This window comes from Thrips palmi, unplaced genomic scaffold (assembly GCF_012932325.1).
Source record: "Thrips palmi isolate BJ-2018 unplaced genomic scaffold, TpBJ-2018v1 HiC_scaffold_10, whole genome shotgun sequence".
Lineage (NCBI taxonomy): Eukaryota > Metazoa > Arthropoda > Insecta > Thysanoptera > Thripidae > Thrips > Thrips palmi.
Window position 1 is genome coordinate 5604906 of NW_023144621.1, and position 136919 is coordinate 5741824.

Sequence of the window (136919 nt, forward strand, 5' to 3'; positions counted from 1 at the left end):
GAATGTAATTAAAATTGAGATGTGGAAAGCGGAGCGCGAAGCGGCGCGGCGGCGAGGATGTCACGTCGAATAGCAAGGACGGAGCCACAGTGGGCCAGAAGACCGGCGCGGGGGCCCTGACTCTAGAAGCGTTTTGAGCTCCAGAGGCGCTAAATGGGACTCGAACCGGACGTGTGATCCCACCAATGGATTGCTCTCCGAACGAGGAATCCATTGGTGGGCTCACACGATCGGGTCGAGTCCTATTTAGCGACCCTGGAGCTCAAAACGCGTTTAGACTTTTAGCTGCCCCCACCGGTCTTCTGGCCCACTGTGCCACGGGCTGACGGACAAACAGACAGACAGGCGGTCAGACAGGCAGACGGACAGACGGCAGTCACGCCCACGCACACACAGACAGACGAGGAGTGTTACAGTGTTGCAGGCGGCCCTGCGCGTCAAAACAGACCGCGCGCAGGGGCGACTGGCCGCGAGCCCCCACACACTCCTGCACACCTGTGCCCCGCCTAACCTGGATGGCGGAGCGGGTAAGCCGCTTAGCACGGCAACCAGAAGCCCCTCGGCCCTTCGGCCGGTGTAGGAGGCGAACTGTACCCGTCGGCCAGGGTACCCCCGGATGCACAACGCCTAGGGCCATAGTACCCTGGGGTACATGACGACTAGGTTCAATGTACCCAGGGGTACAATTCGCCTAGGTGCCAGGCGAATTGTCCCGGACAATGCGGCTAGGCGAAATGTACCCCGGGTACATTTGCACTTTGTATCCCCCGCCGGCCGGAGGAGGATGCACGTCGCCTAGGCGCAATGCATCCCCCCCGGATACAAAGAGCCTAGGCGAGGAGTATCCCCTCGGCGGCCGGAGGGGGATACAAAAAGCCTAGGCGCAATGCGTCCCCCGGTACAAAAATCGAAAAAAAAAGAAGAAAAAGGGGGCCCTTCTCCCACCTCCGCACACAGGTCGGAGGGCCGCCTGCAACTTCGGTGGATCGGGGGAACCGGTGTTACAGGCGGCGACCCCAGGGGTTCTCGTCTGTATATGGGCCGGCTTGAAGGGCGGGTTTGACAGTCTCTCTCTGCTTGAGAGCCTTTGCTTTTCGCGGGGTGGTCTGTACCAAATGTACACCCGCTGTCCGGCGCTCTCTACCAAACATACAGCTTGTTTAAGGGCCAGCTTCAAAGGACTTATCATCTCCTCCCGACGAATCAGGAGGACCCACCCGCGACCAATTACGGGTGGCTGGATTGACGGATCGAATACTCCGTCGCTCCAGTGCCGAGGCCAACCCGCCGAAGCGCAGTTGCTTTTTAGACACCCCAGCGGAGTGGCCAGGTGAATGTGACTCTGACCACTACGCTATCAAGCTTGTACGTCTGGCGTCGTGTTGGACGAGGGTTGAGTTGCAGTGGAAGGAGACGTCGAAAATGTAATGAAATGATGGGAGTCGATCCCAGGCCTACGCCGGGACCGCACGACTTTTGCCGCTCGCCCACCACGGCCCATGATGAATGGAGCGGCGTGAGGCGGGCTCATGACGCGACAGGATGGACCGACCGGTAAATTTCACAGAAGTTTGGGGAGTCGAACCGCCGACCTCAGCACGGAGAAGCGACGCCTCTACTCCCTAGACCACCACGGCACATGCAGTTCGTAGGCTGAAGTCACGGTTTTCAACCACACTAGGCGAGGCAGTAAAATTAAATGTTAATGTTAGGTAGGAATCGAACCCCCGACGTGTGGGACTGTTCTACACGGCTCCGCTCTGATGGCCTCAAACCCACACGTCGGGGGTTCGATTCCTACCAAACATTAACATTTAATTTTACTGCCTCGCCTAGTGTGGTTGAAAACCGTGACTTCAGCCAACGGACTGCATGTGCCGTGATGGTCTAGGGGGTAGAGGCGTCGCTTCTCCGTGCTGAGGTCGGCGGTTCGACTCCCCAAACTTCTTGTGAAATTTTGACCGGGTCGGTCCATTCCTGTCGCGTCAAGAGCCCGCCTCACGCCGCTCCATTCGTCATGGGCCGTGGTGGGCGAGCGGCAAAAGTCGTGCGGTCCCGGCAGTAGGGTCCTGGGATCGACTCCCATCATTTCATTACATTTTTCGACTGGCTTCCTTCCACTGCAACTCAAACCCGTCGTCCAACACGACGCCAGACGTACAAGCTTGATAGCGTAGTGGTCAGAGTCACATTCACCTGGCCACTCCGCTGGGGTGTCTAAAAAGCAACTGCGCTTCGGCGGGTTGGCCTCGGCACTGGAGCGACGGAGTATTCGATCCGTCAATCCAGCCACCCGTAATTGGTCGCGGGTGGGTCCTCCTTGATTCGTCGGGAGGAGATGATAAGTCCTTTGAAGCTGGCCCTTAAACAAGCTGTATGTTTGGTAGAGAGCGCCGGACAGCGGGTGTACGTTTGGTACAGACCACCCCGCGAAAAGCAAAGGCTCTCAAGGCAGAGAGAGACTGTCAAACCCGCCCTTCAAGCCCGGCCCATATACAGACGAGAACCCCTGGGGTCGCCGCCTGTAAAGCACCGGTTCCCCCGATCCACCGAAGTTGCAGGCGGCCCTCCGACCTGTGTGCGGAGGTGGGAGAAGGGCCCCCCTTTTTTCTTCTTTTCTTTTCGATTTTTGTATCCGGGGGGGGGGGATGCATTGCGCCTAGGCTTTTTGTATCCCCCTCCGGCCGGCCGAGGGGATACTCCTCGCCTAGGCTCTTTGTATCCGGGGGGGATGCATTGCGCCTAGGCGACGTGCATCCTCCTCCGGCCGGCGGGGGATACAATAAGCCTAGGCAAAATGTACCCTGGGGTACATTTCGCCTAGCCGCATTGTACCCCTGGGTACATTGAACCTAGTCGTCATGTACCCCAGGGTACTATGGCCCTAGGCGTTGTGCACCCGGGGGTACTCTGGGTCGGGGGGGTACACTTACACGCCGACACCTGAGCGTGCCCCAAGGCGTGCCCCAAGGCGTGCCCCAAGGCGTGCCCCAAGGCGTGCCCCAAGGCGTGCCCCAAGGCGTGCCCCAAGGCGTGCCCCAAGGCGTGCCCCAAGGCGTGCCCCAAGGCGTGCCCCAAGGCGTGCCCCAAGGCGTGCCCCAAGGCGTGCCCCAAGGCGTGCCCCAAGGCGTGCCCCAAGGCGTGCCCCAAGGCGTGCCCCAAGGCGTGCCCAGGCGTGCCCCAAGGCGTGCCCCAAGGCGTGCCCCAAGGCGTGCCCCAAGGCGTGCCCCAAGGCGTGCCCCAAGGCGTGCCCAAGGCGTGCCCAAGGCGTGCCCAGGGCGAAGCTAACCGGGGGCTGCAGTCCCTTTGAAATCGCGGGCATTCGCTGAGACACACTACACTGCACAGGGCAGACAGACAGACAGACAGACAGACAGACAGACAGACAGACAGACAGACAGACAGACAGACAGACAGACAGAACGCCAAGCCGCGCGCGCGACGGGAGGCAGTCCGCGCAGAGACGACGCGTGCCGCAGCGCGAGTGTGGCGCTGCGGGGGTCGCGTGCGTGTCTCGGCTGCCCTCCGTTTCGCGCGCAGTCACCCCGCTTAATATGCAGAGGACGCGCGAAGCGTGCGTGCGCGTGTGGTGTGCGTGCGCGTGCGTGCGTGTATGTGTGTGCGCGCGCGCACGCACTCACGGGCAAATCATTGCGTGCTCAGTGTAAAAAAGAACAAACAGGGCCAGCTCTCTGCGTAGCTCCGCGGGGGGCGCGCTACGCGACGCGACGCGACGCGTGTTCATGTTCCGCAAGGGCAGAAGGGAATGGAGCCCGGCCGACTTGAGAGTGGCGGTGCAGCGGACTGATCTGTCTCTCTCGCACCCGAAAGCAGCGCGAGTGCGAGAAGGACAGAGCGACGAAGCGACTCTCGGATGAGGGAGGAGGGAGGGAGGACCCGGAGAGGACCGCGACGCGGCGCGAAAAATGAAAGAACATCACGTTTAAAAGGATTTGCGAGAAGGCGGCGTGGCGGCGTGTGGCGCGGCGGCGGAGGGCTTGCCCGGGAAATTTGAATGCGCTTCGGTGTGCCGCCTTTTTCCAGTTTTCCGTTACCATTTGCTCGCTTTGCATAATACAGAGGGTGATTGTGGCGGCCCGGCCCGGCCCGGCGTCTGACGCGGCGCTTCCTGATGTGAATCTTCATTTGCTCCCTCGGCAGTCATAACGCGGCCGGGCATATGCTGCCGTCGCTCTCTCTCTCTCTCTCTCCGGCACGGGTGCGCCCCGCGAGTGCGAGAGAGACAGAGACAGAGCGCCGAGGGGATGAGCGCTGCAACCTTATTCAGATGTATCCGACGCCTATTATTTCTATACAGTCGCTCTAAATGGCGTGTTTATGCAAAAGGCGGCGGAGTCGGGTAAGGAAGAAAAATGCTGTTGTAATGTCGTTGCGCGGCGTGCCGCGGCGTGCGATGCGATGCAGGGACGTGCGGCAATATGCTGACTTATCTGTACTAATGCGGCGGCTGTGTCTCGGTTTCCATCTTCCGTCTCCCTTCCTCCCACAGTGGGCCAGAAGACCGGGGAAGGCGGTCAAAACTCCGCGACGCGTTTTGAGCTCCAGAGTCGCTAAATGGGACTCGAAGCGAACGTGTGACCCCTCCAATGGATTGCTCTTCGAAGGAGGAACCAGTGGTGGGGTCACACGTTCGGTTCGAGTCCTGTTTGGCGACTCTGGAGCACAAAACGCGTCCGGGATTCTGACCGCCTCCACCGGTCTTCTGGCCCACTGTGCGCCCCCATCCTCATCCTCTCTTTCTTCTTTCTTCATATCGTCGTCGTCGTTATGTCGTCGACGCCGATGTCTCTGTCGTCAGTTTCTCTTACTTTCTTCCTCTTTCCTGCATCTTCTTCTTCTCCTCCTTCTTCTCGTGGTGGACTGCGGCACGTTGCGAGCGAGCCGGAGCGCGCGGTCCACGCGAGTCTGGCCATAGTTGTGGGTGCTCCGGGGGCTCTTGAGGTCAACAAGTAGTGCGGGAGAGCCAGAGAGCGAGCAGGCGGAGTCCCGCCCCCGCCGCTCCCGCCGCCGTCGCCGCGCCACCCCCACAAGACGAGACCCGACATCGCCGTCAACTTGCCGAGACCAAAGGGCGCAGGTCTACCCTTTGTTCTGAGCCTGGCTCACATATCTTAGCCTCCTCCGTCACACAGACACACACACGCGCGCGCCGCAACTCACGGTGAGGGAAGCCGCATCCGTGCAAGGAGACCATGTCCAGGGCCAAGTTGGACAAGACGCAAGGCGGCCTGGTCTGGCCTGGCCGCCCCGGGGGGCTGGCTTGGGCTGGCTCAGGGGTCGCCGTCGAAGACATCGCCGTGACAAGCGACAAGCGCGGTCCGGGGCACCAACTTTTCGCTCGCGTTTGCACGTCACAGGTCATCCCATTGTGCTAGTAGGGTATGAGTTTCAAGGATAAGTCCAGGGAGGGTCCGGGTGAGGAGGAGGAGGGGGGATGACTCTTAGTACACCCCCGTCGTCCCCTCGCAGAGTGATCAGCGGCCAAAGTTACACAACATATTGTTGGCCTGACCAGAACCCCGAGGCGAGGAGGGGCGGGGAGGGGGGTTCGGGTTTTCACAGTAAGGAGCTTGTCAGGCGCCCATACCCCCCGCAGACATCGTGTCAAAGTCTTGGCCAGAAGCTGGGGCAACTTGGCCAGCTTATAGTTATCTGGCCCCCGCCAAGACCCCCGCGGCCCCGCCCCGCCCCGCCGAAGATGCCCCACGGCAACGTGCACTGCGCGGAGTAATGAGGATTACCGCGCGTCTTTTGACTTTTGGCGCCAATTTGAAATCTGCCGCCGAGAGGGATGGGGACGACGTCTCGTTACCCGCAGCGCTCTGTCTCTCTCGCACTGGCGGCGCGGCACGGCACCGCCACGCCACCGCCAGGGCACCGCCAGGGCACCGCGCGGGGGAGCGAGAGAGACAGGAGGCGCGGCGTGCTCGTCGCGTTCGTTATTCGCGGGGCCGCGGCTGCAGACTGATTCCGAGAGTCGTTTTCGCCGCTCTGTCTCTCTCGCACCTGTGGAGGACGCCCCGTGAGTGCGAGAGAGACAGAGCGACGACGAAAACGACTCTCGGAATCAGTCTGCTGGAGCAGGTGGACAGACGTGTGCCGGCATACCAATGCCGCCAACCGGAGGGCCTCTTGACCGCGGAGGGAGGGGAGGGGAGGGGAGGGGAGGGGTGCGTGTAGGTTCGTGATAAAACCGGCGCGGCCCTCTCGCAGTCCGACTTACTGCCGACTGTGTGTTTGCGCAGTTGCTATCTGTTCCCGCTTAATGGACAAATGGCCGCCCCGTGTGGCACACTGTAAAAACCCAATTGCCGCCTCGCGACCGAGACATTTTTATCAATTCAAAATAATTAGTAGTGTCGTCACGAATTGATGCCGCCGTCTTCAAAAAACCTTCTCCCATACCATTGTATTAAGCTTGCGCGGAATTCAATGTAACAGCTCAAATTTGACTGTAGGACATTCGGACCTTCACAACCACTTCCAACCCCTTCCACACCAAGGTGTCGTGCCACCTGCGGTATGCGAATCGCAGCAGAAAGCACCCTATTCGCGCTCTTGACTCTTCCTGCACACACACGCGCATGCACTCACACACACGCACACGCACAGGAAGGTCTGCACACAGACTGCTCAAACAGTCGGCCATCCCTACACCCGAGTTGGGTATTTGCTCTGCAAACGTGGCACCGTATGCTGGGTGGCCAGTTCGCTGCCACCTCGCCCTCCCCTCCCCCTCTCTCCCTGGCATTCTCCCGCCCGCTCTATTTGCCCCGTGTAAACTCGCTCCGCCCCGCAGAATCGCGGCCAACACGCAAGGTCCGGCGCGCAGGGTTGCGGGTTCGAACCCCGCTACCGCGGACTTCCCTGTCGCTTTTTTCCCTCCCGCAAGGCGTGTTTCGGTTCCTCTCGCTCGCTCCTTTTTTCCTCGACGCAGAGCGCGTCCCATAGTGGGCCAAAAGACCGGTGGAGGCGGCCAAAACGCAAAAAACTTTTGAGCTCCAGAGTCGCTAAATAAGTCTCGAACCGAACGTGTAACCCCATCAATGGATTCCTCGTCCGGAGAGCAATCCATTCCACGTTCGGTTCGAGTGAGTCCAATTCAGCGACCGTCCGGGGTTCTGGCCGCCTCCAGCGGTCTTCTGGCCCACTGCGCGTGGCGGCGTGGCGGCAGAGGTCGGCTTTAACGCGCTTCGACAGGGCGAGCGCGAAAATTAATTAGAAACCGTGTGGAGTGCGCCACCTCGTTAGCGCGTCGCGTGACGTCATCGGTGATGTCAGTGACGTCGCCGGCAGTGCCGTTTAAAAACAAGGAGGCAGGACCAAGGAGCAGTGGACTGAGAGTCTGTCTCTCTCGCACCCATACGGCCTGCCTCGTGAGTGCGAGAGAGACAGAGAAGTCCGTCTGCCCGGCGAGCCGGAAGAAGACGACGGTATTACAGGCATTAGGGGGTAATGTATTCACCCCTTTGGCCGGTACAGTCACTGCCAAGACGGCACCGCGAGGTGAGGCCGCCGAGGCCGCCGAGGCCGACGCAGACGAGACGTGGCTGATCGGGATTTAGACTCCGCCACTGTGAACTTCCCCGAGGGAAGGCCAGAGCGAGGCCCCGCACTGCAGCGCGCCGGGCCGCGCCGAGTCGCGCCGCGTTTCCGCTGAGTAGCGCTCTTCCTCGGCCAAATGAGATTCCCGAGTTTGTGATTTTCGACAAACTCCATTTGCGACAGTGCCAGGCGCCATCTATGGAATAAATGGTGAGACCCGAGAAGCTCGCGCCGGGCGAAGCTGCGAAGCGCCGCGCGCCGCTGGAAGTTTCGGAGAGGCACCTCACCAGTGGCTGTCCTAATCCATTCCTTTCCCTCTCTTTCCCTCTCACCGTTCTCCGCTGTTATTCTTCGCCCGCTTTCCAATTTCCCATCCTTTTCTTTTTAAATTACTCCTCCGAGGCTGCCACGCCAAGCCGCGCCGAGCCGCGCGATGTCTGTTGCGCCCTCGTCGCGCCGGCAACGCCCATTTCATTTTCTTTAAACTTGTTCTCACGTGAAACACACTTTTGAGGAGCCGAAATAAAGCGGCGGAAAGCGGTCGTACCGAGCGACTCCGGCGCACTCTGCAATTTCCCAGCGCTATCCGTCTCTCTCGCACTCATGGGACGCCCCGTGTGGGTGCGAGAGAGACAGAGCGACGAGAAAAAGTACCCCCGCGGTTTACTCGGAAGTGTGCTTCCCCGGTGGCTTCTTTTCGTGCTTCTCGTGCTGAATGTTGAAATTCACGCCGGAAGCTTCGGGCAATTCTCGCAAAATAAAAATGAAACAACTTTTTGAAGTTTGCAAGCAACTGCAGTCCAATAAACACAACCAGCATAAACGCGCGGAAGGTGAGGAACAATATTTTACAGCAAAGTGCAGCGTTTTGCGCGGGCTGAAAATCTTGCCTCGGACGCACCTTCCGCTCCTCTCTCTCTCTCTCTCTCTCTCTCTCTCTCTCTCTCTCTCTCTCTCTCTCTCTCTCTCTCTCTCTCTCTCTCTCTCTCTCTCTCTCTCTCTCTCTCTCTCTCTCTCTCTCTCTTTCTCTCTCTCTCTCTCGCCATTAAAGGATTGGGCTAACAGCAGCGCCCCTCAAGTCGAACCGTGTTCCTTCATGAGCCGTTTGGATGCCGAAGGACCACCATCAATATTTCATCCGGAAACGGTCCAGCCGAGCCGTTCCAAACGGCCACTCCGTCTCTCTCTCTCGCTCTCACACCCCTCTCGCGCCCCGTGAGTGCGACAGAGACGGAGCGAATGGCGCCGCAGTGCAGCCGGTGGCCGCAAGCGCCGCTAGCCACAGTCCATTGTAGCATCTAATGCAGCGGCTAATCCCTGTGGCCGCAAGATCCGACCAACGCGCCCACACGGCCTGCCTGTCTGTCTGCCTGTCTGCCTGCCTGCCGGTCTGTCCGTCTGCCTGTCTGTCTGTCTGTCTGTCTGTCAGAGACGGACCACCTGGGCAAGCCCTCGGGGTTGATTGCCAAAACGGTAAAGATCGTCAAAAGGGTTAAGCGGACCTCTTTCTCTCTCCTTCACTGCGACATCGACGTGCGTGGAATCGGCTGAACAGCTCGCGTCTTGGCCTGCCCCCAAAACCCCAGCAATTAGTGTGGCACCAAGTTGGTGTCCCCGGGCAGGGCAGGGCAGGGCTTCCTCCAGGTCCGCGACGGGCAAGCCATTGACAAAGGCCCATTAAGGATATGAATCAAAGGTCCGAGCGATTAGTGCGGCCAACCTGGGACAAAGTGTTTCGGGGGAGGAGGAGGGGGAAGGGGGAGCCAAGACGATTAAATTCAATATTCGGAGGCGCGTGCACATGCACACGAGGTCCTACATCCATTACGCGCGTCCAAGTACACGCCTGGCTCCACCAGACTCGCCCTGAGGATCGGGCAGGCCCGCCCCGCCCGGCCCCGCCCTCATAGTGGCCGTTATGCTGCGTGGGTCGCCAAGATATGATTACCACACAGACTTATTCGGCAGGGAGGAAACCTGAGCAAGCGAAGCGGAGCGAGCACACAAGGGGTTAGGGCGGCGGCGCCGTCTTGGGACGGACTGCGCCACACAGTGGGCCGGGCATGCCTGCAGGACGAGGGCCGCGCAGCCGTGCGTGCCGACCGTGGCACAGTGCGCCAGAAGAACGGTAGAGGCGGCCAAAACTCCAGACGCGTTTTGAGCTCCAGAGTCGCTAAACGGGAGTCGAAGTGAACTTGTGACCCCACCAATGGATTGCTCTCCGAACGAGCAATCCATTGGTGGGGTCACACGTTCGGTTCGAGTCCCATTTGACGACTCCGGAGCTCAAAACGCGTCTAGAATTTCGGCCGTCTTCCAGCCCATACTGCGACGCGACAAGTTTTTTTTCTTCCACGGGCAACAAGTTCCGTCGGGAATAAACAAGGGAATGACCTGGTCGATACCCCGCGCGCTGCAGTGCGCTCAAGCAGCCCTCATGTGTGGCACGTATGGGACCAAAAAAAGTCTCTGGAGCGCGGTGTCTCGTCTCGCCGGCTGAGGCGATACTCGGAGTACTTTTACGCACTTCTTCGGGTGCGTATGGAGCGTCGGCACTCTGGTGTCTGCAGCCCGCGGTGCGCCGGCAGACCGGGCAGGCCCACCAACCCACCCCCGGCATACAAACAAGGTGGTTGCCGGTCAAAGACGGTCGACTTGTAGTGGAGGGCGCGGCGCAAGGTAGCGCGGGGCGGGGCGGGCGGGGCGGGGCGGGGCGGGGCGGGGGCGGGGCGGGCGGGGCGGGGCGGGGCGCCTTTGCCTGCCTCCGTCGTAACGCCGGCGGTTTGCCTAGGGCTAGTATTAGTTTTAATTAAGGCCAAAGAGCTTTACATTCAAACAGCCAACTTTTAATCGAAAATACATTCTATTTCTGATTTTAATTAAAGTCTTATGCCTTGCCCCCTCCAACCCCTTTGCTCTTTTCTGAGACGGCCAGGGTTTCGGGGGGGGGGGGGAGGGGGTGAAATTGGCGCGCACAGAGATGCTTTGTACCGCACGGATGCGCGGGGCCGCCCGGCCAGGCAGGCCAGGCAGGCCAGGCACCTTGAGGTGAGGAGTTACAATTAACTTGTTGATTTGCGTGCTGGAGGGCCCGGCGCTCTGTCTCTCTCGCACTCGCGGGGCTCTCCGTGCAGGTGCGAGAGAGACAGAGCGTTGGCGTTAGGACCAGCCGCGCCGCCCTGATGACGGCCACGTCCACCATAAGTATGGAGATTAGCGCCCCAGCGCCTATCTGCTTGGCAAACCGACGCCCCGCCGCGTGGCGCGGGTTCGACTCCCGCTGCCGCCCTTTTCATTAGTTTCCCTTTTTCCTCTCTGTGTGTCCGCTTTTGAGGGATGGGGGTGCAGGGGTAGATTCTTGTTGTTGTTGTTGTTGTTGTTTAGGTGAAAGGTATTTTCCTTCGGAAACCAGAAATAGAAAAGGCTCCGGTTGGCGGTGAGTGCCACAAACGTCAGGCCTGAGAGAGCAAGGAAAGGCTTGCCCGCTGAGGAGAGTCGTTTTCATCGCTGTCTCTCTCGCACTCACGGGGCGTCCTGTGAAGGTGCGAGAGAGACAGAGCGTCGGAAACGACTCTCGGGATGAGTCGGCTGCCAGTCGGGGTTGCGGCGGCCACCGCCACTGTGGAGGCGCGCAGGGCGTGCGGAGCAGCGCGGAGCAGCGCGGAGCCACCCCTAGCGCCATCTAGCGGCGCGCGGAGGAACTGGAGAGCGCACAGTGGGCCAGAAGACCGGCGGCGGCGGCCGAAACTCTAGACGCGTTTTGAGCTCCAGAGTCGCTAAAGGGAACTCGAACCGAGCGTTTGACCCCACCAATGGGTATCTTGTTCGAAGCGCAATCCATTGGTAGGGGTCACACGTTCGGTTCGAGTCCCGTTCAGCGGCTCTGGAGCTCAAAACGCGTCCGTGGTTTTTGCCGCCTCCACCGGCTTTCTGGCCCACAGTGCAGCGCGCTCGGAGAGGGAAGGACAAGCCAGCCAAGTTATATGGACAAGGAAGCTGGAATGAATATTCACACCTCGGAACGGCGAGGACGAGGAGGACGAGGACTGAGGACCGAAGCAAGGCGCGCTGGGGACTGGGGCGGTAGTCGGGGGAACAGGAACACATCACGGCCGTGGCTACTTCTCATCACACTGCAGTCCCGTTCTCGCTCCGTGTCAGTCGAGTCGCTCCGTCTCTGTCGCACTCACGGGGCCCTCCGTCGGGGTGCGAGAGAGACAGACATCTGTGTACCTTTGCTCCTTGTTTATTCCTTCCAGTGCCCTTCCATTCCAGTCTCGGCCTCGCTCTGCAGAGCACGGCAGAGCATGCCCCGCCAGCTTCTTTAATGAATTTTTAAAATTGTATGCCGTGCCGTCCAGGGCGTGCGGTGCCATCCGGGCATCCAGCGCGGAGACAGGCATTGGAAGTTGCGGCTCATGATCAGCCGTGTTTACGTCTTTGCTCTCAGCGCGACTTTACACCGCCCTCCTTCGTTTACACTTTTAAAGTTTCCCCTCGCACACTCTGTCCGCTGCTCTCCCGGTGTCCAGCGCAAAGTCACTATAGAATTGCAAGTCGATACTACCCGTTTCCCTCAAACTCCTAATGAGGCTCTCGAGGGGTGCGAGAGAGAAAGATCCACTGTCCGTCTATCCGTCTGGCCGTCTGTCTGTATCTCTGTCTGTCTGTCCTTCTGTCCGTCCGTCCGTCCGCTCGTCGCCATAGCAACAACTCCGCAGCGCGCCAATTTCAAACTGACGCGTCCAATAATGACTCCCGGTTTATCTCTTTTACCTCGCGGGGTGAGGCGGGGCGGGGTGGGGCGCACAAAGCACCGGCTCGGGGGGAGGGGAGGGGCAGGGGGAGAGTCCGGTCGGACGGCGTGGAAAACACGCATCGACGTCTCGTTTAGAGTGGCGCGGGGGACGAGAAAGGGGAGAACACCCGTGACCTGTCTCGCCTGCGAATCGTGCAAATACGTCCAGACTGTTGGACGCCCGGGCCGTGGTCCGTCAGTATTGACAGGACTCGGCGAGCGCCGTGCAGGGTAGGCAACCCCCAGAGAGCCGTGGAGGTAGGCACCCCATCTGGCACGTTGAGCCACCCTGTCGAGTCAGTTGGGCTGCCCACCTCGCGGGCGCTCCACCCGCCCGTGTCGGATAGGGTGCCTACCTGCCCGGCGCTCCGCGTAGCTCCGCCGCGCGGCCCTCTGGACGCAGCGGGCCGCAGCGGGACGCAGCGACCCTTGTCTTTGTTGTTGTTCCATCCCTTCCCCCGAGCCAGGACTGCGAGCCCCTGGCGGCCCCAGCGGCCCCCGGCAGAGCGAAGCACGGCGAAGCACAGCGAAGGCGCGCTCAAGTCGTATCGCTGTGGGTGGGGCGGCGGGGGCGCGGCGGGGCGCGGCGGGGGCGTGGCCGGGGCTTGGGGCGAGGGAGACATTAAAGGACTGGTGCGCATTGATCGGGGAGTATACGTACAGACGTCATAAGGAAGGAGAGAAGGAAGAGAGGGGAGAATCCAATGCTCTCCACGGCGCCGCGCGGGGCGGGGTGGGGCGCGGTTGGGTGGGGCGGGGCGGGGCGGGGCGGGGTGGGCGCGGTGAGGGAGGGGGCAGCAGCGCGATTGTGTGCGGCAGTAAAAGAAGGAACCACGCTCGCGTTGTTGTTGCTGCTGCTGCTGCCGATGTTGTTGTTGTTGGAGGGGGCACAATGACACTGCTGGAGAAGATGGCGCTGGAGAAGGGGCCTCCCTGACAGCCCTGCAGCCCCGCGCGGGGCCCAGCCACTCGGGAGGCGGCATGTTCCAGCGTCGCCCCGGGAAATGGAACACAACTGGAGCCTCGCCTCCAATCTCATCCCATCCCGCGCAGTACTCGCCATCTTCTCCCCCAGAGTCACCAAACAGGACTCGAACCGAACGTGTGACCTCACCAATGGGTTCCTCGTTCGGAGAGCAACCCATTGGTGGGGTCACACGTTCGGTTCGAGTCCTGTTTGGCGACTCTGGAGCTCAAAACGCGTTCGGGATTCTGACCGCCTCCACCGGTCTTTTGGCCCGCTGTGCGACAGTGCCATTCAAAACCGTCCAGCGGGGAGCTTAAACCGCCCCACAAAATTTCCAGTAATTTATGTACATCCCCTACCGCGAGGGGTCCGTGAGAGCGCGGCGAGGCGCGGCGTCGCGCGGTCGAAGGAAATATTTGAAAATCAAATCGGTGTTCGAGGGGAGGGCTGGCCTGGGCTTGCCCGGAGACGAGCTGGCGAGGGGGACGTTCAGTGGCGGTGGCACCGAAGAAAAGTTGGCCGCGGAAAGTGCTCTTGTCTTTGGGGGAGTTATATATCTTGTCGATTTCAGCGTTTCCACCACTTTTTAGGAGGCACTGGATTGGCGGGGAGTGGGGCGGCAAGTTATGGCTCCCGGACTCGCACCGAGGAGAATGACTTTTTCCTTTCTTCTCTGCCTTTTTTTTTGCGTTTTTGCTTTCTGATGGCAGTGGCGGTGAAGGGAAGCGCATTTGACGGCGGCAGTCTAACTTACGTGCTGACCTGGACGGCCCGGACGGCCCGGACGGCCCAGACGGGGAGTTGGCGAAAATCGATGGGGCAGGCGCCCCTCGCAGGTACTTCGGCACAGACACCATCACACCCTCGAAAAACCCCGCAGCCTCATCGTACTGCCTAACCGACTCTGAACAAATCATTTGGGAACCGTTTGGGATTTCCAGTGAGTCAGTGAGCCCGTCAGGGAGCCGAGAAGCCAGTCTGAAGTGTGTGCCACTCCCACAAACGGACTCGGCGCGAAGGGAGTTACGCCCCCGGCAGTGCCACCACAGTCCTGCCCAATGGCGTTCCACCGCGCCCTCCGACTCTCCGACTGTCTGCCCCCACCACGCCCTGCGCGCCGCGCCACGCCGCGCCACGCCACGCAGTCAGACGGACGCACAATCGTACAAAATGGCGGAGGGGTGGCGGGGGCGCAGTCCCATTCCTCCTCCCATTCGCAGATACGAATGGGGCGCGGCGGGGCGGGGCGGACCGGGGCGGGGCGGGGCGGGGCGCGGTGGGGCCGCGCCGGGCAGCCCGCAGTGCTTCGCAGCTTCGCAGTGCCACAGAGCGAACGGAAACGGATGGGAAAGGGAGGGAGGCCTCTCCCGCATTGGCCCTCTGCTGCTCTGCCCTCCATTCTGCACTGTAGTAAACATTTGTTGTCACTCTAGAACAAACTAGTGGATGACATTTTCGTCATTTTCAAATGATGACAGGTTCTGATGCCATTTTTGTCAACGCCTTTCACGCATCGCATGAACGTGACAACGTCATCAACTGGTTTTATGGGCATTCTTGTGAGGAAAATTAGCCCTGGAAATTTTCACAGCAGGAGCAGCAGGGTAGGATTGTCCACGAACTAGTATGTCACGCCCAGGTTACTTGACGTTCCCGAAATGGGTTCAAGAAAGATCTATCCATTGTGAAACTCCTCCGTAAAACCAAACACGAAAAGGGCTTGAAAAAAAGGAAGGAAGGGACTGAAAAGACTATGGCCTATTTTGTGGCTGGGGTCACTTGAACGGCTGTGGCGGCTGCGGACTGTGGTGGGCGGGAAGAGTCGTCTCGCTTCTGTTTACAATTTCAAAACTTCAAAAGAAGACGGCTGAGGTGGCGGGCGACTAGAGCAGGCCGTGTCTAAACCTGTCCTGAACGGCCACGGAAAAGACAACGTGTTCAACGGCCTGCTTCTAGACGGGCTGTTTAAACGAGTTCAAACTGCAGCCCTCTCTGTCCCCCTGAGGAAAATCGGGGTGGGTCTCTGTGTAAAATCTGCTTCCTGACAGATAAAGAACCATTCCAAACCTCAATCTCCGAAGCGCGGCTCCATTTGTGGCCGAGAAAGTGTCCGAAAATCGATGGCGCCTTACAGCTCCGGCCAGCCAGGCGGCCAGCCAGGCGGCCATCCATTCAATGATATTCCACCCCCTGGATGGCTGGCTGCCTGCCTGCCTGAGTCGCGGCGGACGCGCCCGGCAAAGCACCTATTTCGGGAGGGTCCAAATCGTGGGCGGATCAAGCTATTGAAGTAGACGGAGCCACATCCCGGCAGGCGAGTGGGAGGAGGGAGAGAGAGGGGGGGAAGGGGGGAGGCAGAGGCGGCATCGGGGGCACTGAAACAATCTTTCAAATGTGGAGGGCGGGCCTCTGTGCCTCCCTGCCTCTCTGCCCGGGGCCCTGCGGGGCGCCTCGCTGCGCGACAGAGAGAAATAAGAAGAGAGCGGGACGGAGGACTCGAAGAGAGAGGGAGGGAGAGAGAGGGAGAGCGGGAGAATGAATTGTGGTCGTACAGCGGAAAGGGAGTGGAATAATGCGTTCCACCTGGAGCAGAGCGAGCAGAGCTACAGCCACTCTCTCCCCTCTCCCTCTTTCTCTCTCTCTCCCCTTCTCTCCTCCTCCGAGTCCTTTGTGTCCTTCCCTCCCTTTTTCCCGCGCGTTTTCTCCCTCGCTGAATTTCGCAAACCGCAACGGCGCGCCGCCCGCAGCCCCGCAACGCCCCGCAACGCCACTGTAACCCTCTCGCCCCGATAATCCCCGCGAGTGTTCGACCGCTCCCCCCCCCCCCCACTTGAGCCATGCTTCTGCTACTGGCGCCGCGCCTCCGCCGCTATACCCTCGTGAACTCCCAGGGCGTATCACTCGGACTCCCCCCCCCCTCCCCCGCTGTCTCTCTCTCGCTCTCGTCTCCAGCTCTGCTAGCTCTGCTTCCCGTATTATTGATGTTTCCGCTCCCCCCACGACCCTTGCCAGCAAGCTGAGACTCCGTGCCCCGCCCCACCCCGCCCCGCCCCACCCCACCCCGCCCCGCCTCACCCCACCCCGCCCCACCCCACCCCACCCCCCCGCCTCACCCCACCCCGCCGCGCCTCCCCCTGAGCAGTGTGACTGCTCCAGTCTGTTACTGGGGTAACTTTACCCCCAAAAAATATTTTCTTGAAGGTTTCGATAGAAGTGTGCTTGGACAAGTTTCATTCTACGTACTGCTCGGCCATGCGAACTTTCATCCACCCACTTGGTCAGAACACTCCTGTTGCAAGTGTCCGCGTCCAAAGACACTCCTTTGGGAGGCCTCGAAGAACCCATCACAAACGCGTTCGAAGAGACGGTCAAGTGTTTTGGCGGCGCGCCGGTCTTCTGGCTCACTGTGAGACTGGCGTATCGCGGGACTTCCAGTGCGGCCACACTGCGCTACACTGTCCTGCTCCTCCACTGGCTCGTCCTTGAGCTGACCCCACAGGGCCCAAAGGGCCCAAAGGACGGCAAAGGGTTGGAGTGTGGTCTCAGAGAGAAGGGCTGCAAGGGAAGTCCGCGCGGATCCTTTCTGGGGAAGGGTCACTGAGAGCAGGACAAACCCGCCACTAGGAAATGATGTTTACCGCCGGCAGGGCGAGCGAATAGGCACATGTGTGCGCGCGTTTGTGTGTGTGTGTGTGTGTGTGTGTGTGTGTGTGTGTGTGTGTGTGTGAGAGAGAGAGAGAGAGAGAGAGAGAGAGAGAGAGAGAGAGAGAGAGAGAGAGTGTACGTGCCGTGCTGTGAGACGAGGGGCAAAAAAAAGTGAGACCGTGCGGGGAATAAGAGTGACTTTCGAAGCCCAAGTTTCTACTCTACAGTTTCTAGTGAGCTTCGGTGGAATTTCGGATTGACTCAACTTCGTGGGAATTTTTGCTTGCATATGTAGCAACACTGGACCAGCAGGAAAGGGCGCAGTGAACATCCGTGTATGTTTTCTTGTTGTTGTTTTATTTTTATTTCTTTGTGTCCGCAGCCAGCCTTCAATACCTAATACCCATTCCGGCTGGAGGCTCGGCAGCGGGAGAGCGGAGGATCCTGGAAGAGCTGCTGGAATTCGAAATAAAAATGGAGGGGGGCGCAACTGACCTAGACACCGTCATGTCCCTTAAGCCAGGCCGAAGCCAGGCCGAAGCCAGGCCGAAGACCAAAGGAATGGGGTCAGTGGCCCCGTCTCGTCACAGATAACATCAAACGTCGTTTTAATAAAAGGACGCTTCAAATTTAATTTGAAGCCGCGGCTAGGAGGGGTCAGGTCGTGAGTCATGGAGCATGAGAGGGAGAGAGAGAGAGAGAAAGGGAGAAAGTTCGACTGGGAGAAAGCCTAACGGGGAGGCGCGAGTTCGAATACCGAGTCTTCTTCTGCTTCTTACGGGGAGTGTTGGTTAATTTGACGGCGCTTAGGGCGTATCGAACGTGTGGCCCCACCAATGGATTGCTCTTCGAACGAGCAATTCACTGGTGGGGTCACACGTTCGAGTCCTGTTTAGCGACTCTGGAGCTCAAAACGAGTCTAGAGTTTCGGCCGCCTGCACCGATCTTCTGGTCCACTGTGCGTCGGTCCTGCACTTGCAGTGGCCCCTCCAGGTCGCCGCGATTGACGCAGTTCCTGTTTTGCTTTTTTAACCCCGGGGTCTCGGCTTCCTCGTCCCCAAATAAAGGCGGCGCATTCTTTCGGCCTCGTTTTCAAAACAAATAACCGTTCGCCTAGGCGAGGCGCTTTTCGGTTATCGCGCGCCTTGTCTAGGCTGTCGCTGCTGTGGCAAGTCGGCGGTGTGGACGCCACTTGAGTCAAACGTACAACACGGCAACGCCTGGCGTCCTGGCGGGCTGGGGGCACGGCCCGGCACGGCCCGGCACGGCCCGGCACGGCCTACATCCTTGTACCGTTCAAGTTGAACCATCGTGCGGGTCCCTGCCCTGCCACAAGGCAGCCTGGGTTGCTGCCCGTCACACCGCGCACGCACACACGTGTGCACATACACACACACACACTCACTCACTCACACACGCGCACACACACTTGAACAACAAACATCGAGCTCGCACAAGGGACACGCACTCCACATCCTTGCCCGTGCACTTGAACCCCAACTCGGTCCGCAAATACCTCGCCATTGGCAGAAAGTCCTTTGTGGTCCCACGCCCTGCCACTCCGCGGCGGGGCGGTCGCGACAAACCGAGTCCGCGCGGCGGCGGCGCGTCGCTCCGTCTCTCTCGCACCGCCCCGCCAGGCCGGACGGCCCCGTGAGTGCGAGAGAGACGGAGCGCGGCGCCCGGAGGCAGCCCGCGGGCCGAGAGGTATCGCGGCAGTCATCTGGGGAGGCGTCCGGGAAGGCGCGTCGTCGGCGTGCCCCCGCGCACCGCCAGCGCACCGCCAGCGCACCGCCACCGGGAGCGACGCTGCGCGACGACGGCCACCTCGGCCAGTCCCAGCGTCGCGCCCAAATCCGTCTTCCTGGTGTGTGAATGCACGTGTGTGAGTGTGTGTGCGTGTGAGTTGACGGGGCGGGGCGGGGCGGGGCGCGGCGGGGCGGGGCGTGCTCGAGGTGTCTTAAGGGCCGCGCACCTCGGTTCGGTGATCAGTAGTCATCCGGAGCCAGCTGGCGGTAGGACCAGCTGGACGGGTAGTGCGGCACCACGGATACCTTCCCATCAGCTGATCCCAGTGATTCCCCAGCCACCAGGTGAGTGCCCTGTCTACGTCGCACAGTGGGCTAGAAGACCGGTCGAGGCGGCCAATATCCCGGACGCGTTTTGAGCTCCAGAGTCGCTAAACAGGACTCGAACCGAACGTGTGACCCCACCAATGGATTCCTCGTTCGAAGAGCAATTAATTGGTGGGGTCACTCGTTCGGTTCGAGTCCTGTTTAGCGACTCTGGAGCTCAAAACGCGTCTAGGGTTTTGGCCGCCGGCCAAAAGCCCCTGCGGTGTAGGCACCACGCCGACACGGCTGCCCGGCGTGTTGCCTACTCGCCATTGCACGGCGCTCCGACCGGCCGCCTTCGCTTCCTTCGCTCCGCCGAGCGATTCTGAAGAGTCGCGACGCCGCTCTGGCGTCTCTCTCGCACTCACGGCCCCACGGCCCTACGGCGTGCCCCTTGAGTGCGACAGAGACAGGACGACCAAGCTACCCTTCGGAATGACGCTGCCCGGAGGGAAAAGGCCACCGGTGGCCCGGGGTTCAAAAACTCACCCCGATTTTATTTTTTATTTTTTTTTGGGGGGGGGGCGGCACTTGATCGAACGCTTTTTCTTAAAGCTCGTGCAGAATCAACTAATGCATTTATAAAAATGAAGAAGGGAAAAAAAGGCGTTTTAGAAGATAATATTTGTTTGTGTAAACATATCCGCATGCCGGCCGCCCATAGGTCCGCCCGTAGGTCAGGGAGTACCCTTGGTCTGGTGAACAGGCTCAAAGAGAAAGAGAGATAAAAGACTTGTCGGCCTGTCAGCGCTGTGAAGCGTGGCAGAGCGTGGCCGGAGCAAGCGAGATGAAGCGAGACCACGCCACTGCCCTCTCTCTCACTTCCCCCTGTCCAGCCGCCCGGGTCTTTTCTTTTTACGGGGTGTGAAAAAGGACCACTTATCAACGCGACATTCATTCTGCACAGTTAAACAAAATAATATGTATTCCTTGTTAGAAAAAAATAACCTCCGATTCTTTTGAAAAACTCCACCGTTTCTATTTTGTATGGGTTGCCGGCAGGTAGAGTACAATTATTTTATTTTTTTAAACAGAGCCTTAAAATATATTTTTGCCGTAATTTTTTCCCATCTTTTTTTAACGGTGTTGTTGTTTAGCGTTGTGTCTGCGTCACGCAGCACACTATTCACAGCGCTCTCTCCTCGCTTCCAGGCGTCGCCGGACATGGACAACGCGGGGGTGTACGCGGGCGCCAACCCGCTGCAGAAGCGCGACGCCACGGAGACGGTCAAGGAGTTCTTCCACAAGATGCGGTGGGGCTCGCGCGAGACCGTCCTGGACGTGGGCTGCGGCCCCGGAGACGTCACCGCCAAGGTCCTGTTCCCCAAGTACGTCCACCTAGGATCGCTAAACGTGACTCGAATCGAACGTGTGACCCCCACCAATGGATTGCTCCGAACGAGGAGTCCATTGGTGGGGTCACACGTTCGGTTCGAGTCCTGTTTAGCGACCCTGGAGCTCAAAACGCGTCCGGGATTTTGACCGCCTCCACCGGTCTTCTGGCCCACTGTGAGTAGCAGTTGTTATTTGGACGCTTGGACGTTGCAGGCTGCCCGTGGACGCCTCCTGCGTCGGCGTCGACCTGTCCGACAGGATGGTGCACCACGCGTCCACGAACCACGGCCACCCCCGGCTCTCCTTCTTCCAGTTCGACATCAGCACCAAGGATACGCACCACCTGGACCGCGTGCTGCAGCTCTACCCCGCCACCAAGGTCGTCTCCTTCTACTGCCTGCACTGGGTGCTGGACCAGAGGTAACGACCCACAGTGGGCTAGGCGGTCATAATTGCGGACGCGTTTTGAGCTCCAGAGTCGCTAAATGCGACTGAAACCCAACGTGTGCCCCACCAATGGATTGCTCTCCGAACGAGGAATCCATTAGTGGGGTCACACGTTCGGTTTGAGTCCCATTTAGCGACTCTGGAGCTCAAAACGCGTCTGGAATTTCGTCTACTAGCATCGCGAAACTGTGACCGTGTTGTTGTCGTTCCCCAGTGGCGCGGTGAAGAACATCTACCGCCTGCTCGCGCCCGGCGGGGAGACTCTGCTCGTGCTGCTGGCGCGCAGCCCCGTGTTCGAGCTGTACGAGAAGATGGCCGTGATCCCCGAGTGGAGCGAGTACATGCGGGTACGAATCACTCAAAGTCGGCCCTCCTTGGGCCTTTCAGGCGCGTCGCTACTCCCGGCCCGAGAGCCTCCATGCTTTGCCTGCTGGGGCTCGGCCGGCTCGGCGCCGCGCGCGAACGGGGTAGTGACTGCCGTCGGTCTCTCTCGCACTCAAGGAGCGAGCGTTGCAAGGTGTGACGGTTTGCCGGTTTTCAGGACAGCGACCGGTTCATCTCCCCGTACCAGCACGTGGTGGACCCTCGCGCCGTGTTCCACGACCTGCTGACGGCCGAGGGGCTGGAGGTGCTGCACTGCAGCTGCCGGGAGCAGACCTTCGACTTCAGCTCCCTGGACAGCCTCAGAGGTGCGGCGCGGTGGGCTCGCTGTCGAAACTCTAGACGCGTTTTGGGCTCCAGAGTCGCTAAATGGGACTCGAACGGAGCGTGTGACGCCACTTTACGATAGTGACGCCACTTTACGATAGCTCTCCGAACGAGGAATCCATTGGTGGGGTCACACGTTCGGTTCGAGTCCTGCTAAGCGATTCTGGAGCTCAAAACGCGTCTAGAGTTTTGGCCCACTGTGCGCGGCTCGCAGCAACCACCCAGTGGCCAACCCAGAGGCTAACGGAACGACCCTTCGTTTTTGACCCCCGTGTAGAGTCCGTGAAGGCCGTGAACCCCTTCCTGGACCGCATCCCGGAGGACCTCAGGGAGAAGTTCATCGACGAGTGCATGGCGACGGCGGCCGGGCTGTGCGACGTGGACAAGGAGCGCCACACCGTCAGGACGAGGTACAGCCTGCTGGTGGCGCACGCACGGAAGCCCTGGCAGAAGAACGGCCAGTTCAGTCCGTAGGCCCAACGCACTGCAAGGCACGGCAAGGCACTGCAAGGCACCGCACATCCAAAGTCTCAACTTCCAGATTCGTTCCTCGCCCTGGGTGGATATTTATATTTTATTACTGTTATGATTGTTGTTGTTAATGAATAAAAATTGAGAAAATGGCGTTCACCTTGGTCCTTGTCGAATTTTGTCCCTTCTCGTGGTTTGCACTTCCCTCTCCTCCACCAGCGCGCGCTGTCGGTGGCATAAATCGGAACTACGGTGGTATGAGAAGTTGCTGCTGCGCCAAGAGACTTGTTGTTTTACGGCGAAGGTTTAGGTTCGGCACACATTTCTTTTTGTCGGTCTGTACATCTTGCTGTTTAGGGCTGAATTTAATGCTACATGGTATGTCGACTGTTTAAATCATCTGTCAAATAACTCGTCTATGTGCCCTAGAGGTGTTAGCGTTTTGAAAGACGTATTGAAAAATCTTAAATGTAGAAGACCAATCATGCCTTTCTATGCTGTTGCTAGAGGAAGGGAGGTAGGAGTTTATCAGTCATGGTAAGGGAAACCACATTACTGGATACATTTTGCTTCCCTCTCGCTTTGCTTGGATCGTCGTTCGTCAAGTATTGTACTTTGTGAAGGCAACAGCTTTGATAGCAGTTTGCCCTATTTCAGGGTTATCACTATTCTTTCTATCATTCGCTGACGCTGCTTTGATTGCAGGAATATATGTCAAGAATTGACTGCCAACTTTAAGGGAGCTAAGTTCAAGAGGTTTGAAGACAAAGAAAGTGCATGGAACTTTGTGAAGCAGTTCCGGAATAAATCTGTCAAGCCGTCGGACTCTGAAGAGGGTGCCCCGCTGGCCAAACAAAGCAAGATGGAAATCGAAGTGAAACCTGAAGACGCCTCCAGTAATACATTCGACTTTGCTGCCTTCAACTTACGACTGACCAATTTGGAAAATACTTATCAAGAAAAGGTACAAACTATATTATTTTGCCATTGCTTCATCTGAATACTGCTTGTCTATCAATAATTTTTTGATGCCCTCAGATTCGATCTCTCGAGGAAAGATTGAGAGCATTGGAGAATAATAGAGCACATACAGGCGGCGAGAAGAAAGAAGAAAATGTTAAAAAAACAGAGTCTGACTCCAGCTCATCTAAAGCAGGTGATTCTGGGATGAGTGCCACCAAACGCAAGCTATTAGACTCAGCAACTAAACTAATCAAACCTAATTCAAGGTATTAAACTTACTTTCACTCATTTTAGTGCACCAGTGATAGCTAAATCATTTTCTCAACTGTAAAACTGCCTTTTTTAACTCCCCGCACAGAAATTACTCTACATCTTCTCTGAAGAGACTTCGTTCAGAAGAGGACCCTGCCCTGAATTCAGACTCAAGTTCCTTCGATGGTGATGTATGTTGCTTTTCTAGAAATATATCTATTTAGGACATTATAGGTTGATAAATTATCTTACTTGTTTTTCTTCTGTTAAAGACATCTTCAAACCAGGCTCCTCCCTTCAAAGTTGACTCTGATGGCTTTGTCATAGTATACACTGACGGTGCATGCCCCAAAAATGGTTTTAATGCTACTAAAGCCGGAATTGGGGTCTGGTTCAATGACCAACATCCATTGTAATTGTCCATCAGTTTTAATTACTTTTATATTGGTAGATGCTTGCCAGAAAATGTTAAGCTTTTTTTCTTTATCTTTTTTGGGACAGGAATGTGTCAAAAGGTGTTACTGGACGTTTCACAAACAATTCTGCTGAGATTGAAGCTGCAACAGTTGCTGTGCAGACTGCAGCTCACGCTGGTGAGTGGTAGTTTTGGGAGTGGCAATCTAGTAACATCAAATAGAAAGGACCTGACCCCTCTCTCCTTTGACTAGGCATCAGCAAGTTATGCATTATGACAGACTCTCAATTCTTGATTAGTTGCATGACACAATGGCTTGATGGATGGAAGAGAAAGAATTGGAAGACTGTGAAGAATGAACCTGTTATTGTTAAGGATGAAATTTTGGCTCTTGAACAAGCTTGCAGAGACTTGGATGAAGTTAAATGGGCAAGTTCAAATGACAATCTGTTTTAATGGACTTCACATTTTCTGTGGGTTGCTTGTAAACCAGTTTGAATTTTCAGGTTCATGTCAGAGGCCATGAGGGAGTTTATGGGAATGAGAGAGCTGATGAGCTTGCAAGAAATGGTGCTGCAATGTAATGGAAGTAGGAACAATTAAATAAAAATTTAAGGTCCTTCCTTTTTGGCATAATTTGACGAGTACGTAAGTTTATTTCTTTTGTTTTGTCAATAGTGATGTAAGTTCATTAAAGAATTGATACTGAAACAACAAATTGTGTGTTCTTTCATGGTTATCCTTCTCTAACACAAGGAAGTAGGTAAACAGGAATGACACAATTTTAGGGCTTGAGAGATTTGTTTATTTACTCATGGCTTTAATCACAGATTTAGCTTAGTAGACCCCTGTGTTACAAAAATACATGACTTGTTCAGCTGTGTAAGGCTTTAACACTTTTCTCAGCGAACATGGATGAACACAAAGTCAACACAAATGAGAGATGTTCTTAAAACTGAAACAAAGATCACCATACATATAAATATTACCAAGACTGGTCGTATATACACACAAACCCGTGCACACACAAAACACTCATACAGAGATTTTTAATTTTTTTAAAAATGTTCAATAAAATGCATCAGATGATTTCTGACATGCTTTTGAAAAGAACGGAATAAGAAAGTTGAAGCAATTCAGATGGACTCACAGTAAGCTATAGGACAGTACAAAGGACAACACATTCATAACTCAAATGAGACTCCAGGACACAAGGCAGATTTTAATTCAAGGAGTTATGAAGTAAAAATTTGTCATCAATGACAAGAGACAGAAAGGGCACACTCAGATGAAGTAAGACTAAATATCCCAAACACATAGAATGTTCACCCTACAGGAATGCAGGTTATCAAAAAAATTGTAAAACACTGAATTTTGCCCGCCTTTTTCATTGTGTCTCAGGCTAACAGTTGGGGATGTCTGCTTTGAGACTATTACTTAACACTGCCACATATTCAACCTCTTTGCTTTGACACTGAGGCATATCAAGCTTCTTTTGATGAAAAGTAAAACATTATGAAATAAGCCAGGGATAGTGAGAATGGTCATACAAAATTTGGCAGGAAAGTTCCATTAATAGTTCTTAGCAATCCAAGAAATTAGCTGCCATGAGCAGTTCTAGGGCAATCTCTGGAGCAATATTGAATTCAGGAATTTCTGTTGAGCTGTTTGTGTAACGTATCTTGTAGGTGAAGTACATGCAGACTTTTTGAAGAACATGTGACCTGTAAAACAAAATCAATTAGTTAAAAATTTTCAGAAACAAATGACATTACTAAAATTCTGACACACATTAGCAAAAGTAAGACCATTTTTACTTACGGAATTTCCCTGAAATTGACCTCATTTGTCTCATTTTCAGCAAATTGACCAGGTCCACTGAGCATAGCTTTGATGGTTCCAGAAGTGAGAGCATGCTCTCTCTTTACAATAAATTCATGTCCGTCTGACGATATAAGCTTCACATACATGGCATTAGGGCCCTCGCATCCGCCATAAATTTTCTCGTCCATTTCTTCAACCTGCAATTTTTGAGATACAAAGATTGTTTACACATAAGAAAAAGAAAACCTTAAGTATATGAAAGATGACAGGAGTTGAAAATATTGGAAACGTGTAGTATGAGGGTAATGAATGGGGGCATTAACCATCATGTCAGCAGTTGCATCAGAGAGCTTGTCTTCTCCCGATGACAACTTATGAGAGCCACTTTGGGCAGCACCAGAATCACCACTCTGACGTGGGGCTGCCAGCTCGTCTTCCTTTTGCTCTGGTTCAGCTTGGCTAACATCAAGGGACTGTGCTGTGGACTTGATGTCCTCACCACCAACCAAAACTTCCGAGGCATGCAGGGAACCCGATATGAGAGGGGGAGCCAGGGGGTCGGGAGGAGGGCCAAGGGGGTCACCCCGGTCACCACTGTCGGGGCTGACGTCAACATTGTCTTGCCCCAAGAGAGCAGTCTCTAGATTTATGGACAGGTTAACATCTTGAGCATCATCGACTTGGGCATCATTGGGAACAAGTGATAGGGTGTCCTACAATATAGAAATCAACCAGAAACAGGGTATTCATTTCCATTGGAGGGTAATCAACACGTTCACAGGCATGAATTGATAACTAGCCCAATTGTTAAGAAGTTTTGTACAGGCTTTGGAGAGTTACCTTTGATTCATCCATGATGATTAAAGCGCTAATGTGTAACACCTGCTGAAACAAAATGTAAATTTGGAAGCTGATTAGGGGTTAATGTTATGTTGGTGGCCTGCAGTAGCATAGCACTCACATAGAAACAAAGCAAATGATATAACATTTGGCTCTCAAGTATGACAGAACGCAAGGCCGACTAATTTGACTGCAATTCAATGATTTAATACAGCAAAAAATTAAGCAGAAAGGTGACAAAAACAATGTAGGCAAGATCTTGGACTCAAGACGTAGGATCACAAGCACAACAGAGTTACGATTTCATGAGGTTGAGCAGAATATCGTAATGTTGGATTAAGAAGCTGAGATCATGAGAAACAAATTTATAACTTTCACGACAATGCGGATGCAAAAACAAGTACATGATTTTGCATATTCATTGACAGACTGTGTCAAGACTGAAATGAGTCAAGTGACAAAGCACGCGGCCCGGGTACAGAAAACACAGCACAGGGTTGCAGAATCCGTCAAAGGAAATGAAGACTGACAAAGAAAAACGACAGTGCAGTAATTTGAAAATTCGTACTTGGTGCAGACAGAGCACATAACCAAAAAACCGACTAGTAGGACAGAATGGTAGGATCAATGATAGATTTCACGGCAATTTTTAACAGCCATTTCACCAAAATTCTCACAAAAGGATCAGGCAGGAGGATCAAAATTAAATTCAAACAAGTGTAAAAGCAGTAAATCGCCCTCAAAAGACCAACTTACAGCAAAACGTACCGATTTAAGACTTAGCTGTCTAGTGTTGCAGGGAGTTTGTTGATAAAGCGCAGGCTTAAGCCTACAACGAAAAAAACAAATGTGATACAGAAGGCTTTCAGGAGCGAAAAAAAAGTCGAATGAAAGAAGGGGCTTCAGCACTCGCCCATTACTGAGTTTGGACTAAGCAGCATTAACACTGCCCAATAAATTCATGATTGACGTAATGTGAGGTGATGTGTTGTGCTTTAATTGTTGTCATGTTGGCAGCGAATCGTCCCTTTGAAATCTAGCCAACTGCTGCGAATGAATTCCACGAACTCCTTTCACACTTTTCTTAGCACTTGTTCACGTCCAAAAACTGCAAGGAATTTTCATTAAAATATTTTATCAAATGATGATGTTGTATTAGAACGCAATTTAATTACTGCCATTATTGAGTTTTGCTTGTAGTGGCAGCAGATCCTCCTGGATCCAGATTCATATTGCAGTTCGTTGAAATGGGCGTGAAGCGAGACTAGTTGCAAGAAAGGGGCGTTTTGCTTTTCATACCTTAATCTGTTGTCTGTTGTGTTGTGACGAATGGATGAATTTTGGATGATATTGTGAATTTATTTATTCAGTAGTCGTCTTATCATTTCTTCAACGACTTGAATTGATTGCCAGCAGCTCAAGATCATACGCCGGAATTTTTTGACTTCGCTGTTTGTTTCCATTGTGCATTGACTTTTTAAGCAAAGGATGTAAAGACTCTTGTCATCCTTTCGGCTGCTGAATTAAGTGACGGAGCGGTTCCAAAATGAGTTGTCACACCAAAGTCGTTTGCACCGCTGTGGGCCTCCTGACCTTCGTACTTCTAGTCCAGTGTAGTGAATTCAAAGGTGAGTTTTGGCAGGACAGGGTCTTCGTGCCTAAGTGCATCCTTTAGTCATAGAGAGATGGATGTATGACCGAGTCGACAGCATACGAATAGGTTAGGTTCCGAAAGTGACTCTAACATCACTAATCCAGGATTTATAATAGGCTTTCATTCTTGCTAAAACAACTTTGTGATTTTTCAAATCATGTACCGAACGAAACTCTTTTTTCTTTCTGTATTGTTCAGTTAATGTTGGTGTCAGTTTACTTATCACACGATATCTTAATTCTTTTATCCGAACATTTTTGTTTGTCACCGCTCAAGTTGTCCATTGACCACTAACTGCAATTGGTTCTCTTCCAGCTCGACCATGCTTCTCTGCAGTACTCGATCAATGTGTTGTTGGAGAAACTTGTGAAATACAACACCCTGCTAATTCAACCGAAGGTGGCTCTCCAAATGGATTATGTGTCTGTCTTAAGAACCACAAGAGAAATAAGGATGGTTACTGCATCCCTCTAAAACCTCATCCTCAGCTACCTACACCCGCTCAAGTCAACTCCGACACCAAGTCGTCGTCTTCTTGTGAGTTCATCACTTTATTTTATTTTTACTGTTCGTACTTTAAATTTTTAAAACACAGTTTTTTTTTTTTTTTCAGCGGCTGGGATTACAGCTGGAATTCTTGTTCCTCTTCTCTTTGTTGGGTTAGCAGTGCTGGTTGTTTTAGGTCGCCGTAATGGATGGCTTGATCGCTTGAGACAGCCAAGAATCCGGCACTACGATACGGCTCTTGTTGGTGGTGACTTAGATGATGATCCTCCGATTGCATAAAATATCTTTGACTCGTGTCAATCTATGTGTGGTATCATGCATATTTCATAGGGTTCATGAAGTCAAATCTATATTATTGAGTGATATAAAGCCTAAATACACTGAAATACTTTGAGATCTTATCACCATGATCTTCTCTAGTCCAGGATTTACTCTGGACCTATGATAGTCATTTCACTGTTCAAGTTTTAAACTTGCATGTCTTCAGTGATTTTAAGGCATTTAAATACCAACCTGTGACAGATGGCAACCCCGTTTGTCATTAAAGATATCTTTTATTATTGTTTTCTGACATACTCCTGACAAGTGCATAGTTATTGAAGAAAGCATAGTGTGATAATCATTGTGTAGTATAAAATTTATGTGGTCTCCCAAATCTGAATCTTTACACATTGTACAGTAACAAAGTGTAGGTCTTCCCCAGATTGTTATTGTTTGTACATTTCATGCATGAAGATAGATGCAACTACTTTAATACTCCCAGTTTCTTGGGTTTTGTAACTGTAGTTAGCAGGGTATAACCTTAAGTGTACATAAAATTTCCTTAGTTCATTCGACACTGTTTTGTATGGCCTTCAGATTTCTCCCTATAATAAACTCTAAAGGTTTTGATCGATGAACCATCCACTAGATTGGGACGAATCGTGATTTGTGTAAAGTTTCCTGATTTCCATTGTTCTGTTCATGCGTAGATTGATTGTACATATTGATAATTATTTATATATGAAGATAAATCTTTCCTAGTCAAATAGTATTTGCACTATCTGCTTTTGCATGTCAGAAAATATTTACAGATGGTGGTATTATGTTCTTATTTGTGATCTTGGAATATATTTGCAAACAAAAATAATTCCTTTGAGGTACTTGGAGTAAACTTGAAGTAATTGTTGTTGTTGCGCTGGTGTTTTAACCTCCTACTACAAGTGATTTTAATTTTGTTAGGTTGTGTTTATGTTAGCTATGAATTACATAATGGGGTTGTTCTTTTTTTTTCTTTTTTTTTTTTTTTTAGACAACTGTTGTGAGAATTGTATTCCAAAGCAATGTTGGTCAAGTATCCCTCAATGGCATAAGAGTCAAAACTTGAGGGTCCAGCAGCTGGAGGGGCTATGGGCTGTGCTGTTGTCATTCCATATTGTTTTCAAATTTGAAATGTTTGCTAACTTGCCCCTAATCTGGGAATGTTTAGTTCCAACTTGTCAGAATAACATTGGCATTTCATGAGGGGGTTTTGTGTAGTTCCTTGGTCACCATCTAGAGGTACAGTTGTTGTACATCTTGTAGTCGTACTGTTTTAGTGTCAGTGCCGCATTTCACACGCTTGTCATTCTGTTACACAAGCTAATGGCACAAATTAAGACATGAATCTTTGAGTATTGTCATGTACAACCGACTGAATAATTTGTTAATGTTACTATTAAATGGCTTGTATGTTTGAGGGTTTTTTGTTTGTGAACTGATCTCAAAGAAGGTGGAGAAAATGAAGATGGTGAGGGTATATGTCGTCTCTTTGAGAAGTTAGAAATTTGAACTAAAGGTTGTTGTTAGACTTTTAATGTAATTACGCATAATTAGAGGGTCATCTTTCTCACACACAAATTTTCAGATTGTGGCTCGTCTTGGGTGATAATTGTGGTTTTGCTAATCTCTTGACATGCTCGCTTTTTTTAGGAATTCTGTTTGTCTTGCCCATTTAATTCATTGATTATCATCTGCATATCAGTAAATGTTACCTGCTCCTGTGCTAGCAACTTTTAAGTGGCTCTGGTGTAGAGAGAATGAAACTCAATTTGACTTGTGCTTGTTATTTCGGAGGGATTACTATTAGTACCATTATGACGTTTGCTTTATTCCTGACCTGTGTCATATTTGATATTTCTACAAGAAAAATATTATGTATTGTGAATTTTATGTATTTTTAACTGCATGCACGATATTATGCATGGATAAAATTTAGACCTAAAGTGCTTATGAAGGACCTGCAACTTGAACCATGCTCTGTGGCTATTCATGTTTTTTATAAAACTTTACAGTCTCATTTATTATTGTTACATAATTTGAAACTTTTTTCTTTTTTTTGTAAATTTTAAATAAAGGCAAATTTAACTGGAATTTTGTAGACAGTCTTTGGCCACTGCCCCATTTATTCAGCTGCGTACTCGTAGCGATGCGAGCCTCCCAATCATCGCTGGTCCTGAGATTGCGATCTGTCCCGCCGCTAGGCTCGCTGGTTTTTGGACACGCGGCACCACTGACTGCCATCCATCTATGGGTGCAAGGGAGATGAGATGGGTCGTCGGAAGCGCTGCTTCGGAGTCAGCCTTCTGGTGGAGTCCCGCGGCCTCGTCCCGTGAGCTTTCCGTACCGCAAAACAACAAGGGCACGCTGTCTGGCGTCGGGTCGGTGCGCTGTGCGCTCGATAAACCGAAACCAAACTGCGTCTACTGTCTGCTACACAGGTGTCAAAGGGTCACCCCAAGGACCCCGCTAGCCCACCTGCGACGCCTGCGACTCATTCCGAGAGTCGTTTTGGTCGCTCTGTCTCTCTCGCACCTACACGGGACGCCCCATGAGTGCAAGGGAGACAGAGCGACTCTCGGAATCAGCCTGCTGCGTAGGACAGTGCCGAAAGTGGCCGAAAGTAAAAAAGCGGCCCACCTGGCACCGGTCAGAGTACACCTCTCGAATCGCATCCTCTTGCACACTGATAGTGCTGCGAGCGAGCCACCAGCAGGCTGGATCCAACCAACAGTGCTTTTGTCGCTCTGTCTCTCTCGCACTCATGTGCAGTTACGCAGGGGTGCGAGAGAGAGAGAGAGAGGCAGAGCAACGAAACACTGTGCGGGATAATCGCTCTGCTGCGAGCGCTAAGGAGAAACGTCAACATTTAGTAGTGTGTCCTGTTTGGTCGACCGATCCCCATGGCAACTTGCGCGTCTCGGGGAAGGACGCCTTGTCCCCGTGCTGCAGTGTTTGCGCCAACACTTAGGGAAGTCCAAGGGCCACGCCTGCCCGCGAGGTAGGCAACACTGCGCTACCGCGTACGAACGGTTGCCTACCGCGGACTCCGCAAGCGTAGAGCCTCAAGGGGATGTAGGGCTCTACGCAGGCGGTCACGCGGTCACAGAGACGCAAACAGAAGCAATGGGGTCACCCGTTGGGTCAATGGGTTTGAGTGGCCAGCAGACTGATTCTGAGAGCTGTTTTCGTCGCTCTGTCTCTGTCGCACTCATGGGCCGCGCTGCAAAGACGCGAAAGTGACAGAGCGACGAAAAGGGACTTTCTGGATCGGTCTCCAGTTCGACTGGTGCCTTCGACGCCGACTGCAGGGTCGCAGGGCCGCTACACAGCGGCTGTACCAGTGTACCAGTGTGCTGCCACGTGTGTGCTTACTGATTGGGCTCAGATTAAGCGAGGCCGGTACGTACTCTGGCACGAACGCCACCAGCGCACCTGCACGAAGGCGACTGTACATTTCGGTCCCCGCGCTCACGCCGCTCACGCCATGAGCCGGTAGATTGCAGTGTGCTCGACACTTCCCTCGGAGTGACACTTTCCCCCGAGGTAAAGTAGCGTCTGCTCTCCCGAGACGCTCGCCTTGCGCTCGCTCAGTCAGTCACGGTCATTCCACGGTGGAGCGGGGTCAGAGTTTCGCGGGTTCACGTGTGGTTCACGAGTTTGCCGGCAGGGGCGCGCCAGTCTCTCGTTCAAAATTGGCAATGGCGCTGTCCAAGGGGTTGTCTGCTATCTGAACATAAATTTGTTTAGTCGTGTTTCGCAAGGTTTGACGGGTAATTTAGGTAAGGGAGAAAATGTTCAAATGAATTTTATGTGTACGGAGATAATCAGTTCCATTTGTGTTTGTGAATATTTCGATCCAAATGAATCACTTGACTCGACGACTTAAGGGTTATGGACATTGGAGGTTTGTTTCCTTAACTCTTATGTAAAGAGTCAAAAATTATATCTTCAAATATGATTTGGTAGGGATGCTCCGGTTTTTACCGCGGTATTATTGAACTTCTAATATTGGTGCAAAATTTATTGTCATGTTCAAGTTGTACACCATTGGCAAACTGACATTTCTTTCGGTTTGCAAACTCCCAGAAATGGTCTGATGAGAAGCCTGCACCATTGAAATATTAAATGGAACCTTTCAATTTTTTTTCAGCTACTTCCAGCAGACATCATGGGTGTCCTTAGTACTGTGATCGAACATTTGAAAGACCCTGCCCTTGTGGCAGAAGTTCAAGCGTACTTTGGTGTTGAAAGGGTGACACCCTCGAAACAGACTACTGAAGTTCTCAAGACATCCGTTCAAGCCAATGGTTCTGATAGCACTGTTCATAAAAGAAATGTGAAAAATGGAGCTCCTGAAGTTCAAGAGCAACCAACAGCTACTGCAATCAGCGAAGAGGATAGTGACTCCGAAGACAATTTCTCATCTGATGTGGATTCAGAAGCTTGTGGCTTTAGAATCAACAACAAATTCTGGTTTTACCTGTTTACACTTGGAACTGCTCTTGGAGATGAATTGTTTTATGCCACTTTCATTCCTTTTTGGTTTTGGAACGTTGATGGCGCAGTTGGCCGTCGCATGGTTCTTGTATGGTGCATTAACATGTATATTGGTAAATTCTCCTTAAAATTTCTTTTTTGATAAATTTCAAATCCTTACAAATATTCTTGACTTGATTTTTTTCTGAACTTTGTCTTTTTAATTTAGGTCAGGGTATCAAAGATTTGGTTTGCTGGCCCCGCCCTGGGTATCCTGCTATGCGTTTGCAGAAGAAGTGGGCGCTTGAATATGGAATGCCATCAACTCATGCAATGGTAGCTGTATCCATCCCTTTCTCTGTTCTTTTGTACACTATGGATCGATATCAGGTAGGAATTTGATCACTGTAGTTGTAATTTATTTGTATAGTTCACACCTTTGTAAACTTTAACACCTACATTTTCTTTCACAGTATCCAGTTGCAGTAGGTGTCATTATTGCTTTTCTATGGTGCAGTTTAATCTGTGTTAGTCGAGTTTATCTTGGAATGCATACCGTATTGGTGAGTGACCAATGATCATCATGTTAATTAATTCCAAAGGGTCAATGCTGTTTTTATCTATCTTGGCTCATTTATGTTGAATTGTTTACCAGGACATTGTGGCTGGACTGGGCTTGTCCATTGCCTTGTTAATCCCATTGATTCCTCTGGTTGATCACTTGGATTACACTTTATTGACTTGGCGATGGTCACCAATCATACTCTTAGTTGTGTCTATCGCCATGGTTGTTTTCTACCCTCGCAGAGGTGATCGCTGGACTCCGACCAGGTAATTTTCAAACATATAGTATTTGCAACACTTCTTGTTTTGTCTTTTAATTTGCTAGGTAGCTGTGCTTCAATAATAATTTTTTTTCCCTTCAATCCTGCAGAGGAGACACTGCTATGATATTGAGTGTAACTGCTGGTGTTCATATTGGTTCCTGGACAAACTTTCAACTTGGAATAATGAGAGAGCCTTCTACTCCACCTCCGTATGCAATTTTGTGGCCCTCGTTTGAAATGATGGGTATGTTCTTCATTTTAAGACTCATCTTATCACTAGTTGTACCACTCATGTACAATAGTCCTAATCCTGATTTACTCAACAGGTTTGGGCATTTTAAGAACTGTGATTGGATTAAGCTGTGTCTTAGCCACCAGAGCGTGGTGTAAGTGGGCGTCTTATGCTACTATATGTGCTCTCCTAAGACTGAATGCCAGTGACATCAAGAAACAGTGCTACTCCGTCCACAACCATCAAAAAAATATTGTTGAATTAAGTTACAAATTTATTACATCTGTTCTAGTTGGCTTTAACACCACGTATTTAATGCCAAGTGTGTTCCGCCTTTTGGGTATAGCAAGACCAACATTTTATACTGAAATGTGACCTGCTGATTTGCTCTCTACCTAAAGCAGTTGTCAGTATTCTTAAAACTAGGTACTTTTCTGGAAGGTACATGAAGTACTTAAGTGAAAGAAATGTTTCAGACACAATGTCAAAATTTGTTTCCAAACCAACTGTTATTTGGGGATCTAGAAAGGAAAATATCTTCAATTCAAAGGCAACTGCAGATGACTATCTCACTGGAAAGAATATCTTTACTAAGAGATTAACCACAGTGTACCTGTATAATTTATTCTTGCCACTCTCTTTGAGAGAAACAGTGTCTACCATTCCAATGGTACATTCCCTGCAATAGGAAATGTTTTTTTATGGCTTGTTGTGTTATGTAATTGGTGCTTTGCGCTCTTGTGATAATGACAATCAAAATTATGCCTTTAGAGTTCCTGTGAATTTCAAAACCTTAAAAGAAAAAGCATGAATTTTTCTTTCCTTTTATTTTTGTTTTCACTCCCTGTGTTTTTTTGTTATCTTGGTTCAAAGTTTATTTGAAGCTGTAGTGTTGAATATATTCATATTGCAGTTTCTATTTTGCAAGTTGAATGCAAAAACTTATGGAAGAACTTATTGTTGATGCTTTAAAAATAATGATTCTTTGTCAAGGTTCTAATTATAGTCTTTTGGTACTATCCACTTATGCAAGTAAGAAGATCTGAGTGTGCTGAGAAAAAAATAACACTTTCCTGTCCTACTACTTGTCGCAGCTTTATCGTACAATGTGTTCAATTGAAGGCATATGCTGGTCTAGTCTTAGTCAAAAGATAAGCTATGCAATATCACTATTAACAGTCATCATTACTTCTCAAATTTGTTAGTTGTAAGATGCACAAATATTTAAGGCAAACTCATTCTAAGTTGTTTTTATTCTAAGACATTTTTTTTGTCTTTAGGATTTATAAAAGTTTGAAGCATTCACTCTACATGTATTTAGTCTGTTAGATTACTTAACACAATTGTCTTCCTTCTAATGTGCAACCTAATCTAATATGACCAGTTATGTTCAAATTTGTCCACCAAAATGTTTTTACTTTTCAAATGAAGCTTTGCACCATCTAATGAGCTTTAAGCCTATAGTGTAAGGAGCCTATATACATTCCATAGGACTGTAAACTGTATTTTGCTCAGTAATGATCTACAGATCATTTGTAAGTTTAGGAAATTTTAACTTAATGTTGTCATTGATTTTTAGAAAGGTAGCATGTTTTACAAATTTTACATGTTTGAAATTAACATTGCTTTAGTGCCTTAAAAATTCACATTGTAATGGATCTTTTTAAAGTTGTAAGTTTGGTTCAAAATTATATTTTATTTTTGTTCTTTTCATTATGCTTTACAACTATCAATAAAATTGATACAAGATGGTTAAGCCAGTTTTGTTTTCCTTACCCAGTGAGTAGCCACACCATCCACCATTATCGAGCTCCAAGATGTAGTTTTCATTACACCCTGCTTGGGGAGATTCTAGGTCGCGTGGCGATACTCCACGCCCAGCCGCCCGCCCGAGTCTCTCGAGGTGAGAGTATCGACACCCTCTATTTATAATCCAGTTTCTGCACAATCTGGTGACTCGCGGAGTCTTCCCGCGCGATTGCCCGGGCCCTTGCTGCGTTTTCACCCGTTTTCCGCCGAGCTTTTCCGAGCTATCGCCCCGGTTTGCCCCGTGCGTTTGAATTCAAACTCGTCGGTTGGCAGCCGTGCTCGCGTCCGCCCAGAGGCGGCCTGTGATTGGTCGGCGTGCCGGCTCGCGGCGCGGGAAGGAGGGAGGGGAGGCGGAGGGGGCGGGAGGGGAGCATGGAGCCGGCATTTTGTCAAGTGCAGTGCAGGAGCGTAGGGAGCGAGCCGGCCGCCGCCACGCCACTCGTGTTCAGTTCAGTTGAGTCGTGCCAGCCAGACCGGAGCAGTCGCGTCCCGCCGTGTTGTGCGTGGGTTGCTGTTGTTAAATTTCCTTGAACGTTGTCGGAGTGCGTGAACACTGCCCAGTGACGAGTGCTGAGCTGCGCGCCGGGTTTTTACAGTGGAGTGATCTGCAAGTTGGATGCTGTTAGCCGTTAGTCGCTAGCGGCCCGGCGTCCCCTTAGCGCAGTGCAAACTTGCGCCTTTTCTGAGTGTTCCCGCTAACCGGGCGGATTCGGCGAGGCAAGCTCTCGTCCAGGACTTTCCCCCTAAGGACTTGATTCGGTGAGTTTGACACAGTGCTGGGCCGGGCGGTGGTTGTTTTGAGTTTTGGGGGTTAGGACTGGCCTGTGCCGGCCGGCGGGTGCCGGCAGCGTGTTCGCAAGGAGCTCTGCCACCAGGACCGCGCTCGCGCTCGGGCTCGGGGCTGTCTGGCCTGGGCAGCCGGCGACCGGCTCCCCACGCCGCTCTGGAAACCGAAGGTGGGAAACCCAGCACGGACTTTTGGTTGGTTTTCCTGCGCCCCGGCCAGCAGCGCCAAAATCCTCAGTGAAAGTGGGTGCACTGGTTTCCTCATCCCCGTCCCGCTCTGTCGAGGGGAAACTCCGGGAAACCGAGAAATGTACGGACTGTTCGCATCCCAATCGGATCCGCACCAGTTTCCTGCTAAAAAAATTAGCTAAGGGTAGATAAAAATATTAATATTTTTTTAAAAAACATTTAATGTCTGAAGCAGCAATTTTCTGCTGTGAGAGTGGGCTAAATATATGCGTCAGTTTCTGTCACTTTAATCAGTTTATGTTTGTAGGATGGTAGAGAACCTTTTTCGTTACCGTTTCTATCCTACAATGATCATTAACGATCTCTACCTCACTTCCATTTCTGTAGTCTAATTCTTCCCCCCCCCCCCCACTGTTGTTTGCGCCCCTTCGATTTCACTGGCCCCTGTTTGCCGTACTCTTGAACTGGCTCGATTTTTGATTTCGAAATCTCCACTGGATAAAGCAGAGTTTCGTTAAAAAGCGTCCAGTGCAGACGCTGGAGCGGAAAGTGCGGAATTGTGTTGGCCAGGGTTTGGTGGGTTTGTGGGTGTGGCGCTCCGGGGCGGCGCCACCCCCCGCCTCGCCTCGCCTCGCCACCCCCCGCCCCGCCCCGCCCTGCCCCGCCACGCCGCGACTGCGCGTACCGCCCGTACCGCCCCAGCCCTGCGCTTCTTTGTCTGCCAAGTGCCCCACAATTATTCCCTTTGGCTGCTCGCTGCGCGCTGCGCCTGGGCTGCGTTGGCCACTGTGTACCTCTGGGCAACACTTCTCGAGTGCCCTTTCCCCCTTTTTCTCACTGGAAAATAATTTGCGACTTTGTCGCGGCGCGACGAGTAACGCCACTGTGTCGTCGCATGCACTGTGTCGCCGTGCGAGAGAGACGGCTCTACTCTCGGAATGGAGTGCGCTCCGCACCACCACACTGTCGGTGCGAGCAGGCCGACGTGGCCTGGCCCCTCTGTCTCTCTCGCGCCCCCACGCAGCGCCCCGCGGGTGCGAGAGAGACGGATCGAGCCTGGCTCAGCCTGCAGGACTCGACGCGCCGCGGTACGCCGCGGTATCGCCCAGTCAGTCAGTCGAGCTTCCTGCCTGCAGACTGATTCCGAGGGTCGCCTTCGTCGCTCTGTCTCTCTCGCACCTTACGGGACGCCCCGTGAGTGCGAGAGAGACAGCGGCGACTCTCGGAATCAGTCTGCAGACTTATCAAGGCCGTGTCGGGTTGGGGCTCGCAGGCCCCGTGGTATGCGGACCACGCACGCACCGACAGGGTGACAGGGTCCGGTGTCGTGTTGTCTGGGCCGGGCCTCGGCCGGGCCGCACCTTGGACGTCTGCAAGGGTTCGTGGCGCCAGCGTCTCTCTCGCACCCTCGTGGAGAGCCCCGTGAGTGCGACAGAGACAGCGCGACGAAGCTACTCTTCTGAATGGCACGGCAGCACCGCGCCAGGGGCGGGCCTAGGCGGGCCGTGGCGGGGGTGTGTCTGCGAATGTTCCGCCCTGGCGTGGCGTGGCGTGGCTGCACTGCAAGTGGGCAGGGCCGTGCCACGCCCTGCCGCGCCCACCCCCAGACCATCCCCTTCTCGCTGGCGGGCCTGGCGGGCATGGCGGCTGGCGGGCATGGCGGGGTCGGCGACCCTCGCAGACCCCGGCTTGGCCGCCTGTGCGCCTATTCGGGTTGAGTCATAACGTGACAGTGGCGTCCGGGGCTCTACCCGTCTCTCTCGCACTCGCGGGGCGTGTGGTGCGCGTGCGAGAGAGACGCCGTTGGGAACCGGCCTGCAGGGCTCAGCGCGCCACAGTGTGAAAATGGGATTCAAACTTTACATTTTACTTTTCCGCGTTTCGAACACCCTCCCCCGCACGGTGTGCACATGGTGTGATAGCAGATGGTGCATTTGTCGAATCCAGAGTTGCATTTCCTAATTCATGTACAGTATGGTAATGCATTCGCAGCTCATACTGCTACTCATGTGCTGGCTCTTTTTTTTCGGATTAAGTTTTTCGGTAGGGTTGAGCGGTGATGGCTGCAATGGATGCTAACCATCACACATGCGCGCTTGCACTCACACTCACACACGCATGCGGCATCTTTGTTTATTCTGTAAGCGGCTCGGACCGTGTATCCCGACTGTGCAGTGGCTGTGCCCCCAGCTGGGCCTCGTTCGAAACCGCCGAGTTTCTCCGTCTCTCTCGCTCTCTCCCTCTGGTGGCTCCGCGTGTCTTACCGCGAAACTTGTTTTTTTTTCGCCCTCGGGATAAATAAATTGAAACAAGTGTCCTTGAAAAAAGAGGAACTAATGTACCGCAGCTTGTGAGGATTTTTATCTCGGCTCGGTCGTAAATATCTGCGCGGATCACAGTGGGCCAGAAGACGGCCAAAATTCTAGACGCGTTTTGAGCGCCAGAGTCGGTAAATAGGACTCGAACCGAACGTGTGACCCCACCAATGGGTTCCTCGTTAGGAGAGCAATCCATGGGGTCACACATTCGGTTCGAGTCCCATTTAGCGACCCTAGAGTTCAAAACGCGTCTAGAGTTTTGGCCGCCTCCACCGGTCTTCTGGTCCACTGTGTGGCTCTAGAAGTGTTGCGCTTGTTGCTCCGGAGTCTTTGGCCCCTCGTTTGGCTCGGAGGCGGTGCGGGAGAGGGAAGAGGGGGGGGGGGGAGGGAGAGATGGACTCCAGTGCGATGCTCTGGTCAGACGGGCAGAGCGAGGAGGGGGGGGGGGGAGGCGAGGGCGTTTGGCAGCCCAACGACCGGATTTGCGGCGAGAACAAAGCTGTTCTGTCCAGGCAGGGCCACTGGCGTGGCAGGGCCGATAGGGGGAGGGGAAGGGTGATGACTGGCCATCGCGCCTGCCCTGCCGGGGCCTGGCCGGGCCTGTCGGGCTGTGGGGAGCCGGGAGAGGAGAGAGGCTTCATCGCCAGCATGGCCAGCATGGCCCACCGCGCGTTACGGACCAATAAAACTGGCTTGTAAATTTGCAAAAATAACTCTCCCTACAAAAATATTTTTCGAATTCTTCCCCAAAAAAATGAAAATTTGGTCACGGTTGGTTGTGAAAATTATCCAGGAAAATTTCTCCAGCCTTGCCTCCCTCCAGGATGCTGCTGCCGCGGCTTGCGTCTGCTGTGTGTGTGTGTGCGTGTGCGTGAGAGCGTGATTTGCATATCGTGATGGTGTGCGGACGGCCCTTGGGTTGACGAGCCCCCGCAGCCCCTTGCGCAGCCCCGCACTCAAAAGGAAGCAGTCGCGCAAAGCGAGGCGCGTCGCGAATACTAATTCTAACGCTTGACAGTGTAGGCCGACACCCGATCCTAGCCGGCCGTCCGCTCGGCCCTTGCCTCCGCCTCGGCCGGTACGTACCGATACAAAGGACAAAGGTGGACGCCGTGCTGCGCTGCTACGCGCCCTGTCTCTCTCGCGCCTAAAGCCCCGCGAGTGCGAGAGAGAGCGACGGAATCGGTCCGGTGATGGGCCGGAATGTGGCGGGGTTACCCTGCGCGAGGCTACCCCGCCCTGCGCTCCCTGCGCGACGCTAGCCTCGGTTTATCGAATCCGAGTTTCGGTTGATGAATGGTGCGTCCGATACGAGGATGATTGTCATCATGGCGGTGGTCGTTCGGGGCATAAAACAGTGGCCTGCCCATTGTTGCCGTCTTGTCGCACTTGGCCTGCGAGGTCCAAAAAGTCAGTAAAAGTCGTGTTATCGCCGGCCTCGGGTTCTAATCCCGGCCAAGTCGTTGGCCTCGTTTTGATTTTATTTTGGCCTTTTGGGGCCGTTTGGTTGGGGGATTCCTCGGCAGAGTGGGCTGGCGGTTATCGGCCGGGCGTCGTGGAGGCCGTGGACGCCCCTAGGACCGTTGTGACGAGTCTGACGGCCGTGACCGAGTGCGTCTGGCAGTCACGCCCTTCTCGGCGTCCTCAGCGCGTCGCAGCGGATGTGGCGTGTACTTGATCCGTGTCTTGTTGGCCTCACACAGTGGGCCAGAAGACCGGCGCAGCAGGCGGCCAAAAGTCAAGACGCGTGTTGAGCAGCAGAGTCGCTAAATGGGCCTCGAACCGAACGTGTGATCCCAACAATGGATTGCTCTGCGAACGAGGAATCCGCTGGTGGGTCACACATTCGGTTCGAGTCCTGTTTTGCGACTGGAGCTCAAATCGCGTCCGGGATTCCGACCACCACCACCACCACCACCGGTCTTCTGGCCCACTGTGTGTCAACCGCGGCGGATCGGCGGTCCGGAAAGACGACGCCGACGGCGCGCGTCTCGAGTTTTTATTTTGGTGTCCCTGTCTCTCTCGCTCTCCGCGCGGCGCGTCCACGAGTGCGACAGAGACAGAGCGATGAAAGGCGACTCGGCGCCGCACACGTGCAGAGTCCTGGATTGGCCACAGCCTGCCTGGGCGTGACGAGCTGGCGCACTGATAAAGCACGATATGAAGGCCGCCTGCCTCGCCCCGCCCCGCCGCGCCCCGCCCCTTGGACCTCCCGAGGGCCCCCAAGGGTCCCGGCCCCGGAGCCTCTCCTGTTTGAACTCTTTTTCTGCATGTTTGTCTGGTCGTGATGAAGAGGCTGCGCTGCGCCGCGCTGCGCTTGACAGTCTCGAGTGTCGCTCTAGAGGCCACCAGTTGCAGCGCCGCTTTGTTTTGGCTTTGGCGGCCCACGCGTCAAGGGTGAAGGGCTGGCGGCGCCGCGGTGGCGTAGGCGGTAGAGCGCTCGACTTTGGCACCGCGGGTCGCGGGTTCGCGCCCCGGCGGGGCGCCGCGCTTTTCGGTGCTTGCGACAGTGTACACACACTTTGGGGGCATTAGCATGTGGGTGGAAGAGGCCCTTGCCCCGCACTCCGCGGCACTCCGAGTTGCCTTGACGTATTAAGGTGTCCAGCCGGGCATGTAGCCCGGCGCAGCCCGCCGGCCCCGGAATACTAACGACTACTCTGGAAAACGCGGCCCAATCAGGACCTGTTTAACGTCCTCGATAAGTGTAAATTGATTCCGAAACGGGCGGCCTGTTGTCGTACTTCGGCTCCCTTTTTTTTCGGCCCTTTTTTTGCGACGCGGCTGTAAATTAAAATTTACAGTGTGCTCCGAGTGTCAATGTTAATTACGGAGCCAAGCACCGCGAGGCAAGACGGGCGAGCGCGGCTGCGCGGGGCCGACGTTGATGGAATGCTCCAGGAGGGCTCCAGGAGGGGGGGGGGGGCAAGTCATGGAAGGCATGGACATGGCAGAGGTGTATTGCCCCGCGCCTGTCTCTCTCGCACTCGCGGGCCGTGCCGTGGGGCCCAAGTCGAGGGAGACTGTGTTCGGACGGACCAACGCACTGCCCTTTACAACTCAAGCGAACGGTGCCCTAAGGTTCAAGCCTCCTCCGTTTCATCGCTGTCTCTCTCGCAGCCATACGTTGCGTCGCGTGAGAGTGAGAGAGAGAGAGAGAGAGAGAGCGAGAGAGAGCGACAGGCGGCCCTTCTGGTGGTGGCGTGGCCCAGACACGGCCCTCGCCTTGTCCAGGCCGGTCCTGCCCTAGACTAGACTCCCTAGACCGGTCCGGTCCGGCCGCCCCGGCCTGACCTGCCCCAAGCCTCGCCAAGCTCGGCGGCTTGGTCCGCTTGGTCGTAGAAGGCGTGGAGTCGCTGCAGTGGCGCGTGCCGCGTGCCGCTCCACTGGTGTCTCGTCCCTGTGCCAGTTTGCTCGACGGCTGTCTCTGTCTCACTCGCTCCGAACACCGAGACCGCGGCGTGCAATCGCACGCGTCAGCGCCGTCACACTGTGGGCCAGAAGACCGGTGGAGGCGGCCAAAACGCTAGAAGCGTCTTGAGAGTCGCAGGACTCGAAGCCGAAGGTGTGACCCCACCAATTGATTGCTCTCCGAACGAGGAATCCATTAGCAGGGTCACACGTTCGGTTCGAGTCCCATAGCGACTACAGCTCAAAACGCGTCCGGAATTTTGGCCGCCTCCGCCGGTCTTCTGGCCCACTGTGCACCGTCAGCGCCCCGCGGGCCTCGGCGGTGTTTCCCCGATTTTGGCTGCCGACGGCGAGGCGGCCCACAGGGCGGCCCGGGCCGGGGGCGCAAACATTGGAGTGTCGCAATGCAACTGGGTTGCTGGGATGTCCGAGTGCGGCTCGCATGTGCCCCGTCAGGTGTTCTTCGCCCAGGTGTCCGTCGGCGGTGGCTTCGCGACTCTTCGAGGTGGGGAAGACGACCCTCTAGTGTACTAGTCGCTCAAAAGACTTCGAGTTTACCGTGGAAACAAGCTTCACTCTGAATCGAAAGGCGGTCACATTCCCAACTTTTACTGGCGACGGATTTTACCCCCTTTGCAGCAGCGTGTGTACCGCCAATGGAGCCTGAGTGTTTTCGGTAGACTCTCAGTGTCTCTGCAAGTCGGCGTTGGCTGTTTTTTTTTTCGCGGCCGCGGCGCTGAGCCCCTCAGAGTCACGCCCTGGTGCGCAGATGACTCAGCCGTGCGCGCTGCTTGGCTGTGCTCGGCGCTTTTTGGTGGGGGCTGCGCGGGGCCGCGGGACGCTGCGGGGGCCTCCCGGGCCTCCACTGGGAAAAGGGGGAGGGGGCAAATCACGCGTAGGACTGCGAGGCGATGATAATGCCGAGTGCGGGAAAAAGGGAGGAAGGAGAGAGGGGGAGGGGGAATTGTCTTGTGCCTCTGTGTGCGCGAGTGAGTGCGTTGGGTTGTGGGCAGGGAAGTGAGTGGTGGCAACTGCAACTGACGGACTGCCGTTGCGGGGCCACTAACTACTACTGTGTGTGGAGTTTGCATCGTGGTAACAGCTCCATCTTGCGTTTTATAATATCCCCCCCCACAAAAAATCTGTTTATTTTTTGTGCGCCTTTACTATAAATTTTTAACATTTTTGAAAAATGTTCCAAGTACTTTTTTGCTGTGAACTTGATGTGTAATCGTGACGTGAGTGAGGCGTCACTGCGACGAAAGCGGGGCGTCCTCACTGTAAGCAGTCTCCGTTTGGGCATGGCTAGCCATGGCCGGCGCGGCGGTCACAGTGGAGTACTACCTCCTGGCCCCTGCCTGTGCGGCGACCCACAGTGGGCCAGAGGACTGGCGGAGGCGGCCAAAACTCTAGACGCGTTGTGAGCTCCAGAGTCGCTAAATGGGACTCGAACCGAACGCGTGACCTCACCAATGGATTGCTCTTCGAACGAGGAACCCATTGGTAGGGTCACACGTTCGGTTCGAGTCCCATTTAGCGACTCTGCAGCTCACAACGCGTCCGGGATTTTGACCGCCTCCACCGGTCTGGCCCACTGTGCGACCACTGGGCTGGCGATTTGAACGCAGCGCCGCTACCCGAGTGCCGGGCGCAGCGCTGCCGTCTGCACTGCAAGTGTCGCCGACCACTACCCTCCTTTGTCGCTGTCTCTCTCGCACCCTTACGGAGCGCCTCGTGAGTGCGAGAGAGATGGACAGAGCGCTAACCACGGCGCTGTTGAGAATCAAAGTGGCCGGTGGCTCGCGTTTGCAAAGTGTGAGGTGTGATCGTTGGTTTCGTCGCTCTGTCTTCGTCGCACTCGTGGGGCGTCCCGTGCGGGTGCGAGAGAGACAGATGCTGGCCGGCGCCTTTTTCGAGGCCCGTGTTTCGGCGTTTCGGCAGGCAGTGAGTGAGTGGCGATCTGACTTTGGCGGGGGGCAATTTTTGTCAGGGTGTTTCCTTTGCCGTTCGTGCCCGGCGAATGGCGAGTTGGCGGGGCGGGGCGGGCGTTGTGCCCCTCCTCCTCGGTGTCCCTGTCGAAGTTGGGGCAGCAGCATCTGCTTGCTGGCGGGGCGGGGCGGGGCGGGGCGCGCGGGGCCGTACCCTCTGCAATCGGCGCGGCAGTCGTGGCGGCACTGCCAAAAAGCGCAGCTCCAAAATGGATTGGAAACTCGTCCGAAGAGAAGCGGCGCTGAGAGTCGTGAAAACTCTGCACGTTGACGACGGAATCGTATTGTCTCTTTGGTCGAAAAGAAATAAGGATCAAAATCGGTTGTGTTTTCTGCAGTTTCTCCCCTTCTCAAGGAAGGAAACTGGGTGGTGAGCCTTGACTGGGGCCATTAGTTTTTCCAGACACCGCCGCCCCTGCAGGGCCTGCGCTGCGAGTTCGTCTGTTCATTCGGCACGCAACTTGACGGACAGACGGACGGACAGGCAGACAGACAGGCGGAGGGGAGGTGTGGGTGCCGCCACGTGGCCGCGGGGGTGGGGCGGGGCGGGCCGCGCTGGCGGGGTCGACCTTTAGAAAATTGATGGAAAATTAAACCTCTGCTCGCTGTAATTCGACCAAAGTGCAGCCTGCACTGTTATCTGGGGGATCTCGCTGCAGTGTAGCGGACCGCGCGGCGGCGAGGCTGGAGCTGGAACGTCGGCGAGACCGTCGTTTTTGTGACGCGGCTGTGTGAAAACTTTTCCACGGAGGGAAAATATGCAGATTTGGCGCCGTGTTTTCCAGTGGTGGCTGCGCCGCACTTTGTCTCGTTGAAGCTGCCTGCTGACTTGAGCAGCTGCAGCTGCAGGCCAGCACACAGTGGGCCAGTAGACCGGCGGAGGCGGCCAAAACTCTAGACGCCCTTTGAGCTCCAGAGTCGCTAAATGGGACTCGAATCGAACGTGTGACCCCACCAACGGATTCCTCGTTCAAAGAGCAATCCATTGGTGGGGTCACACGTTCGGTTCGAGTCCCGATTAGCGACCCTAGAGCTCAACGCGTCCGGGGTTTTGACCGCCTCCACCGGTCTTCTGGCCCACTGTGCAGCTCGCCGCCGGCTGGCGGGGCTGGCTGGCCGGAGGGACGGCGGCTTGCCGGCTTGCTGGTGGAGCGTGCAGCGCGGCAACACCGCCTCGGCGTCGCGTAGCGTCGCGCCGTCCAGGCCAAGCAGGCAGCCTGGCTGGCGGGCTGGCGGCGCAGGCGGGCGGCCAGCCCGGAGGCAGGCCCACTAGGCCCGGCAGGCCCAGCAGCAGCTGTCTCTCTCGTCCGCGCAGCACGGCGGGCACGGCGCAGGAAGCCCTTTTTGTTGTTTTTGCTTTTGCTGTCGTGCATTGCAGCCGCGTCGCCGAGCGCTTGGGCCCGCCCACGGGGTGGTTCGCGCGCGCAGTCGAGGTTTCGCGAGGGTCGCGGGTTCGATTCCTCGCCGGGCCGAGGGTTTTGTCGTGTTTTCGGTGCGGCTCCACCCACCGACCCGCCAGGGGAGAACCCGAAGTGCCTGTCGCCTGGATGTTGGTGGGGTCGTTAGGACCTTCTTGTCGTCCTCATGTCCTGGAGCAGCGCGGCACAGCGCGGCCCGACACGCCGGGCACACAATGCATCGGTGGCGTGACCTTGCCACGCCCCGACCGTTCCGGGCCAGTACCCGGCCGGTACCCGCCCCGCCCCGCCCCGCCCCACCTACCCGAGGAGCACCCGAAGCACAGGGAGGGTCCCCGGAGGGTCCCTGGATGGGCCTCGACCTGCCTAGGCAGTGCGTCCGTCTGCCTGTCTCCCGTCTGTCTGCCCGCCTGCCGTCCGATCGAGTGCTACTCGAGACGCACCCCGTCCTCTCGGCGGCACTCTTGTTCGATTAGATTGGGTCGCGTGCGGGGCCGCGCGCCCGAAGCGTCGCCCCGTCTCTCTCGCTCCCTCGCGGGCCGAGCCACGAGTGCGAGAGAGACGGACTTGACTGTTTTGGCAGGATGGAGACGTCCCGATGTGGGGCGGGCTACGGGTTTATGGCACTGGTACAGGTAGATGGGTAGATGACGCGCTGATAAGGACTCTTTGGGGTGCCGGGTCGACGTGTTCGACGTGTTGGACGCTGCAGTGTACACACTGTCGTGTTGTCGTGTCCCCGCCGCGTCTTCTGGACTGCTTCGCACAGATAGGGCTCGAAGATTGGGTTGCCACCACGCGGTGCGCCGCCCTGCTCTAGGGTTGCCGCCCGTCCGTTCGAGTCGCTAAGTTGGACTCGAAACGATCTTGTGACCCCACCGATGGCTTGCTCTCCGAACGAGGAACCCATTGGTGGGGTCACACGCTCCGTTCGAGTACGATTCGGGACTATGGAGCTCAAAACGCGTCTGGAGTTTTGGCCGCCTCCACCGGTCTTCTGGCCCACTGTGGCCGTCTTCTTGCAGTGTAGGGCGCCGAGCGCAGCAGCGCAGCACAGCGTGTGCATCTATCTACGCATGGGGCCAAGTGGTTCATAAAACACGTCGGACCTTACGCCCCTCGGCTGGGCTGGGCTGGGCTGGCCTAGGCCGGCCGGCAAAACAAAGACCCTGCCTCAACGCCTGCGCTGTAAACTCCCCCCGGGATAAACAAGCCGCGCAAGTGCGAGAGAGACAGAATGCGCGCTCCAAATATTGGTTCAAGTGGCCGAGCAGTGGGGCGTGTTGCAGTGCAGTGCGCACTCGCCGGAGTTTGAATTTAAAACCACAGCAGCGTTGCGCTCGCGCGGCGTTTACCCGCGGACCGCGGTGTTGTCGCTCGCGCTCTGTCGCACCCGCGGGGCGTGCCGCGGGGCGTGCCGCAGGGGTGCGAGAGAGAGAGAGAGCGACGACGCGGTGCGCGGAATGGCCCTGCCATTGTCTCGAGGGGCCGTCCTAGACGCCCGTGGCGCGCAGTGGGCCAGAAGACCGGTGGAGGCGGCCGATGTGTGAGACGCGTTTTGAGGTGCAGAGTCGCTAAATGGGACTCGAACCGAACGTGTGACCCCACCTATGGATTGCTCTCCGAACGAGGAATCCATTTGGTAAGGTAACATGTTCGATTCAAGGCCCATCTAGCGACTCTGGAGCTCAAAACGCGTCTTGAGTTTGGACCGCCTCCACCAATCTTCTGGCCCACTGTGCGTCCTAGAGGCCCGTGGCGCTCGTGGCCGAGGGGCGTGGTCACTGTAAATCGAAAGGCAACTGTCTGACCGAATAAGGGAGTTGGATTTGTGTTTCTGTGCGTGCAGGTTGGCATGGCGCCTTTCCGAACTGGTTTCGGGTGACCCCGACATGACTCGTTTGATCTATTTGGTGTGACCACACAACTAGTGGTCTTATGAGTCGTCAGAGACAATAGGTCATGACTCAGGGCGTCTCTCTCCCTCCCCCTGTCGGCCCCGGGCTGCCCATGCCAGCCCATGGCATGCCCCAGGTGGGTTCTTGTCAGTGACGCGGGCCGTGATGGAAACGAATGGCGCTTCGTATGTGGTCTGGCGTCGGTCTGCCGAAGGAGCGCCGTCTCTCGCTCTGCCGCGGGACGCTCCACGCGCCACGAGTGCGACAGAGAGAGCCTCGGTGTGGCTCGGCCGGCGTTCCGGCAGAGCAGACTCGGTGCAGCGGCGAGCGCGCTGCGCTGCAAGTTTCACGAGAGATATTTTGGAAATCGGCACCGCCGTGTGCCGCACCGTGGGGGTCGTGGCTGCCCACCGTGTCCTCCTGGGGCAGCTCCAAGCTGCTACAAGCAGCGCACAGTAGGCCAGAAGACCGGTGGAGGCGGCCGAAACTCCAGACGCGTTTTGAGCTCCAGAATCGCCAAGCGGGACTCGAACGGAACCTGTGACGCCACCAATGGATTGCTCTCCGAACGAGGAATCCATTGGTGGGGTCACACGTTCGGCTCGAGTCCTGGCTAGTGACTCTGGATCTCTAACCCCCAGAGACGTGGTCGACGACGGCGTGCTCTGCCTCCACCGGGAGCGGCGAGTGTGTGGTCAGGGCCTTGTCGGGCCTCGTCGACGCGCACGTGCTAAGTGCGTCGGAATGTCCCTCGGGAGCCCCGCGGTGTTTCCCACGCCGTCCCGCTCCGTTTTGAATCTGGGGCGCCGCGTCGTGTGGCGGGTTTGCGTCGAGTTTTTGACGGTGTGGCGTTAGGGCTGAGTCGTTAACCCGTTGCCTGCTCGCCCTTTGTGAGGTTGCGGAGGCGTCGCCCCGCCCCGCCCCGCCCGCCCCGCCCCGCCCCGCCCCGCCCCGCCCGCCCCGCCCCCCCCCGCCCCGCCCGCCACGCCCCACCGGAGCCGACGTACCGTTAGGGACGGTCACCGCACTGTAGGGCTGCGCTGCGCCACGCGCCGCCCGCGCCTCGGTGCAAACTGGAGTGACCCACGGCGCGTCGCGCCTCCACTGCGACTCCCCTTCAAGAAAGACTGCTGCGTTTTGGCGGTTTGCTCTGATCGGATCCGACTTCCCCAGCCCGCCGTTTAGTCCCTTGACGGGCAGCAATGGATGTGGCACAAAAAAAAAAAAAGGCATGCCGCTGTCGGGGGTTGAACCCGGGCCCGGGCCGCTTGGGGGCGTTTTGCACGCTGGAATGCGGCGCTGCGGCACGGCCATTTGCCTTGTTTGATATTGTTGGACCGCCTCGTCTTGTTTGTGCGATTGCGCGTCTATTTTGGGACGGCCGCGGGGGCACGGTGGGGCACACCCGCATTCTCAAAGGGTGGCAACTGCGTTTTGCGTTTTTCATTGTTTGTTTTCGGCATTTCCCGTCTCTCCTTCTCTGTTGCGCGCGCGCGGAAAGTTTTTTATCTAAATACGGGAGTCGTGCGAGCTGGGCGCACCCTGTTCGCGGTTTTCTCTCTATCGCTTCGAGTTTACGAGGTGGACGCTTTGGGTCACACGGACGCGACCTAGGTGCGTGTATGGTATGTGCTTGTGTGTGTGTGTGTGTGTGTACGTGTTGTACATGCCTGCTCCCTTTAAACCCGCCTCCAGTCGCTTTACGACTTCATCCCTAAGGAGCCCCTATAAACTACCAGCGGGGCTTCCCCCTATCCCTTCGCGTCCCTTCGCGCACCATCTCGCTCCCCCTCTCTCGCTCGCTTTCTCTCTCTCTCTCTCTCTCTCTCTTGTTGGGCCCCGGACTGTTAAAGGTATTAGTACCCCATGCCGTTAAATTTTGCAGGTTCCGTTACGTCGTAATTTTTCGTTTGCCTTTTGACGGGGATTTGTGAAAGTGGCAGTGCCTGCACAGAACGATGGTGCCGAGTGGGAACCTTCTCTCTCTCTCTCTCTCGGCGTCTCGTACGGGTATGTGCGAGAGAGACGGGCAAGTGGGCCGAGAGGGGTGTCTTGGCGCGAACGGTGCCGACCGAACCGACTGCCGTGCGACTGGTGGTGTTGTTGTTTGCTGCTGCCTGGGCGTTTTGCTGTTGTTGGTTTTGATGTCGTGCCGTCGTCGAATGGCTATGGCGGGATGGATATGGTCTCTGAGTCATGAGTCACTTGCGCAATTCGCGGCCGCCCCGCCCCGCCCCTCCACAGGGCGTGCTCTCTGCGACGCGGCCTGATAGACAAGGGCACTCTGCTCGAAATTGATTTTTGACAGATGATGTGCCCAATAAAAAAATCTAATTGACACCAAAACATTGATGTGGATCATCATCTGTGTACTAATGCGCTCGCACTGCTACTCTAGTGCTGTCAAAAATTGCGAACAAACGGAACTAAAATTTATTGATTTCTAAAAATAAATGAGTCAGAAACGCAGTTTATTTTTTCAATGGCGTGACGGTTGGAAGGCGTGATGTGTGGCTCTGTGAGGGAGAATCGTCTTGTCGGCTGCTCTTTTAATTTTCCCTTTCCCCCTTCTATTTTTGTTTTTTGTTTTTTCGTTTTTCGTCGATAATTACGAGACGCACGCACAATATTCTAATTGCCGCGTGTCGCCGCCGACAGAGGGCGCTGCTGCGCTGCTACCTGAAGCCGCGTGCGTTTCGGAAAATAAGTAAACGGTGTGAATATAAAAGCAACAACAAGACGGCTGCTCTCTGTCTTCTTGTTGTTGTTGTGGCGGTCCATTGACGGCGTCGTCTTTTTCGGGGTTACGTGCTGGCGCCGCCCGTACAAGGCAACTCTGTGTGAGGTCACGGGTGGATGCACTGCTGGGGAAATCTTGGAGTTCCCAGAGAACTGGGGAGAAAAATTGCCCCATCTTCGGAAAATTCCGAACACACTCGAATGTTTCTATTTTTCACGAGGTTTCGGCCGGTACAGAATTTCTTTTTAAAATCTTTTTTTTTTTTTGGATTTTCTAGTTTTTTTAACAGTGGGGGCCGGCACCCTCTTGGACGCCGTCGTGTGGGACCCTCGCTGTCGACGTCGGCGACGTAGTACACGGAGGCGAGGAAGAAAGGAGGGACTTTTACGGTGGCGACGTTTCGGAATCCGTTACGATGCTGTCTGTCTGCGCTGTGCTCTGCGTTTTGAGGGACCTGGAGGTGTCGGCGCTCTGTCTCCGTCGCGCTCGCGGTGCGCGGGGCACTAGTCGATGGGTGCGAGAGAGACAGGCGGGGTTGCCGTGACCTGATTACGGCCGTGTTTACAAGCGGCGAACGTGCTGTCGGTACTGCAGTGTAGGGACGAGGCGAAATCGCTCGCGTTTGCGATGCCGGCGGCCCGACGGTCCCGACCCCCGCGGAACGCCGGAGCGCCGCGCGAGTGCGAGAGAGAAGGCGAGTGGTGGAGCATGACAATGCGGCGGCGGTGTTTGCCCCAAGTTTGGGAAGCGCGCTTTTGAATGGTTTGCCGAGCGAGCGGTGCCGCGGTGCGTGTGTCTTGTCTGCCGTGCTCAGCTTGCCGAGCAGCGCGAACGGTGGAGCGTCCCTCGCAGCAGCCTCCTCTTTTTGTAACCCTTTTTTCATTTTTTAAAAACGTGTGCAGTGTGTGTGTGCGCCCTTGCCCGCTGCCTTTCACGCAGCACATGTCGAGCCCCCCTCCCTTCCCGCTGCGCGGGCGGCGCGGCGCTGGCTCGGCCGACCCTCCTCCTCTCAAGTATAAAATTGGCGTCCTGGTCATAAAATTTTTGAGCCCTCTGCTTTGGAGTCCGAGGGCAGCGGGGCCGGCGCGCGCTTTGGCCGTTTGGCATGCACGGACGGACACCAGACTGATACCGTCGCTCTGTCTCGCTCCCACCCACGCCGGACGGCCCTTGAGTGCGAGAGAGAGCGAGAGGTGATGTTCGCGGTGCGGGCGGGGCCGAGCGGCACCGGGAGAGCGGTCTCGCGCGCCGCTTCGACGCCCCGTCCCGTGAGTGCGAGGGAGACAGCAAGCGTGCGGGAGGGGCGTGTTTAATAAATCGCCCGTTTTGGGGTTCCCGTCGGTTCCCGTCGGTCCCCGGCTCCCCTCCTCGCCGGGCCCTCGGCGTCGCCCTGCGGATTCGCAGCGGCCGACACTGCGAGAAATCCGCGGCTCGTTCCCCTGCGCACAGTGCGCGTGGAGGCGGTCAAAATCTCGAACGCGTTTTGAGCTCCAGAATCGCCAAATGGGACTAGAACCTAACGTGTGACCCCATCAATGAATTGCTCTCCGAACGAAGAATCCATTGGTGTAGTCACACGTGCGGTTCGAGTCCTCTGTAGCGACTCTGGACTCAAAACGCGTCCGGAGTTTTGGCCGCCTCCGCCGGTCGTCTGGCAGATCTTCTGGCCCACTGTGGCCGGGGTGCCTCATGGTGCCTCTTGCCAGTGCACACTCCACCGATGACGCTGTGCGTGTCTGCCTGGCGGCGCGCGCCACGGATTCCACGGGGCCTTGTATTTTCACAGCTTTCCCTCCTTTGCCGCTGGCTCTGTCTCTCTCGCGCTCGCGGGCCGTAGGCAGGCCGCAGGGGTGCGAGAGAGACGGCCGGCTGACGCAACTTGCAGTGCGGTGGGTAATTGCTGGGCAGGCGTGCTGCTCCTTGTAACTTGACCGCTGGGTCTAATTGGCTTGGAAGTGTTACTCGGTTGACTTGGCCACGGTCAGTGTCGGATTTGGAGGGAGTGCTTTCTTGTTTGCACGCGCCTCGCGCCTTTTGCCGCTGCCGAGATGAATTTCGGTTTCCAAGTTGGTTGCGTTGTGGATGCTATAGTGTAGCGCACAGTGGGTGCCGGCGCGTTTTGAGCTCCAGAGTCACTAAACGGGACTCAAAACCGAACGTGTGACCCCACCAATAGATTGCTCTTGCTTTTGGAGTTCTGTTTAGCTAGCTCAAAACGCGTCTTGAATTTTTGACGTCTCCACCGGTCTTCTGGCCCACTGTAATACGTACTGGCGGAGAGCGTTGTGGAGCCGCGGCGTGATTTGGCGGTCGGGTTCGCTGGCTGCCGTGTTGTCGGTCGTGCCCGCTCCAGTCGTGGAGGTTGGCGGGGCGGGGCGGGGCGGTCCTAAATGACGCGGGGCTTGTTGGCGGCCGTGACTTCTGCCGCCTCCGACGACGCTGCCGCCGCGTTCGCGGGTCGTTGTCCGTTTGCTGCACGGTGGCATTGCCCCCCCCCCCCCCCCCTTTCGTCGCCAGGGAGCTCTTGACCTCCCCTGCATACGAATCGGACCTAGCTTCCTGCACTAGGTGCCGCTGCTTCCGTTCAACTTGTGTGCCTCGGGAGGGGAAGGGAAAGGGGGGGGGGGCGTCGCATCGTGGAGGCGGCCAATTCTCTAGAAGCGTTTTGAGCTCTAGAGTCACTAGCCAGGACTCGAGCCGTACGTATGACCCCATGGATTCCTCGTTCGGAGAGCAATCCATTGGTGGCGTCACACGTTCGGTTCGAGTCCCATTTAGCGACTCTGGAGCTCAAAACGCGTCTGAAGTTTTCGCCGCCTCCTCCGGCGCCGTGCACCGGTCCTCGTCGGGGCCGTTGTTGATGTGCTGGAGCAACGCACTGGAAGCACCACCGCCCGGAGGCCCGGAGGCCCGGAGAGGCAGGCGAAATGGCTCGGAATGCGTTACGTGGTTGGTGCACGGCCGTGTCGCAGCCACGCCGGCCACGCCCACCGAGTGTAGTGTCATCGCCCTGGTGCAGCGGCGGCGCAGCGCGCGCAGACTCCCGGAGATGCCGGCCGGCGGACGGTCGATACGCCGTCTGCCTGTCTGCCTGTCCGTCTCTCCGCCCGCCCTATTACTTGGCTCGCGTTGTTTGGTTTGGCCGTCGCGTCCGCGTCGCCTTGACTCCATTATGGGCATTACGGCAGGAAATGGGACCGGGCGCCATTACCTCTAGCAGGAGAAGGAGTGCCTCATGGTTGAGCAGCTTGCCTCAACCCGCTGCTCGTGGCGCCGAGGCGCAGCCGGGGCGGCCTAATGTCCTCCTGGCGTCAACCTGTGTGCTCGAAACCGTGGCACGGTGGGCCAGAAGACCGGTGGAGGCGGCCGAAACTCTAGACGCGTTTGGAGCTCCAGAGTCGCTACGCAGGACTCGAGTCGAACTTGTGATCCCACGAATGGACTCCTCGATCGGAGAGCAATCCATTGGTGAGGTCACACGTTCGCTTCGAGTCCCATTTAGCGACTCTGGAGCTCAAAACGCGTCCGGGATTTTGACCGCCTCCACCGGTCTTCTGGCACACTGTGCGTGCGCCCGTGGCGGTGCGAGTGTCCGTGTACAATGACCTCTCCGCCGCGGTGGTGTTGGTCTTGTGTGTGCGTGTGCCGTACCCGATAATTGTTTTCCTGTGTCGTCTGCCTGCTTGACTCGTTACCGACTGCTTGCGCAACGAGCCAATGCACACGCACACACAATGGCCGGCCCTGGGTAATGAGTGACGCGCATTACCCGTGCCAGGATGTTCCGTTTCGGGGTCCTGGTTGCCCCCGCGACGCGCAGCGCGCAGTGGGCCAGAAAGACCGGTGGAGGCGGCCGAAACTCCGGACGCGTTTTCAGCTCCAGAGTCGCTGAAATGGGACACGAACCGAGCGTGTGACCCTATCTATGGATTGCTCTCCGAACGAAGAATCCATTGGTGGGGTCACACGCTCGGTTCGAGTCCCATTTAGCGACTCTGGAGCTCAAACGCCTCCTTAGTTTCGGCCGCCTCCACCGGTCTTCCGGCTCACTGTGCGCTGCGCGGCGGGCCTTTCGAATCTGACGCGGCGTCGCCGCTTCCCTTGAACCGCGTCGGGGCAATGATGAACCCGTTGTGGTGGCCTTGGGCAGTGCATGGGACGAGCAGACGGACGGACAGACAGGCGGGCTGTTCGAGAGTTACAGCGTCTGGCCGCCTCGTCGTCGGCCCGTCTGGGAATCATCGCCCCGAGAATGCATCATATCATGCCGGTCGAACGGGGCCTGCTGCAGCATGGCTGGCTGCAGCGCTGCAGCGGGTCAAGGCCTCGAGGGCGCGGCGCCGCTGTCTCTCTCGCACTGGTACGGCACGCCCCCCGAGTGCGAGAGAGACGGCGCCTCTCGGGCCCTATGCCCTTGCCGGGCTCGCTGGCGTGGAGCTAGCCTCGCCCCGGGGGCGATGTGAAGGGGCTGCATTAACATAGTAATTAAGTACGTACGACTTTTGTTTGAACTGTCGACTTGCGCTTGGAGTACTGCTACGTTACACAGTGGGCCAGAAGGCCGGTGGAGGCGGTCAAAATTCTAGACGCGTTTTGAGCTCTGTGGACTGAAGAAAACTGCGCAGGAAGATGACTGGCGCTGCTGTTGATTTGTTTGACTCGGCCCTGGCGGTGTGCGCGTGCGCGCCCCCGGGTACACGGGGGCGGCCTTCATCGGCAGCACCGGGAGAGGCGTCGCCGGGAAGGCCGTCCCGGCCGCTCTTCCCGACCTTGGAGCGGCCGGGGTGAAAGGTTGGGCCGCCTCGCCGCGCCCCGCCCGCATGGAGGTCCCGGAGGTCCTGGTCCTGCAGCGGGACGGGACGGGACGGGCACCCCGCCGCGACCATCACTTGCTGCCGAGTCGATTCGTCAGCAGTAATTGGGCCTCGATGCCGTCTCTCCGTCTCTCTCGCACCCCCTGCGGTTCCCTGCGGGCCTCTGCCGGGCGGCCCGCGAGTGCGAGAGAGACACGTCGCTGGAATGCTGGCCAGTGTCGTGGTCACGCGGTCGCGAGGACGCTCGCGTCGGGGAAGGGCGGCTGGGCCGCGGAGCCGCGGAGCCGCGACGGAGATGAGGCGACGCGGCGCATTCTGTCTCGCTCGCACTCGCGGGGTGGGCCGCAGCGGTGCGAGAGAGACAGAGCGAACGGTCGGTAGCAGTCAACGGGGCAGTAATGAGTCGCGGCAAAGCGTAGCGGGACGCACTCCGCGGCCACCGCCGTCGGCGTCAGGCCCGCGACCAATCTGCCCCCCCCCCCTCTCTTCCGCCTTGAAGATACGCTGCTGCGTTGCTCTCACGAACTTGGTCCACTCTTAAAACCTTACGAAGTATTTTGAGCATACATATAACAAACTAAATTACTTTGCTATACGAAGAAATAGTTCGTGAATTACGAAGTATTTTCTTTGTAAGCTTACGTATGCTCAAAATACTTTGTTATACAAACTGCTTTTCTTTGTAAGGCCCAAAATAGTTTGTAAGGTTTTCTCAGTGTCCCTCTCTCCCACGCAGCAGCAGATCTGATTCCACACCCTCATGTTGCTCTAGATTCCAGCCACCCCCTCATCCTTGCTCTCGATTCTGTACACCGCCATCCTTCTCTAGATTCCACCCCCTTTATCTTGATTATTTCACCCCCTAAAGATGACACCCCCTGAAGATGACACCCTACGGTAGAAACGGTACCTCGTTTTCCCAAGAAGCCAATGGTAGGGACATTAGGCGATTTCTAGGCAGTTCCTGGGAGTACCAGGAACCGTTTTTTCTATGCCCCAAAAGATGACCCCCCTCTAAAGATTCCACCCCTTCGTCTTGTTCTTCCCCGCCACCTCGATGATCCTCCTCCCGTCTTGCTCCTGTCCTGGCGCCGCTATCTCATTCCCCCCCCCCCTCTCTCCCTTTCTCTCTCCCAATGGGCGGCGATGAAATAAAAGGCAACCTTGGTGCGTTAGCACTTTTATTCTGTTTGATCACGCACTCGGGGGGATGGCCGCCACCAGCCGGCCGCGTCCGAGGAACGGGCCGCGCTGTCTCTCTCGCACTCGCGGGGGCGCCCCGTGGGGGTGCGAGGGGCACGGTCGGGGCGGGCACGCGTGCCTCGCAGCATTTCCGCGCCGCCGGGGGAGTTTATCGGCGCCGGCGCCACGCAAGGACACGTCCTGTTGCTAGGCACGCCTAGGACACTCCTGGGACACGCCTGGGGAACGCCCCTCTCCCCGGGACCGGCAACTTGTCTTCCCGCTTTTGGCAGACGAAATGGCACCTTAAACAAGGGGCGTACTTCATTTAAGAGTTAATTAAAACAGAACATGTAGGGTTTTTGTCATTTTTGCTCCGAGTTTTTGAGGCTAAACTGCATTTTTCCTCAGTTTTCGAGACTTGTATGTTTTAAGTATTTTGTTGTGATCACCGCCCCGTGAACGGGCCTGATAAAGTCGAAGTAAGACGGTCTGGCTGGGCGGGTCTGGCGTCTGGTGCGGGTTTCGCACTGGGCGCACTAACCTAACCTAATCAAGGGAACTTTTTTGGGGGCTTCTTTTTGGTCGCCGAACAAGAACCTCCAGGCCTGCCTCTGGCCACCCCTCCTCCCGGGCTGCTGGAGCAAATTGTTGTTCGCTTCATGCTGCTCGTTCGTCCGGGGGCCTCGGGGGCGCCGCCAGCCGTCTGAGAGGAAACGAGCCCCTTCCCCAGTCGCCGGGCCAGTGTCCGGGGGCTGGTAGGGAAGTACGTGGGGCTGACAAACCTAATCATGATACATCAAAAATCGTTCCATTTTTCATATCTAGTTAATGAATTTGTCCCGTGTTGTCACTGTGGTACTGCGCTATGAACAGCTTAGCTTCGGCCGGTCCTCTTCACAGTGACCTTTCCCTTGCTTTACTGCATCCCTTCTAAGCCTCCCTCCTCGTTTCTGCCCTTTTGTGCTGAGTGTGAAGTATCTCTCACACACACGCGCGCACACACACACAAACGAGAGAGGCGTCTATCTGGCCGCTGTTTTGCCCGCAAGTGACGCGGCTATGGCTGGAAATGTGAGGGGGGGGGCATTTCTAGCGCAGTATGTCGTAAAATATTTATTTGCCGCACGGCCCTTCTCTCGGTAATGACCTGAGGAGAGGGGAGGGAAAGAGAGAGAAGGGGAAGGGGTACAAGGACGGGGCCAGCCTGGTTTACTGTCCCCCCTCGGTTTTACGAACCCTATGTCCCCAAAAAGCCAGGGAGGGGAGGGGGACCTGTAGGGTCTGCCCTTGACAGCTCGTCAGTTCGAGGGCCCCCGAAGGGCCCTGCCTGGACGGTCGGCCCAGTTCCAGCACGAAGGGCCTAACGGGGCCGGTGTGTGTGTGTATCCGGCCGAGCCCTTATCAGTTCTTTCATTGCGAAATTTTACTTCAAATTATTTGTGTCGCCGGTGTTTGATTTTTGTTTTCTTTTTCAAAATACTGACAGTGGGTATTGCTGTGCTCGCTGGTCGGGAGGGAGAGACGAAATCGGCTTGGAGCGGCCAAAGGGTGGCACTCCCAGGGCAGGGCCAAGCCTGGCCAAGCTCGGGGCCGAGGCAGCCCCGCCCTGGTTAGTATGCAGCGGGGACACTGTCTCGGCTGGTAATGGAGTTATGAACGGGCTGCAGATAATTAGGTGATAAATCCGTGCATTTGGCTGCGGCACTGCCCCGGCCCGCCACGCCCCGCCACGCCCCGCCCGGCGTGAACCAGTTAACGCCCTTGTCGCTCTCGGTAGTCTTCGTTTTGGTGGGTGTCTGTGCGGGCCGAGCAGGTCGCTCTGTCTCTCTCGCACCCGCGGGGCGCCCCTTAGGGGTTGCGGGAGAGCGAGTGAGAGAGAGCGACGGAGCAGTGTGGCGTCGACCCGGTTCTAACGGTGCGGTGGTCATTGTCCATTGATCTGGCCACTGATTTATGCCTATGCATGATGCGGGCAAGACCGGCAGAGCTCTGTCTCTCTCGCACCTATAGGCCACGCCCCATGAGTGCGAGAGAGAGCACAACGAACTCCCGGAGTCAGTCTGCAGCAAGACCGAGCTCCAGAAGGCGAGGCGGAGCGGAGGGGATTCTAGAGTTGTTTTCTCGCGTCTGCCCGATTTTCATTGTCCGATGCTGTTCCAGCCGCTTATTAACTGTGGATATTTTTTTTGTTTCTGCTTTCAGGTGGGTGTCTTTCTCGGAAGCGGGGCCGCGCGAGCTCTCGGACCGGCAATCTTTGATCGATTATCTCGAAGTAGGGCCCGGTCACGTCGCCTGGACACTGTGTGTGTCTGTGTGAGTTGTGTGTGTGTGTGCACGATGCTGAAGGTGGTAACCCGAGAAAACCTCTGTCTCTCTGTGCTTCGACCCAACCAATGGATTCCTCGTTCGGAGAGCAATCCGTTGGTGGGGTCGCACGTTCGGTTCGAGTCCTGTTTAGCGACTCTGCATCCGGGATTTTGACTGCCTCCACCTGGCCCACTGTGGAGTGCTTTTCCAGTGGCGCACCTGGCCGGTCGCTCGAACTGCGAATAACGGCCCCAAGGCTCACTGGCCGTGGTGCGAATAGAGGCCGCTGTCGACGAGTTGGGTCGGCGGCCCTTCGGTTTAATTGCACGCCAGTGGGGACCCATCGAGCCTTCGTCCTGCCTTCGCCCCGCCAGGCAAGCCCCAGGCAAGCCCCAGGCCCTTGGGGTGGAAGGAAGGGCATTTGCGTGGAGGTGAAGTTTGATCGGCAACTTTTGACGCGCGCACGCCGATTTCGGATTGGTTCCCCTCCTCCTCCCTCACCGCTGCTGATTCGAGTTGCAAGTTAGTTGTCGGCGCCAACTTCGGCCGATTTCGCGCGAAAGTGGCTGGGCCCAAATTTAGCGGGCGCTTGTTCGGCCAGGCCGGCGAGGGTGGTGGTTTGGGTTGTCCGCACGCAGATCTAACCGGCGGCCCTGCGCTAGGGCTGTCGGAAAACAGTCGTGCCACAGCGAAGGGCTCGCAACGCCGTGCAGCGCGCCCTCTGGGCAGCGCTAGGCTCGCGACCCTACACTCGAAGGGCGAAATGGTCCTCTGTCCCCGAGGCGGTTAGGGCCTCCCAGGCCTGCACGCGGATCTAACCGTGCGTCCCCCCCGTGGGGCCACGGAACGCAGGGGGCACGCTGGGCGAAGAGCTGCTGCCTTGGCGGACCGGCGCAGCTCTAGACACGGCAGCCCTACACTCCAGACGCGTTTTGAGCTCCAGAGTCGCTAAGCAGGACTCGAACCGAACGTTTGACCCCACAAATGGGTTCCTCGTTCGGAGAATCCATTGATGGGGTCACGTGTTTAGGTTCGAGTCTCATCAAGCGATTCTGCAGCTCGAAACGCGTCCGGGATTTTGACCGCCTCCACCGGTCTTCTGGCCCACACTGTGCAGTGTGGTGCCTCGTGCGTGCCTAGTGTAGGAGCGCACGCGGCTGTGTTTCCTTTCATTTGCTATCTGATAAGCCGGCCGGACCGTGTCGCTCCCACGCTGGCCTCTGGAAAATGTGTGCCGCGTCGGTCGCTCCGTCTCTCTCGCACCCCCGCGGGTCACGCGGGACGCTCCACGAGTGCGAGAGAGACGGAGCGAGGAGAGCTCCGCCGAGCGCAGTAAAGATGGAAATGTGGCTGTGCGGTGCGCTGCTATAGTACACTGGCTGGCCCTCGCGCTTGTCGGTCGCTGTGCAGTTCGATAGGTCGAGAGGCCGCCTCGATGTATCGGCCGCCGCGTCAGCGTCCTCGGAAATAGATCGCGCGCGTGTGTGAGTGAGTGAGAGAGAGAGACTTTGTGAGTGTGTTGATGAGTACGGTGCGGCTGGCGAGCCTCGATGAAGTGCGTGCCTTGGGTGTCGGGTGCTAATTTTAACGACCACACACACAAACACACACACACGCATTCACATTCACATCGACACACACACACAGTGTGGGGGTAACTGAATATCATCCCCACAACGCACCCCTCCCACCCCTCCCCACTCCCCGACCTACCCCACGGCCACCACCCTCGGCTTGGCTCGACTGCACCCCCTTTGGGTGTATACACGGAACCCCGAGTTTACGACGCAATTACGCTTTTGTTGTTGATGTTTTGCTGCTAGCAGACGACGCACCGATAGCAGACGACACGAAGGCAGCCCTGACCTGCGCCACGCCGCGCCACGCGATGCAGCCCGCGGCTAGACGGACGGACAGACAGAAGGCGCCCGGCATATGGCGAGTGGTAGGGAGACGGGCTGTTCGATGAAGTAGTTGAGGCCCGGCGCCGGTCTGTCTGTCTGTCTGTCTGTTGTAGTGCAGCGCGGCTGTGCCAATGAGGCCTGAGGGAAAGGTACTGGGTCCCGCAGGCCCCGCAGGAACGGCCCGGTAAAGTGACTACTAACAGCGTAGCGGCCTAATTAAAACCCACCCACCGCGGCGTGCTGCCTCTGTGTGCGTGTGTGTGCGTGAGCACTATAGTATGTACATTTCGTACCGGCTTGTGTTGCTCCCTGTCGGCCCGTTCTGCTATGTGGTCCTCTCTCTCTCTCGCTCCCACCCCCGCGGCCTGCCGGAACCACCATGCCAATTCGCACCTCATTCAGCAGAGCGTTCTGTGCCGCCTTGACGTGTGTGCCGCTCCGTCTCTCTCGCACCCCTGCGGGACGCCCCGCGAGTGCGAGAGAGACGGCAGACCGTGGCAGACGTGACCAGTCTCCATCCACCCCGCGTGGCGTGTTTGGAAGACGGTCGCTGAATTCCGTTAATGGCTCGTGCGACATGTTGTTCGCCTCCATAAAAATATAATGATGAGAGAGAGGGAGAGATGAGGGGAGAGAGAGAGAGAGGGGAAGCGAGGCACGTGTGCTGCCGGCTGACAGCGGTTACCGGTACCCCGCCCAAATCGCCACGCGCGGCGGGCCGGCGGGGCGTGGCATATGTTAAATTGTTTTGCCTCGCTTTTACTAGTTTTTAATTCGCCCCCGGGGCTGCCTTTATAGTTTATCGGCACTTGACGCTGTCTCATTGTTGAAATCAGGTCTCGTTTTATCTCTCACTTTATTTCTTTAAATCTCGCATAATCTTTGAACCCCTATTCTCATTGCTATGTCGTTCTTTTTTCTTTCTTTCTTTTTCTCGGCCTCTGAATGCTTGGCAGGCGATTCGAAGGTACCTGCTTGGCTTGGGCCGTTTCCGGTGTCCAAGACGAGAAGAAGTGTGACGTGACTTCCGGCCGTGCGATACCATCTCGATCCCCCACCCCACCCCTCCCCTCCCCTCCCTTTCTTCGTCTTGCTCGGACACTCTTCACGCGGAGAAAGGCCTTCCCTTTTGACTGCAGCCGTACCGAGTGTGGCTTATCTGCTTTTGGTTGGGACTGTCACACCGCCCCACAGTTGCGGGCCAGAAGACCGGCGCAGGCGGCCAAAACTCTGGACGCGTTTTGAGCTCCAGAGTTGCTAGACAGGACTCGAACGGAACGTGTGACCCCACCAGTGAATTCCTCGTTCGGAGAGCAGTCCATTGGTGGGGTCACACGTTCGGTTTTAGTACAATTTAGCAGTGAAAGAACAACTTTTCGTAAAAAAGAAAACAATTAGCGTCGATTTTTTTCCAGCGTAGGGGGAGGGAGCGTGGGCATGTGTGACCGGCCTGGAATTGAAATAAAGTCCGATAAGGGCGCCCATTTTTGTAATCGATTCACGGGCATGCACGGTGGGGCTGCGCGCTGCTGCGGGCGTGGGTGCACTGTGGGGACGATGGCCGGGCGGGGCGGCGCGGCGCGACTCGTGTTACCCGGCCATAAGGTCAAACCTATAAGTGATGAGACCGCCTCGCCTGGCGGTCACTCCCCCTTTTTCCCCCTCCACCCCTTTCCCCCTCCACCCCTCCCTCCTTTGTACTCTCGCTTTCATTCGGAGACATTTAAATCGGCCCATGTTTCGCTCTCTCTCTCTGCCTGCTGGGCAAACTGCAATACGGTAGGACCGCAGTATTTTTAGAAACTGTAGTTTGGAGGGAAAGAGAAGCGCCTCCGGCATGCGTGTGTTTGTGTTTGTCCGTGCGCGTGTTTGGCTTGTGTCTTTGCACAAGGAGACGGCGCAAGTCGCGTTGTGTGTCAGTGGGCCTTCGGGTTTGTGCGCGTCTTTTAGCGAGCACTGCGGACTGCGCCGCTCGGGACCGCTGTCACTGTGTGTCACTGTGACGCTTGACTCTAGACTATCGTCCCCGAGGCTGTCTGTCCGAGGGGCAGGCTGCTTTGTTGGGCCCGTCTTCGTGGACGAGTCTGAGGGAGGGACTGTCGCTGAAACGTGTCTCCCGCTTTTCTTTGTATTTTATTTTTAAAGGGCAGAACTGAAGTGTTAAAGCGTCAGGATGGCTTTGTTTCAAAATTTGGTGCCTTTCCATAAAAGGAGAATAACTTTTTATTCAAAATCGGTATAAGTTTTGTAGTAATTTCATTTTTTGCCCCATTTTTTTCCTCTTTGTTGAACAGGAGTACGTACATTTTGAGACCGTTACAGAGGTCACTTTGAGTTTCCGCGACTGTACTATTGGCAGTCCGCTTTGTTATCGGCAGAGCAAGCTGCATCCTGGCGTGTGTACTGGCAGCATGGCTGGCAGTGACTGTGTGAGTGAGTGAGTGAGTGTGTGTGGGCAGGGCGCGGCGGAGAATGCATTGTTTTCCCTTGCAACTTGGGAGAGTGAGTGTGTGTGTTTGAGACGCGCTCAGTTTCGTCATGATGGCCATTGGCAGTGTCGTCAGGGTGGGCCGGCCGTCGTCCACACTGTTAAAAAAAATTAAACAAAAACAACAAACAAGAATGAAAATTTATTTTTGGCTGTCGTTGTGGTGGGTTACTGCTCCGAGCCTTGCGGGTGGCCTGTCTGGCCGTTGCCCCCCCCCCCTCTCTTTTTGCAGACAGACGCGTTGTGTAATAATTAGGCAGTTTGCATGGGAGTCAATTGGTCGGTCTCGACGCGCTGCCGACGGTTCGAGTGCAGGCACTCTTGTTTTTGTTTGTTTGGCTTTTTGCCTGATTGTCGTGTGTGTCGCCGCGCGTGGACTGGCTGCTGAGAGGCAATGCGTCGGCGGCGGTAAATGGCGGATCGGTTCCGGGAAAAGAGAGACAGAGAGAGAAAGGGAAATGACGCGACAATGCGATAACTCGCTAATCGACGTACTGATCCCCTTACAGGAGATAGGCGGGCCTTCGCGGCCTGATTCGCAGGTGTGGCTGCACTGTCCTCAAATGTGACCGGCCTCGGCAGTGCCGCACAGTGGGCCGGAAGACCGGTGGGGGCGGCCAAAATCCCGGTCGCGTTTTGAGCTCCAGAGTCGCCTAGGGACTCGAACCGGACGTGTGACCCCACCAATGGACTGCTCTCCGATCGAGGAATCTATTGGTGGGGCCACACGCTCAACGAGTCTTGTTAAGCGCACTCTTAAAACCTTACGAAGTATTTTGAGCATACATATAACAAACTAAATTACTTTGTTATACGAAGAAATAGTTCGTGAATTACGAAGTATTTTCTTTGTAAGCTTACGTATGCTCAAAATACTTTGTTATACAAACTGCTTTTCTTTGTAAGGCCCAAAATAGTTTGTAAGGTTTTCTCAGTGCGACTCCGGAGGTCAAAACGCACCATCGGCAATCTCACGCAGGTTTCTGAGGACAGTAGAGCGCAAAATGTCCCAGAAAGCCCTGGCCTGTTGGTGTCACGTGAAGTGTTATTTATTGGTGTGGGGGTGAATGGGGGGCTAGCGTCAGGTGCGTGGTGCGGCCCCGCTGTTCCGGATTGTCCTCTTCGCTTCCGGCGCTCTTTTTAGTGCCCCGCGGTCCTTGATCTCCTCCAGCAGACTGAGAGTCGTTTTCGTCGCCGTGTCTCTCTCGCACCCGCGCGCGGGACGCCCCACGAGTGCGAGAGGGACAGGCGGACAGTGGGAACGGCCTCCCCGGGGGGCTGGGACCACGCCGACGACCGCCACGGGGTTGGCGGCAGACTGCAAGCACCCCGTGGGGTGCGAGAGAGACGGGGCGACCTTTTTGGCTGTTTGCGCGGCGTGCGCTGCCTTTTAATCGCCCATAATGCGCCCTTTTTAGTATGATTGGGGCGGGCTAGGCAGCAGGGCGTCGTGGGCTTAGCGCGGCGGAGGGTTCATGGCGGTGTCTAATATTTCCGTCGCTGCCAGACTAGTCAGGCTTTGGCTATTGAGATATCGCAGGGCTTCCGGAGCGGGCCTCGGGCTGTGGGACCGGCAGGCGGCCAGCACAGTGTGCCGCAGCACGGCCGGCACCTGCTGCAGGACCTGGTCTAGGACCTCAAGCAGGTTCACTTCGACCTCCCACCAGGACTAGGGCCCCTCAAGGAACTGGACCAGGACCTCACACAAGGACCTTCGCTAGGACCTCCATGACATTTCTCTGGGATCTGCATCCGGAAGCACTTTGCCCTCTCTCCCCGTTCCCCTCCCCCGCGGGGCATAAAAAGACTAAACATAACCAACCCCACATCGCCCCACCTATTACTACGACTGTTTGCGAATCCGATCGGATGTTTATCTCAGCACCGACCAGTGCGGCACGCTGTTTTGTTCTTTTTGTTCGGACTGTACTTCGTCTTTTTAAGGAAAACTGCTCGTTGTTTCCGATCTAGTTGGCATTTTCGCGCGTTCGCTTCGTTTAGTGCTAGACACGCACACACTCGCACACACGGCAGTGCCGTCTGTCTGCCCGATTGGATCTTATATGGCGACTTCTCGCAGCTGTTAATCATTTTCTCGTGCTGCAGCAGGCCGATTCCGAGTAGCGCAGTCGTCGCTCCGTCTCTCTCGCACACTTGGCGCGTCCGTGGTGGGGTGCGAGAGGGACGGAGCCACTACACTGTTTTCGGGGTCGGCCCGAGGGTCCCGTAGGTCGAGTGCGAATACACTCTTGACTTATCGCTCCCCCTCTCTCCGATTGCAGGTGCCACAATGGGAGTGCGACAGAGCAAGCGGTCGGTGGACATCACGACGAAGGACGGCGAGCAGGTGGCGACGGGCAAGGCGGCCGCCCTGGACGGCAAGCTGGCCAGCATCGAGGAGGCTGGCGTCGCGGACCTCAAGGCCAAGGTCGCCAACGGACACGCCGAGGGCAAGGTGAGGACTCCCACACTGCAAGAAACCACCTTCCAGGGGCGAAGTGCGTCTCTTTACCCACAGGCGCCCCACAGTGGGCCAGAATACCGGTGGAGGCGGCCAAAACTCAAGACGCGCTTTGAGCTTTAGAGTCGCCAAATGGGACTCGAATCGAACGTGTGACTCCACCTACGGATTGCTCCGAACGAGTAATCCATTGGTGGGGTCACGCGTTCGGTTCGAGTCCTGTTTAGCGACTCTGGAGCTCAAAACGCGTCTGGAGTTTGGGCCGCCTCCACCGGTCTTGCCCCCCTCCCCCTGGATCCATGCCCGGCGGCGCTGTGGCGGCGTCGCTGCGTCGGCGTCGCGGCGACCTCCTCGCCGACGGCCCGACGGCCCGAAGGCCCGAAGGCCCCGAAGGGTTCGCGTTCGCTTCGCGGCCGTCGGCCCCGCCGGCGGCCCGTCTTGGCCGTGCAGCGCGGTGCCGGCGGTGCCGACGGTGCCTCGGTGCCGCGCGGCGAGTTCGATTGGACGGTGAGGATCGTCGGGATGGCCTCGGCAGCCTCGCCAGCGCGCCACGCCAGCCTCGGCGGCTCACTCACTTCGGCTCGGCGGTTCGGCTCGCCGGTTCGGCTTAGTTCGCGGCGCGGCTCGGCTTCGCCAGGGCTTCGCGTTTCACCGTGGCTCGGCTGGACACCTCTTCGCGGCGCTGTCCGCCGTTTGGCCGTCGTGCGACTCGGGCCTGAAATCGGCTCCCGAGCGCCATTCCCGAATGGTCCAAGCCTCGGCGAACGGCGCGGCGGCGCGGCAGGGCGGTGTGAGGCGGGGCGCCCCTCCCCCGCCCCCCTTCCCCCCTCGCATTGTACCGGCGTCGCGTAGCGCCCTCGGGCGTCGCCGCCGTACAGTGGGCCAGAAAACCGGTGGAGGCGGCCAAAACTCTAGGATGCGTGATCTCCAGACTCCAGAGTCGCTAAGCCGAACGTGTGACCCCACCAATGGATTCCTCGTTCGGAGAGCAATCCATTGGTGAGGGCGGTCCCATTCAGCCACTCCGGAGAACACATCACGTCTAGAGCTTTGGCCGCCTTCGCCGGCCTTCTGGCCCACTGTGTCGCTGCGCCCTCGACGTACTCATCACAGCACCGGCGGCGGAGAGTAGAGCTCTGGAATGTGTCGCGGCAGGTGTCCGGCCCGATGTCCTCCGGGGCTTGACCATCTCGCTGCCTTCTAAGGCTGTCCGGCCGACAGTCTGGATGACGAGACACGCACACATACTCGGAAACACACATGCACACGTACAGTACTCACTCACACACATCCCACTCGCTCATAGCAAGACGCGCATTCGCCAAGACTCGCACACACGTACTGTTTCTGTCGCTATCTCGGTACAGTGGACTGGCGCTCTATTTTTAGCCCGGTAGCCTCTCTCTCTCTCTCTCGCACTCGCTCTGGCGTGACGACGCGTTGTGGTGGTCATTGATATTAGTATTGTGACCTGGCGAGGCGTAATTGGACACAATTGCTTCTTTCATCGGCTGTGAGTGAACACGCCGTTCCCATGGCGACTTGGCCGTGCGTCCGTCCGTCTGACCTCCCTGTACCAGCCGAGTCTGCCGGTCTTCCCCCTCCCCTGCCCCTTTTGCTTCCCGCGATGGTTGATGCAGGTCCGACTAATATGATTTATACGCCCCTTGACTGCCCCCATGAGGTCACTGCGCGTCACACTGGGGCGTTGGTTGCTCTTCGGACCTCTCCTCTCTCTTGCCATGCCGCACGGCGGTTTGGGGCGGCCTGCATGCCCGCACGGCCGGGCAGTGCGTGGGTGTGGAGGGCGGGGTCGCCGTGTCCAAAACAATGTATCGTACTTTCTAACGGTGCCGTGGGTCTCTGGGCTGGCTGTGCGGATGGACGGTCGGCGACGCAGCGCGGAGTTTGAAATTGGGGTGTGTTGCAGTGCAGTGTGCATCGTCGGGGAATGGCACAGCTGCAGCCTGATTCCAAAGCCCTGCCTCTGTCGCACTCGTGGGGCGTTCCGTGGGGGCCGAGAGAGACAGACACGACTCTTCGACTGGATTCCGGGGACGGGCGTGCCTTCCTGCCCGCTGCTCCACTTTGGGCATTTCGTCAAAATGGCGCCTGTCTTTGTGGTGCCCCCGACTTGCGTGTGTGTGTGTGTGTCTCTCTCACTCCGAGGGAGTCCCCCGGGACCCCCTGCGGCGCTGCGTGCTGTTCCCGTGATGTCGCGGGATTGTGACGCCCGTGTCGCCTGCAGACTGCTCCGTCTCTCTCGCACTCGTGGGCCGTCGCGCTCGCGTGCGAGAGAGACAGCGCTACCCTCACTTGCGTTGCCCCGCCCCGTTTTTCACAGTGAAGGTCGCCGCCGCGTCGTCCGACCAGAGGCCAGTGGAACTTTCGTGGAAGCCGAAAAAGCGCCCCATTTTTTTTGCGCTGCTTTGCAGTGTGGGTGCACCGCCCCACAGTGGGCCAGAAGACCGGTGGAGGTGGCACAAACTCTGGACGCGTTTTGAGATTCAGAGTGCTAAATGGGACTTGAACCGAAAGTGTGACCCCACCAATGGATTCCTCGTTCGGAGAGCAATCCATTGGTGGGGTCACACGTTCGGTTCGAGTCCAATTTAGTGACTCTGGAGCACAAAATACGTAGAGTTTCGGCCGCCTCCTCCGGTCTTCTGCCCCACTGTGCGGCCCCTGCAGGAGGGGCGCGTACTTCCAGAGTCGCGGGCTGGCCGGCCGGGCGAGGAACCTGGAACCGGCTTGCTGCATCGTAAAGTCGGCGACAGGCTTGCCGATGTGCTCGTCGGTGGCGGAGCGAGGCAGCACACCGTGAGTCGCTTTCGTCGCTCCGTCTCTCTCGCACCCGCGGGGCGTGCAGTGCGGGTGCGAGAGAGACGGAGCGAGTGCGGTGAGTGTACGCTACTGAAGCACTGAGTGGCGTAGCTATCGCGGCACCGCGGGCACCGTCACGCCGCCGGCACCTCAAGGCCGACCAAGGCAGAAGTGCGCCTCGGCGGGCCGCTCTCTGTCTCTCTCGCACCCCAGCGGACCCTGCCGGCCGCCCCGCGAGTGCGAGGGAGACGACCTGCGGTGCATTCCTGGCGGCCGTCGGCGTCCGGGCAGGCGAGTGGCGGCGGTCGCCGCCCGGATTATGTCCTACGACCCTGGTTCGAATACCGGCGCCGGCGTCATTTTCTTGGCTTTTTCCCTCTCTGTCTCTCTCTTTCCCCCGCGCCCTGTGTGGCCAATCGCAGTGCCGCGACGGGCCCTCGTCCGTGGCCCCTACAGTGCCGCAGCTACGGGATTGGCGTGCAGAATGGGCCGGTCGCACAGTGGGCCAGAAGACCGGTGGAGGCGGCCAAAATCCCGGACGCGTTTTGAGGTCTAGAGTCGCTAAATGGGACTCGAACTGAGTTTGTGACCCCACTAATGGATTCCTCTTTCGGAGAGCAATTCATTGGTAGGGTCACACGTTCGGTTCGAGTCCCATTTAGCGATTCTAGCCTTTTAAAAGTAACGTTAACAACCCTGCCCGGGACGCTTTCGTTTCCAAATTCAATTTGCCAACTTTCTTGCCCTCCGCCTGGCGGCCGCCACTTTGGCCGTTTTCGAGATACAGGCACCGCCACTTAGGGGCTTTGTCGCGTCGCTCGCGTCGCTCTGTGTGCGTCCTGTTTGAGTTCCGAGTTTTAGGCCCCCCAATCAACGCGGCTATCGGCGACCGCCGTCAACAGTGGCCGGCGCCGATGGGCCTTCTGTCCAGAGGTCCGTCCGTGCGTGTGTGAGTGTCTTTGTCTGTGTGCGGCTGTCGATAAAGATGTGTGCGTGCCTGGCCACAGGCCTGGCCGGGGTGGGGCCCGATAGTACTGGCATGCTGTTGTGTTGGGGATGGATTTGGCGGCCTCTCTCTCTCTCACTCTTGTGCGACAGGCCAATTATTTTGACGATAAAGACGAGGGACGGGCGCGCCCCGTCTCGCTCGCACCCCTCGGGCCTGCGGGACGCCCCACGAGTGCGACAGAGACAGAGGTTGCCTTCATTTCGGGAGGCGGGGCCGGCTTTTGGTTTTGAGTCCACGACGGCGACGACGTCGCTCCCACAGTGTGACGTGCTTCTTGCGCGGGGCAGCCCGGAGGCCGGGCGGGCAGCCCTTCCCTGTGAAACGGGAGATAAGAAAGGGGTTGGAGGCGTCGCGCCGCGTTGCTTACCTGGCTTTGGCGCGCGGCCCTCCGGGGCCCACGCCTCCACCCAGCTACCGTAGGCCGTGTCGAATTACCCTCGGGCCTTGTTGTTGTTGCTGGCGGCGGCTCTTCTTGCTGTTGTTGCCGCCGCACAGTGGGCCAGAAGACCGGTGCAGGCGGCTAAAACTCTAGACGCGTTTTGAGCTCCAGAGTCGCTAAGCAAGACTCGAGCCGAACTTGCGACCCCACCAATGGACTCCTCGATCGGAGAGCAATCCATTGGTGGAGTCACACGTTCGGTTCGAGTCCCATGTAGCGACTCTGGAGCTCAAAACACGTCTAGAGTTTAGTTTTGGCCGCCTCCACCTGTCTTATGGCCCACTGTGCGGCGGTGGCTCTTGCTGTTGTTGCTGGCGGCGGCTCTTGTTGCTGTTGTCGCTGCCTGTTGTTGTTGTTGTTGTTGTTGTTGGGCGTCCAGCTGGAGGTGCGGCATGCGGGCGCGCCGATAGCCGCGCCGCGAGTGATAGCGCTGCCCGACGGCGGGCCGACGGCAAGCCGCGGGGCAACGGCCCCCTATCCGAGCCAAGGACACGCCGCCTGCAGTGGTAAACAAGATTGTTGCAATTACTGCAAGTGCAGGCACAGCATGCTGTGCACTGCGACCTCTGTGAACAGGCGGCGCAGCGGCGCTGGGGTCGCCTTGCGCGGAGGTCGCGGCGGCCGCGGCTTTCCCTTTACACCTTAGTCTTGAGCTTGACTCGGTCAGTATTACAGTGGCGAGGCCGGCCGGCCGCCGGGTCGGGGGTTTATCGAGGCGGACGGAAGTAGTGAGGCAGTGCATCCTTCTCTCTCTTTCGATTTATAGGCTGGGCTGGGCGTGGAGAGCACTGCGCTGTTCAAACGCAGGCCTGAGATGAAACTGGTGTAGTACACGACGAACAAACGTGGCTCCAGGAGACCGGTGCAGGCGTCTAAAACTCGAGACGCGTTTTGAGCTAGTCGCTAAACGGGACTCGAACCGAACGTGTGACCCCACCAATGGATTCCTCGTTCGGAGAGCAATCTATTGGCGGGGTCATACGTTCGGTTCAAGTCCCATTTAGCGACTCTGGAGCTCAAAACGCGCCGGTTCATCTGGCCGACTGTGCGTGGGTCGGGAAAATAAAATCCAATACTGTACTCAAGTTGGAAAGTAAAATGTTGTGTGAAGCGATGTCATTACTCAAAGTCCCTTTCCGTGTTGTTGCAGGAGGCACTCGCCAACGGACACGACGCGAGTCCTGAGGGCGACGCGGCGCCCACAGTCAACGGCCACAAGGAGGAGGTGAACGGCGTCAAGGAGGAGCTCGTGAACGGCGTCAACGGCCACCACGAGAACGGCGTGGAGCTCACCAACGGCCACAAGGAGGACGTCAACAGCGTGGAGGAGGCCGCCGTCAACGGCGAGTCCAGCCCCGCCAGCCCCGCGTCGCCCGCCTCGCCGTCCGAGGAGGTGAAGGTGAACGGCGACGCGGAGCACGTCAACGGCGAAGCCAACGGCGACGCCACCGAGGAGGAGGTGAAGAAGGACAAGAAAGACAAGACCAAGAAGAAGAAGAAGTGGTCGTTCAGGTCCATCTCGTTCTCCAAGAAGGACAAGAGCAAGCCCACCCGGGAGGAGAAGTCCGAGGAGATCGCAGAGGTGAGTTTACGGTTTTGGTTTTACGGTGTTGCGGTGTTTTTTTGGCAGTGCGGGGGACGTCCACTCCGCGTCCTGGACGACGGCGTCCTCGTCATGTTGTTACAACTGCAGTGGTTGGCAGGCTTTGTTTACCCGCCTGGTTCCGGTCCAAGCCATGGCGGCCCGGGTGCATCGTGGCGTGTTTGGGGGGCATCCGGTGGCGGGGCGCGGCGGGGGGCGGCGGACCGGAAGTTGACAAGTTGCACTTCCAGCCGGCCAGCCTAAACGCGCAACGCGCTCGTTCGGGGGGCGGGGCTGGGCGGGGCCGAGGCGCGGCGGCGCGTCGCGAAAGGGGGTGCTCTCGTAAATTTTTCATAGCCGCCGTTTGACAAGTCGTTTGGTCGGGGACCCGTAAACGGATCGCTGGGAATGGGCTGGCCAGGCCGGGATCCTCGTCTCAGTGGGTGGACTACCCCTTTTCGTCTGGTCTGGATGAGGCCGTCAAGTCCGCACAGTGGGCCAGAGACCGGTTGAGGCGGTCAAAATCCCGGACGCGTTTTGAGCTCCAGAGTAGCTAAATGGGACTCGAACTGAACATGTGACCCCATCAATGGATTGCTCTCCGAACGAGGAATCCATTGGTGGGCTCACTCGTTCGGATCGAAGACAATGGAGCTCAAAACGTGTCCGGGATTTTGACCGCCTCCACCGCTCCTCTGGCCCACTGTGGTCCGCCGGTCACGCTGCTTCTTCGGCCGTGGAGCTACCCCGTCCGTGGCCGCCCCAGTCGATACCCCGTTGCAGTGCAGCAACCTCGGGGGGGTTGGGCGTGGCGCTCGGGCTCGGCAGCCCAGCGCAGCCCAGCCCTGTGGCGGGCGTAAGCAGGGTGCGTCACCCTACAGAGGGTGGTGGACTGACTCACGCTGCACAAAACCTCCCCATCGATCCGGAGGCTCGCTGTGACTCAGGTGGGGGACTGGCGCGTCCGCGGCACGTCCTGGAATTAGCGAACAAGGCGGTGTCGATAACAACAACAACAAAACTCTGTGTAGTTCCTCGCCACTGCCGGGGGGTGCGGGGTTCCTGAGGGACGCTTGCTTCTTCTTTCGGCCCCTCCGGGATTTTTGCCCCGCGGAGGGCGTCGTCGCGGCTGTCGGTCCCCGCCTCCTCGAGAACCTCCTCGCCGCGGAGGGCGTCTGATTTGGCGCCCTCTGGGCCGACCGACGACCCGGACGAATAATTGAAGTGGCCGCTTCTCTGTCTCTCTCGCACTCGCGGCGCGCGGGGCGCGCGGGGGGCGGCTTCCCGGGGGTGCGAGAGAGACGGGACGCTGGGTGGACCACGTCCGGCTGTTTGGCGGCGGTGTGGGGCGCGGCAGCGCGGCCGCCAGGGGGCGTGGGCGGCGTCCAGAGTCCAGACCGCTCGCAAATCATATTACGGCGGCCCTTGATATTGGGTCGGCTGAGCCCGGCTCGGCCCCTCCGACTTGTGTGGACGGGTATTACGGGGCGTCGTTGTTGAATCTGGACAATGCGACTCGCCAGGCCGACGATGCTGGCCGGCCGAAAATAATAAAAATCACCGCCGCCGCCGGTGCACAGTGGGCCAGAAGACCGGTGGCCAAAACTCTAGACGCGTTTTGAGCTCCAGAGTCGCTAAACAGGACGCGAACCGAGCATGTGACCCCACCAATGGATTGCTCTCCGAACAAGGGATCCATTGATGGTGTCACACGTTCGGAGTCCAATTTGGCGACTCTGGAGCTCAAAACGCGTCTAGAGTTTTGGCCGCCTCTACCGATCCTCTGGCCCACTGTGCGGTGTTTGAACCCGCGCGAAACCTCTGCGGATGACGTAATGGGTCTCGGAGGGTTGGCGCGTCTCGCGCGTGGCGATGAAGGCCCTGCCCGCCCCGGCCGGCTTCGGCCGCCCGTGATTCAATTCTGTCGATCCGCTATTCGGTGAAAGGGAAAATGGCGCCCTCGCTCCCTGCGCAGGGCCTCGAGGGAGGGACAGAGAGAGCATGCGCAAATTGAGGCGTTGGATTTTCGCAGCGTCGGCTGGAAATTCGCACCAACGGTGAAAACAGTGGCGTCTAATACTTTTTTTGGCGTCGTTTGTCTTGGCGCCGCGACGCGCCGCGACGCTGGAACCGCTGGAACAGGAGCGGGGAAGATGTTGGCGGGGGAGTGGCGGTGGTGGTGCAAATCTGGAGGGCTTGATTTTATTACGGGAATGCGTTTAAAAGGACAAGGCTGTGGGCGGCTGGCTGGCTGGCCGCTTGCAGGCTTGGTCGTCGGAGATGAGATAGGATTAGGGAGCCTTCTCTCCTCCTCCTTCGCGGTCTGGTCTCGGAATTAGTTTCGAGTGTAGCGAGAAAGAGAGAGAGGGAGGCGCAAAGGTCGCTGCTCGCACGAAGTGAGTCACCGCGGGGCGCGGGGCCCCCTTGTGGTCGTCAACCGCCACGGCACCGTTTTCGCGGAGAAGGCGCGCGCCGCGCGGTCCACTACACTGGTTGCGCAATGCCGGCTTCTGATTGGCTGTCGAGGAATGCGCCCGTCCCGGCCGCGCCGTTGGTTCCGGTGGCGCGCAGTGGCGCGGTGACACACTGTCGGGCGCGAAGCGCGGAGCGTCTACATGCAAATGCCAATGACTCACCCGCGGCGCTGTCTCTCTCGCACTGGTGCGGCGCGGCGCGGGGGTGCGAGAGAGACGGAGAGAGTCGCTGCATCACTCACGCCGTCCCGTTCGCGGGAAGAATGGCCGGCATGCGCGGCGGCCTTCTCGGAAAGTGACGGATGCCGCGCGTGGGTGCGGCCGGCGCACTGTCGCCGGCGCCGCCGTGGCGCAGTCGGTAAGGGCGCCGACATTCGGGGTCGAGGGTCGCGGGTTCGAGTCCCACCCGGGGCGCCCAATTTCCTGCGCGCTATTGTGGCGAAATGTAGTGGCGGGGAGCGTGTTTGCAGGGGTGAGTCATGGCGCGGCAGGGCTGGGCTGGGCAGGGCCGGGCCGCCACTCTGTCCCTTCCCGCCCCGCAGTGTCAATGTTTCCGCCATGATGTGCTGCTGGCCGGGATGGCCGCTTAGGGGTGTACACTGTACATTGGCGCCGTCCATCAGTGGTCCTGGTCGGGGGTCGAGGCCATGGCCCTGGGCCGCCCCGCCCCGACTAGGGCGCCCAATCGACATGATTCTCACTTTTCCACAAAAAAGACTTATTTTTTTTGCGAAAATGACTGGCGTTTTATAATTGCCTACCCTGGTCGCGTTTAGGCCGCGAGGGCGTTTGCTTTCACCAGCACCCTCCCCCCCCCCCCTTTCCATTTTTGTCCCTTTTTATACAGGGGAAGCGCTCGCTTTTCTCTCCCGACCCTCTCACCCCTTTCATGCTCTTTTTTCTCTCCTTTCTTCCTTTCTTGCCGCGGGAGCGTCCCTTTTTTTTATTTTCTGTGTTTTTTCTTTCGCCCCTTTTTTTTCGCGACGAGTGCACAACTGCACACCAAAGCCCCCGCGGGGGGCGCGAAAGGGGCCTCCGAGTTGTTGCACCTTTTTTTTCTTCCCCCCTTTCACGGTGTAGTGGTAGGCAGGGGCTGGCAGTGTAGGGCTACTCCCCCCAGGTCTTGGCGCGGGGTTAGCCTCTTCATAAGCCCTCCGCCGCGGCGGCCCCACCAGGCCCCACGGTGCTGCCGGGGGCTTTCCGAAGGCTATTCGCGCTTGTTCAGGTGCGACAGCGAGGGTGGCTGGATCCCTCCCCACCCCTCTGGCTGTGCTCACTTTCGCCCCGGAGTTTTGCTGGCGCGGATAAGGAGGGTTGGGTTTGCAAACTGGGGCGTAATTCTCGCATTTGTTTTTATTCATTATTTTTGTTGGGCAAGGGGGAGGGGGGAGGCGCGCGTTTCGCTCGCAAGTTGGCGCGTTTTGGCTGAAGCGCTCCCCGTGCTGGTTTTGTGGTCCGCGGCCAAAAAGCGGCGCCTGCCGGGGATGGGTGGGGCGGGATGCGCTTGTACTAAAACGCGCGCGCGCGCCCACACACACTTACACTCACACACACACAGACTCGTTCCAGGTGGAGGACCGCGCCCTCTAGATTTTGCACCCGATTCCCCAGCCAGCCCCTCCTGATGGTGATGCGACGCCGCACCGTGGTTGCCATGACGACGCGCGGGTACGCCGCCACTGGCCCGGGGGAGCCCCCTCCGGCCGGCGTCGCTCCGTCTCTCTCGCACTCGTGTGGCGTGCCGTGTTGGTGCGAGAGAGACAGAGAGAGAGAGAGTCTGGAGGCCCAAAAAGCGTCGGGAGGGGCGCGCGCGCGCAAGGCGACGCAGGACGCTTCTGGCGGCGGCGTCCTTTGACGGCGAGGTAATTCATGTAGCGGTGTGGGACGAGGGTGGTAATCCCGTTGCAGGGGCGCTCGCCGCCGCGTGAATTTGTCATCCTGTGCGGTACGCCCCGTGAGTGCAAGTGAGAGAGAGGCAGAGCGACGGAGGGCGGACTGCTTCCGCGCCGCGAGGACGCCGACGATGTCGTCCTCGACGTCGTCCTCGACGTCGTCGTGGTCGAGTGTGTTGCCGTGGGATTGGCGGCAGGCTGGCTCTGTCTCTCTCGCACTCGCGGGCCGCCCCGCAGGGGTGCGAGCGGGACGGGGCTCTGCTGATGCAGGCGTGTTTAGCGCGCCGAACGAGCCGTTAATGTGTGTTGATGTGGAGCCGCTTCGTCGTCAGTGCCACTACACTGTCATTCGGGGGGCGATCATATCGCGCGGGAGGGGAGCCGCCTAGCCGAGCCTAGCCGCCTCCGTCTCTCTCGCACCCACGCCGGGCAGCCGGACGCCCCGCGAGTGCGAGAGAGACGGGGCGACCCCTGGGTGGCTGTGATTGTGCGAGGCCCGGACGAACACGGAGCCGGGGTGTTGAATGGGGCGAGAGAGAGTGGCGATGTGGAGGACGTCGACGTGGACAACGACCTGGTGGACGTCCACGCAAGCCGCGAGGACGCCGACGTGGACATTGACTGTGCCTCGCGCCCTCCCGAAGTACGAGATGTGGGCCTTCCTGACTTCCGTTTTTCCGGGGCGCCACTGCGGTGGGTTCCTCGCGGTTCCTTGTCGTCGTCGGCGTGGCTGGCGGAGCAGCGTGCGCCGCGCTTGCACGCCGATGCGTGATGCGGCCCTCCGCCCCGCCCCGCCCCGCCCCCGCGCCGTCTGGCATCGATCGGCCACCCCGCCCCGCCCCGCCCCAGCCCACCCCGATGCTGTGGGTCCATCGGCGTAGCGCGCTGCGCGCGGCTCGCGTCTGGCGGGGAGGGGGAAGGGGGAGTTGGTTACAGGCAAGGGTTCGGCGAACGCGGCGTGGCGTGGCGGCGCGGGGACCGGGGACCGGTTGCTTCCGGCCCCACACCGGAAACGCGGGGCGCGTGCCGCTCGCGCACTTGGAATAATTACTCGAATTGGACTTTAACGGTGTGTACACGTCCAGTGCCGGAGGAAGGGTGGCTTTGCTCTGCGCCTCTGCGGCGTGCACTCCAAGTTGGCGTTTTGTTTTTAATTTTTTTTTTGCAATTTTGAAGAGGGTGGGCACTGCGCTGGCTGCGCTGGCTACGCCACCGGCGAGCCCCCCTAGTGCCTTACCCTCTGGTTGTAGGCGTGCGGGACGGCTGCCACCCTACTCGAACCCCGCCCCGCTGCCGCCCCGCTGCCGCCACGGCCGCGCGGCACGCCGGCATCCCCTCCTCCCCCTCTATCTGCAGGCTGCGTCCGAAGCGCGCGCTGTCTCTCTAACGCGCGGGGCGTCGCGCGGGGGTGCGAGAGAGACGGCGCGGAGGCGGCCCGCAGGGAGGCCGCGGTGACGGCCAGGGGTGGACGGACGGCACGGACGCCGCGGACGTGCCCGTCGTGCGCCGAGCCGAGGAGGGGAGCCGGCCGCGCTCGCCGCGCTGGCGAAATGGCGAGCTAAGATTTGAATTGACCGCCGCTGGCCGGGTCGGTGTTTATTTTATTTTTGGCTTCCCGAGCCGGGGCACGGTGGGCCAGAAGACCGCTGGAGGCGACCGAAACTCTAGACGCGTTTTGAGCTCCAGAGTCGCTAAGCACGACTCGAACCGAACATGTGACCCCATCAATTGATTCCTTGTTCGGAGAGCAATCCATTCGTGGGGTCACACGCTCGGTTCGAGTCCTGTTAGCTACTCTGAAACTCTGGAGCTGAAAACGCGTCCGGGGTTTTGACCGCCTCCGCCGGTCTTCTGGCCCACTGTGGGGGTCGCGTTTTGCTCCCTTTGGGCGTGGGTGGGGAAAGGCGGAGGGAATGGAGAAATGATTATTTTGGCCGGCCTTCCTTCCTTTCGGTGGTGTCACTCCGCTGGAACTCGGCTCGCCTGCCCCTTTGGGCGTGGCGCGGCGTGGCGCGGCGTGGCGAGGCGGCCCGCTGCGCTGCCCTGCGTGAATGCAATGAGGACCCCGGAGGGTGGCTTGATGATTTATTCGAGTCCGCACGCTCTCCCCCCCCCTCTTTTTCCCTCTCTCTCTCTCTCCCTCCGCCCCTCGCCCGTGCTCCCTTACTCCCGCCCTTTCCCCAGGCCCTCCCTTATGTCCCTTTCTCTCTCTTCGGGTGTCCCTTCTCCGCGTCCTCTTGTTTAGCCCCGTCTCGCCCTTCACATTACTTTACGTTCACACACACACACACGCACACCCGTGTGGTATGCGTGGCGAGCTCGGCGTGCCTACGCTGTTGAGCGCGCCCCATGCGTTCGTACGAGTCGTACAACTATATATAGGCGATTTGCAGTCATAAATTTTTGTCACTTTCCGGAGTCGGGTAAATTGATAAAAATGGCGTCTCGTTTCGAAGCCGCGGGGCGGGGCCCTGTCTGTCTTGCCGCTCGTGTCGACTGCATGGGGCATGCGGGTCGGTTTGGAGGGCGCGTCCGTCAACAAGGTGTCTCTTTAATTTGTCTCCTTGTTTTTGTAATTTAAAAAAAAAATACTTTTTGGTGCCCGGCGCACTTGGCAGGTATTTTAGTGTTCCTCGTTTCCAGTGTGGTGTCGACGTGGTGACGTAGAGCCCTCGTTCCCCGCCGATAGAGAGAGAGGCTCTGTGTTTGGTCCGCTTGAGCTGCGCTGGGGGCAATTAACGCCTCAAACTGTGGCATCTGCCCCGCGAGAGGGAGGGAGAGAGACGACGTCGCACCTTCCCCCCCCCCCTTTTTCCAGATTTGTTGAATGGGGCCGTTTGTTCCTGTCGAACGGCTGCCGCGTGGAAGACGAAGGGGGAAAGCGGAGGCGTCCGTCTTCGGCCTTGACGCCTTTTCAATTTTCAATTTCACCCGGAATATTCTGGCATTTTCCCCCGCCTTCATTTTTTTTTTTTTTTTGCCGTGGCTGCTCACACTGAGAATGAAAGAGTCATGATCATGACTAAAATTTTGGGTGAGGAATTATTTAATACCCAAATTTGGGTGAGGAAATTTTCCTCGCCCAAATTTGGGTGAGGAATGTTTCCTCACCCAAATTTGGGTCATAATACTATGGAGCTATATAGGGAGCTGATACAGCCTTCCTCACCAAAAATTGGGCGAGGAAGCTTTCCTCGCCCAAATTTGGGTGATAAAGTAAACCTCGCCCAAAATTGGGTATTGATCATGACTTTTTCATTCTCAGTGCAGCTCTGGTGATAATTTTGGTCGTGTGGTCCCACTATGCGCGCACGATTGGATCCGTGCTTCAATTTTAGGAAGTCGCGTCCCGGTGAAATGATTAGGAAAAGAAAGCCAACGTGTGATGCGTGACTCATCTGGACGTCTGGCGGACGGCGACGCCTTGTCATCAATTGATGGGTTGTCGGGGAGGGGGAGGGGGCAGGCGGGGCAGGCGCCTCACGAGATAATAAAAAATGAAGAGAGACAACACAACGTGCAAGGGGCACGCCGCTTCGTGAGTCACGGTGCACCTAAGTGCGCCAGTGCGCCGCCGAGGATGGATTACTGTTCTAACTTGGAACTTTCTTTGGCGTGTAGTACGAGGACATCATTTATATTTCGGTAATAAATAACCTTTTTTTTTAATTTAGAACTTTTTTTTTTTCAAATTTCGATTTTTTTTTTTAAACTTAACTTTTTTTTGGGAAACAACAGTTCCAATTTTTTCCTGTGTAACCCCCGTGTGGGAAAGGCGGCTTTTTGGCGCCCTGCTCGGCGAGCGGTGAGGTTCGACGGCTTTCCAGTGTCGAGTGTCCCCCTGCATGTGGCTTCCCCCGGCCGTCTGCACGTCGCTCTGTCTCTCTCGCACGCAAACGGGACGGGACACCCCATGAGTGCGAGAGAGACAAAGCAGGCGCGCCCAGCCACCCCCCTGCCCGGAGGAGGTGCAGCAGCTACGGTTTGCCTCGGTCCGTTGTATTTATTTTCGGAGTGCCTTTCCCTTTTTGGGAACGACAGTGTTGCAAATTCCTGGCTTTTGGAAGTCACCTTGGCGTGGCGTGGCCGGGCGGGGTTGGCGGGCGGGGTGACCCTGCTGGGAATTGGCCACAAGTAGAGCACGCCGATGCCAATGGACGTATGAATGGTGGGCGCTCGGTTCCTCTCCGCCAATTGCGCTGCCACACTGGGATAAGCTCGGTGAGCCGTCTCTCTCGCACTCGCGGCCCGGCCCGCTTGCCCCGCTGGGGGTGCGAGAGAGACCGCGGCGCGGACGGAATCTGTCGGCTGGCAGCAACGCGCTCCGTCACTGTGCGGGCTGGCTCGGAACGGCGCGTCTCTCTCGCACCCCTGCGGGACGCCCCGTGAGTGCGAGAGAGACAACCTGCTTGCTCGCCAATTCGCGCTAATTCCATTCGTCACTCTGTTATCCTATCTGGCTATACGTCACTGTGCATTTAGCTCTCACTATCTTCTTCCCATGCCTGTGCATGCAGTACTGTACATTCGGGCCCTCCAGCCCCACCTCTTTTCACAGTGTGGTGGTGAGGCCAGTGCCCTGGGCGGGGGCCAAGTGAGGATTGACTCTTTGTTTGTCTGTGCATTCTGATGAAGACATAATTCGTTTGGCGGAGCCAGTCTGGGCCGACTCTGTCTCTCTCTCGCACCCGCGCGGAGTGCCCTGTGCGTGCGACGGAGACAGAGCCACGGTTATTGCAAATGTCGGCTGCGTATGGACAGCTGCATATTTCCGCGTTGGTTTGTGTACGTTGAGCTAGGCTGCAGACTGATGCCGCAGAGGGCTCCCGTCTCTATCTCTCTCGCACTCCTGGGGCGTCCCTTGTAGGTGCAATAGTGAGAGAGACCGACGCGAAGTCCAGGAGGCTCTCCGGAGAGGGCGGGTCAAGAAGGGTTGTCAGTTGCAGGGCCTCTCTCTCCCTCTCCCTAGGCTCCCCGGCCACTCCCGCCTCCTCTCTAGTGCCCTCCGGGCAGGCCGCCGGAGCGGGGCTCCTCTCTCCCTCTCTCTCGCACTCTGTTTGATCGCCAAGGCCGGCTTATGAACGGTCCGAGCCCGGTGTTTACACGGACTGTACTTCGTGTGTGCTTTGCCTGGGTTATTGCGCTGGTCAGTGCTTTCCGACCAGACTGTACAGTGTGCATACATCAAGATGATGTTGCTGGTGGCGTGCAGCTAAAGACGATCCTCGCGGCATCGCCGCCGTTACGGCCAACGCCAAGGCCGGTGACGTCACGCGGAAACGAGCTTGTGTGTGTGTGTGTGTGTGCATATTGTGCGGCTTGACTTGCTCTCGCGGAAAAGATGCACCGGGAATGAATGTGTAGTGTAGTGTTTTGCATTGGGATTGGAGATAGCTCTGGCTCGGCGCCCCTCGAGGTGCATCCTGGAGGGGGAGGGTGACGCAACCGCCGCGGGTCTGGCGTGCTTGAGAGCGAAAACAGGGTTGGTCTTGGAGGCGGCCAGGACTCAAGACGCGTTTTGAGCTCCAGAGTCGCTAAACAGGACTCGAACCGAACGTGTGACCCCACCGATAGATTGCTCCCCGAACGAGGAATCCATTGGTGGGGTCACAATTCGGTTCGAGTCCCATTCAGCGACTCTGGAGCTCAAGACGCGTCGAGAGCTTTGGCCGCCTCCACCGGTCTTCTGGCCGCGGACAAAGGAAGTAGGTGCCGAGTGCGGCCGTCCTGGCTGGCCGGCCGCGGCGCCGCGCACGCCGAGTGCCCGCGCACCGGGTGACAGCACGGCAGTGTGGCGGCGGCGGGTTGGCCGCCGCGCCGCGAGAGGGCGCCACTGCCGCGGCCCGCGCCTCGCGGTCGCTGCTCGTCGCGGGTAGCGCCGCGGCGGCATGGCCAGGCATGGCGGTGGGTGGGGGAGCGTGAGTGGTGGTGAATATTCGTGGAATTGCCTGGGTGGGCGGCCGAGCGGCGGATATGCAGGCAGTGTGCGTGCAGGATGTTTGGGCCGCTGCCGCCCTTCGGGTCGCTTCGGGCCCTCCAACCCTCAGCGAGCCGAGCCAGCGCGTCTGCCGTAAACAGACACTGCGTTGGCCGAGGTCGGCTGCGAGGCTTCAAGGCGGGCTGCTTAAGTTTTTCCCGGAAGGGTTGACGAGGGCCTTGTTGGCGGGCAACTGGAGCGGCTGGAGCCTCGCTGGAGCGGCGCGCTGGTGTTTGCTCTGGCGGAGGGCCAAGCGGTTGCAATCGGGCCTGCAGTGCTCGGACTTGTTTTTGTCGGCGCGCATCCCCGCTCTGGAATTTGTCGGGTAGATTTTCCTACCCGATCCTTTTGGCCGCGAGAGCCACGTTTCCGTTGCCTGGTTGGCGGACTGTCCAATCTGGCGCCTTCCCTGGGTGTTCGCTGGGAAAACTGAGGTTACTCCTTCAAGCGCGGCACAGTGGGCCAGAGGACCGGTGGAGACGGCCAAAACTGTAGACGCGTTTTGAGCTCCAGAGTCGCTAAATGGGACTCGAACCGAACCTGTGACCCCACTTTGCTCTCCGCATGAGGAATCGATAGATGGGGTCACACGTTCGATTCGAGTCCCATTTAGCGACTCTGGAGCTCAAAACGCGTCTAGAGTTTTGGCCGCCTCCACCGGTCTTCTGGTCCACTGTGTTGGGTTGGCAGCCCTGCCTTGTTCTTTCCCGCGCTCCGCGCTCTAGGCCGCGTTGGCCGCGTGGGGGGGCTCTACTCCGCCGCGGCGGCGCCCCACTCCACTGCGATCCGCGGACCGCACGTGGTGTTGTTGTTGTAGCTCTGTCTCTCTCTCTTTGTAATTAGAGCTAGCCGGCTCGGTTTCCCATCTAAACGCGCGTATGTGTGTGTCTGCCGTCGTGTTGTAGTGTAGCAGTAGTACCTCGTCGGCTCGACTGGAGTAGACTCGCTGACCGCCGCGGCTGTTAAATGACCCTTCTCTGGTTCCCTCCCCCTTCCCCCTCCCCTTCTTCCGGTTGGGGAGTCGGACTGTGAAATGAGGTGTCTGGCGCGGAAACGGGCCAAAGGCAGCCAAAGGCACAGTTGTCCCTGTCCGGCGATGTACCGTGCCGACTGCCGGTGCAATGTTTGGCTGCGCTGCGCCGACGCGGGGGAGGGGGAGAAAAGGGGGAGGGGCGAGGGGGAGTTGAACCCGGGCCACCCCGACGCGGTCCTTATCGGACATGGCCGGTGCATTAGCGTCCGCGGCCACCGCGCCGCCGGGCTGGCGGCGTCACGGTTAGACAGTTAGAGAGGCCCGGGGCTAAATTTGGAGCCGCGTTCATCAATCGGACTGCCGGTCGGGCGCATTCCTGTCTCTCCTCGAGAGACCGTCTCCCTTTCCATTTCTCTCTAATCATCCCGGTTGAGGCCATCTCTCTACCCAGGGCGTCTCTCTAGTCCTAGAGCAGCGGCTGGGCAAACCCGGCCTCGATGTTGACGACGCGCGCGGCTCGTACTAACGAGTTGGAGAGACACATCGATGGCCTGAGAGCGTCGTGTGTCTGTCTGGGGCGTTTGGCTGGGCGCGCCGCGCTGTGTCCGTTGGGGATGGCCATGGCCCGAACAAAGACTATCCATCTCTGGGCCCCTGGGCGGTGTCGGCGTCGCGTGTACAAACATGCAGGCCACGGCAAGCCACGGCAAGCCACGGCAAGCCACGCCAAGCCACGCCACTGCAAGGCGCGGCCACTGCGCACCGTGGCACCGCGGCGGTGGCGCCCGCCAAGCCCGCCAAGCCGGCCTACTGCGTTGTTCGTCGGCCGCTGCGTCGCTGCGTCTCGAGGAGTCAGCAGCAGCAGAAGATCCTTTGCCTACACTGTTTAATTGAATGGAAAACATTCTGAAAGGCTTCGATTTTTGAAAAGATTTTGTACTGAACCTGCCGGTGTACCTAAAAGCATTTGTACCTACAGCTTTTGAAAAATTGACACTGAAATTTGGAATGCTCGTTTTGGAGAGTGTGTGTCTGTGAAAAGGACGAGTGCTCTCTAAAATGGAATGAATGAATCGAGAGTGGCGCTCGGGTAAAAGGGGGGATTTGTGTCGGCTGGCGTGTTGGTGTGTGTGTGTGTGCCGCGCCGCGATGGTCTGATTAATTATGTCACGTTGGAGTGGTGTTGTCGCGCCGCCCAGCTGTGACAGCTGTGACGCACCCGCGTGACACGCTGTGACACCTGCGCACGATTCGTCTCTCTCGCGCCTCCAGTTGCGCAAGCGGCCGCTTCGTGTTTTGGCGGCGCCCTGGTCTGGTGATATGACGCGTGGTCAGTGGCGGTCTCTCTCGCACCCCTGCGGCGCGGCCCGCGAGTGCGAGAGAGACGGAGAGTGGGGGCCGTGGCCAGTGGTGGGTGGCTGGCCGGATGCTGCAGGACGCGGCATCTTGTTATTTCGAGTTGGCAAAATGCTGCAGACCGATTTCGCGCAGCGCGTCGTCGCGGTCTCTCTCGCACCCCTCGGGCGCGTCCCGTGAGTGCGAGAGAGACAGAGCGACTCTCTGCCGGGCGCCCCGCATCGGCTTGGCTGACGTACGGGGGCGTCTGGGGCGCTTGGCGCGCTTGGCGCCACCACCGGCCACCGGCTCCGCCATTTTCCACCGACTGGTTCTCCTCGATTAAATTTTGGGCGGCTTTGGGAAGCGCGACTGTTGCCGCGACGCCTCGGCGGTGCGGCGGTGCACTGCAAGGCGCTGAATTTAGTACTGAATTTAGCGTGGATTTAGGAGGCCGCGGCTGGGCGATGACGTTCGAGTGCCGCCTCCGCGCGGCGTCGCTCTGGCTCTCTCGCGCGCTGGCGAGGCGCCGCGCGAATGCGAGAGAGACAGAGCGACGACAGCCCCACCGATGCACTTTTGGCGGCAACTTTGAAATAAGCTGGCGGTAACTCGCCGGCGCGGGGCGGGGCGGCGCGCAGATGGGGTGGTGTTCGGCGCGGCGGCCTTCTTGGTGTGTTGACAGTCGCGGGCTGGGGGCGAAGTGCGTCGCTCCGTCTCTGTCGCTCTCGCGGGGCGCCCTGCAGGGGTGCGAGAGAGACGGAGCGACTGTTGGCGCTGGCGGGGGCAGGGGCAAGGCGCAAATATCTTCCCTCTCCCTTCCCCGCCCCTGTCGGCGCCAAGGTCTCGCGTCCGGTCCACTCACGGGGTCGGCGGTTTCGAGTCTTCGGGAGTGTCGCTCGTCTGCGAGTCTCCGAGCTGCTCGCTGCCCGCAGCGCACTCGAGTCTCACAGCTACCCTCGATGCGATTTGCCGGGCCGGCCGTCGCCGCGTCCGCGCTCCACAGTGTGGAGGCGGCCAAAACTCTCGACGCGTTTTGAGCTCCAGAGTCGCTCAACAGGACTCGAACCGATTGTGTGACCCTCGTTCGGAGAGCAATCCATTGGTGGGGTCACGCGTTCGCTTCGAGTCCCATTTAGCGGCTCTTGAGCTCAAAACGCGTCTAGAGTTTTGGCCGCCTCCGAGAGTCGGTGGTGAACTGTAGCACTTCCAAGCTTGCCTTCTGGGTTGTTCTCGGCCCGTCTGGCCCTTTTAGGCGGGGTGGTGTGCAAAGGGACGGCACTGGGTTAGGCCCAAAGGACACACGGCTAGAGGCGCCTCTCCGGCTAAAGGGATTGTGAAGGGCCGTGCTGCTGAGCAGCTTCTGTTTGCCTGTCTGTCTTTGCCTCGTCCACTTAGCGCCCTGCCGCCCTGCCCTGCCCTTTTAGGGTCCCAGCCTCCTGCGCGCCTGTCTCTCTCGCACTCACGGGACGCCCCGTGAGTGCGAGAGAGACAGCGACAATGCTCAGTCGGGAATCGGTATGCAGGTTCGCTGAGACGAAGTCGGACACCCGCCCGACTTCTTTGTTTTTCGATGCCATATCTCGGCTAAATGGTGTGGTGGTGAGACGGCGAGAACCCGGAGGAGAGAGAGAAAGCACAAATCGATCCTAATTTTTGACGTATTGGGTCGGCGTGCCATCGCCACGTCGGCTCTGTGCGCTGTGACCACCTCGTCGTCGGTAACGTGAGGCATCGGGGCATCCCGGCCCCACCGCTGACACCTGATCCATTTTGGACCCCCTCTCCTCCACTCCCCTTTTTCACGTTTCGTACACCTCCTGCCCCCTCCCCTCCCACTCCCCCAATCCTCCGGACGTGCCGCGGGCGATGCGACGCACTAAGCTAATAACGCTGCAGCCCTGCACTGCACACGTGGTGAAATGCGATGCGGTCATGGGCGCCCTGGGTTCGAATCCCTGCACGGCCGCCATTTTTTCGAGGTTTTTATTTTTTGGCGATTGATGGAGTATCGAGTCGTGTCGATTGGCGTATCGGACCCAAGCCGGCGCCCTTGTCTGGAACGTGCTTTGTTGTTGGTTCGCCGAGGGTGTCGTCGTCTGCCGATGTGGGTCGTTGGCTCGGCGTTGCGCGGGGCTGCGGGGCTCCCAAGTATGTGGGATTTATACTGGTGGCGGGGCCAAGCGGCCAAGCACGCACTACACCGCAAGCCGCGCCAAGCGTTGGTTCGCGGTGCTGCCGCGCTGCCGCCACCCCGTCGTCGCCCGCTCTTGTTGTTGTTGTCGTCGTCGTCGGTGCGCTGATTGGCGCCCACACCTGCCGGATGACGCGGCGCCCCGTTGTCCAGGTCGTCGCCGTCCTCGTCGTGACGCAGAGCTGCATAAAAAGGTCCAGGACCTCCTCGGCGGTGTCGCGCCCCGAAGGCGGGGAGGGGGCAGGATGGCGATGCATCCCCCGCCCGGGGGCAGGCCGGCAGGGCAGGCCGGCAGGCCAGGGTGGGGCCGACAGTATAAAAGTGTGCGGGTGGTCGCGCGCCGCCCAGTCTGCACTGCACCGTCGCGATGGAACCAGCCGCCCCCGCCGCCGCGTCCGAGACGGCTCCCGCCGCCCCCGCGCCTGAGGCCGCCCCCGCGCCTGAGGGTGCCCCCGCGGAACTCGCGGACCCAGCCGCCGCGTCCGACGTCGTCGTCGAGGCCGTCCCCGTCGAGACCGTCCCCGTCGTCGAGACCGCCCCCGCCGCCGAGGCCGCCGAAGTGGCCGTGGAGCAGGTTCGGTCGTCGCTGATCGTAGGGGTCCAGGCCCTGCGTGTGACCCGCCCTGGCCCGCCCTGGCCTTCTGTCTGGCCTTTGGTGTCGTTACGTCAATTGGGCGGTCCATGGCGTGGGACAGGCTCGCCGTCTTGCCCGCCGTCGGCCCGCCTGTTAACCCCTTCCGACCCAGACTCGCCAATGGAACTGCCTAAGCATAGCGGGCATGCTGATGATGTGCTTTTTCTGTTTTGCTCCGCAGAAGGACGAGAGCCCCGCCGTCGAGAAGGACGCCGCCGCCGAGCCCGCCGCCGAGAAGGAGGCCGCCAAGGAGGCCGAGGCCGCCCCTGCCACCGTGGTCGAGGCCGCCGCCGAGGTGAAGCCTGCTGAGCCTGCCAAGGAGGTGAGCGTCCAAACATTTGAATGGGATAACGAAATGAAAGTGAGCTGCCCCTGGCGGGACTCGAACCAGGATCGTGACCGAGCACCCGTTTGACAGGATGTGCCTCCTCCTCTGCCGCAGTCACCACCCCCCACCGAGGCGCCGCCACCAACACCCGTGGCGCCCACCCCCGCGCCCGTCGAGGAGAGCAAGTCCGAGGCCGTGACGACGTCCAGCGTGCAGTCCGAGACCGTGGTGGAGAAGACCGCCAGCTCCGTGGTGGTGACCAACAGCGTGGTGTCCGAGACCAGCAGCACCGTCACCACAGAGACTGTCACCTCAGCCATCATCACCAACGGCACCACCAATGGCACCACCAACGGCCATGGCATTGATGAGGTAAAAGCAAAGTCTTTCTCTTTGTTTCCTCCAGCCCTCACCTTTTGTCTTTCTATTGTTTCTTTGGCATCTGGACTTTTTGTTGGGTTTTAAAATTTTTTTTTGTTTGGGTAGTTTTGATACAGTGCTCTCACTCATTTGGGCTATCGTTCTCTTCTAAAGACCCAGAGATATCTTTTGCTTTTTGAGGGTGGGGAATAGGTCACAGAGTGATGCACAGGTTTTGTGAGATTGCACTTTCACATAGTCTAAAGAAAAAACGGGATCGGGCCAAAATCAGTTTTCTTTTTTTGCAGTTTCTTGTTTTAGTTAATTATTTCTAAGCACGTATGAAATCAGACTTTGCCTTTCTTCAGCTCCATGATTTTCTTTCTCCTCCCAGGAGTACCTTCCTATCTTGTCTTGATTTTTAAAGAAATACTTTTGGTGAAAGTCTTGCTGACTTAAATGGTGACCGGATGCATTTTGAAGTATTAACCCCCGTAACACTTCACCAAGACGTTTCTTCTTTATTTTAAATTAAAATTTTATCTTTTTCCTTCTGGTTGGAATGTAGCTTTGCAGCGCTGACCTGACACCATACCCTGTGTTATTGTTTTGAAGGTGTCGCCTACTCAGGAAAGCAGACTGGAAGTGCCCGAGATCAGTGTTCAGCCTGCTTCCCCAGTTGTCTCCGAGCGATCCCCCATTGATGAAGTGAAGCCAGATATTGCTGCTGAAGTTCCTACTGCTGAGGCCCCTGTCACTGAAGTCCGTAGCCAACCCGAAATCCAGACTAGTCCTGCTGAAGCACCCGTTGAAGTTCCATCACCCTCTACCCCTGCCACAGCCCCCATGTCTCCTGATTCTACTACCCTTTCAGAAGCCCCCGTCATTCCTACTGTAGAACCTGTACCACCCGCCCTTCCTGAATCTGAATCGGCTCCCATTCCTGCTCCTGTGCCCCCTGTAGCAGCCGAACCAACTGCAGAAACTCCCAAACCAGTGGAAGAAGTCTCTGACGCAAAAGCAGCAGTAGAGGTAGCCCCCGCAGAAACCACCAAATCTGTTATTGGAACCGAGCCCGAAGTAACTCCCCTTCCAGTTCCTGAAGTTCTTGTTCCTAGTGAGGCTTCTGATCTTCCTCCCCCACCTCCTCAAGACCTGTCCCTGGAGCTTGGTGATGCCAAAGACGCTGTGGTTGTGAATGGCGGCTCACCTGTAGACGAAATCCCTCTCCCTTTGCCCACATTAGATATCCTAGGCACAGTTCCATCAACCGTGGCGGAGGATGCTGAGAAGACGGAGCAGACGACACAGGATGAACTCAATGTAGGTGAAGTTGGAGGCGGATGGTAGTTTGAGGCATAATATGTGTGTTTGGCATGCTCGGGAGGGGCATGTTTGATGTTGTTTCAGGTCGTGTATGGCTCTGCATTTAACTGTAACTAATTTTTGCACTTGGCAGACTTTGCTTCTTGTTGGTCTTTCTAAGCAGGTTTGGTGCTGTGGTTCCAGGTAGCAATAGGACTGCACCGCCCACTTCTTCGAGGGCAGTGCATGCATCACATAAGCACACAACAGTGCATGTTGGGACCCCCACCACCTGTTCTCCTTGTCCAGTTTCCTCCCCTTGCTTGTGTGTTGACTGTGGCCTCTGACACTTCCTTGTACGTTTTTTGTTCTGTCCTCTTTTCCAAATTATTTTTCACAGCAAAGTTTTTTTTTTTTGTGGTTTTTCCTCCCCTATTTTCATGTTCATTTCCTGATGTTATCAAAATTCAACACCTGGATTCCCTTTTTTGTTGTGTTTATGATTAATTAAAAGAACTAATTTTCACAAACCTTGCACCATAATCACAAAATGGTGCTTTGTGTCTTTAACATTTGATCAGGTGCTTTTTGGACTAAGTGTTTAGACTTTAGTGTGGACGTTTCATGTTATTAACAGCCAATTTAATTTGCCTTATTAGTCTTGTCTTAATGCGCTGTGTGTATATTCATCAGATTTGAGTACATTGCATTGCATTATTGCGTAAATAATTCCAGTACATTGTGTCAGCATTTTGTTTGTGGATGTAACTCTATGCAATGCCTGAGTATATTGGATCTTGTGTACTGTCTTGTCAATAATGTGAATATCACATGCATGATTTGTGTGGGAGAGGTATTAGGTAGCCAAGAAATTCATAATTCTTGTTTTAAGAAAGAAACATTTGGGAAAATTATATATATATATTTTTGTAGTACAGTGACATTACTCATCATGCAAAAGAAAAGAAAACTATCTATTGGTGGTTTTGAAGAGATACTTGAATAGCTTTGTTATTGGATAGTTTTACAAGACCTGGGGTGGCCCAAATTAACAGTGTTTCAACATTTGTCTAATGTGTTTTATTTGTTGTTCCCAGGACGAGGATGGAGCTGGTGAAAGCCTAGCGGAAGTGTCAGTGACTGAGACTGTTACCAAGGAAGTTTCCGAGACCATCACAGAGGCTGCCAAGGAACTCAATGAAGAAGTTCTGGCCAAGGCAGTTGCCACTGTAACAGAGATCACGAGTGCAGAAGAGGCCAAGGCGTAGACTAAGATTATTTGATTAAAGGTTTGTGCATCTAACCCTTGCCGTATCACATCTAGCCACATTGCTTTGATTGAACATCCTGCTAACATTTGACTTTACTTCCTTCCAGGTATATTCATCAGTCGATTATGAAAGACAAGAGGAGGAAACGACGTGAAGAAATTTTGTGAAGAACATTTTGTAGCCAAATTTGAAATGTTTCTTAATTATGTGAAGTGATTCCTCAAGACGGCCGGCCGAACGTGAGAAATGTGTTGTGAAAAGAATGAAGTGACATGAACTGGAAAGGCGAATTGTGCCTTGCGCCTTGCATCAAGCAATCACAGTGCACGCCAGTGCATTGCAGCGCCATGCGTTGTGTGGTTGGTTTGAATATTGCATTTACAGTGTATATGAACTGTACCAAATGCATGCACATTTTCAGATTTTTGTTTACAAAAGTGAACCTTATCGATTTGAATTTTGATCACTAACTACCATCAGATGGTTACATCACGTTAGTGTGATCTTTTTAAAAATTTTAGCTTTGTATAGGAGGTCATCTCTCTTTTTTAAATGTAGAATTTTAATAGAAAATTTTAATTGGTAGCCAAATTTTGATTATACTGTGGAATTTTTAAATAAATGGGCATTTGAAACTGTATAAATCAGTAAATGGGGAATAAATTCTTAGACCTGCTTTAATGATGTAGCAGTAGATCCAGCTGTGGATGTGGTCTCTTTTTTTTAATTTTTTTTTTCTAGCCTATATTAAAGTTTCTATTTAGGTATAAGTTTATATCTTAGTCACAATCACAAAAAATTTTTGTATGCTGTTTCTATACATATTCTTTTTAACTTTTTTTAAAGTATTTTTCTTAAAAGTATTTTTTTGTAAGTGTACTATTTTTATGCTGGCCCACGTTGCCTTCAGGTGGCTTTAGCAAGATCTCCGCTCTTGTTCATTGTATAAATGTTGCCTTTGCCCAGTATGATTGGCAGCTCACAATATTGCTTGTAAATTTAGAATAATGTGTAATAGCTGAAGCACGCTGAGGTGTATAAAGACAACTCTCAACAACGAAATTGCTTTCAACCGTCTGTTTTTCATCACCTTTTCATTTGGCTTGTTCTATAATGTTAATTACTTCTATTTCGTAGTCCATACTATGTATGCTAAATTATTTCCCCATTTTCGTAAGTTTGAAACTATGAATCCCACCAGATTTTGTATGTGTGAATGTGTTTATAAGAAGTTAAATAGACAATGTTTTCAATCTTAAGAGTTTGTTTCATTGGTTCCTCACAATCCGCTCACAAGAAACTGACCACAATGGATTATCCCAATAAAATAAAGAGACAAAAAATGAATTCAGTCTTATATTGTACTCAGTAGATCAAAAACACTGGCTAAAGGAAAAATTGGGTCAGTAAACAAACTGCCATTAGAAAAACTCACCCTAAGAAAAGCTGTAATAAGAATAACGGTGCTCAGACCGTGACTAGAACGATTTACACATCGGTCCACGTTTCATGTGGATCCATATAGAGCGTTGGCATGAGTACGAAACTCTACAAGACTTTGCGAACAGCAAAGGCCGACTTCCCGGTGCCAGGCTAACCGCCGTCAGGGTAGGCAGCTCCTCGCGCAGGCTTGCCGATTCAGCTGCCACAATCCCAGGAGCTTTATTCTCGCACTCGGAAAAACCGTTTTCAAATGGAGCTCGCTAGAGGCCAGGCCTTACCGCAGACCATTTCGGCCCTGGACAGCCCTTTTCTAGCGCAACGTCACGGGGAAAGTCATCTTCACACCAAGGACCGTTGGGCACCGGTCACCTGTTACATAGACCTATAAGAACGTTCTATATCAATTATAGACATATCTGAGGTGCTCCACCATTTTCGTCTAAAAAAGCTAAGGTCATCATGGTTTTTTGAAGTTGAGCTAAAAATTTAAAATGCACCAAATTCGAGTATGTTCTGCAGGAGCACTCCCTCATGACCCCTGACACTACTTCGAGGACTATTTAGGCCCTAAACAGTATTTTTTCCTCGAAAAAAAAAAAAACAGAATTATTTGAGCTTGCGCCGGGATGGTAGGACCCACCTTCAACCCATACCACCAAACGTCACGAAAAAAAAGCCATTTTCACAGCAAGAAAATTTGTCAAAGACCATTGGTCACCGGGCATCTATTTCTTAGACCCATAGCAACGTTCCACATGAATCTGAGACAAATCTGAGGAAGTCGACCATTTTCGTCGAAAAAAAAGCTAAGGGTCATGGTTTTTGGCGGTTTTTGGCAAAAAATTAAAAATGTCCCAAATTTGAGTATGTTGTGCCGGAGCACTCCCTCATGACCCCTGACACTACTTCAAGGACCATTTGGGCCCCAAACAGTGCTTTTTTTTTTTCGCGAAAAAACAGAATTATTCGAGCATGAGCCAGAAAGGCAGGCAACCCATCGGCCACAGTCTCTCCACTGCGCCAGAACTCTTCTCGGGAAGAGTCATTCTTTTGTGCTACACCGCGCCTGGACGGTAGACCACCCATTTGGCACGTCACAGGGAAGGCGTACGGCTACGGCGATCAGTTGTGGTCTAGCCTCTCAAGTTCAAGTGAAAAACAAGAAACCAGCAAACAGAAACGGCCAGGAGTCGAACCCTGAACCTTCAGCACAGCGTCCGCTCTCTCTCTCTCTCTCTCTCTCTCTCTCTCTCTCTCTCTCTCTGCGCTCTGAGCCACGTTTACTACGCACATTACCAGCACGAGCCATAAGGTCTCGACCTGAGCCAGTGAAGACTTCTCCGAGAGCCTCGGCACCAAAGCGCCCGGAGGTGTGCCAGCAGGGCTGCCGGCGTGCACGATGGGCTGCCTACCGTCACGGCGGTCTGCGCTCCAAGAGCGTTGGTTCGAGCTGGCAGGCCACCCACCCGGCAAGCGAGCACGAGAGCTTCTTCACAAGAAAGAAGAAACAGTGCACAGTTCACCCACGGTACCCTGGGCGAAGGTGAAGAACAACAGTCATAATGGGAAAATAAAGAGTTGAGACGAGGTTCAGGCTGCTGCCGCGAGGGGGCAGCACCGCTGCGCGTTGAATAGGGTGCCTACCTCCGCGGCGCTGGCAGGCTCCGGGCCGCGCGTTGGGCGGCGGGCAGGGTGGGGGCGGCGCGTACCCGAGTCTTACGTAACGGCTTGCCTACTTCGGCCGGCAAAATCGGGCCGCTGCCGCTGCGGCGGGGAAGGGAGGAACTAGGTCTGTGTAGCGAGTCCCTCCAGAGTCTCGCCGCCGTGGCGGGGTGGGGTGGCGCGAGGCGGGCCGTCCACCACCTCGTGACGCCGTGACGATGCCGACGGACGTGGCTGTGGTGCGCTGCGGGGCGCGTCGACGCCGTGCCCGCGCCAGCCCCAGCGTCGCCTCGGAGCCTCGCTCGGAGCTGTCCGCCTACCGCGCGTGCAAGTCTCCAAGAGAGCTCGCCTTCATTTATCGCCAAAACGCGGGTCACTTCGGCCGGAGAAGGCTGTTCCGTCACACAGTGGGGCAGAAGACCGGTGGAGGCAGCCAAAACTCTGGTCGCGTGGGCTCCAGAGTCGCTAAATGGGACACGAACCGAACGTGTGACCCCTACCAATGCATTCCTCTTCGAACGAGGAATCCATTGGTGGGGTCACACGTTCGGATCGAGTCCCATTCAGCGACGCTGGAGCTCAAAACGCTTCTAGAGTTTTGGCTGCGTCCACCTATCTTCTGGTCCACTGTGCGTCGCTCATCTCTCGCGGTAGTACGCCCCACAGTGCAAGCCCCGAGTGTGAATGGGCCAGCCGCGCCAGCCAGGCCAGCCCTTACCTTCCTCTACAAGACGCGGCGGCGCGCGGCGGCCGGCCCCCTCGAACCAGAAGCTCCAAGCCCCGCCTGGGCCAGGCCTGGGCCAGGCCTGGGCCGCCGCCTGCAGACTGCATCCGAACGCCACTCCGTCTCTCTCGCACCTGCACGCGGCGCCCCACGAGCGCGAGAGAGACGGAGCGTCGCGGAGCGTGGCGGTGGAGGTATTATGGGTGGCGCGGCGTGGCGGCCCATTGCGTCATGACCCACTCCACTCAGAACCACTTTCTCTGGCCGGCCCCTTCGGCCGGGCCAGCAGTCCGGCACCGCGACCAGCGGGCCCGGCCCGCACCGCCAAACCTCGGCCGTCGCCGAGGCCGCGGCCACCGGGAGCGAGGTCCGCGACAACGCCCCTTCCGGGCGCCTCCAGCGCCTTCCCGGCCGAGCCGCCGAGGGCGCAGTGGTCCACATCGAGCAGACAATGCACAGTGAAGACCAGTGGAGGCGGCCAAAATTCAAGACGCGTTTTGAGCTTCCGAGCCGCTACACAGGACTCGAGCCGAGCGTGGATTCCTAGTCGTTCGGAGAGCAATCCATTAGTGGGGTCACACATTCGGTTCGAGTTCAATTTAGCGACTCTAGAGCGCAGAACGCGTCTAGAGTTTTGGCCGCCACCACTGGACTTCTGGCCCACTGTGCAATGCGCTTCGTTGCTGCGTCTCTCCAGCATCCGGAACCGTATGAGTTCGAGGGCGACAGAGCACTCTTCGGCGGGGGCGTTGGTAGGGGCACGCGGCACGCACCCCACCCCTGCGACAAGGCCGCGCTTCTTCGCAGGGAATTCCCAGTGCAGTGGGCAGTCCGCGTACACACAGCAAGTACCGCGGAATTCGGCGCGGCCAGGAGAGGGTACGCGACGCGGCGACGCGGCGCTCGGCGGGGTTCCCTGCGTTCCCTGTTGCATAAAGGCAGGCAGGCAGCGGACGCACAGGCGCCCCGCCCCGCCCCGCCCCCCGCCGCGCTGCCAGACTGCGAGTACCAGTGTAGCCGCCCCACGGCCCGACGAGCCAGTCCTGGCCGACACGCTAACCTTGACCAAGGTTACGCCAGGATGCAGTGGCGGGGACGGACGAGACGGCCCGTCTAGCTTCCTTCCTTCCCGCCGTTCCGGACCGTAACTGGAGCAGCGGGGCTCCGTAATCCACGCCGCATCGCTCTGACTCTCTCGCACCCCTGCGAAGCGCCGCGACGCGCCGCGCGAGAGCGACAGAGACAGAGGGGCGACGAAACCACTGCTGCCGGCGATGCGCCGCCGGGGCCGCCTGGCGCGTAGGCAACCCCCGCGCACCCACGTCGAGCACCACCAGGAGGTTGCCTACCTCGCATTACCATTACCATTACGGGCTAGAGCGTACGCCGTTGCGGGACCGACACATGCCCGCCTCCTCTGCAAAACGAGACTTGGCCGTCCTTACTAGGGTGGCGGCGAAAAATCTCCCAGCTCGCCTCTGCGATTTCAGCAGTGGGGGTCACCCGAAACGAATGCGTGAGTGTCGTTGGGTTCCTCGTTCAAAGAGAAACTCAGTGGTACGGACATGCGTTCGATTTCAGTCACATTTAAGTAGTATTTCCTATACATATTTAAAAATAATGCTATATACCACTGTGAAGTAGAAATCCGATCATATTTTTACAGAGTAAAGAGGCTTGGTTACCGGCCGCCTCCCACCCTGGCACATTGAAGGGCCGAAACTCTGGCAGTTCGTCTAGAGGTCCGTCTGCCACGCCTGATTTTGCCGGGCCGGGCAGACACACTGGCAACGCCGGGCTGCATACATCACTTTCACTCGCTCCCCCCTCCGCCTCGTCGGCCAGGCCCGGCCAGGCCCAGCCAGGCCGCACAGTGGGCCAGAAGCCCGGTGGAGGCGGCAACAACTCTGGACGCGTTTTGATCTCCAGAGTCGCTAAATAAGGCTCGAACCGGCATGTGACCCCACCAATGGATTCCTCGTTCAGAGAGCAATCCATTGGTGGGGTCACACGTTCGGTTCGAGTCCCATTTAGCGACTCTGCAGCCCAAAACGCGCCCGGGACTTTGACCGCCACCACCGGCCTTCTGGCCCACTGTGGGCCGGCCCCTGCCTGCAAAACCGAGCCTGGAAGTGTGTCGCGGCCCCCACCCCTTCTCTAGGCCCCGCCAGCCCCGCCAGCCCCGCCAGCCCCGTCCAGGACGGCGGCCTACTTCGGCGTGGTGGGGTGCGCGGCGGCGCTGCGGGACTACCCCCTCCCTTGGCGGGGCCGAATTTGAAGTAGTAAAAGGACGACATCCTTCAGCCTTTGGAGTGACGTCATTCGGTCCACCCTTTGAACCAGCGACTCATTCATTGGGCGTGAAGGCCGACGAGGTTGGCGGGAATCCCTCGGAGTCACCCGTTCACTTTCCAGGAACCAGCTAGCGGACCAGGATTCGACGCCTGGGGTGGGTGACGAAACTCGTCCACAGCTGCCGCTAGGTGCACACTAAAGCCTCGCGGGTCAAGTTTAATGTATTTTGTAAAGTATTATGCCATCTCACGGAACATTTCGTGCACGCAAAAAACGAAATAAATTAAAATAAAATTGGTGCGCCCTTTCTGTAGAGGGAAGTCCGCGACCCCTGGAATGCTGGGCCTGCGGGGCGCTGCGGTCTGGCTCCAGCCGCTCCAGCCGCTCCAGCCGAGCCATTCCGGAGGATCGCTTCGTCGCTCTGTCTCTCTCGCACCCCTTCGGGGCGCCCCGTGAGTGCGACAGAGACAGAGCGACGAAAAGATCCCTTCGGCATGGCCGGGCGGGCAGGCGCGAGGATGTGATGTTGTTGCACAGCAGGCTTCCCGATGCCTGCCTGCCGCGGCCGGGAGTCGAACCCGGGAAGCGGCCTAGAGCGTAGCCTGCGTAAAAAAAATCAACAACAACAAAAATAGTTTGGGGCGGGCCGCGGTTCGTGCCGCCGCCGCCGCCACGCACAGTGGGCCAGAAGACTGGTGGAGGCGGCCAAAACTCTAGGCGCGTTTCGAGCTTTAGAGTCGCTGAACAGGACTCGAACCGAACGTGTGACCCCACCGATGGACTGCTCTACTTACCAGGAATCCATTGGTGGGGTCACACGCTCGGTTCGAGTCCTGTTTAGCGACTCTGGAGCTCAAAACGCGTCGAGAATTTTGGCTGCCTCCGCCGGTCTTCTGGCCCACTGTGGCACGCCGCCACGCCCCGCCGCCGCGGTGCCGCAGTCTTCCCGGCCACCCCTTCTCCGCCGCGGCGTGTCGACACCGCGGCCCCTCGACGCCGGGCCGCCACGCCGCGGGGTGGGGGCTCGAGGGGCCGCGTACCTGACTCCGACCACGACGCGGTGCCGACCGCGGAACGACTCAAATCGTTAAAAATAATAAGCACTAACGGGGACTTTTCGCCGACTGTGTGTGTGTGTGCGCTCATTACACAGAGTCCCCGCGCTGCGACGCAAGACAGTCCGTGAACTTGGCGTGTGAGGGGGTGGTGGCAAGGGGGTGGCTGGGTCGAGACGGCGACACTTGTTGGTGGCGTGCCAGCCGCGCTGCTACACTGCTAGACGAGCTAGACAATGCCCCCCCCTTTTTTCCAGCGCGACAATCGCCACCAATCGACTTCCTCGTTTCCATGTGTGACACCGCTTCATAATTGTGCGGCCGTTTCCGCGCGAGGCTGCGCCTTGGCTGCGCTCCGTCTCTCTCGCACCCCCAGGGCCCCTCGGGACGCCCCACGGGACGCCCCGGGAGTGCGAGAGAGACGGAGCGATGGGGGCTGGGGGCGGACCGCACAATTATAGCGACGCGTCGTTAACGCCCCGCAGTGCAGTGGACACGATGAGCGACATTGAAAAAATGCACAAGTGATTGTCCTGAACAGCGATCGTGGGAGGGAGGTGTTGGGGCGTGGTTGGATGCACTGTGGATCTCACTTTCGCAGGCATGCAATCGCCACGTCCAATTTACCGGAGAATTCTGAAGTTGGATCTAAATTTCAGAGCTGCAACCGCCCTCACCCTGCGTAATGATTTCGGAAGAGTGTCCTGTCTCTCTCGCACTCACAGGGCGTCCTGCGGGGCCCTGGGGGTGCGAGAGAGACAGCGCGGTGCACTCCGTGGGAAGGCAGGGCCGAACAACGCCGAACGCGGAACGGCGCGGCGCGCGGCCTGCGAAGCCTGCGAACGACACATGTCGCAGAGCAATGATCTAGTGCGGCGCGGAGTCAGATCGGGATTTGCATACAGAACGGCTAACCTGCTATGCCGCCTGCATCCGCCTCGCCCAGGCCGAATGAATGAATGAATGAATGAATGAATGAATGAATGAATGAATGAATGAATGAATGAATGAATGAATGAATGAATGAATGAATGAATGAATGAATGATGGTACAGCCTCGGGTACTGCCAAATGATGATTGGTGTATGGCCAAATGAATAAATAATCGAATGAATGAATCCATGAATGATGGATATTCGCTGGTTTAACCAAATGATAAACGATGTACGGCCAAATGAGAGAGGACCGCGTTATTAGACAGCTAGTCGAAGGAACAGGTGAGACTGGTCCGCGTGCGATGGGCTGCCTACCTGCGCGGGGCCCGGCCGGCCTGCCTGGCCTACATGGCACGCTGCACCGTCGCAGCGCGTCGGGGCAGTGGGGTGGAGGGTTATGCAGGAGCGGTCTGGAACCAGGAGTCTGGAACAACAACGGAGCATTGTCGGTACTGTGAATCTGTTTCTGCCCCGCGCCACCAGAGGCAGCCAGGGGGCAGCACCGGCCGTCCGCAGCGGCCCGCAGGCCCCAACAATGGAAGTAGGTCGCTTCTCAGACAGGACACGGCGTGGCCGGCTCGCAGTGTGTCTCTGGCCCTAGGGCGCCGTGGCCGGGCCGGGTCAGTGAGTGTGCTCTCTTTATGATCATCACCCCCGTAAGAGCGAAGTGACATAAAATGTTTCGGCAGAGGGGAAACCCGCCGCAGTCATGCCTTTTATTAGCAGGGTGAAAAAAAAAACTGGCGGGCGGAGATTTGAACCCACGACATTGGACACCGCTAACAACGACGCTGCTCACGCGGCCGAACTGCGCGCCCGAATCCCAAATGACCCACGTCCCAAATTTATCGACCCCTGAATGCAGCGCAGAACAAACACAGCGCAGCAAGCAACAACACTCGCAATAAAACAAAAACAAGGATTGTCTGAAAGTAGACCGAGCACAAACAACAACTCCACCGCCTAGAGCTAGAAGGAAGACGACGTTCACGAAGAGGACGAGGTGGACGAAGACGGCGAGGACGAAGGGGAGGAGGAACGGAGAGGAATGGCGGGGCGAGGCGAGGCGGCTCTTCGCTGTTGCGCAAAGTTGTGCAATTCCCTCCTTCTCCTCCTCCCTCCCTCACTCCCCCATTCCATCCTAGTCTTTGTCGGCCTGCCCTGCACTGCCCTGCACTGCCCTGCAGGGCCTGGAGAAGGAGAGGGGGAGGCGAAGGAAGGGCGGCGCCAAATTCTCCAAAATCCGCTGCAGCGGTGCAGTGGGCCAGAGGACCAGGCGGTCAAAACCCTAGACGCGTTTTGAGCTCCAGAGTCGCTGACCGGGACTCGAACCGACCGTGTGACCCCATCCAATGAGTTGCTCTTTGAACGAGGAATCCATTGTTGGGATCACACGTTCGGTTCGAGTCCCATTTAGGGACTATGGAGCTCAAAACGCGTCCAGAGATTTGGCCGCCTCCACTGGTCTCCTGCCCCACTGTGCAGCGGTCAGAAAATGAAACGCCACGCGAGTGGAGACTGAGTCACTTCCAAGAGCGACGGTGGTGCGCTCACACGGACATCGGCCGGCATCGCCCTAGCCCAGCCCTAAGAGCTGCGAGCCAGAAACGTACAGACGCTAGATTAGAATCGTTCTGTCCCAGGCTGGGCTAGGCGGCGCGGCTAGGCGGCAGGAGTGCTCGCGCCCAAGTGGGTCATAGTCCAGTACCGCACAGAGAGGGGGCGAGGGAGAGAGAGGGAGTACTTTAGGGAGGAAAGGGAGGGGGCACTAGAAAGGGATAGTGAGACTGAAGGAGGGGGGAGGGACTGACGCTTAGCACGTTCAGCCCAGCCGTCCGCGACCGCGTGCCTGTCTGGCTTTATGTCTACTCGCAGAAAAGTCAGCAAAGGATACAAGGAGAGGAGGAAATAATGGAGACTTTAACGCTGGAGTGGCAGAAAGGTTCAGACTCCAGTGCTGTTCACGTTGACTGGAACGACAGTGCAACTGTGATAAATGTGAAAAATATATATATAAAAATATAATCTTTGGATACAAAACAATAACAACTGTAAAGTATGGCGAGGTATGGCAAAATTTTGAATTATTCTAAAGAGGTGATTCGCGCACCACTGCAGCGCAGACACTGCTGGAAGCGCTAAATTCCTGAGGCTCTCCAAAAGACGGGCATTGTGTATGCTTGTTGTTGTTGACTGGAGCTATTTCCAGGAACGTTTCCCAACCCCCGAGTCGACTGCCACTGTTTCGTTGTGAAACGCGCGGATGTTTACGAACGGCGAGTTCTGCAGTCCAGCTCATCTGGAATGTCCAGGTCATCCCCTCCTGGAGCGTCCTGGAGACGATCGGTGACGACCCGCCGGTCCAGGGAAGGAAGGGACTCGAGGCGCAGTGGGCCAGGAGACCGGTGCAGGCGGACGCGTTTTGAGCTTCACAGCAGCTAAACAGGACTCGGGCCGAACCCGTGTGACCCCTCCCATGGATTTCTCGTTCGGAGAGCAATCCATTGGTGGGGTCACACGTTCGGTACGAGTCCTGTTTAGAAACTCTGGAGTTCAAAACGCGTCTAGAGTTTCGGCCGCGCCCGCTGTGGCTCGTTTGCCTACCTCCAGGCTAGTATAGGAGGCGCCGTTCCTTCTCACGAAACCGTAATTGCCTTCGTGTTCGTTCCCCTAGCTCGCAGTGCTCGCACTTGGACTCGCTGGAGTGCTTTCCGATGCCGAGAGCGCGTTGCTCCGCGAGAAAGACTTTGTACGACAACAGCTTCCGGTCGATTGTTGACAGTGTCGTCGACAAGGGGTTTCCCTCATCATTGACGACGTCCGTTTGTTTTGATTGACCCGTCATAACCCGGGCATGATTATTATAGCGCGCCTGCACTGCAACGGCCGCCAAGTGCACCAACACAACGACGACCGATCTGAGCGAGACGCCGCCACGCCGGCCAACCTCACACAAATTAAAACTTTGACGCGTCGTTGGCCACTTTACGCACAGGACAAGTTAATTTTAAAATTTAATTTTCTGAAGTCGATATACAACTATTTGGTCAAAAATCAAAGCATTTGGGTAATTCGCCATTTTTTCAGGACAGGTAGTGGTGAGTCGCGAGTCCGAGAATGAGGAAACAGCAGTGACGCCGGCGTCGTCATGGCGTCGTCATGGCAACCAGGTCTGGAGCGGCAACGCCACTGTAGTGCCGCCACTGCACTGCGGCGCACTGCGGCGGCCAGGGCACATGTGTCACCGCGGGACAATCGCGAGCGGAAAAAATACCGCGAAATAACGAGAGAAACCGCGTATGTTTGATTCCTGGAACGTCGACTTCGGTTCCTGTTAAGATTTTCGTTTCTCTAATTAAATTTTTGAAAAAAGAAAAAAAAAACAAATGCGTATGAAAAAATATCTTAAAATTTTAAAGGGCACTTTTTAATACAACAATTTTACAAAAGTTTGAATTTGGTCGAAATTCAAAAACTGAAAGTTTAAATAACCGCAGGAGCATTGGTGGGTGGTTGTCCGCCGACGCCCCCTCCCCTCCCCGAGACATCCTGCAAGCCCACCTGCCCGCCCGTGCCCCGCGGACCGCAAGGGAAGGGCGGAGGCGAAAAAAAGAGAATCTAATCCCCACTGTGAAAAGGCGTCGGAAAAAATAAAATAACACAGCGACAAATCTGAAGGGGCGGTGCGGCCCAGCTGCGCTGTGAATAGTGGTGCGCGGCGTTTGACCGCATTCAAATCATTGGAGGGCCGTTTTTTCCCCTTCGCCACTTCCCGTCGCGTGCTGCCCGAGTCTACGCAGGGATGGAAACGCACGTGGGTTCAAAACCCCGCGGTCAGACATTTTTTTTTCGCCGGTCCGTGGGCAAGTGTAATGCGAGCGACTGACCCGTTTAGGCCCTCTCACCGCCGGCAGCTCTGCAAACATCGCCATCACCGCAGCAATCCACCGCCCCACTTGACGGGTCGCAGCCCCGGCCGTTCACCTGGCACGCCTTGGCCGCGTGGTCTAGGGCGTTCGAATTTAGCGCCAAAACCGTGAGTTCAAAACCCATAATGCAAGTTAATTTTTTAAGCAGGTACTTTTTAACCGTAACGCTAGAAAAGTATGAGGCACATTCAGGTTATTGAGTTAAGCGTGCATCTAAATCACAATTCTTCATTTAATTTAAAAAAAAAACTGATATTGGGACGAATTTTGAGGGGAAAAAAACGGCACTACTGCGCCTGTTTTCGAATCAACGTGGCGTCGGATGAATGAAGACGTATCCCCTGACGATAATATTCGGCGCCCTGCCGGTAAACTACGGCATAAATAATAAAATCGCTCCTCGAAGATAAATAATTTTGATTTATTTGACCGCTTGCTTCGCCTGGCTTGGCCTGACTTGGCCTGCCCGGCCGGCGGCAGCGCGGCGTGGGCATTGCTCCCTGCAGCCTCTCCCCGACAGTGCACCGCCTTTTGACAAGACAATCACGGCCTGCTAAGAACGGCCGCGAGTTTTAATGAGAGACTCCACAAGGCCGTGACTCGTCCGCGGCGCTCGCGCACTAAAATTTATTTTTCGGAACACACCTCACTTTGGGAGGATGTGGGTGCATTGGGGAAAGGGGCTTTGTCTCTCTCTTTCTCTCTCGCACTTGAGGCTGGGCTGGGCTGAGAGAGAGACAAAGCGACGGAGCACTATCGCGATCAGGAAATAAATCCAGAAACGCAAACAGCTCGCGGCGGAGTGCACGATCGATATTATTAATTATGCCGAGGTTTTAATTAATTCATTCATCAGTCGTCGGTCGGTGCCCGAAGGAAATTGGGATAGAAACTTTCCAACGAAGATTCACAAAAAAAAAAAAAAAAATTGTAAGAGTACTGGACTGCGCACTTGGAAACAAATGAACGCGTGGGGGAGTGTTTTGACGTTTTTGACACTTGACAAAAAAACGAGGTGACAAATCGTGGAAAAGTGTTGAGGTGGCACTTGGTCTCCATTTGGCCGAGCGGGTCCTCTAAGTGCGGACAGTCTGGTCCGGCTCGCTCCAGTTCTCACCGCAAGGACGCCGGCGGAGGGGTGGGGGTGGGTCCCCGGCATAATTGGCTTAATAAATGATGCATCAACCCGTTCGCCGGGACAGCCGGCTGTCCCGTCCTTTCGTCGCTCTGTCTCTCTCGCACAGCCGGCACGTCGCGTGGGGGAGCGAGCGAGACAGAGCAAGACTGTCCGGAATCGCTCTTGCAGATAAGAGGGTCACCCACCCCTTTGGATGTGCGTACGTTTCATGCAAAAAAAAAAAACAAGAGAAGATTCTCCGCCGAGCTGGAGAACCACTCGCGAAAAAAAAGGATTCCTGCACCCTTCTGTCGCACCCGCACAATCTCGCGTGGTACCTGGCACACACACACACACACACACACAGTGTGCCGGACAGGTCGGACCCCTGAGGGCGCGCTCACACATCACGCCGGGACGCTGCCTGTCCCCCCTCCCCCTCCCCGCTGGCCGCGTCGCGTCCACGGCAAGGCAAGTTCTCACATTCTCACACTCTGCATGACCATGCAAAGCAGTGCAATGCGGCATGTTTTTTTCACCTTTTACCTTTTTTTTCGTGTCGCGTTGGTGGCACTGGGAAGGGAAGGGTGAGAGGCGTCGTGAACGGAACAACATCTGTATCCAAAAGTTTGACGCGGCCGGGTCGGCACAAGACTCGGAACATTAATGCTTTATTGTTTATTTTATTTCATTTTTTCGGACGTATCATCGACGGTGGTGGAGCGCGGACTTCCGCCTGACGGTCTGACGCCATTGTGCTGCGACCTCCCCGTCGACCTGTGCAGTGCAGGGGCTCCCCGGGGTTGGCCGCACAGTGGGCCAGAAGACCGGTGGAGGCGGCCAAAACTTCGACGCGTTTTGAGCTCCAGATTCGCCTAATGGGACTCGAATTGATTGTGTGACCCCACCAATGGATTCCTCTTTCAGAAAGCAATCTAATGGTGGGGTCACACGTTAGGTTCTAGTCCCACTTAGCGACTCTGGAGCTCAAAACGCGTCCGGGGTTTTGGCCACCTCCGCCCAGTGTGGGCCGCCCGGACCAGAAGGATTGTTTCGTCGCCCTGTCTCTCTCGCACTCACGGGGCGCCTCTTAGGGGAGGCGACGATCCTTCAGATTGAGGCGACAGCCAGAGCCCGGGGACTTGAATGCAAGCGAGGGCGCGAAGCAAGACCACCCTTCATGTCCCGAAAATCAGGAATCCAAAAACCAAGTCCACTGACGGACCCAAGCGGAAACTCGGCGAAGAAGTATATGGGTAAGTAGGGGCAAGAAAAGTACACCTCTACAGAGTTGAAATTTTTACTTCGAACCGTCTCTCCACCAGTTATTTCAACTAAAAATCTGAGTACCAAGTCTCCTTCGAGATCTGTACAATAGGCCACTAGGGTGTACTTTTCTCACCCTCTAATTTTCTACCCCAGCCTACCTGTTCAAACTTCGCGCGACTGTACCGCGGCGGAGCCAAACCGCACCCATTGACTATTTTTATGGCCCCATCATCGGCGGCAATCGATATCTCGAAGGGGAGCCGCATGGCGGTGCAGCGCGGTGCGACGCGGTGCCGGGTCGCACAAAGGCGGAGGCAAGTGCAGAGGGAGGCAGTGAGACGTCGCACCTCTGTGCACCTTCGGGAGCCTCTACATGACCTCCCCTGCCCTCGGCGGCCCTGGCGGCCCTGGCGGCCCTCGGGGCCGGGACGCTCCGTCTCTCTCGCACCCTAAGGAACGCCACACGAGTGCGAGAGAGACGGGAGAGCGCCGTCCGGAGCGAGCCTGCTGCACACCCCACGCGTTGCTCCATACCTCCACATTACCTGAGGCGTCCCTCTCCCCCCTCCCTTCACCATTCTTCCCTTTCTATAACTACGAATTCTATTATAGTCATTCCCCCTTTATGACATCAAACAAGGCGCGTGAATGGGGAGGCCCTTCCCCTTCCTGTCCCCCCCCCCCCCACCTCGCCAGCCATGCCGATTTGCATACGAGACTTCATCATTTGGGCGAATCGATTTTCTGGAAAATCCCTCACATTTGGCACGGCCGACAGAAAACGGGAAACATGTTTACGAAAGGCGCCTCGACGAGTTTCGGGCTGTTTCAATAGAAGGGTTGCCAGATCGAGTCCGTGGTAGGGGGAAAGGGCGGGGGGGCCTTTAGCACGATTTTTAGGTGGCAGTTCTGTACAGCCCTTGCTTAAAACGATCAACGACCAATTTTAAAAAAATACGTCAGCCCGATTATCGTCTCTCGCTGTTTTTGTTTTGGCTCAGTCGGCGAGTGCTACACTTGTGCTCGGGCACGCTTCACGGGGGGCGAGAGCGCAGCGAGAGAGACGGGAGAGAGAGGGAGGGGGACCCCCGCGGGTACCCCGGGGCCAGGAAACACAAAAAAACGGGGGCTTAGAATTAGAGTTAATCTGTCGTTTCTTTCGGATTCATCTGTTCAATTATTCTTGCTATTATTCAGAGCGCTCGAAATCGCCTCCCCTTTTCGCCACCTGTGGGCGCGCGTGGCCCGGGGTGTGGGAACGGCCGCGCCTAGCCGCGCCATGGGGACAAGCGTCATGAGAGTCACGTACAAGACGGTCGCGGGTTCAAATCCCGGCAATTTTTTTTTTGAAACTTTGAATTAAGAAAGAGTTAATTTTTGTGCGGTCACGGCTCTGCGAGCGACATGGTGAACCCCTCATCCCCCTTCCCCTCTTTCTCGGCGACTTTGTCCCCCCTCGCGCCAACTTTGTCGCGAGTCTGAGCCTGCTCATCGGGGCTGCCCTGATCCCCAGCCGGCGGACGCTTCATTGACTGCCTCCCGGACCGCGGACGGTCGCGGACGGTCCCGGACACCGCCGACACCTGCCCGACGCGTGCTCCCGAGACGCTCCCCGCCGGGGATCCTTGTCTTGCAACACTGTACTCCGCGCGTCCCGTCCCGTCTGCCGTCTCGCGGCACCCCGCGCCGATTCTTGGGGTCTTTCTCAACTCCAGCCCGCTCCAGCCCCTCGCGGCTTACCCTCCGACGAGCAGACAGACAGACAGACAGGCAGGCCGATAGAAGGGCGGGCGGCCTTGGGTGCGCGTGCCGCGCCGCGCCGTGCCGGCACACGACAAGGAGGCCTCCAGGAACTACCCCGTAACTACACCGCCGCGGGCCGCGAGATGGACGGGTCTGCGTCGGTATGTCCCCAGGACGCGGCATATGGTCCTGGGGGTCCTCAGCTCCGCTCCGCCCCAGGTTGCGCCACAACTCGCTCTTGCCTCACACACTCCTTCACCCTCCTGGGCGTGGCCAAGCGGCGCGGGGCCACCGTAAGGGGCGGCGGCAAGGCGGACCGCGCCAGCGTCAGTCTCAGTTCGGCTGATTTTTTACAGGTGTGCTAACCAGCAAGTTTAGCCCCTAAAAAGCCCCCCTGAAAATTTTAAAATTATTTCGGACACGATTGCAGCGGAAAATGCGATTTCCTCGACGTCGTGTCCTCCGTATGGTTAAAAGTCGAAATCTGGACCGCACTGAGACACTCGACGTTCGATGGAGGTTCATTTTCAACTGGGAGGGAAAATAACATGACGGCTCTAACTCACAGGCAGATGTGGCATAAAACCGTGAAAAAAAAATTCCCAAGGCATTTTCAAACGGCGATCTCCCGGAAAGGAGAACCCCCAGCATCCCTGCTCTACGCCACTGGAGAAAGCGGAAGCTTCCTAGGCAGCGTCTTGACAGATGAAGAAATTACGGCGTGTTTGACTGCTGGCCTTCCCTTTCTGTCGCACTTTACTGCCGTTCCATCAGTTTGTCCATAAACTGGATAAAAGGGCCGGGCAAGCGCGTCCCAGCTGGAAGGGCTTAATTTTACGGTGGACCCCGCAGGCCTCATCCGGAACGGAGATTAGCGCCTAGGGCATCGGAAGCGAAGGTTCAAAGGGACCAAACGACGAGCACAGCACATTGTCACTCTGTTTACGTGCGCGCGTGCGCCCACCGATACACCGAAAAAAGTACAGAAACAGTGTCCGCAGAAAAACTTGGCAAAACAGGGAAGAAAAATTGCAAGAAAGGTGTCACCGATGGGCTTGACTCGTCGAGCAGCTCTCTGGAACTCCCTGCACTGCCAACAACTCAATAAAGCCATAAAACAAAGACACATACCACACACATATCTGTACATAGATTTATAAAATAAAAATAAATTACAAACTTTTGATTTTTTTAAAAAATAGTCTATGCAAAATTCACAGTGATTCCGCAGAGGAAAGGGCGCAGTCACTGCCGGCCGTCGTTGGTGCAGGACAAGCTCACGTCGTCCCCGAAGATGTCCTTCGCGCGGGCAGCGCTCGCCGCTGGAGTCTCTTCAGTTGCCGGTGCAGCAGTCTCCGCACCGCCGCCTTGCGCAGCCACCCCCGCTGCACTTTCTACTTCCAGTGCTCCTGCTGCACTTCCCACTTCGGGTGGCCCTGGTGCACTTCCTACTTCCGGTGCCCCTGCTGCACTTTCTTCTTCCTGTGCTGCTTCACCGCCTTCAACCCCCGCGACACCCCCAGGTTCCACTTTCGCTCCTGCACTTTCTACCCCTGCTGGACTTTCGCCTCCCGGTATACTTTCTACTGCCGGCTCTGCTGTTCCTCCTTCCGGTACTTCTGTCCCTGCTACCGGTCCTGCTGCTCCTTCTTCCGGTGCTCCTGCTGGACTTCCCTCTCCCGGCGCCCCAGCTGGTTCCTGTCCCGGCGGCCCCGCCCCGACAGGGAGCTCCGCCCGGTTGGTGCAGGCGAGACTCGTGTCCTTGCCCAGGAAGTTCTTGTTGGAGGCCCTGGCGTCGGGCTCCACGGCCGGCACTTCGTCGGGAGGCAGCGGCACCGCCTGGTCGCCCGACGCCTCGCCGACGGTTCCCCGGGAGCCGATGCCGGAGTCCTGGTCCTGCGCGTCGCCCACCTTGCTGGCGTCCTTGGTGGACTCGGCGCCGACTTCGGCGACAACGCGGGCGTCTTCGCCTCCGCCGTCGGCGTCCTGGACGAGGACAGGGTCCGCGGCGCTGCTGGGCCCGGCGGCCGCGGAGCACGACACGCTGACGTCATCACCGAGCAGCCCCTTGGAGTGCTTCTCCTGCACCGCGGCGCCCTCCTCGCCCCCGGCGCCGCCGTGCTGCCCGTCGTCAACCTGCTTCCCGTCGGCCGGCTTCTCGCGGTGCTCGTCGGCGGGGTCGTCGCCGTGGCCAACGTCGGCGGTCTTCCTGGAGGACGACTTGCTGTGGCGGCTCGGAGGCCGCTCGTACTTGCCGTCCGTCTGCGCACCGCTGGACGTCTTCGAGGCCGCCGTCGAGGACGGGGCGCCGACGGCGTCCTCGTCGTGCGCCACGCACGAGGCGCTCACGTCATCACCCATCAGGCCCTTGGACTGCTTGGCGGAGAGCGGCCGGGCCGCGGAGTCCGAGGGTGGCTCGGCGTCGGGCGCGGGTTGTTCAGAGGCGCCAGTCTCCGGGGCTGGCCCAGCTTCCACGCCGGGGGCCTGTCCTGCAGCTTCAGACGGTCCAACGGCCTCACCGGCCTCGAGGGGCTGATCAGCCCCGGGAGGCTGCTCCACGGCCTCCATGGGTGGTTCAGCGGCAGCGTTTGAATCAACTGCCGACTCTGGCTGGGCACTCGCCACTACTCCAGCCGCGGCCCCGGCAGGTGTTCCCGAGGCGTCGCGCGCCACGCAGGACGCGCTGACGTCGTCCCCCATCAGGCCCTTGGACTGCCTGGCGGCGAGCACCTCGGCGACGGCCTGCTCGGTGGCCGCTGGGGGTTGTTCATCTTGTTCAGCATCTGGAGACGGTCCAGCTGCCGTCGGCGGTGCACCATCGTGGTCCAGCAGCCTCTCCTCTGCAGCATCCGGGGGCGGTGCGTCCGCTGCAGCGTCTGCAGGCGGTTCGACTGCAGGCCCCGACGGCGGTGCACTGCCGTCTAAGGGTGGAGCGGTGGCTCCGTCCGAGGTTGGTGCACCTGCAGCAGTCGGGGGAGGTGCCGTGCCGTCGTGCGCGACACAAGACGCACTCACGTCGTCCCCCATCAGGCCCTTGGACTGCCGGGCGGAGAGCAGCGCTGGTGGCTCCACGTCGGCGGCTGCGGGGCTCGGCCCAGCTTCAGGCACCTCCACTGTTGGTGCACTTGTGGCTCCGGCGGTTGGTACACCAGAGTCGTCTACAGGTGGTTCGACAGCTTCAGGCCCGGACAGTGGGTCACCGGTTTGTGGGGTTGGTTCGGCTACGCTCTCGAAGGTTGGCACAGCACCACCCTCTTGGGTTTGTTCAGTTACGCCCTCTGAGGTTGGCGCACCTGCACCCTCAAGGGTTGGCTCAGCTCCGCCCTCTGCAGTCGGCACTGCAGTCGGCGGTGGTCCAGTGTCGTCGTGTGCCACGCAGGAGGCGCTCACGTCGTCGCCCATGAGGCCCTTGGACTGCTTGGCGGAGACCAGCCCGGCGGCGGGGACGGCCTCGCCCTCGGGGTCGGCAGGCTGTTGCGGGGGCGGCACACCTGGCTGCAGTGTATCCACTGCGTCGGGGCTTGGCGCACCTGCAGGTGGGGCGGGGGCAGCTCCGCCGTCCAAGGGTGGCGGAGCTGCGCCGTCTAAGGGCGGCGCGGCTGCAAGGGGCGCGGACGGCTGCGCCGCGGCCTGCGCGGCAGGTCTCGCGGGGTCGTGCGCCACGCAGGACACGCTCACGTCGTCGCCCATGACGCCCTTGGATTGCTTGACGACGGGCAGGAACTCGGGGGCGGTGGCGGCCGCCTGCTTCGGGTCTTCCTGCTCGTCCGCCTTGACTCGCGGGGGTGGTGCTTCTTGCCCTACTTGTTCTTCTGGGTCCTCTTGCGCGGCGCGCCTCGGACGAACACCAGCGTGAGCCTGCCAAACAACGAGTGTCAAAAAGCAGTTCGGGATTTAATGGAGACTTTGAGTGGGGTTGCAGGTACCTTGGCGCCGCGCTGCCGCGAGCTGGAGTGCGCGCGCGACGCCGTCTTGGAGGCCACCTTGGCGGCCGGCCTGGGGGCGGCCCGGTGCGCGGCGGGGACCTGGCGGTGCGCGGCGGGGGCCCTGGGGGTGACGGCGGGGCGCTGCGTCCGCACCACCACCGCGGCGGCCAGGCCCAGCCGCCACTCAGGGGCCGTCGCCGCCCTCATGGAGTGGTGCGAGGCGGGGGTGCCGCTGCCGGCGTGCCGCGCCACGCCCTGCAGGGACTGCGCGGAGCTCGCCCGGGGGGCGTCCGCGGGCGGGGCGGGGGTGGCGGTCAGCCTCCGGGGCGGCGCGGTGGCGGCTGGCGGACGCAGGCTGACGGCCACGGCGGGGCGGCTGCCGGTCGAGCGCGGGGGCCCCCTTTGGGTGGCCGACGCCGTGCTGACGGGGACGCCGCCGCCGGCGCTCGGCGTCGTCCGCGGCGGCCGTCGTGGGGGGCGCTGTCGACGCGCACCATCGCCATCGGTCTGGTCGGACATCGGGGACGCTCCTCATGCCAGCATCGCCAGCCTGCAACGTGGACACGCAACAGGTGTACAGACAGGCCCCGCGTCACCCCGCGCTGTCACACAGTGGGGTGGCGAAGTGCGACAGAGACAGAGCGACCGGAGCAGCGTTCGGAATCAGCTTGCTGGGTCACTTCGCAAAACCCAGGACGAGGGCACCAAGAAGCATGGTTGCCCTAACCTCAAACCTGGACTACGGCGGCGCGGCGAGGACTGCGAGGACGGCTACGGCGAGGGGGGCGGTCCGCGGCGCCGGCCGGCGTCCCGGGGCCATGTCACTTGGATTTCCCTCGGGAAACACGGACAACGCCGCGTCCTTTCATTGTAGCGGGCGCAGCAAGCCGCCACTAGAGGACAACAATCAGCGACGCGGCGCGCGATTTCTCATCCAAGCCAATCCAAGCGGCAATCCCGGGCAGAAACTAGAAACAATCGAAACAGAACATGTATTCAGCATCGCCATTCACATTCGCCCTCCTCTGTCCTTCCCCCGATGCTCTTTTCGTTTCGCAAGGCGAGCATTAGACTGCCATAAACGCGGCCGCGGCTCCGAAGGGGTGGCTGGTGGCTCCTGAGGCGGCCGGTCTCGACGCCCCACCCTTTTCCTGCTGATTGAACCCCCTCCCTCTTTCCTCCCTCGAGCGGCGCTCCTGCAGACTGATTCCGAGTGTCTTTTTCGTCGTCGCTCTGTCTCTCTCGCACCTGCACGAAACGCCTCACGAGTGCGAGAGAGACAGAACGACGAAAAGGACTCTCGGAATCAGTCTCCCGGTGAGCCCCGCGGATTGCCTCACAAACCTGTTGTATGTAGCAATAACAACTCCAACCCTCCCAGCCCCTCGGCCAGGGCAGGGCCCGAAGAAGAAGGGCAAAAGGGGTGCGAATCGGTAGCTTAGATGGATAAGTACCAGGCAAATCCATTTTTGACGAGGTTCATTGATCGCGGGTCCAACTCCCGCCCACAGTACTATTTTTTTCTGAGCGTTTCAATGAAATCGTGGTCTGGGTAATACATACTCCACTCGGACCCCCTGTGTTGACCATCAAGCTGAGTAACAGTGAGAGGCTCATGCTTGACAGAGCCGTTTGTTGAACGTCCATCCTTAAACCTTAAACTCGAGCAAAAAAGAAAGCGCCTGCTAGAAAACTGGAACATAACTCACGCGACATTAGTCGGTCTTACGAGGTGATTTAAGCTCCTGCCCCTCCGTTAGTGCCTTAACGGGGGAAACGCCAACCCTGAGAACGGAACCCCTTTCCGCGGAGGTGAGTCGGGACCATCGGCACCGCGTGTCGTGTTATGTTCCCATCGTAAAAACTGCAGGCGTGGAATTGCATTAGCGCACCCTGCCGGCCTGCCGAGCGATTCAGATGAGTCTCTCTCGCACTCGTGGCACTCTCCGTGAGGGTGCGAGAGAGACAGCGACAAACCGCTGCCGGACGGGGACAATACAGAGCAGCATGCGGTGAAGGGGAAAGGAAGGGGGGGGGGGAGGGGGAGAAGAGAAGGGTGTAGATCCCGCCGCACGGCTTCCGAGGGTTGCCATCTCCATCCTGGATGTACTCCGGATTGCACTTTTTTTCGACAACTCTCTCCTTCTCTCCCTCTCTCTCCATCTCTCAGGTCCCGTTTTATGGAATTGTCCGAGCGGTTGCGACATCTCTCCGCTGCACCAGAGGCTCTCTTTCTCCCACACTCGGGCGAGACGTCCCTAAGGCCGTAGGGGTGCGAGAGAGACAGCCTTCTGCGCACTACAAAGCCCTTGCGGGGGTGGACTTGTTGGTCGTGACCTTAGGCTGTGCTGTCTCTCTCGCACTCATGGAGCGTCCCGGAGCGGCGCGAGTGAGACAGAGCGACGAACCGCGTGGTCTGTCTCGCACTCGCGGGGCGTCCGCTGCGGTGCGAGAGAGACAGCCCCACCCCTGATGGATGGGCTCGGTGTCACTGCGCTCTCGGCGCCAGGGCTGCCTGGGCGCGGTGAAGGTGGGCGTGCCGGCGTGCCGCGCGGTGCTGCAGCACTGTCGGTGGCGTGCACTGTAATTTCGGCCGGCCGCACGATGTCTTGATTGGCCCGCTATCGAGATCGCTTACAGGCCGTTTTCGTCGCTCCGTCTCTCTCGCACTCATGACGCGTCCCGTATAGGCGAGAGAGAGAGAGAGAAAGACAGAGCGACGAAAACGACTCTCAGTCTGCGGGCCGGGCAGGCCCGATTATTGGGGGGTCAGGGGTTGGACAGCCACAACCAAAAGTGAAGTTCTCGAGCAGGCGATGATAGGCATCACGCTGAAGGAAGTAATCCGGTTTCAGGGATTCGTGATCGCACAACGCCAAGGCATACAATTGGCGCCCGCTATACACAGTGGGCCAGAAGGGCGGTGGAGGTGGCCAAAACTCTAGACGCGCGTGTTGAGCTCCAGAGTCCAAACCGAACGTGTGACCCCACCAATGGATTGCTCTTCGAACGGGAAATCCATTGGTGGGGTCACACTCGGTTCGAGTCCCATTTAGCGACTCTGGGGCTCAAAACGCGTCCAGAGTTTCGGCCGCCTCCACCGGCCTTCTGGCCCACTGTGCGGCGTTGCGGCGTTTTTCCGGTGCTGCACCGCGCGTCGCTGGCGTGGCTCGGCGCAGCGCCTTGCAGTGTGGCGGTGGTGCTCTACAAATTCGAGCCACCTTGCACTTCGCGAGCGCGTCGACCCCTCTGCCGCCTCTGCCTTGATCTGCCTCCGCCAGCGCTCGGCCCGGCTCCACTGGGTTCCACTGGGCTGCACACGCCGCCCGGCCGCGCTCGACGAACGGAAGGTGTGTGATTCAAGCTCGTTCGCCAAAGCACGCAACTGAAATCTTGAGTCCGATTTCTGTCATCGTCATTCATTAATAAGCTGGCCCATTAAAAAAAAATTGAAGTGAAAAATAAAAAGAAGTACTAAATAACCGCAACGCGCGAAGCTCCGCAAAGCCTTTCCGCGAGTCTGCCCCGGTTTTGCCACTCGTCCGCCCACCCTTGTCGCGCCGCTTGTTTGAAACACCTGACTGTGTTGTGGTATCGGACGCGTACACACGCCGCGGCTCTATTCCGAGACACATTCGACATTCGGTTCGTTTTTGTGTTTATTTCGGTGGTCCGTCGTGGCTTTTTTTCTATTCCGTCGACACCTTTTCGGAGTGACGGTCACGCCTTTTCTGCGCGTCTCGTGCGAGAGGAGAGAGAGAGAGAGAGAGAGAGAGAGAGAGAGAGAGAGAGAGAGAGAGGCTCTGACGTCACGAGCGCTGTGACGTCACGCGTCAGCTGAGGCAGGCTGAGTCGTCGCACCTGCCTACTGTATGGCTGGCAGTTCTCCAATGGCCTGCCGTGCAGTACTAATGCAGTGCCAGCTCTGTCTCTCTCGCACCCCTGCGGGACGCCCCTCGAGTGCGAGAGAGACAGAGCGAGGCTGGTCGGGCCGGGCCCCCTTCGGGAACCGCAAAGAAAATAATTTCCGAATGGCGGGATTCGCAGTGAGGCGGACTCATCTCGACCGAGAGATACAGGGAGACTGCACGCGAAAGATAAGGCCCCGACAGTGGCGCGACCTTGCGGCGAATCCCTGAACCTTGTCTCGCGCTGTCTCTCTCGCACCCGCAGGCAGCGCCGCATGAGTGCGAGAGAGACAGCGACCCCGCGCCTATCGCGTGGCAGCGGCGGCCTGTAAGCGTGCCTTGCCAAGACGAGAAATTCGAAAGGAGAGAAAAATCAAGAAAAAGCCCTTTTCTGGCTCACTGTGTTCTGCACACTGGTGCCTTTGGATCCATCATTCCTCCCTCTCGCACTCGGTGAGGTATTTGGGTTGCTGGTGGCGCGTTCGAGGAGTTGGAGGCGTGGCTGCGTCCGAACCCAGCCTCACCTGATGCAGCGGCCTGACTAGGAACCTGATCCGCGGCGACCCGTGGGCGGTTCGGCCGGCCGACTCGAGTACGCAGCACAGTGGGCCAGAAGACCGGTGGAGGCGGCCAAAACTCTAGACGCGTTTGGAGCTCCAGAGTCGCTAAACGGGACTCGAAGCGAACGTGTGGCCCCACCAATGGATTCCTCGTTCGAAGAGCAATCCATTGGTGGGGTCACACAATCAATTCGAGTCCCATTTAGCGACTCTGGAGCTCCAAACGCGTCTAGAGTTTTGGCCGCCTCCACCGGTCGTCTGGCCCACTGTGCGCCGCCCATCCCAGCCCAGAGGCCCAGAGGCCGACGACCACGGAAAAAAATGAAGAAAGACAAAAAGGAAAGAAAACAGTCCATCTCGCTGAAACGAGATTTGTCCGAGTGCTGCGCGTGCACTGTAAAAAAGTCGAGTCAAATGGACTAAAACTACTATAACTTTACTTCATTTGTCTGTATTTCGAAGAAGTTTTTACTAGGTACTTGCTAAGTCAAAACTAAAATTGTCATCGATTGGACGTAACTCTTTGAGCGGTGTGATAAAAGTAGATCACAGCGAGGACTTTTTTTCGTCGCTTTCGTTTGTTGAATGAACAAAAAGAGAGTCAAACATTTGAGACCTGAACGAAAGAAAGCGCGGGCCGGTTTGGCACGCACGCAGAATTGGCGGATTCTGATTGGCTGAGCTGATAAGCCACTATCAGTGGCCACACGTGGCGGGGGGCAGGCCGACTCAGTGCTTTCGACACTCTGTCCCACTCGCACTGCCGCGGGGTGCCGCTGGGGTGCGAGCGAGAGAGGCAGAATCAGTGCAGGCGCCACAAGCCCGGTTCACGCGGTGCACAAAGCACACGGTCATCTCAAAGAACCGACGGGGGTCAACAATTCGTCTCATGTCAGCGCACGCGCAGACAGGTACTTTTCCAACAAAAAAAATTGAGTGTGTAAAGGTATCATTATCTGCTAAAACTCAGAACAATATAAGAGTTTTTGTAGAATGCTGTTTTGCGCCCAGGACAGCCGTTTGTAGAATTTTGGTGTGAATGAAAGTCTTGATTCAAGAATACTCGCTTGCAACTAGTAGAATATATTTGGATCAGTGATATTGTTTCCCCCTCACTAAAATCGAGAACGGGCGAAGAAATCAAGAATCCATTTTTCTGCGGGTGTATGGTGGACAATGGCCACCTTGGAGTGAATAACCTGATGGACGAGCAACTGCAAGTTTCCCTGCATGGCAGAACGCCCTACTCGCTGCCGCCAGGTCGCTGACGCCTGCAGTGTGCGAGGGTTTGAACTTGCGAGGGGGGGGGGCGCTGCAGCGCGCTGCTCGAAGGAAGACGGCCATTTGCGATTTGGAGGGGAAATCAACGGAAAATGCTCCAGTTTAGCGAACTGACGAGCCTCAAATCCGAGGCCGGGTACGCCGCACTGCGAAGGGAACATCCCCGCGTCTCTGCTGCCAAAAGCACCGCCGCGACCGCCGCCCCCGTCGCGCTGAGCGAGCAGAAGTAGGCGACTAGCAACGCCTTTGTACCAGTCAGCAGAGTAGTGGACGGGCACTAAGAGGCAAACACCCACTCGCACGCACACTGTCAAACAACCACACACACAGTCACACGTACGCACGCACACACAACTCGTTGGCGCCTTTTCCCAATACTAGGCCAAATTGCACGTGGCTCGTCATAATGAGAGACGATTAGCACTGCAGAGGTCGCGAGAGGAGCGGACGGGAGGGGATCGAGGGCAGGACGGGATGGAGAGGAGAGAGACAGGGATAGGTTAGGTTAGGGGTTAGCTGTGACGAACAGGGTGGGAGACCGGATTGGGAGAGGGTAGGATAAAAGACTAGAAGGGGGGGGGGGAGAGGGTGGCAGGATCAGAAGGAGAGGATGGGATCAAGAGAAGGACAGGATGGACGGGGCCGCCGTGCTGGGTAGGCAGCCCGCCGCACCGCCGTGCTCGACAGACGGGTCAGCAGGCAGGGGCGCGGCTCCGCCTCTCTCTCTCTCTCTCCACGGGATGTTGCAAGAACCCCGCCATTAGCCGCACGGGCATCCCTCTCCCTCGCACCGCAGGACATGCCTCATGACTGATTTGAGGCTGGCGTGCGGCGGCGCGTCCAAGGCGCGTCCGTCGAGGCAAACCTGCTGAAAATGGCGGAGCATTCAGCCGAGCCTCGAACAGCCAGCCAGTCAGTCACACGCGAAGCGAGTCCTGCAAGGGATCGCCGAGGCACAGAGTAAAGAGTACCTCCGACATTTTAATCATAGCGCTACTCCTAGATGTGTGCCGACCGTAGCGCCTTGTGACAACACACCGCCTGCTGCAATTGGAAAATTTCTCGTGACGTCGGTTGATAACTGAAGAAAAACACACACTCACTAACACACACACACACACACACACACACGTGGCATGACACTTTCCACGCACTTGTTTCCTATTATTTTCCGTCCGATAGCATAATAATAACAGATCTCGCTTTTATCAAAGGCTTCCGAGTGCGTAGTCGGACCACACACAAAAAAGGGGAAAAAACAACATAAAACGAACGATACTTCCGTGCAGAGGAGCGGAAACGAAACGGAATTGGGGACTGGCGTTCATTTTGGAGTGGAAATCAAATCCCATCAGCAGTACTTGAACCACCGCGACTAAATATAGCGAAGAGTTGGTCAGGTGCTTGGTTGGGTGACCACGCAGAGCACAAGACGGGAAAGGCAACCGTCCGACAGAATTAGAACTCTCAGAATGTAACCTTGGTTTTTGAGAAACGTCGTACAGGTGTGTCTGCTTCGTATCAGTCGGGTGATAATGAACTTGGCGATGCAGCACCTCCAGCAGACCCTTATCTCTCGTGTCGCGAATCAGGTGTATAGCGCAGAAAAGGGAGAAAAATAGCTTCAAAAAGAATTTCTGTCGCATTTCACAGGCGGTGCGAAAATGAGAGTCTGCATGCCCCCCGGGGGTTCCACGTGTCTCGTCTATTTCTATTTTCCGCGAGCGGGGATCAGTTAAGGCACGTCGGTATCACAGTGGTGACCCGCAAGGCCTTCTGCGTGACGTTCTATCGCAGTATCGCACTACATCGCCTTGTTTGCCGCGCGTGTCGACGCCCGCCGTGGCGCGCCACCCCCGCACGCCCAGGCTTTCGCAGCGGATTTGCCAGAAGACCGGTGCAGGCGGCCAAAACTCGAGACGCGCTTTGAGCTCCAGAGTCTTGAAATGGGACTCGAACCTACCGAGTGACCCCACCAATGGACTGCTCTCCGAACGAGGAATCTATTGGTCGGGTCAAACGTTCGGTTCGAGACCTACTTAGCGACTCGTTCTCGTTTGAGGGCGGGCCGAAAAAAGTGGATTCAAAACGAATGAAGCTCTTGACCTGACACAATAGGGCCTCAGAACGTTTCCAACAATAAAACTCTGCTGGCTTTGCGTCTTTTTTTCCGCGAGTCCACCACGTCGGCACAAGCCTGTGAGGCGGGGCGAGGCGCGGCGGGGTGGGGCGGTTTAGCATTAAGGCAGCCCGCCAGGCCGGGACACTAATCTCCAGAGATGAATAGAAGGAGCGTGTCTAACTCGCGACTACCGTGTTGCTCGCGGTCCCCACCCTCTCTCCCCGCTGCGCTAAAATTATTTTCAGTTGAACCAGCTTTGAACCAGTGCCGTGGCGATTAAGTTGAAGCCTCTCCAAAAGCCCTCGAAAAGCGACGGGTGACCCACTTGACTTCTTTGAGCTCGATGATTGTGGGAATGCCAGTGCACGGTTTCTGCTTAATTTGCCACACATTTTACCGACATGCAAGGTGCTTTTGCCGCCTGAAATGTGGAATGAATGTGTGCAGTTCGATTCCCTGTTGGAAAAGTGAGTCATCCACCGCAGTCCAGTGCACTGCAGGCATCCGATCGTTGCACAAGGGCCCATTGCGTCACGCCCGTCACAGCCGAAACGCTGGGGGAGCGTGACGGACTCGTCACGAAGCGGGTCGGGCGGCCCGGCTCGCCACGGCCCGGCTCGGCCCGGCCACAGACAACCAAGTCCCGGTTAAGTCGCCCGGAAAATTCGAGCTTTCGGCCGGAAAGTGCGACCGACGCAGGCCCGACCGCAACCACCCTGCCCTGCGGTCGGATATCACTTGTCCTCACTGTTGAAAAAATTCTTCGGACTTCCCGGAGAACCAGCTGGAACAAAAATTGCCCGTGTTCTATTGGCAGGTAAGAAATCGACCTCAGAGAGAAAAACCGACGCGGCCGGAAATTCCCGACGGAGCTTCGAAAGGCACTTTTCCGAATTTCCCAATTGATGTAAGACAGTGTGACAGAGTAGCAGCAGGCCGGGGTTCGACTCCCGGCGAGAGTAAAAGTGCATTCTCGGTGCAGTCCTGGGGCCGCGCTATCCACAGATAATCTTATTTGTCACTGCGCCCCGCGATGCTCCGCGGGGCAGGAAGAAGCGGGTGGACGCTGGACAACATTTAAAAAACGGATGACAAACACTGCGATGGGTGTCAAGGGGTCAGCCCAACAATCGAGATGTGTGACGTCAAACTCCATTGATAGTGGCGCATCGTACGACCACGCCCGGCTGGAGGCGCGCTCCCATTGGCTGCAGATAACGATGTTGTTCCTCGCTCCTTTTTTTGCTGTTCAAGTTTTCATATTCTTTTGTGTTTCCTCCTTTTTTTGTGTGAGTGGGTGGCGCGCAGGGTGCAGCGCGCTGACGCCGCCTGCGATTGGCTGATGCGGCCGGCGGCGGGCCAGCCTTGGATTCAGACAACGGGATTCGAACCGCTGATGCGACGTGCGCGTCGAAAGACAACAGCACTGTTAAAAACAATGCTTTTATGTTCATATAATCCGCAATCACTTTTTGGTCGAAATTACGGAAATTGTTTCTGTAAATTGTGCTGTTGTTTCCTATAACCAGGACGAGGGGGCCACCACTATCATTTCAGGCGTACACACACAAGATTACGGAAAATTAAATACGGATTGCGCGTAAAATTTTGGAAAATTGGTTCAAAAACGTGGAAAAATTACAGTATTTTGACAAGGATTACGTGATTACGCCATGGATTACCGGAGATTTCCAGTCGATTTGTGCACAGTATTACGAGGGTGATGGCCCCCCGATCCAGGACTTTCATTTTTAAAAAGAGGAAGAATTTCCCACGTTTTCTTCCTACCTCCATAACCCCAACAGAGCCTCCAGTTTCTGCACTGACATCGAACAAGAAGCCCGCGAGTAGTTAACATGTTTCGGACCAGTCCCAGAGCAGTGCGGGAGGTCGCGGACCGCATGCATGCTTAGGAGGGAGGAGGCGCGGTCTTATTTTGGCGAGGCGGCCCCGATTCTGGAGCGAGTCGATAAGCCAAACAAGAAGCAACACTCGAAAAAGAAAGGTCATTCCTCTGGCAAGCGCCAGGCACGCGTCGCCAGGCAGAGCAATTATAGACTAGAACAACAACGAGGATATTTTGTCATCGGCGCCACACTCCCCGTTCTCGTTTTATTGCCGCGAAAAAACAATAATCTCATCGGAAGACAATGCTCGCTGCATAGAGATAGACGCAGGGAGCCACGCGTGACTGTATGATGCTGCAGAGGTCACCGATCTACCGACAAACAAGATAATCTGTCCATTATTCCGTTACCAAGGAGGTGGTACGTTCCTTTATCGAGGGAATGACTCGAGATCGATCCGGATTCGGCCTGACCCGCCGGTCGCCCCGGTCATAGCTCCTCAGCAAGTCGGATCGCAACCCGAAAACGCCACCTGGGAGAGGCAGGGCAGAAAAAAAACATCGGATAAACAAAACGAAAAGAGGAAACTTCCGCGAAGGCTTCCTCGTGCTCTCGTCGTGCATATTTCGTCAGCTTTCGATATTGAATCTGGTTATGGAGAGTTAATGCGGTCTTATCAGCGCTTACTTTATGAAGAGTTATCATGAAAGGTCAGCACAACTAGCTGTTACTGAGTCCAGCCGCTATGGCAAAGTCAGCACCGTGTTTCATCAGATCGAACCTAGAACCGAAACGCCGAAACCGGGCGGGGCGGTCCCTGAGGCGGCAGGTCCACGCGACAGAGACCGCCTTTTAACTTCAAAGTCCTCGCAAGGGCGCCCCACAACCTTGAAACGATAAGCCCAATTTTGATTGTGAAGGACGGCAAAAACAAAAGGCGATCTGGCGCTCACAACAAGCGAGTCAACAGCCTCTATAGGTGCGGCGGACACGTATCGACAACAAGTTCATCTTTGACTGACAAAGATTTCGGTGCATCCATGTCGTTGCGATCGGCGGACTGGTGGAGAGTGCCGCAGCGTGCGAGGAGCAGTGCTTGGAATTCCCTCCGCATATGAGAGGAATGCGTGTGTGTGTGTGTGTGTGTGCGTGTGTGACGCGCCAGCGCAGGCCGGCGTCTTCCAGAAAACGTGCCATTTCGTGTCGTGCTGGTTGTGTCCTACTTGGCAGCGGCGTGGCGGGGTGGGGTGTGGTGGGGCGAGGTGAGGTGGGGCGAGGCGGGGCGCGGCTTTGGAAGGAGGTGGGTCCCACTGGAGGAGGGGGCGTTGAAAGTGAAAACGGGACACGGCAGATAGGTCCTGCTATTCACTGTGATGTCATGGCGGTATTGGGAATCGCATCATCGCCGGAACCGCGCCCGGCGTCTCGATGGCCGCGCGCGCTGCGTACGTGACCGGCGGGCCCGGGCCCGCGGGTTCGAATACCCATCCCCGCCATTTTCATTTGTTTTTGCACAGCTGCATTTTGGAGGCGGCGTTCCGGGCGGCGTGGCGTGCGCGCGCCGTCACGGCTCTTGTCACGCCCCTCGTAGCGCGACACAGCGCACAGTGTGCCAGAAGACCGGTGGAGGCGGCCAAAATGCTTGACGCGTTTTGGGCGCCAGAGTCGCAAAATGGGACTCGAACCGAACGTGTGACCCCACCAATGGATTGCTCTCCGAACGAGCAATCCATTGGTGGGGTCCCTCGTTCGTTTCGAGCCCCACTTAGCAACTCTGGAGCTCAAAACGCATCTAGATTTTTGGCCGCCTCCACCCGTCCTATGGCCCACTGTGCAACGTCGCCGCACAGCGTGCCGTCGACGCCGTTTTTCCAGTGTACAGCCCCGGCCAAATTTCCCTCTATTTTTTGGGCGTGGAGCGCGGCTCGGCGCGCGCATAGGTATGCATGCATTTGGCTCCCGAGGACGCCGGCGGGTTCTTCGTCGCTTAGCGACTCTGCAGGTTGCGTTGCTTGGCGTTGCTGTGCGCGTTGCTTGGCGTTGCTTGGCGTTGCTTGGCGTTGCTTGGCGTTGCTTGGCGTTGCTTGGCTGCTCGGCGGCGTGCTCGGCGTTGCTGCGCCTGGAAGGATCGGCGCAGCCGGCAGGGGCCGAGCCGCCTCGCGGTCCCGCGCTGCGCCGCCTTGCCCGCCTCCTGACCCAGATCCGAGCCCTGCTGGTCCCTACCTCCAGCCCCTCCCCTCCCCCTCCCCTCCTCCACTTGACTTCCTCAGGTGACGCAACCCAGGTAATCTGCGGTGTGGCTCTCTTCGCGCGCCGCCTCGCCAGCCGCCGCGCTCCGAGCCACGTGGTCGCCGTCGGCGTGCCGTCGGCGTGGCCCGGCCCATAAGGCGCCCCGAACCCAAACGGGGGCTGAAAATCTATACCGTGTCACACTCGTATTGCTGAACAAGAGGGATAGACAAAGAAGGCATTTTTCGGCTCCACGTTACACACACACACACACACGCACACACACACACACACACAGAGAGGCGCTCGCGCGCTGCGTATTTTGTTTTACAGCCTTTTTTCAACGCGTCGCGGCGCCCAATAGACACACAGCTAGGCCCCATGTGTGCCTTCAGCGCCTTCGCGGAGCGTTCGAAAGAACAGCGTGGGAATATCGGGTCGGCCCGCATGTGTACACGCACACACACACACACACTCACTCAGATGCTTGCATTTAAACGCAGCAAAATCAAAAAAAAAATATTTAAAAAAATTGGACGTTGCGGGGATTTGAACCCCAGGCTGATCGGGATCCTGAGAGTCCGCCTGAGTCAGCGCCACTGAAAATAACCCCCGGAAACTCCGGGGCATTCCTACCGGCTGTCGATCAAGTCAAGGTCACCCAGTTTCATTTTCTGATGCTGCGCGCGAGCGCACGCACGCACGCATACACACACGCACGCACACACACACAAACGCTCGCACACACACACACAAACGCTCGCACACACGCGTGGCACGCGCCAGAAGTACACGCACGCACACAGAGTGCAGTACGAAGTGAGACAACAAGTCTGGCTGAGTGCAGTTCTCGGGGGACTATTTTCCAGGACACTAGCCGGTCGAGCACACAAGCGAGATAAAGGATCTGTGTGTGTGTATGTGTTTGGCCTAGGAACACGTCGTGTTATGTCACACCCTTCCGTAGCGGCGCGAAAATTTGAACGCACACTGCTTAATGGCGGTGCCTTGGTACAGTCTGGCTCCGCACCGCGCCTACACGAGAAGCCGTTACCATCCATTAAAATGTAACTAACAGTAATGATGTGCACTGCTACGCGATCAGGCCGTAGCCAGCTTGCCAGGTGGAAATCGTTTTTGTTGTTTTTTCGAACTTCCTTGCGGTGTGTCACGGGACGCGCGCGTTAAAGTTCCAATAAATCACGGACGATGCCAGGTCGAAAGAGCCTCGCCACGCGCCTTTACTGCGCTGCACTCTCAACCAGAGAAAAACGAAAATAAAAAGAGGCTCGCTAGCTCTTGAAGGTATAGCGTACTACTTGTTTCTAATTTGGTGAGCGCGGGCTATAAAAATGACTGCAGTGGATTGAAGTCCCGGCCAAGAAAAATAAGTATACGATCCCCCTCACGGTGGGTCGGCCTACCGCTCGCACAGGTACGAACTGTACCGCGAGCGAGCAGTACCGCACAGCGCCGACAGGACCGCCAGCCCGCCGGGCTTAAGGCCGCGCTGCTAAATTATCTCGAAGCGGCCAGGGGTTTCCTGAAAAACTGCAGGAGGCACACAGACAGACAGGCAGGCGTTCAGACACAGATGCAGACACACGACACACACATGATACGATGGTTTTCGTGTGTATTTAGTTTTGCAGGTCGTTTGCTGCGTGACTCTGGCGTCTCCGTAAGAAGAAGAAGAAGAAGAAGAAGAAGAAGGGGGTAGGCCGGCGGGGGTGGTGGGGCGTCGCCACACCGGCGTACAGTTAACCTTGCACCTGAAGCATGGGAGACGCGGCGTGGCGCGGCGTGGCGGGGCGTGGCGGGGCGTGGCGGGGGCTTAGGGTCTGGCGTCGCTGCGAGTCGCTAGGGCGCCCAGAAATAGCCGAGTCCGTGCACTGCACTGTACAGCGACCACCTTGATAGCTCGCAGGCCACGGGGTTGTCGCCGCGTTTTGATAGGTGCAGGGAAGTCCCCCCCCCCTTCCCCCCTTCGGGTGGCTTCCGGGACGGGCAGGCCCAACAATGCCGCTTTCGTCTCTCTCTCTCTCTCTCTCTCTCTCTCTCTCTCTCATCCACCGGGCGCCGCCACGAGTGCGAGCGAGACAGAGAGCCATTGTTCGGAATCGCTCTGCAGGTGGCAGTGCATCACGGTGGCGAAGCGGCGAAGGTCGTGGCCGCAGTTTCACGCGTCCATGCCGACGACGCCGACGACGACGCCGTTAGCGCGGAAGGCGTGGGCGGAGCTTCCTCGGGCCGGCCACCACTATCCGCATGGCCCGGGTCCCCATAGCTGAGGTCGCAGAGGCGTTACTCTGAAACCCAGAGGACCGCAGTTCAAATACCCACAAAAAAGGCTTTAAAAACACCGGTTTCCGTCTCGAACGTTAAACAGGTGACTTCCTTCGTGATATCAGGGTAGGCCTCCTTTTTCTTACTATTGTCACCAATGTTTAAGGTTACTTATATTATCACCCGATGGTCTTCGAGAAACGGAACCGTCAGAGACACCAACAGGGACAAAAATAAGTAATCGTTTACTGCAATCGCATTGTCCACAAACCATTTTCCTCCTTTTTCGAATTAACGAGGATGAGTCGATAAAGAAGTCGAAACACAATGGAGTAAAGTCAAAGTCACCCGAAGCGAGTAATGAAATAATACGATTTTGGACGAAATTATGAAAGAGCGAAGCGAAGCCGAAAACAAGACGGGATGGGCGTGGCTCGGCCTTCCAGAACTCCGAGTGTGGCTCGACTTGACTGGGAACCCTGCGACAACCTGCCAGCGCTTCAAACAGTCCTCAAAATTTCCTTTTTGCTACACTCTTCTCAAGGCCGAAGGCATGGATGGAACCACTGGGCGCTTTCAGTGTCAGAGCCAGATAGATGGATGGATGAGTGAGAAAGAGAGCGGGCCGGTGCATCTAAATTTATAATCCAAGGCGACTGCCGTGTCGCGGTGGGGCGCCGTGCCGTGGCGTGCATAGGGCGCACGTGACATTAGAACACGCCAATGCACTTCTGCAGAATCATTTTCATTTTTTTTTCGCAACTTTTGGTTTTACTTAAAGCATTTATATTTTTTCACCCCAAATCTCCTTTAACGATCAATGATTTAATATTTTCTTTATTTTGATCGAATGGTGCCCAACAGTTTTCAAGAGCCACGCGCGACAGGCGCGCGCGCACACACACGCGCACACACACGGCCAGCAGATCAAAGAGTAAGCCTACCAGGAAAGACGGCGCGCGGCTCGGCGCAGCTGCACGTCTCCAGCCGAGACCGCCGCCGCGCCGCGGCTCCATGGAGCTCCAGCGACAGGTGCACTGCTTGGCACCGACTCCATTCCAGCGCGGCATTCTCAAAGATCGAACGAACCCCGGCAGGCTTCACCGTCAGTGCGGCGAGAGAAAGGGCTGAGAAAAAAAAAAGAGACCACAAAGACAAAATTAGGGATTACCTTTTTTCAATTTCACATTTTGTGAAAACGCCCAGAAGTTCATGGAATTTTTTTCTAGTGAATTTTGGATGTTTCATCACCCTTAAAACCTTACGAAGTATTTTGAGCATACATAAGTACAAACTGATTAACTTTGTTATACGAAGAAATAGTTTGTAAATTACGAAGTATTTTCTTTGTAAGCTTATGTATGCTCAAAATACTTTGTTATAACAAAATGCTTTTCTTTGTAAGGCCTGAAATAGTTTGTAAGTCTTTCTCAGTGCAAATTAAGTTAGGCACGTGGCGAGCGACAGCGAGCGCAGAAAGCTTCGCTGGGGGTATGACAGGCAGTATCGCGACTGATGACAATCTTGCGAAAGGGAGCGCTCGGCTACTGCCTCTCCCTCTCTCTCTCTCCGAGAGAGTGTGTGTGGTAAGCACGAGCGCCTTGATAAGGCTCCCAAAATTCTTGATTCGAATTAGCAGTGATCTCACGCAGCACAATCACAGGGTCAAGAAGCGCAAACAATGGCCATTAAAAAAATGTGACGATCCTCTCGGAAGGTACGCGCACTTGGGGGGACTTCGGAGATACTCTTTCGCCTGAGATAAATAATAAAAATAGAAACATGACGCCTGGGACATGTAAAAGCGAGCCATTGATTGGGGTCATTACTGGCGGTGTAACCTCTCGACATGGGGCTGGTGAGTCACGTACGCTGGCGGGGGTTGGATGGCACACGACGCGTCGCGACGGACGGATACTGCTGTGCAGCGCCCACTATAACCTGCCCTGGCCTCTACACTGCACACACACACACACGCACACATGCGTGCGCGCGCACATTGGTTCACGCCCCTTCTCACGGTAATCATACGAACAAAGCGTATTGGTAACTGCAAGTCGATCCGCTTATGTCGGGATCCGTGTTTGCTTTTTCCCAGCACAACTGGCAGGATGCGTCTTTTTCTAATAAAATAAACCCACTTTCCTACCAAAGAACTAGAATTCTTTTTTGGCTGGCGATTTAGTTGGTAACGCCACTGCGAACACACTCATCCACCCACCGGCGTCCCCCGCACCGCGAGTTGACAATTTCCAGTGCGGCGAAACGCGCTTCTTGTATCATGTTGTATGATGACCCGGGGAGATGGCACTCGTGTGGGAACAATGCGCATTGTCGCGGTGGAGCACGCCCGTGGAGCACCGCCAGTGGTCAGATTCACTTACAGTGCTCAGCGCTTTTACTTTTCGCGAGACTTGTAACCGTCAGTGGCAAGTAGGTGAACGCATCACGGCATCAGAGTTTGCTCCCATTTGCAGAGCGTGGTGGGGCGTGAAGGTGCGTGAAGCGGGCCTGCCTACACGCACCCCTGTGGGGTCCAGGGTGGGCAAGCCCGCATCACGCCCCGCTTCGACGGGACTGCCTACCCACTAGGCGCCATGGCCCCCTGTGGGGTCCAGGGTAGGCCAGCCCGCATCACGCCCCGCTTCGACGGGACTGCCTACCCACTAGGCCTGGCCCGGGGCAGGGTAGGCGCCGCATCACGCCCCCTTGCGGGACGCCTACTGGCCTGCCCCCTGTGGGGTCCAGGGTAGGCTAGCCCGCACCACGCCCCGCTTCGACGGGACTGCCTACCCACTATTACCACTACCATTAAGGCCTTGACCACGTATGATCGCTAGGCGCCATGGCCCCCTGTGATGTCCAGGGTAGGCCAGCCCGCACCACGCCCCGCTTCCACGGGACTGCCTACCCGACATCGGTCAGGCGCCTGCGTGTGTGTGCGCGTACGACACGAAAGTGAAAGTGTCCCTGTATGGCTGCGCGCGCACTAAGGCAGACACCCCCGCCATGACCCTGCCGACTGTGCAGACTGTGCCGACGCCCCCGCCGAGGCGCCTCTTCTCATAAAGGTGAGCGAGCAAGATCAATCTCCCGTGCGGCATCCGTCACTGCGTGTATGAATGGAGACCGTGTGCCTGTGTGTGTGTTTGTTTGCGTGTGTAGGTGTAAGACGTAGCCGCTCGTTAGCTAATGCTGGACACTGCACTGCTTGCATCACGTGACGTGTTGTGACGGTCAGGAGGTAACCCTATTCCGCAAAACAAAATATTTAAAAAAAATAAAATGGGGAAAATAGTGGAATGAGTTTTACGTTGTCAGTGTTTGAAAATGTGACCGATTGCGACCGTTAGGCTGACTGTCCATTGGGTTCGTGTTCACCCGTTTTTTTAATTTTATAAATCTGTTTTCAAATTTCTTAAAAAAAAAAAAAACATGTCGGATTAATCCGGCACGTCATCAGTACCCAACCACGGTGGCAAACTTTGAAAATTTTGAAAATGAGCTGCTTCCTCCTGCCTACCACCACGCGGTTCTCTCTCGCGGTCCCTCTAATTAAATCCCTTGTGCAACGGCCGTGTTGCAAGTGCGCAGCACTGCACTGGAGGGCCCAACTGCCGCACTACCCGCCGTGAGGCCGCCAGGCCGCGGGTTCGACTCCCGGTAACGGCGCGAGATTATTTTTAACTATCCCGTGACACGTAGAAAGGCCAGCGCTTAAATCATTTTACCACACTGCCATCTTCCCGACGCCCGCGACTGCATAGACAATGTACTGTTCCGCTGTGAGCGCGTGCGTGTGTGTGAGTGAGTGTGAGGTGACCGTCTCGCACACAAACGAACCATTCATTGATTCCGTGCGCGGACTGTCCATGGCGGTCGGCGACTCTATGATTTAAGGACGACCTATGAATTAGCCGACCAGAGGCGTCGGGACAGCGGCAACGCCTGCGACCTGGAAACGGTACACACTGACGCGCTGCAGCAAGTCGCCTGTCGTGTTCTCCGGGCCAAGGGAGAGGGGCGGGAGCGGTAGTACCGCGCGGTACCGTCAGAACCTCTCTAAATCTATCCCTCCTTCCGGCCACCGAGACCGAGAGTTAGAGAGAGAGAGAGTCCCTCTCCAGCGGTCTTGCTCCTCCTACTCGTTACAAGAACAATGGCACAACTTAGCCATAGGATACAGTGACTCACGGCACGCTCGTCCTCTCCTTCACGGCTAGCCGAGGCTCCAGCGGCCCCGGCTGTGTGCAGAGGCGACCGCCTGTCCGCGGACGTGTGACTTGCAATTCATTCAAACCGATTCACAGCACATTTATATGCAGATGCTTGGCAGCGACATCTCTGTTGCACAGACTTCAGCGATGAAGTGTGTGTTTAGAGTACTCTGTCGATCTTCCAGGTTCTCCTGTTCACCTGAATGCGGTCAAATTAAATGAAAAGCGCAGAAGTCGCAGAGAATGGTCAATCTTTGAACCATTTTCGTTCACCGAAAACAAAGTCAAATCAAACACTTAGACTCTGAAAGACAATCGAAATAAGCAGCACTTAAAATAGTTCAAACTGCCTCTCGGACATGCAGCCTCACTTTTATCAGGGTTACCTCCGCCAGTTATTGTTCGGCAGATAATCTTGTTGCTGAGTGGACAGGGAGCTGAGTTGGCATGGCAACTGCTCATAGCGCTCCCCCGGCGGGGCTGACCCTAGTCGAAACAATTGACTCGCCGGTGTTGGCTATCAGCTTAACCTCTTCGATGCACTCTCCACCCACGCCTTCTTTTTCTTGTAGATAACGTGTTTGCTGCTTTGCGGGTCGTTGGGTCGCCGATTTCGAACCGTGACGGCCACAAAAAGTGCCGAGGAAGTGTTCAGGAATGTTCCAAAGCTTCCAGCTCGGAAATCGTCGGTCACCTGCTTTTACCGTCAGGTAACACCCTTGTGAATAACAGGAAAAGTAGGGATATTCATCGGCAACTTTGGCCCGTCCCGTACATTAAGAAACGTACAAATTTCGCCTTTGTTTGACCCTGACGGGAATTAAACCTGAGTCTGGGGTTAAAATAAATGTAGTTTTCGTCATCAGCACCCTCAAAAACATCAGAAACAATAATTCAAAAACTCAAATAAAAAGAATGTTCAAAATATACCCCGCTGGGATTTGAACCCGGGTCCGAACTTCTCCGATTCGCTCGAAACTGGCACCATTGTTTTTTTCTCGTCGCCCCGATTCCAAAAATACCCCTACATGCCCTTCTAGCTGCATCCGTTGCCGAGATCCTCCTCGACCCCATGAAGACCATGATGCACCTGCAGCAGCGCCCCCGGGGCTCGGATCGGATTTGCTGCCACCGGGCGGTTCTTAGGGTCACCCAAGGAGGCTGCATACCAAATTTGGTCAAGATCGGACCACGGGAAGTCCTCGGACGGACGAACGGACGAACGGACAAACGGACGAACGGACGGACGGACGCACAGCAGGGATCATACTATATGCCCGTCCCTCCGTCATTTTTTTACAAAAAATAAACGGGACGGGCCAAAAAAACAGGTGTGTGAAAAGGGACTGGAGGAAGATTGAAAACTCGTGACCGGAAAAGTGTTTTTAAAAGCCGGGAAAGCATTTTTCCGCGCTGAAAACGACGGTGCAAGGAAATGAGGAAGGCATGATGGTAAGGCATCCCACGCCGCGCGCGCCACGCCCGCCACGCACACGCGCGGGCTAGCGCAGCCCATGGTGCACCTAGGCTCATTTTCATAAAACGACGTTCTAACCGTATGATAAATGCGCGGCTATCGACGACGCCGCCCATTTTCGAACAAGTCGGTGTAATTCCCCGAGCTGTACAGGAACACCTGGAGGATCGCCACTGCCAGATTCGTGTCGGGGCTCCGATTTATGTGTCTCTCGTCTTAATTAGAGCCAACCACATCGATTACTCGATGTAAATCGAGGAAAAAACGGCGCTGTATTTGATTAAATGCCGCTTTTGCGACTGCACACTTCAAAACTGTTTTCCAAGAATCCCACTATCAAACACACGGTCTGTCTCGCCTCTAACGCCCTTGACGCTGCGCTGCAGAAAGGCCACGCCAGCTCCGAAATCCATGACCACGCCGCATGCTAGGACTTTATCTGTCTTCCAGCTGATAAAAAATATTGGACATTCAGCTAGTTCGCGCGTTATGTGTTGGAGTAGATCGGGAACGTTGTTGTTCAAGTTGCTTATAAAAAGAGAGAGAGAGGCGGGGGGAGGGGGGGGGAGAGATTGGCAGGGAGGGATGCAGTGACCTTGACACTCAGTGCAATGCCACATAGCATCGCTAGGCCAACACCCCAAGGCCGCCACGAGCTACCCTTTGGCTCTACACCGTCGGCACAACAGGCCATGAGAAAAATAAAATAAAAACTGCCCATGAGGATGTGAGGGTAAAATTTCCAGCGGCCCATTGATAACTATAATTAATTTTTGGCAAACAATTGTGTTGGTGTCTACTTAAAAGCGGCGCGTCCACACCTCGGGCGCCTCGGCCGACAGTGCAGTAGTGCGTCTACTGCAACCCGATCGCCCTTACGGTGCCAACTGGCATGCAGCGCTTTGCTCCGGCCCGACTCCAAGTCCGTCACCACCAAGCAGCATCACGCAGCGCGACGCACAGACCGGTGCAGGCGACCAAAACTCTGGACACGTTTTGAGCTCCCGAGTCGCTAAGAGGGAGATTGAGTGACCCCACCAATGGATTGCTCTCCGAACGAGGAATCCATTGGTGGGGTCAGACGTTCGGTTCGAGTCCTGTTCAGCGACTCTGGATCTCAAAACGCGTCTAGGCGGTTTTGGCCGCCTGCGCCGGTCTCCTGGCCCACTGCGTGCGCCGCGCGAACAGTGCCAAGAAGACAATGATTGGGGCGGCCGCTCTCAAGGTGAAGAGGTAAACGGGTGGAAAAATCATAAAACCCAGGGGGGCGCGCGTAAATCGCGCGCCCTCTGCGGTCAGTTGGTGACTATTTCGGTGGCGTCTGGTCCGCGGCAGTCCCCGCCGGGCCACCGAGGCCCACATTGCGCATAAATCCTTCCGCAGAGAGGAAATGCGCTTTTCAAAAGTTCCCGCCAGTCGTTTCGCGTCGCGGCACGTATTCCGAGAAGGACCGCAGGGGGGAGGGGGCGGCCGGCTAGACGCTTTGAATTTACTGCGACTATGTACCGCCGCATCGCAGCGTCCGAGAGCGCGCTCGCCCCGCGCTCTCCCTGCGCACGCCACGCGCACGCCCCGCACGCCGCCCATATTAGACGATTTATTTCGGGTGAGGGAGAGACTCGCAGTGACTCAGTTTCCGGTCAGACAAAGAGGCGCTGCCATCGACGACTCTCACCTAGGCGCCTCTGCGAATGACCAGTGCGGATGGGAACCACCTAGAGGTGGTGAATTACGACTTACTCTCACTCCGCTGACAGCATTTGCAAAAATAAAAAATAATAATTTAAAATAAATTTGATGCACGACCTTCCTAAAATGTCTCCGACAATTTCTTTTTTTACAGTGAAGATGTGACCGCCTTGTGGTCGGTCCCCTGCCTGAGGCTACTGCCTCGGTGCCTGGTGGGTGGGCAGTCCCGGATGCAGCTCCGGTCGCGGGAGAGCCTCGCGCGGGGGCGTGTGTGCGTGTGTGTGTGAAGGGCGCTGCTGTGTTGACTTAGAAAGAAGACCGTCCAGTGCAGCATGCTATCTCTGCATGGCGCCACCCCTTTGGGGACCGCGGGGGGGGGGGGGGGGGGGGGGCGTGATGATAGGGGTGCAGCGAGTCATCAACGACAACAAGAGGAAGAACAACAACAATAACTAGGCAGTTTGCATTGAGTCTGGTAGCTGCTGCGCCGAGGCCCGCCTACGCACCCCACTCCACGCACAATTGTTTTTATTGTTATTATTCATCATTTCTCTCTCTCTCCCTCACACACACAGAGGCACGAGCAAGGTCGCCGCTAAACGTCTGGGCGTTGCTGCAGCTTCACACCCCACGGAAGTGGACTGTCGCACGGCCGCGAAGCGCCACATATCGCACAAGTGCAGTTTAACAGCACAAAAATAAAAACAAAACGCGGTAAAATTAAGAGGTTTATAAAAATAAAATCAGCAGTCACCTCATTTTATATGATATTCTAGTTCACACCAGTTGCATCATCGCCAATTTGCCGGCCGTTCATTTGTTCGATTTGATAACGGAAACTTTGCGGGCCAAGTCGGCGGTTTGCGGGCGATAACGTCTGTGCGCACCAATTGCATCATGCTTTCTAGCGGCAGTGATTTGGAAGTTACATCACTTTCTCTATAAGTGTCCGTCCCTAGGCGGAAAAGTTTAAAATCCGGCATTTGGGGCCGAAAGCCCGGCGCTCTGCTAGTTGGCAGTGTCGCCGCCTACGCCCGCGGCCCCCTTGCCTCGCGGCGCTACGCCACGCCCCCTCCCTGCATAACACGGTGCCACAATGTTGGGCCGCGGGTGATGAATTTCCGCCATCTCCTCTCACAATATTTTCGCTATCGACCACGCGGGGAATTCAAATCATCCCGCGGTTGGACAGGAAAATTCAAAATTCTGCGGGTGTCCAGCCCTTTTAATGACCAAACAATCATATAAACAAAAGAGTGACTTCTTGGATCAAAGAGTATTCAAATTTACACTTGGTTTTATCAAGAAAAATTTTATGTATTTTTTCTTGTTTGAAGAAAAAATTTCTGGTGTTAAGATTTCCCTTCTTACAGAAACCGAGAAAATTAAAAATCAAGAAACAATTTTTCTGGGTGAACTTTAACTCTTCCTATTTTTCGTAAATTTTAAATTTACTGTGGTTTTGATAGTCAAAGTCGTCTGTCACAGAAACTGAGTCGATAGCATAAAACTGCGTGATTGGTTCAGTGGCGCCCCCCGGCAGACTCAATCTGCGAATCGACTTGGTCGCCCGCTCTCTCTCTCTCTCTCGCACTTGAGGGGCGTCCCATCTAGCTGAGAGAGAGGGAGAGAGCGCGCGACGAAACGCCGTGCGGCCCAAAGTGCACCCGCAGTCATCTGGGTCAGCTTAATTCGGTCCACCGCTGCGCGGCCCGCCCCGTCTAGCGTAGACGCTCTAGCATCGACCGTCTGGCCGCCCTCCCGCACTCAAAAACCCGTCGTTTGTTTTGCAACGTGCCCGAGGTTCTTGAACCTGGGGTTTTACGAAACCAATCGTCACTTACCCTCTCTCATTTAATTAGTTCGATCGAAAAAAAGTGATCACAGTAAATTCAGAGGCAGGGGGGTTTGAACCCGAGACCCGTTCGTTTCCATTTTTAGATTTCTCGGGTGACAGCATTTGGATTTTCGGCAACGATCATTGGCTGCTGCTAATGACGAGGGGCTGCCAATGAAACCTGCACATCGCACATCCCGCACCACCCAGCGGAAGGGAGAGGGGGGAGGGAGAGAGGGAGAGAGAGAGAGAGAGAGAGAGAGAGAGAGGATGGGGAGAGGAGGGGGTAGGAGGGGCGCGTGCGGCGCGACAGGGTGCTGCTACACCGTGTCGCGACGACCCTACTAATTGATCCGCCTGACGAGGACCCACACCGTGAAATTTCCGCGACCGTTTTCCGTTCAATTTCTTTTTAGTTCGTCGGTCCGCCGAAGAGGGCGCTGGTGCACGCCGAGGCGCGCGCGAAAACGTGCGAGGCGGCCGGAAACGGTCCGCACAGTCGCCGCCACCCAGGCGAGGGTCTTGTCGGGGAGGAAATTTCCGACGGCTTTCGGGGCGCGAGCCTGATAGGGCGGCCAGGGACGCTTTGTGATTCACACTCTTCCGAATGACTGAAGCGTGTGTGTGTGTGTGCACGCGACATGTTTGCTGACTTTCTCTGTGGGTGTGTTCTCTGGCATTTGTCGGTGAAAGTGACCACGCCGACCTAGTTTCGCTGGGGGTGCGTTCGAGCTGCGCCGCGCCCACGCCAGGGTGAAGGTCTCAATGGAGGAAACTGAGGCGATTCTCGACTTAATCTCACCGATAACGCCGGACGTGCACTCGAAAGTCAATTCAAGTGCACAGCCCGACCCTTCCTATTTATTGCTGGTCTGTTATTCGGTTTTTCTGCGTGCCTCAAGTTGATGCGGAAGATACGGCGAATCAGTGTGGTCCAACGTATCCGGCAGCACAGTCCATCCGCACATCCTGTCTCGTCGATTGCCTCGATTCAAGGTTCAAGTGCATCGTGTGCTGCCCCTAAGCCTAATATGTAAGAACTATGAAAACCTAGTTCAAAGTCGAAGACTCACAGAAAAGCGTAAAATCTTGTGAATACTCAGCAAGCACAATCGACCGTCTTTCCGACAATCTCACGGTTTGTAACGTTTAATTATCAGCCCGACCACTTCGTCGACAGTATCTGGTAGATCTTTTGCAAGCTAGCAGCAACTGCAGTGGCTATCCTATAACGTATTCATTTTTAAAAATTTAATAAAGGTTTGCTCCTTTGATATAACAAACGTGCAGTGGTATTTTCCACACCGGTATCCCTTCACTGGACGCGACATCGGCTCATAGTCTTCCTACAGTCCTGATCCCCTTACATAAAAGTCGCCCAAAGTCCGAGGGACGAGGTAGCGTCCACATTGCGCCTGGAATAAACGATCCCCCCTTCATTTGAAGGCTATTTAGGCCCTGGAGAGGAGAGGCTCCGGAGAGGCGGCCCTGGAACGCTCTGGAGAGGACCTGCCGTGTCCAGGACTGGTTATTTGGCCTTGCGGGGTTACTGACTCGTCTAGGCTTCACAGCACGCTGCACTCCCATCGGTCGGTTCGGCCCATTCCATGCACAGTCGGCTGAATGCACCTAAAAATTATAAATTATTAATTTCTAGGATGGGATGGATGAAAAAGACAGATGCATTGCACATATTTCACCTCTTGGCGTCTACAGTTAAATATTACATAGAGATTATTGTTAACAAAGTCCAATACAATATTGTAAATGAATGATTCAAGCCAAGATTCAAGTTGACACTCAGGTTTTGAACGCAAAACAAAGAGCGAAAAGTGAGCTACCAAGTACACAAAGTAAAGAATGCATTTTAAACAATTAATTTAAAGGCTAGTGGCTTATGCGTTATTTTTAAAACAATACTGCACCATAGGTATCGGTCGAAAATCACAGGGTCTCGTTTTAATTCATACCCATGACAAAGTTTGCGTGCTTTTTCTCTTTGATTACCGTTCTCAAGCCGGGAGGCATCTTAGCGCAAATGCCCTGCGTCCTAGACGAAGGGCTTGACAGCCACGGAACTGGTTTTATAACACACCTCACTTGCCGCGATCAGAATCAGACGTCGGGCGGAAGAAAAAAATAACATCAAGTCACCTCGGATCAGCGTTAAAGTATGCAAGCCCGACAGGCGCCTCCGTGCAAGATGAGACGATTAAGCTGAAAAGTCAAGACGGAGAGGGAAAGGAGTTAAAAACCGTCCGGGCGCGGTCATTGAACCCCGGCCCCCGGCATCGGGAGGCTTGACACTCATGCATAAATTCGGTAGCTTTTTGCCTTCGAGACTGCTGGCCTGCCCGGCCCTGCCCGGCTCCACCACTCCAGGGTCTGTCACCAGCGATGGCGAGGAAAGCATTTAAGCATTTCCTCGGAGTCACCCCACTCCCTTCTCTCGAACACGCAGGGACAGAGGGCACACACACACACACACACACACACAAAGGCACTGCACACACACTCACAGCGCTTTCACACCCACCTGTTAGCCCCCAAATCAATTAAAATGTTAGCTCGAAACAAAAGTAACGAATCGCTCTCTAGGCGCTCGAGAATGTTTCCATCTGTCGCACACGCTAAGAAAGATTCTTGAAATCACAAGCAATTTTCACTGGCTTCAAGTAAACTGTAGACGTGATAGAAAATGAATCTAACTTTTAG

General features: G+C 56.6%; 7 protein-coding genes across 18 annotated transcripts; 5 read left to right on the forward strand and 2 right to left on the reverse strand.

Annotated features, from left to right (window-relative positions):
• The first annotated feature begins 18935 nt into the window (after nt 1-18935).
• LOC117648235 (juvenile hormone acid O-methyltransferase) lies at nt 18936-22208 on the forward strand. Its single transcript, XM_034390623.1, has 6 exons — nt 18936-19069; nt 20243-20418; nt 20639-20845; nt 21087-21219; nt 21414-21561; nt 21858-22208. Exons 2-6 carry the CDS (start codon nt 20255-20257, stop codon nt 22052-22054), a joined length of 849 nt encoding a protein of 282 aa, XP_034246514.1. The 5' UTR covers nt 18936-19069; nt 20243-20254; the 3' UTR covers nt 22055-22208.
• A 91-nt stretch (nt 22209-22299) lies between these two features.
• On the forward strand, nt 22300-24328 carry LOC117648211 (ribonuclease H1). 4 transcript variants are annotated; one of them, XM_034390597.1, is made up of 8 exons: nt 22300-22429; nt 22757-23015; nt 23090-23280; nt 23373-23457; nt 23539-23678; nt 23768-23859; nt 23935-24110; nt 24188-24328. In XM_034390597.1, the coding sequence occupies exons 2-8, from the start codon at nt 22914-22916 to the stop codon at nt 24263-24265; spliced, it is 864 nt and encodes a 287-aa protein (XP_034246488.1). In that variant the 5' UTR covers nt 22300-22429; nt 22757-22913; the 3' UTR covers nt 24266-24328. The 4 variants fall into 4 exon arrangements, with proteins under 4 accessions (XP_034246488.1, XP_034246494.1, XP_034246501.1 ...); XM_034390603.1 differs by having other exon boundaries at nt 22311-22386; XM_034390610.1 differs by having other exon boundaries at nt 22316-22362.
• A 135-nt stretch (nt 24329-24463) lies between these two features.
• On the reverse strand, nt 24464-27329 carry LOC117648246 (elongin-C). 4 transcript variants are annotated; one of them, XM_034390666.1, is made up of 4 exons: nt 27102-27329; nt 26346-26387; nt 25503-25702; nt 24464-25405 (listed from the first exon to the last, which is right to left on the reverse strand). In XM_034390666.1, the coding sequence occupies exons 2-4, from the start codon at nt 26358-26360 to the stop codon at nt 25264-25266; spliced, it is 357 nt and encodes a 118-aa protein (XP_034246557.1). In that variant the 5' UTR covers nt 26361-26387; nt 27102-27329; the 3' UTR covers nt 24464-25263. The 4 variants fall into 4 exon arrangements, with proteins under 4 accessions (XP_034246557.1, XP_034246548.1, XP_034246540.1 ...); XM_034390657.1 differs by having other exon boundaries at nt 26346-26390; nt 27114-27328; XM_034390649.1 differs by having other exon boundaries at nt 27114-27325.
• Nucleotides 27330-27617: 288 nt separating this feature from the next.
• Nucleotides 27618-30897, forward strand: LOC117648237. The gene is made up of 3 exons (XM_034390638.1): nt 27618-27973; nt 28315-28536; nt 28613-30897. The coding sequence occupies exons 1-3, from the start codon at nt 27892-27894 to the stop codon at nt 28783-28785; spliced, it is 477 nt and encodes a 158-aa protein (XP_034246529.1). The 5' UTR covers nt 27618-27891; the 3' UTR covers nt 28786-30897.
• Nucleotides 30898-32091: 1194 nt separating this feature from the next.
• On the forward strand, nt 32092-36097 carry LOC117653899 (sphingosine-1-phosphate phosphatase 2-like). Of its 4 annotated transcripts, none has more exons than XM_034399933.1 (7): nt 32092-32205; nt 32957-33416; nt 33512-33672; nt 33756-33845; nt 33938-34113; nt 34217-34353; nt 34436-34716. In XM_034399933.1, exons 2-7 carry the CDS (start codon nt 32975-32977, stop codon nt 34714-34716), a joined length of 1287 nt encoding a protein of 428 aa, XP_034255824.1. In that variant the 5' UTR covers nt 32092-32205; nt 32957-32974. The 4 variants fall into 4 exon arrangements, with proteins under 4 accessions (XP_034255824.1, XP_034255797.1, XP_034255816.1 ...); XM_034399906.1 differs by lacking the exon at nt 32092-32205 and adding an exon at nt 32216-32349; XM_034399925.1 differs by lacking the exon at nt 32092-32205 and adding an exon at nt 32387-32585 and having other exon boundaries at nt 34436-36097.
• A 438-nt stretch (nt 36098-36535) lies between these two features.
• LOC117650337 (calphotin-like) lies at nt 36536-91912 on the forward strand. 3 transcript variants are annotated; one of them, XM_034393702.1, is made up of 8 exons: nt 36536-36909; nt 65879-66051; nt 71479-71910; nt 87571-87711; nt 87808-88089; nt 88693-89400; nt 90480-90671; nt 90760-91912. In XM_034393702.1, the coding sequence occupies exons 2-7, from the start codon at nt 65887-65889 to the stop codon at nt 90648-90650; spliced, it is 1899 nt and encodes a 632-aa protein (XP_034249593.1). In that variant the 5' UTR covers nt 36536-36909; nt 65879-65886; the 3' UTR covers nt 90651-90671; nt 90760-91912. The 3 variants fall into 3 exon arrangements, with proteins under 3 accessions (XP_034249593.1, XP_034249609.1, XP_034249601.1); XM_034393718.1 differs by having other exon boundaries at nt 87832-88089; XM_034393710.1 differs by lacking the exon at nt 36536-36909 and adding an exon at nt 59193-59210.
• A 15956-nt stretch (nt 91913-107868) lies between these two features.
• LOC117654506 (retinitis pigmentosa 1-like 1 protein) lies at nt 107869-112368 on the reverse strand. Its single transcript, XM_034401175.1, has 4 exons — nt 112315-112368; nt 110504-110683; nt 108962-110296; nt 107869-107967 (listed from the first exon to the last, which is right to left on the reverse strand). The coding sequence occupies exons 1-4, from the start codon at nt 112366-112368 to the stop codon at nt 107869-107871; spliced, it is 1668 nt and encodes a 555-aa protein (XP_034257066.1).
• Nucleotides 112369-136919: the final 24551 nt, after the last annotated feature.

Excerpts from the sequence above, each read along its gene's own strand:
- LOC117648211 (XM_034390591.1), top strand. The coding sequence starts at position 22,470 with ATGTGCCCTAGAGGTGTTAGCGTTTTGAAAGACGTATTGAAAAATCTT. Across the intron at positions 23,679-23,767 it reads TTCAATGACCAACATCCATT|GAATGTGTCAAAAGGTGTTA; the intron begins GTAATTGTCCAT and ends TTTTTGGGACAG. Across the intron at positions 23,860-23,934 it reads GCAGACTGCAGCTCACGCTG|GCATCAGCAAGTTATGCATT; the intron begins GTGAGTGGTAGT and ends TCCTTTGACTAG.
- LOC117654506 (XM_034401175.1), bottom strand. The coding sequence starts at position 112,368 with ATGAGCCTCTCACTGTTACTCAGCTTGATGGTCAACACAGGGGGTCCG. Across the intron at positions 110,684-112,314 it reads ACACAGGGGGTCCGAGTGGA|GCTCACGCTGGTGTTCGTCC; the intron begins GTATGTATTACC and ends GTTGTTTGGCAG. Across the intron at positions 107,968-108,961 it reads AGCCGGCCGACGGGAAGCAG|ATATGTGTGTGGTATGTGTC; the intron begins GTTGACGACGGG and ends ATCTATGTACAG.
- LOC117648246 (XM_034390666.1), bottom strand. Across the intron at positions 25,406-25,502 it reads GTCAATTTCAGGGAAATTCC|GTCACATGTTCTTCAAAAAG; the intron begins GTAAGTAAAAAT and ends TTTGTTTTACAG.
- LOC117648235 (XM_034390623.1), top strand. The coding sequence starts at position 20,255 with ATGGACAACGCGGGGGTGTACGCGGGCGCCAACCCGCTGCAGAAGCGC. Across the intron at positions 20,846-21,086 it reads CACTGGGTGCTGGACCAGAG|TGGCGCGGTGAAGAACATCT; the intron begins GTAACGACCCAC and ends GTCGTTCCCCAG. Across the intron at positions 21,562-21,857 it reads CTCCCTGGACAGCCTCAGAG|AGTCCGTGAAGGCCGTGAAC; the intron begins GTGCGGCGCGGT and ends ACCCCCGTGTAG.
- LOC117648237 (XM_034390638.1), top strand. The coding sequence starts at position 27,892 with ATGAGTTGTCACACCAAAGTCGTTTGCACCGCTGTGGGCCTCCTGACC. Across the intron at positions 27,974-28,314 it reads CCAGTGTAGTGAATTCAAAG|CTCGACCATGCTTCTCTGCA; the intron begins GTGAGTTTTGGC and ends GTTCTCTTCCAG. Across the intron at positions 28,537-28,612 it reads CACCAAGTCGTCGTCTTCTT|CGGCTGGGATTACAGCTGGA; the intron begins GTGAGTTCATCA and ends TTTTTTTTTCAG.
- LOC117653899 (XM_034399933.1), top strand. The coding sequence starts at position 32,975 with ATGGGTGTCCTTAGTACTGTGATCGAACATTTGAAAGACCCTGCCCTT. Across the intron at positions 33,846-33,937 it reads TTGGAATGCATACCGTATTG|GACATTGTGGCTGGACTGGG; the intron begins GTGAGTGACCAA and ends ATTGTTTACCAG. Across the intron at positions 34,354-34,435 it reads GCCCTCGTTTGAAATGATGG|GTTTGGGCATTTTAAGAACT; the intron begins GTATGTTCTTCA and ends TTTACTCAACAG.
- LOC117650337 (XM_034393702.1), top strand. The coding sequence starts at position 65,887 with ATGGGAGTGCGACAGAGCAAGCGGTCGGTGGACATCACGACGAAGGAC. Across the intron at positions 71,911-87,570 it reads AGTCCGAGGAGATCGCAGAG|AAGGACGAGAGCCCCGCCGT; the intron begins GTGAGTTTACGG and ends TTTGCTCCGCAG. Across the intron at positions 87,712-87,807 it reads CTGCTGAGCCTGCCAAGGAG|GATGTGCCTCCTCCTCTGCC; the intron begins GTGAGCGTCCAA and ends CCCGTTTGACAG.